The sequence below is a fragment of the Diceros bicornis genome, chromosome 36 (genome assembly GCF_020826845.1).
Source record: "Diceros bicornis minor isolate mBicDic1 chromosome 36, mDicBic1.mat.cur, whole genome shotgun sequence".
In the NCBI taxonomy this organism is placed as follows: Eukaryota; Metazoa; Chordata; class Mammalia; order Perissodactyla; family Rhinocerotidae; genus Diceros; species Diceros bicornis.
The window spans coordinates 5,920,268-6,064,446 of NC_080775.1; the positions used below are offsets into that span (position 1 = coordinate 5,920,268).

Below are 144,179 nucleotides of genomic sequence, written 5' to 3' on the forward strand. Positions count from 1 at the left end.
ATATATACAATCATGTCATCTGCAAATAGTGAGAGTTTCACTTCTTTGTTACCTATTTGCATTCTTTTTATTCCTTTTTCTTGTCTAATTGCTCTGGCCAAAATCTCCAGTACTATGTTGAACAGGAGTGGTGAGAGTGGGCAGCCCTGCCTCATTCCTGTTCTCAGAGGAATGGCTTTCAGTCTTTCCCCGTTGAGTATGATGTTGGCTGTGTGTTTGTCATATATGGCCTTTATTATGTTGAGGTACTTTCCTTCTATTCCCATTTTATTGAGAGTTTTTATCATAAATGGATGTTGTATCTTGTCAAATGTCTTCTCTGCATCTATTGAGATGATCATGTGTTTTTTATTCTTTGTTTTGTTGATGTGATGTATCACGTTGATTGATTTGCGGATGTTGAACCATCCCTGCATCCCTGATATAAATCCCACTTGATCATGGTGTATGATCTTTTTAATGTATAGTTGTATTCGGTTTTCCAATACTTTGTTGAGGATTTTTGCATCAATGATCATCAGCGATATTACCTGTAATTTTCTTTCTTTGTATTGTCTTTGTCTAGTTTTGGTGTCAGGGTGCTTTTGGTCTCGTAGAACGATTTAGGAAGTGTTCCATCTTCCTCTATTTTTGGGAATAGTTTCAGAAGCATGGGTATTAAATCTACTTTGAATGTTTGGAAAATTCACTGGAGAAGCCATCTGGTCCTGGACTTTTATTTTTTGGGAGGTTTTTGATTACTATTTCAATCTCTTTACTTGTTATTGGTCTATTCAGATTACCCATTACTTCTTGGTTCAATTTTGGGAGGTTGTATAAGCCTAAGAATTTATCCATTTCTTCTAGATTGTCCAATTTGTTGGCATATAATTTTTCATGGTATTCTATTATAATCCTCTCTATTTCCATGGTATCCGTTGTAATTTCTCCTCTTTCATTTCTAATTTTATTTACTTGAGCCTTTTCTCTTTTTTTCTTAGTAAGCCTGGCTAAGGATTTGTTGATTTTGTTTATCATCTCGCAGAACCAACTCTTTGTTTCATTAATCCTTTCTACTGTTTTTTTGGTCTCAATTTCATTTATTTCTGCCCTGATTTTTATTATTTCTCTACTTCTGCTGGCTTTGGGCTTTGTTTGTTCTTCTTTTTCTAGTTCTGTTAGGTGTAGTTTAAGGTTGCCTATTAGGGCTTTTTCTTGTTTGTTTAGGTGGGCTTGTATCGCTACGAGTTTCCCTCTCAGGACCACTTTTGCTGCATCCCATATGGTTTGATATGGCATATTATCATTTTCGTTTGTTTCCAGATAGTTTTTTATTTCTCCTTTAATTTCATCATTGATCCATTTGTTGTTCAGTAGCATGTTGTTTAATCTCCACATTTTTGTCACTTTCCCAGTTTTTTTTTTCATGGTTCATTTCCAGTTTCACAACCTTATGGTCTGAAAAGATGCTTGTTATGATTTCAATCTTCTTAAATTTATTGAGGCTTGCTTTGTTTCCCAACATATGGTCTATCCTAGAGAATGCTCCATGCGCACTTGAGAAGAATGTGTAGTCAGCTGTTTTTGGATGGAGTGCTCTGTATATGTCTACTAGGTCCATCTCGTCCAGTTTTTCATTTAAGTCTAATATTTCTTTATTAACTTTTTGTCTGGATGATCTATCCATTATTGTAAGTGGGGTGTTAAGATCCCCTACTATTATTGTGTTGTTGTTGATGTCTCCTTTAGGTTTGTTAATAGTTGCTTTATGTACATTGGTGCTCCTATGTTGGGTGCATATATATTTATAAGTGATATGTCTTCTTGATGGAGTGTCCCTTTTATCATTATATATTTCCCTTCTTTGTCTTTCTTAATTTGTTTTATCTTGAAGTCTACTTTGTCTGATATGAGTATGGCAACACCTGCTTTCTTTTGTTTGCCATTAGCTTGGAGTATTGTCTTCCCTCCTTTCACTCTGAGCCTGTGCTTGTCTTTAGTGCTAAGATGTGTTTCCTGAAGGCAGCATATTGTTGGGTCTTGCTTTTTAATCCATCCTGCCACTCTGTATCTTTTGATTGGAGAGTTCAATCCATTTACATTTAGGGTAATTATTGATATATGAGGGCTTAATGGTGCTGTTTTGTCACTTATTTTCTGGTTCTTTTGCATTTCCTTTGTTTCTTGTCCCATTTGTTTTGGACTGCCAATTCAGTTTGGTTGTTCTGTCTTATGATTCTTCTAGTTTTCTCTTTGTTTATCATATGTGGTTTTGCTTTGATTATTTGTTCAGTGGTTACCTTGAGGTTTGGGCAAAAAATCTTGTGTATGAGATAGTCCATTATCTGATAGCCTCCTATTTCCTTACACTAAGTCAATTCAATCGCTTTCCTCTTCTCCTTCTAAGTTGTTCTTGTTATACCTTATTCTGTCTTGTGTTGTGGCTGTGTGTTTACAGTGATGAGGTTAAATTTATTTTTGGTGAGTTTCTTCCTTTGCTCTTTGAATTTAGTATTTAAGTGGTTGCTAACCTATTCCGGTAAAGATCTACTATTTTTCTGAGTTTGTCTACCTACTTTTCTCCTTGCTCCAAGCTTTGTGTTCCCTTTCTCTTCTTTTTTTCAGGCCTGAGGGCCTTCCTGAGTATTTCTTGTAGTGGGGGTCTCGTGGCCATGAACTCCCTTAGCTTTTGTTTATCTGGGAGAATTACTATTTCTCCATCATATTTGAAGGATATTTTTGCTGGAGTATTCTTGGCTGAAAGTTTTTATCTTTCAGTATTTTGAATATATCATTCTAGTCTCTTCTAGCCTGTAAAGTTTCTGTTGAGAAATCTGCTGAGAGCCTGATGGGAGTTCCTTTGTATGTTATTTTTTGTTTTTATCTAGCTGTCCTTAATATTGTTTCTTTGTCATTGACCCTGGCTAGCCTTACCACTAGGTGTCGTGGTGAAGGCCTTTGTCTGTTAACATATATAGGTGTCCTGTTGGCTTCACTTACTGGTATTTCCTGCTCCTTCCCCAGATTTAGGAAATTCTCAGCTATTATTTCCTTGAATAGGCTCTCTGTTCCTCTTTCCCTCTCTTCTCCCTCAGGAATACCTATAAATCTTATGTTACATTTTCTAATCGAGTCAGATATTTCTTGGAGTCTTTCTTCATTTCTTTTTAGTCTTAGTTCTCTCTCTTCTTCCATCTGGAGTATATCTGTATTCCTATCTTCTAAAGTGTTAATTCTTTCCTCCATATTGTCAGCTCTGTTCTTTAAAGATCCCAGATTCTCCTTTATCTCCTCCATTGTTCCATTGTGTTCTTCATCTCCATCAGCACTGATTGCTTTTTCTTTATGATTTCAATCTCTTTTGTGAAGAAACTCCTAATTTCATTGAATTGTTTGTCTGTGTTGTCTCGTATTTCGTTGAGTGTTTTTATGATAGTTATTTTGAAATGTCTGTCATTTAGAATATGGATTTCTGTGTCTTTGGGATTGATTTCTGGGTGCTTGTCATTTTGTTTCTGGTCTGGTGATTTCATATATTTTTGCATTGTGGTTCCTGTGTTGGTTTTGTTTTTCCTCATCCTGGAAATCTCTGGTTGCAATTTCCACCTGCTGCCACTGTCTGGTGGTAAAGGACTGTGTAGTCTAAGCCCCCTGCGCTTTGCCCGGTTTTTCTGCTGTGATCTGCAGTTTTTTTTTTTTTTTCCCACTGCGATCCGCAGGTACGGTCGTTTGATCAGGTCTGCCGCAGATCGCTTGGTCTGGTCTGTCGTGGATCTCTTGGTCTTGTCTGCCGCAGATCGCTAGGTCTGGTCTGGTCGGTTGAGCTGCAGGGTCCGTTTTGCGGGGAGGGGGGAGCTCTCTCTTTTGCCCTCTGGGTCCCTGACATGGGAGGCTTCTCGTTTGCCCCTCTTTATCCGCTCTCTGTGGTGCTCTGATGTTGATGGTAGCCCTGTGGCTCTTCTGAGTCCTCTGTGCGGCAGTTTCCCACTGGCTAAGAGAGTCTGAAGAGCTACAGTTTCCTTGCCGAGGGCCGCCCCTCCCCCCTCTCTGGGAGCCCGGAGGACTGGCATCGCTGATCTGATGGGGAGGGAGAGGAGTTCTCCTTACATCTCCCTGCTTCCTCCGGGGGCCCAGCACGTTCCGCTCTCAGATGTGCGGCAGTGTGGATCTTTCCGCTCTAGCTTTTCACTGTCTGGGATTCCGTTGTTGGTCTGTGACTGTTCCTTTTGTTGTATCTTGTCGGGGGAAGAGTTCACGGGAAAGCTCACTCTGCCATGATGCTGACGTCACTCCTCCCGAGCTCAGTTTTATATTCCGAAAGTTTATCACAAAGCTGTACTTTAGAGCTAGTGTCAGAGTCCTTTCCATGTATCACTCTGAAAATGAGAAATAATTGCAAAAACATAACAGTAAAACAACTGCATGCAAATAACAAAACACCCAGTAATTGCAATTGACAAAGACACACGGCTGTTTTTGTGACATACAACATTGGGAGATAATAACTAGAATTTTGACTGACAACCAGAACAGATAAGAATTTTTGGAATGTTATATAATTTAATTTTTAAAAAAGTTTATATTGGTAACATTTACCAACAGAACATAATTTAGGAAGGTTTATCATCATTTATTTGACAATTCTTCCTATGAAATTTAAGATACCAAGTAAGCTTGATTAATTTAACATCTTTCCTTTATAGAATGAGAGAAAAAATTCTTTGAGAAGTCCCAGGGCTGATTGGACATTCTCAAAGTTCGTTTTTAAGTCAAAAAAAAGACTTTAATTTGTGTGTGGGGGGGAGTTTGTGGAAACTATCAAAAGGTTTTGAAACACTTAGTCAAATGTGAAACAATGCTTAATTACCCATTCAATTAAAGTGACAATAGAAACAGTCAAAAAAGCCTTAATAGAGATACTTCAGTCTTTTTGAACATACTTATTTGTTTTAACTAAATAGATTTTTGGTCTTTTAGGTAGACTTACTCAAAGGTAAAGAAAAACCTTTTATAACCTTGTTATCAAGAGCAGTCAAAGTTCAAGAAAAGTATCTTTTTAAGAGAAAAAAAGCCAAATTCTAACTTTGCAACACCTTACTTTTGATATTGAAACTTATTTAGTTAATTAAATTCATTTCAATCTTAGCCAAATTAACCATGCATAAAAATCCTCAAGACTTTACTTCCACAAACATTCTGTCACTAACTTTTCCATTCAGAAGTTGTCCTATGGTTTCTTTCCTTTTCTCTTTCCTAGTACTTTAGAATAAATTTATCTTTTTTAACAAAACAAATGAAAATATCTCTAATTTTTATACCTTTTTTACTTAAAATATATCTTTTACTTTCCTTGTACAGAGTCTTTCTAGAAATATATGCTTTCTAATAGAAAATTTATCAGCATGCACAAAACATGTTTACCAGCAAACTCAAGTATTTTTCAGGTTCTCTGAAGCAAGAAGGCAAAGACAGACAAATCTATGCTTAGTAATCAATTTTTAATGTTTTTTCTCATTTGGAAAGTGATCCAGATATTCAATGAAATTTTATCATTTAACTTAGCAAAACTCTAAAGTTTTAAGATACCAAAAAGATTTTGGAAGCTATTTTTTAAGCATATATATCATAAAATTTAATTACTGCACCCAAAATCTCTTACCCATTGTTACCTATCTAAGTTATTTCTTCCTGACAATTATGTTTAGATCACTCACAAAAGCTTCATGTGATATTGAAGCAATTTAAATCATCTTAACTTGTTTTAAGTACGTATACCATAACATATAATTATTGTTAAAAAAGTTCCCCAAAAGGCCTTTATCCTTTTCTCCTCTATTTAGTTTACTTGCTCCCAATAATTATATTTAGATTGCCTACAAAAACCTCATGAGAAATCAACCAAAATCTGCTATTATTCTAAGTTATTTTTTTTACTGACAAGTTTTGTAACAGAGATAACATGTCTGTATCATGCCCAATGTTGATAACTCTGAAAACATGTTTATTTTAATCAAACAAATTTAAATAAGCTTTCATTTACCGATGATCATTTTATATCATGTTAACTTGCAAGACATTTGAATTAGTTTTTATTACATTTAAAAATAATTTATATAGGCATTTACTGCAAGTCAATTAAATAGAGTTCCTTTAGAAATTATACCATCCAGAAGCAGACAAATACATATAGAGACAGATAGACACAAAAAGAGATCTTCAACATTTTAACTAGGACTCAGGTACAAAACTCACAAAAATAGTTGGGTCCAAACTGTTCTTGTGCTAGATAGACCTGTTCAGATGGCCAAAGATTGTTATTAAAGATTCTTTTCTTTGTGCAGTTAAAGATCATTTTAGAGCTGTTTTGGAAATCATTTTGTCTTTTAGAGGCTTTTGCATATTGATTAAAGACTGCATTCCATTGTCTCCAAGAGATTTTGAATCCTCTCTTTTGAGAGTGACACTTTAGGTGGACTCATGTGAAACAGAGGTTGCCCAGAATGGCCATTATAATTTCAAATTATCTCAAAAGTTTACTTAATTTTATTTGCTTAATTTTAGATCAGGAATTTTGGAGGACTTGAAGTAGGGGAGTTCAAACAGAGAGGAGAGAAGAGCAGCAGACTGGATTTTGTTTTGGTAGCAAGGTCCCTGGTGCAGCTGACACTCTCCAATCTGGCATGTTTTTATTTGATTATTTTCTTTTAAAGAGACAGTAAGATACTCCTGATTTCATTCAGAAGCCTCAAAAGATTAAAATAGGCTTCCCTTTAGTTGTTTAATTTTATAGCCAGCTTTTTCCAATTGCACATGAAAATACACCAGTTGGGGTGAATTGAAATTGTCTCCTTATGGCCATTTTAAAATGAGATCTCTTTTAGCATGTTTAACCAATACTGCCTGAAGAGTGGATTTATATGCTCTTACAATGTCAGATAGGGGAAATGGTCCCCAGTGAGACACAATGTTTATCCTTACAACATAATTTATAAAACATTCAGGTGGAAGAAATGCCATCATTTCACATAAAGTCCATTTAAATATACCAATTTTTCTTACAAAATTTTATCTTAATTTTATCAACTCTTACATCTCTAATCATAGTTTGCAATATGATTCCATCAAGATATCTCAGTTTTATAATACTGGATAGGAGATGCATTCCCAGCCGGACATAAAATCCATTCCCCAAAAACGTGCAGGCAAGGTTGTCATGACGTCTTCATATAATATTAGCTCAAACATTTTAATCTTTATAATATATCAACTTTAGCAGCCTAAGTATTGTCCCAAGAATTTTTTGGTCAGGTTTATCATCGTGATTTCTGCCTTCTGGCATTAAATTTTTTTTTTCCAAGGTGGGTTAAATATAATGAGCTTTTTTGAGGTCCTTTAATGTTGGGGGACCAGAAGGGGCTCCCTTTAGTTTGCCCAACCTTAGGTAGTGTTTTATTAAAAGATTTGTTTTATCCCCATTAATGTCAATTTTATTTACCCCATTTTTCCTTTTAATAACTAGCTAAAGATTTCCATCCTGCTGGGATGAGTACTGTGACTCTTCCCTTTCTGATTCCTCTTTTTTTTTTAATTCCTTTCAGTATGTGTTTTCTCTACCCCACTGTGTTATTTCCTAAAAATCCCTTTAAAATTTTTCAACTTGTTGAGGAGTCCCTTTGTTTTTTTTTCGGCTTCTTTTTATTTTTTGCTAACTTAATGTTTTCATTAGGATCTGTAAGACCATGAGAGGAAGCAGAGACCCCAAAATTGATTGTTTCATCTTTTCCTTTTCCATAGATTTGTAACTGAAAACATTCTAATTTTGCAATACATAACCCAGAGGGCTGCCACTGGGAACTGAATCTGAGTTTCCCATCATAGCATCACCCACACACACATTGTAAACATTCACAAACACACACTCAAGTATCAAAACAAGTGGAGCCAAGATTTAATCCCCTCTGAGTGAGGTCTCTAGTCCTTTCAACAAAGTTAGGCCCCCCCAACCTTGACTAAACTCCAGTAACTGGGAACAAAACGCCTAATGCAGAAGCGAACAAATGAAAGGAAAAAGAAGATTTCAGTCACTTTTAAAAAGGCAACTAACCAAAACAAATGGGGCCCAGAGATTTCTCTGAGTGAGATCTCTAGTTATTTCAACAAAATTGGAGTGCCCCCAGCCAAAGTCCAGCAACCTGGAAGAAAACCCCTGCAGCAGAGGCAAACAGACAAAAGGAAAAATAATATTTGGTCAGTTTTAATGCAGAAACTCACCAAAAGGACCTCTGTTCCAGACCAGAAGAAAAACATACAAACAAACAAACAAAAAATCTAAAGCCTGTTTCGTTGCCAGAAGAAAAATGCGTTTAGGGCCAGCAGTGCAGATCAGATGGAAAGTACCGGGCCCAGTGCCCAAGGCAAATTGCCTAGGCAGCTGCTGGACTGCTTCCCAGGAATTAACAGTCATCCAGCACCAAGGAGCCCTGGGCAAAGGGCCTCCTGTCTGGTTCACCAAATTCTTACTGAACACAAACACAGGTTCCTTTACCTGCCACACAGGAGGGCCAATAAGTGGAACTCCAGGCTTTTCACAAGGAAAGAGGATTATTATTTAAAGGCAGCCAGATGATGACATGGTCGTTAAAACTCAAAACCACCTCCTTGAGGGGAAAAAGGTAAGGGTTTTTATCTGAGGTTTTAGGTAGAGGAGGTGGAGCATGTACTGTTGTTTAGGTAGGGCCCAGGGAGCACATGCTGGGGTTTTAGGTAGGGGAGGGGGAGCATGTGGCATTGCTGGTTGGTGCCTTCCCATGAGCCTGCATTTGGCCTTGAAGACTGAATTTCTTTCCCTTGACTGTCTGGGCTTTTCTGGGAAAGTTTTCATCTCCAGCCAGTGTTTGGCCTTGTGAGGTTGAATCTTGACATCTGGACCTTGACTTCTTGAGAAAAACAGCTCAGTCGTATACTAAGGAGGAACAGAAACAACTAGTTAGTTTTGAACAACAATTGATTATGCTGAGTATGCACAGCTGCAGTTAGCAAAGCTTATTTCAAAGTTTGGGCTCTAGGAAATAATATAAATCCTTCATTCTCAGTTTCAGTGGTCTCACTGCCATCATCCCAAGGGGCTCCTCATTTTGTCAAGAAGGCAAGCAGAAGGGGGACCTACACCTCCACCATGGTTGTATGTGAGGGGCTGATCGTGGAGGGAGTCGTCCTCCTGGAGTTTGCCCCTGTCTTGAAGGAGGTATTGCCATTTAACCAAAGAGGCTGTGTGTCTGGGCCCAGCTCCCCACATGTGAAGGGATTCTTCTCCATGGCAGAGAGGAATCTGAGGCTTCAGGCCATTGACTTGGGCCCAGGATCTCAGTCTCAAAGACAGCCCAGTAGGCTCAAGTATCTGTTTTTCTAAAGTATCTCCTTCAGGCACCTTGTGGAAGTCATTTGGTCCCAAAATCCATTGATGGCCCTTTGGGCCATGCTTGGTCCATAAACTCCAGGAGGCACTGTGGTGGTAGCCAGGGCCTCTCTGAAAGTCAGAACCCAGGACCAGAGACCAGGCCTGCTGGACACCTTGTGTGTTAGACCCAAGGCCCACTGTGGCAGTCCCTCCACTGGAAGGAAACAGATTCTCTAGTAATTTGAGAAATTGGTGTGGTAAAATGGACAAGAATGGTGTTTGTTGTCTCTGAAGATGAAAAAGCCTGGGAGGTGTTATGCCTGTTTTCAGGTTCAAGGTGGTTTGAGCAACAAAAGTTGTTTTGTGTCTCAAGAATTGTTCACCCTTCAGAGGACCACATAAAGTTGACCAAGGGATCTGACCGATTTGGCAAGCCCTTCACTCTTGTGAGGGGCAATGATCCAGCCACTATTTTGTAAACAACTTGTGAGAGACTTAAGATATTGAGTCCCCTGATGTAAAGCAAGACCCCACAAAAGGATACCATCCATGTAACGCCAAAATGTGGTATTATTTAACTGTTTCAGTCTTAGTGGCAGAGGATGCGTGACATGGCATGGCTACCAAGGTACACACAGGATGCTGGGAGAATGTCAGTTGAGTGCCTTCATACGTGAAAGTAGAATAGATATAGGTATCAAGCAAAACATAATAGCCAAATTGATACCAGCAAAGTAGTCACCTGGAGTCTTGTGGAGGTCCTAGATGACTTCAATAATATTTGGCAGGACAATCATAGTTAAGTTATAATAGTCGGCTATGAGTCCACACTCTATGTAGTCTGCCCTTAAAGCTGGCCATAGAGGCTATTAGATGGAGATTTATTGTTGGAATTATGACATTTCCAGCAAAGAGATCTTTAATAATGGGACATAGCTCCTCCATACCTTGTCTCAGATGTCATTGGCGAGTTTAACGATTTCCACTGTTGATGCAATTCCACAGGCTCCCATTTTCTGCGTCCCAGCAGCAATGACAGCAATCTGATCTTCTTCCAGGTGAGAACATGACGTGTGAAAGCTTCCATGGGTTCTGAAGGGAACAAAAAAGTGACCTGTGGGAAAAAATTAGAGCCCGTGGACTGCCATTATCTTCTAGTCAGAACAAGAGAACCAGCAAAGCAAAGAGTGAGGGGTCGTGAAGTTGCCTTTCCGTATATTTCTGTGGAGGGAAAAGTTTCTGAGGGAGACTAATTTTAAGCCAGAAGTGACTGAATCACTGAATTTGCTGGTTAAATCTGAATTGGCCTGATTCAGCTTCCCACATGGAGCAGATGAGAATGCTCAAGAAGGAGAGTCAGGAAGAAGAAGGAGCCAAGAGCTGTAGCCATGCAAAAAAGAGTGTGATTGGAGCTTGAATGAAGTTATGTAAAGAGTGAAGCCTAAATATTTGCAAACGTGGCTTAACAATTGAATGCAAATACCAGAAAGCTTTACAGGCAAAATAATTTTTACTGGGAAAATAACACTGATTAACCTCTTTTACGTGGAAGTTGTCAGAGTATAATCTTGCCATTTGGCTTTGGTAGAAAAAGAGAAATCAAGTAGGTTCTAAAAGCAATCACTAATTTAAATAAAAACTCATAGCTATTGTGTCTGTTCTCCTGTTTATTGCATCTATTGAGATTTTCCTCTTTTTATTCAAATCTTTTTCATAAACTAATACTTTCCAGTTAGTTCTTTCTCTCATCTGTCATTTCTTACTTACTTAATTTCCTTCTCCTTTCAGGTATGTTTGGCCCTTCTTAATTCCTTTGAGAGTGCTAAACCAAATTATTTTCATGTTATGCTCAAATTGCTCCATTATTTTTATTTCTTCTTGTGTGATTTTTTTGCTATTTGTTGGGTCTGTTAGTTCTTTTTCATGGCAGGGGAAATCTTTGTTTGCTTCGTTATTTTTGATTTGAGAAAAATCTTGTTCCTGGATGTCATGGGGTTTTCTGGTAACTCTCATGGTTCCATGTCTTATGTTAGGTTTCAGGATGATTGCATTCTTTCTTCTGAATGTCAAGTTTCCTGACATTGATGCCACATAATCCAATATTGGTATAACTCTTTGTCCTATTACTTGGAGTATCTTAGCTGAATCTCTGTAAGAGATTCCATGATTTCTCAACCCCTTTCTGCTTCGAACTGCAATTTCCATGGGGTCTTGCTAGCTAGGACTAATTTTGACAGCTTCAATTCCTCAGAATACAATGCAAAAATTATTGCCAAGCTAGGAGTTTTGCCCAGTTGGTTCAGTTCTACAACTACAAGGCTGTTCTTGCAGCCTACTCTGGGCATAGATGCCATTCACAGACAATACCATCTTGGGCTTCATGTCTTAACCTTCCTATAGGCTCGAGGAATATCTGATATTTACCTTTGTGCTACTGCAAGCAAGTATGGAATGAAATTATTACATTGTTCTACAGATTATGAAGGAATTTGGGTATCTCTAAATGCTGTGCAGGCAGAAGAAGTCTAGCCTAGGAGAGTTGTCACAAACCTGCAGAGATAAGTTGGTCGAATCCCAGAGGTGAATGGTTCCTTGAGGTCTAATTCCGCTTTCCTTATGAAGGAAATACGCCCATGGAAACCAGTTTCTCCAAAATGACTCGACATGATCTCATGTGATTAAGCCTGGCAACCTGCTAACCTAGTTCACTAAGATGTAGGCAATTACCAGAGAATGACCTCATCTCCTGTTCCTCTTCACCTTCACAGACCTCAGAACTATCAGAAACACTGATATCTTGACTACCACGAGTATCTGAATCTTTAACAGTTGTGTCATGAGACAGTCACAAAATAGGACTCTTAGCAAGTACTCAAAAGCTTTTATTTCTCTGAGGAAAATTCACCCTGAGCTAACATCTATGCCATTGTTCCTCCACAGTAACCCACTGCCACAGCATGGCTGACGAGTGGTGTAGGTTTGTGCCTGGGATCCAAACCTATGAAACCAGACTGCCGAACTGGAGCACAGTGAAGTTAACCACTATACCATGGGGCCAGCCTCTCAAAAAATTATTTTAATTAACAGAAGTAAACTGTTAGTAGGAATAAACAAGTGGACCATAGTTTTTTGTTTTTTGAATAGACTTTATTTTTTACGGTTGTTTTGGATTTATAGAAAATTGCAAATATACAGAGAGTTCCCATATAGTCTCCCCACTCCATTTTCCCTATTATTACCACTTGCATTATGGTGAGACATTTGTGACAATTGTTGAGCCGATATAGACACATTATTGTTAACTGAGTTCCATGGTTTACATTAACATTCCTCTGTGTTGTACAGCTCTATGAATTTTGAAAAATACGTGTTGACATGTATCCGTCATTACTGTCTGTATACAGAATAGTTTCGTTATCCTGAAAATCTTCTGTGCTCCTCTTGTCCATCATTCCCTTTCTCTCTTCCTCGACACCACTGGCAACCTTGATATTTTTACTGTCTCCGTAGTTTTGCTTTTCCAGAATGTCACATAGTTGGAATCTTACAGGATGTAGCCTCTTAAGACTGGCATTTTTCACTTAGTAATATGCATTGAAGGTTCCTCCATGCCTTTTCACACCTTGATAGTTCATTTCCTCTTATCACTGAATAAGATTCTACTCTATGGATACAATTATGTATCCATATCCAATGAACCTCTGTACATAACTAGACAATTACTAAAAGCCGCTATAAACATCTCTGTAAAGGTTTTTGTGTGGACACATGTTTTAAACTCCTTTGGGTAAATAGCAGGGAGCACAATTGCTGGACCAGAAAGTAAAAGTAGGTTTAGTTTTGTAAGAAACTGCCAAACTATATTCCAAAGTGGCTGAACTATTTTGCATTCCCACCAGCAATGAAAAAAAGTTCCTGTTGCTCCACATCCTCACCAGCATTTGGTGTTGTCTCTGTTTTGGATTTTGGCCATTCTAATAGATGTGTAGTGGTACCTCATTTTTTTTTTTAATTTGAAATTCCATAATGACAATGATGTTGAGCAAATTTTCATATGCTTATTTGCCATCTGTATATCTTCTTTGGTGAAGTATCTGTTCAGATCTTTTGCTCATTTTAAAATTGTTTTTTTTTTCTTACCATGCATATTTAAGTGTTCTTTATATATTTTGGATGCTGATTCTTTATAAGACATAGTTTTGCAAGAATTTTCTCATACTGTGTGGCTTTTCTTTTCATTCTGTTTATGGTGTCTTTCATAAAGTAGAGTTTTTTCTTTTATTTTAATGAAGTCTAACAATGTTTTTCCTGCTTGGCAATAGGCGTTGTGTCTAAAACGTCATCACCATGCCCAAGGTCTTCTAGATTTTCACCTATGTTATGTTGTAAGATTTTATACTTTTGCATCTTACATTTTAGGTCTATAATTCATTTTGAGTTAAATTTTGTGAAAGGTTTAAGGTCTGAAGCTACATTCATTTTCTGCATGTGGATGTCTAGTTGTTCCAGCACCGTTTGTTGAAAAGAATATTCTTTCCCCATTGGATTGCCTTTGTTCTTTTCTCAAAGATCAGTTAACTCTTCTTGTGTGGGTCTGTTTCTGGGCTCCATATTCTGTTCCATTGATTGATTTCTCTGTGTTGTCACCATTACCACACAATCTTGATTGATGTAGCTTTGTAGTAAGCCTTGAAATTGAGTAATGTCCGTCCAATCACTTTGTTGTTCTCCTGCTCCCAGTAAGTCATGATTCTCTGTATCCATCTGTCTTTCCAATGTTTGGGTCTGCAATTTGCCCTGTGACTTCAATTTTCTGATAGATCTAAAGAGAGTTGTCGATTTTTAGTTTATCTTTTTTCTTGTTATGTGGATGGAAGTCTTGACTTCCAAGGTGTTTACCTGTGAAACTAGAAACCAGGTTTCTAGCTTTTTCAATATTGTTAAAATTTGGCCATCTTTTGTGAACCGTTCTGAATTAGTTAGACAATATAGTTTCTTGAGCTTTTGCATCTTTTCTTTATCTTTTTCATGCCTGAAGCAGACATAGGGAGTTTACATGGCTACCTTCGTCATATACACTGATCTACCCAGAGGAGCAACTCTTTAACATGAATTTTAATAAATTGACTAAAAAAGTGTCCAAGGAGACAACATGAAAAATAAAATGAGTACAACTGAAGCCTACTTAAAAGAGTCAATCCCAATAATTATTTACTAGGGGGTCTTAAAAATATAAAGTTATGCGACATTCCTACAAATGTGAACTGAAATCTGAGAACATATATGGCCTCTGCTAATTTAAAAAATGAATTATTTAGGAAAGACTCTGGGTTGCATTGCTTATTGGTTAGGTCCAAGCTGAAGAGCATGTCTTTAGAAAGCCCAGTGGTTATGACAGATGAATGTGGTCATGAGAGGAAGCAATAGTTGCAGGTAAAGGTGTTAGAATGTGTACCCAGGTTCTGAACAACTATCAGCCTCAAAGTTCTTTGATTGTCCCTGTTGGGTCCATGATTGTCCGAAATTTTAATAAAGTGGTCTAAGATACAAATTTTGTTTCTTACAATAACAGGATTAATTTTGTACCCTTAAAAATTGTAGAAAATAAAGATATATATTTTATAAAAGATGTTCCTAAAAGTTAACAAGTGTTGTAAACATTGGGCTATTTTTGCAAGCATGTATTACCAAATAGCGTTTGAAAATAGAGGAGAATTGGAATTACTAAATGTATATTAATATTGGTTTATAGAAGATATTTAACAGCTTAGGAATATTTTGTATTTTGTATTTGTAAGTGTGCCTTACTTTGAGTTTGAAACATTTAAAAGGATCAAGTATATCAAATTAATATGTTTTTCAACCTGAGAAATTTGATATTTGATAAATATGGAGTTAATGTTCAGGGTAATTTGATCAGTCAGTTGTTTCTTTGAATTCCTGCCCAATTACAACCCAGCAAGCTCATTACTGTTACCTGGGCACACATGGCGGTCTAGTCCTGACTCTCAGCACTAGTTCTTTGGTAAAATACCATGGAAATTTTCTTTTCATGTGCAGGAGAGAAGTAACAAAAGAGGCATTTTGCAAAGTTTCCCAAACAGATAAGTGCTCAACTCCCTCCTCCTAAACCTTCTGTGTCTGAGTCCTGATCATCCTTCCAGGCTGCTTCCCCTCCCACCTCCTGGGCCAACCCCACCACTGGGATGCCTCACTCTGGGATTTCCTGAAGCTCTGATGGAAGGGAGCCTTTGCATTGCTGCTCATCCTTGCAATAGGTGCCTCTGTTTGCAAACAAATGCAATGTGTCCTCTTGTTCCTTGAAGGGTGGAAGGAACACTGACTGATAAATACCTGCTAACTAGCATATCCCTAGAGGCTGAAAACTCTACACATCTCACTCCAGAAATGTCTATAAAATTGCTGTTGTTGTATCCCATCTCACCCACCCCTCACCGCAAATTCTAGGCAAATCACTTTTTAACTCTAATGAGACCGAATAAAAGGAAATATACAAAACAGAGACTGGAGAAGGTCAGAGTCTTTAGAGAAAAAAATCTTTAATTTTTACAGAAAGTGACAAAATTGGAGTGCCTTTCATCCTGACCTGTGGACTCAAGTCTAGCTGTGTATGAGTTTTTAAGCAGCATGGATGGAACCCATGCTGACTTGTCTGATCCTCAACTTCTGAGATTTTTCCCGCCTCATTATCCACATGCAGGGCTTCTGGTAGAATTCAGGACAAAGGCCTCTGTGTTAATATTCATCAGAAAATGGATACTCAGGGTGGTCATCAACACTAAAATGACAAAGAGCAATGCACATATGGGTTCAATGACTCTGTTTATAAGGTGGTAGAGAAGTGATTTCTATGAAGCTGTCATTAAGATAAAGTTAAACATTTTATTTCCTCACTGGTTGTGAATTCTGCCTTTCTCTCTTTCACAAACATGAATTTATAATAATTAAAAATAACAGTTATTATGAAACTATTCTAATCACATGTCCTACCCAAAACTTAATGTACAGAACATGCAGAGTCAAATATTCCAATATATTCCTCTCCCTAGCTATATTTGTCAATAAAGTAGTAAGATAGCCTGTCCTTTCTTATTTCAAGTCCTCAGTAGAAGAAGATACTGGTTCTTCCTTGTTTTGAACAGGACATGTCCAACCACATGCTTAGCACTAATCAATACTTTAGGTGATACCAGTTACTGAATTCAATTTACTTCCATTTTTAAAATTTGTTAATTATTTAGGAACTGCCCACCACATACAGCCTATCCAGTTAGATTCAGAAATGGAAACAATGTCACATAAAAATTGGGTCCCATCTCTGAGGAGTTTACTGTACAATAGAGAGATCTCTATTCAGTAATAACCCAAAATCTAAAGTGGTAGAAAATTTTTATTGCTTATTATTAAAATATCTAATGTATTGGAAGAATGACTGATTGATTACCACACTCTGTCTCTCTGCATTATTTTAATATCTTATTCTTCATTTGTCTCTTTATTAATAAAGATATTAACAAGGATAAAAATATTCTACCAACTTTTGAGATTTTCCAACTTGCCAGTATGGAATTCGTTTCCATACATTATCACATGTAGTCATATTTTGAATTAAAATTCTCACAGACAGAAGGAACGTGCACTCCTCCCTTTCCCTCATTTATGATGAAGGTGTTTTTCTCAAAATACTGGATCCTTAGAGCTTGAAAGAACAGCAAAGGTCTTTTGGTGGGTATAAGTTCTCTCCCACAGTGGTGCTTTTGCCTCCACACTGTTACTTAGTTTAAATCTCTCTTCTTGAAAACATTGTCCTCTGTATTGAGATTTCCATATTTAAGAAAATTTGAACCAAAAATTCTCATCAATCCCACAAGGCCAGCCTTCTTGGAGGGAACTGCAGTATTTGGGTCTTAAACAAATATGCGGTGAAAAGGATGGGAGAGATTTATAAGCTTATGAAGGACATAAACTTGACAGGAACTCATGAAGATTCCACATGGGGTGATGGGCATTTCTGGCATGGACCACAAGCTTGATGGAGAAGCCTTTAAGCAGATAAAGAATTGAGAAGTTGGGAGAAGAAGATGATAAATACAGTTTTGGAAACATTGAATGAGGCTACACTGGTGATATCCACAGTGTATGTCCACTAGGTTGTTGTAGATACGGGAGGCCTACGTGGATGACGTAGATTCAGCAATGATATTGTGGTTCTTAGAAAGTTACATGGTGTGATGAGTGCAGGATGTATGTGTTTTTAACTCCAAACTGACACTGGTTCAATCACCCTGTCATTGTGTCACTGAACAAAGCTCTGCAGTGAGTCTGGAATGAGATTCCAGAAAGTTCCTGTCTCATCCCTGACTTGAACTGGCCTCTGTCTTCCTGGTATTGCAATAAGTTTTAACAGTCATCATACACTCATTATCAGAAAATAAATTGAGGCAAACATAATTACCAAAGTCACTTACATGTGAAAACGTGCATATCGAAAATTTCGGTTTAGGCCATCTAGGAGTTTCATATCCTCTGAAGACAACTGGAATTGAAAAACCTATCACAGAAGTAGAAAGATTTTTATGATTTTTAGATTGCATGATTGTCTGCCTGGAAAATCTAAGCAAATCAGACTGAATGGTTCAGAGGCAACACTCAAAATGTCTTAGAAGTTTCCAAAAGTTTTTAAAGACATCAAGCAAAATACTCAAGTGGTAAAAGACATCAGGCAAAAATTAAGTGGAAATCCATCCTTGGATATAATATATTGAAACTGCATGAGACTACAGACAAAAAAGAAGATCTTTTAGAAAGTGAGGGATCAAAGCTGACATTATTCAAAGAGATAGGGTCATGTATTTAGCAGATACAGAAGACTCTAGTAATAAATTTTAAAAATGCAACACATAATTTAGTAATTTTGATGAAAATAGATAGATTAATATATGTCATCAATGAAATGTTACAATGTGCAAAAAAATTTTTTTCAAGATAATTTAAACTAACAATTGTCTAAATAGTAATAATGTCATGATCAAAGGATACAGTAATTGGCTTGAAGAGGATATCATTGTCTGAATGTGGGACACTTTAAGCATCAAAAAGAATGTCAGTAATGGCTAATATCTTGAACCAAATAAATCCATCAATCCATAATAATACTCAAAGATTGTGAAAAAGAAGTTGGAGAAATAGATAACAGATAGATGGCAAAATTTCAACAACATAATAATTGATGAATCCAATAAACACATTTCTTTCATTACTCTTTCACCTTTTTTGTATATTTGAAAACCTTCGAAATAAAAAGTTAGTAAAAGTTATCAAAAGGATCTCTAATTTACCAGTTATCTATGAATAAATTTAACAAAATTACTACGTAAATGCATTTGTAGAGAAAGTTATGACATTTTTAAAAAATACATAAAGATCACCAAAGAAAGTAAAAATTCATATTATAATCATGTATTGGAAATATCAATATTGTAAAAAAGTGATTTTTCTCCAAATTGAGTTACAGTTTTAACTCAACATGAACCAAAGATTTATACTCTTATTTATCATGACAGTTGATAAGTGATACTATATTTTACAGAAAGCAACAACTAATCAAGAAAAGTCAAGATATTCTTAAAGAAGAAAAATGAATGATGAAAAAAACTTATTATTCTGAAAAGGACTATTTTTCCACTATAATTAGACAGTACAGAAAAGTAAGTAGTTGAAAAGAAGAGAGAGGCCAGAAATAGACTGAGGAACATTTGATATATGACAAGGAGACAAAGAAAATCTGTGGGAAGATATGGACTTTTGCATTTCCATTTAAACATTTACATATTTGAGTCCATTTTCATATCATACTAAAAACCATATTCCAGGTGTATTAGAGACTCAACTTTGAATAAGACAAAAACCCTTTTGCAAGATTCTCGACCCTTTGAATCTGGTCTGGCCTGTAACATGCACTGGCTAGTAAAATTTGCCAGAAGCTGTGGTGAGTCCATCCTGAGCCTAGACATGAAAAGGTTTTGCAAGTACCCACTCCCTGCCTTGGGATCATGCCAGTGTGATGAGATGAAGAACAGACTGGTAGGGATAGTATAGACAGCTATGTGAAAAATTATATGGAACAGAATTTACACATCTCTGACAACAGCCAAATCAACTCCTAAAGCAGAGCTGCCTGGTTGCTGTGCATTTAGAAGCAAATACATGAGAGAGCCCAGCCAAGAGAAGAACTGCTTAGTTGAGCCCAGGATAGTTGTCAAACCAGAGAATCATGAGATAAATAAATGGCTTTGGTAGTAAAACTCTAAATTGGGGATAGTGTTACGCAGCTGTACTTAATGGTATACTAACATTCTCTCTAGATATAAATAAAAAGACAAACAACTTAATAAAAATAGACAAAGACTTGAACAGGCACTTCACAAAAGCAGAAACTCAAGGAGAATAAATACATGAAAATAAAACTACATTAGTATTCAAGGAAATGCAAACTAAAACCACAGTGATTTGGAGACTGAAGATCACTGCTACAGTCAGATGTTCACGTGTCTCCAAATCACGTGTTGGAAACCTAACCCTCACTGTGATGGCATTAGAAAGGGGGGTCTTTGAGCGGTGATTAGGTCATGTTGACTGAGCCTTCTTGAGTGAGATTCATGCCCTGATAGAGGTCTCTTTCTCCTCCTACCATGTTAAGATCCAACGAGAAGTCTGCACCAAGAAGAGAGCCCTCAATCGACCATGCTGGCACCTTGATCTCAGACTTCCCACCTCTAGAACTGTGAGAAATAAATGTCTGTTGTTCATAAGATGCCCATTCTGGTATTTTGTTATAGCAGCCCAAACAGACTAAGAAAATCACGTAACCCAATTCCCTCATTTTAGAATGTAGAAAATGAGATTGACTTTCATGGTGCTACAGAGTACATTGCAAAGTTAACGCTGGAACTAAAATCTCTGTCTTCTGTCCAATCTGAATTCCATCCAGACACAATTCCTCTCCTGTTGCCACAGTAGGAGAAATGTGGTGGGATACACATAAGGCATACAAGCATGGGACATAAAAGGTAAGTCATCTGGGATCAAAATGTCTTGACAGCCTTACAAAGAAGAATGCACGTGAAGGATATTCTTTAGAAGCCCTATGCCCACAGCGTCACTCATCACCTGCATATTCTCTTTCATCTGCTTCTCATTGTCACACTTGGCGAGGACCACCACCCCACGCTGCAGCTGGTAACGAAGGGCAATCTGTGCTGGAGTTCGCTTGTTCTTTTTTGCCACAGCACAAAGAACTGGATCTTCCAAAAGAACCAGGGCACTCTCTTCTACCCTGAAAAGAAATGCAGAAATGCTCAAGACGTGAGAAAGAGTATTCAGTTTGCTAGGAGGCTTCCCAACCAGACCATGTAGGTCCACTATAGATCAGTGCTTCTCAAAATGTGGTCCCTGGACCAGAAGCTTCGCTATCATCTGGGACTTGTTAGCAAGGTAAATTCCATGGCATCACCCAAGACCACCTGATTCAGCAACTCAGGTGTGGCACCTAGCAATATCTGTGTTTAGAAACTCTCCAGGTTATTTTGATGCATGCTTGAGTTCAGACTAATGCTTCCAAACTCATGAATTTTTCTCTCTTTTACTTCTCAGTGGCTGTTTTTCTTCTCTGATCATAGCCCTCAAAGTAGGAACAAGAGAAAGAAAGAAGAAAGAGAAAAGAAAAGAATGGCATAGTTTTTATTTTAACTTTCCTAAGATATTGATAAAAAATGGGTTCTCCCAAAATTAGAACTGTTCATTTCGTCATTTCGTACAGTGTGCAATATTTCTATAGAAGTTTACAAAAATGTTTCAGGTTGTAATTTTTTCTACCATGATAAACCCGGAAGTTACATATTATTATACCAATTTTATTACCATAAAGCATGAGAAGCTTAGAGAGTGTATTACTAGAAATGTGTTAATTAGTTAATAAATATCTAAATCATGATGTAAGCTTATGTCTTTTGTGTTATTTTTTGGATTATATATAGATTTTAATGCAGGCATTTGTTATTGATTAATCCACAACCAGACACATATAATGTAAAAGCACTGGCTGGGTGATGAGATGATAAAGGAGAAGGATTTCTTCCGTCCCTCTCCTCTCTCCCCAAGCCAGATGAGAGTTAATTCCAGAAAATTGAGTTTGGTATTATTAAAAATATCATCTACAGTGTTTGTCTTTCTCTTTCTGGCTTGCTTCCCTTAACATAATACCCTCCAGGCCCATCCATGTTGTTGCAAATGGGACGATTTTGTCTTTTTTTATGGCTGAGTAGTATTCCATTTTATATATATACCACATTTTCTTGATCCAATTGTCAGTCGAGGGACACTTAGGTTGCTTCCACTTCTTGGCTATAGTGAATAATGCTGCAATGAACATAGGGGTGCATAAGCCTCTTTGGATTGTTGATTTCAGGTTCATTGGATAGATTCCCAGCAGTGGGATGGCTGGATCATAGGGCATCTCTATTTTTTATTCCTTGAGGAATCTCCATACTGTTTTCCATAGAGGCTGAACCAGTTTGCATTCCCACCAGCTATGAATGAGGGTTCCTGTTTCTCCACATCCTCTCCAATGTTTGTTGTTTTTGTCTTGTGGTTACCAGGGACTATGGGTGTAGGGGTTGGGCACAAGGGGTGAAGGGAGACATATATATGGTGATGGAAAAACAAAAATGTACAACCCAAAATTTCACAATGTTAAAAGCTATTAAAACATCAATAAAAAAATATCATCTAAAATGGTGTTTTAGGTAAACTCCCTGTTGATTTTATTACCATTCTTTTGGACGTTGGGATCCCAAAGCACTATAGGCAACTAGGACAATTTCTTTTGACTTGCAGAAATCCAACAGTTTGCTCTGGTTGAGATAAGGATGACATTCCACCTGTAGAATGCCAAGACGGAAGAATGTCAGACTGTATGAAATGTCAATATTAATATGAAAGAGAAAGGTTAAAAAGAAAAAAAAAGCTGAATAAAAACTGTGTAATATTAAATTTAATTTGGAAATATCAACCTCAAGTAATGATTTAAAAAATAAATATTATATGTTTGTTCCTTGAAAGTGTAAAAAAAGAAAAAGAAAATGACATTCCTGAGAACAAGTGACTCTACAGATCAGATTTTGATTACTCACTACCATTGTTCACTACAAAGAGACACGGCTAATACCAGATCTGGGACAGGAAGAGAACTGTTGGAGCCTTGGACACCAAATTGTGCCAGAAAGCAAGAAATTACTCAAAGACTCTGGAAGGGATGTGTAGAGGACAAAAGAACCCGTGTGATGGGGATCCCACTGGTGACATTTGGGTATATTTGAGCATCAAAGGGATTAATGAATAAAAGCAATTATAAGATACAGAGTAAATAAAAATCCACAAGTTCATAGTGATTAGAGAGTGAGAAAGAGACAGAGACAGAGAAGAAAATCTTTGTTCCTCTGATGGTGATTATTACAGTAATCACCTTTCTCAGGATTACAGTAACATCTTTCTCAGAACATTGATAATTAAAGGGAAGAAATTAAGCTTTTACCCTGCCTTATAGGAATAATTGTAGTTTATCCTGACTTGATGAGGGAATTTTCTTTTAACAATAAAATGTCAGGTAAAATAATATCAAAGAGTGCTTACAATTGAAAATAATTATTTCCAAACCCCAATGAAATAATTAATTCAGGGTACGATCATTGATGGATACTCAACCATTACATGAAAACATGGGGCCAATGTGACTACTCATGATGACAATTACCACGCAACAGATTGCTGGATAATTTCAAAGGGGAAAATACGCCTTAACAAAGAGAAGACCTAGCTACTACTAGCTTAACCAAGAGAACAAAACTAGCATCTTTCCTAGTGGGACAGGTTGTCATGACAGGCTTCTTGCTGGAGTGCAAGTTGAGGGACAGAGCATGCAAAGGGCATTTCTTGTCAAAAATGTTTAACAGTAATTTAATAAGGCATTTCGATCTAACTTATTAAGAGAAACTCGGAATAGAGAAACAAGTTAATTAACAGCACAAGATAACACTTGGAGAAATCCAGAATATTCAACAGAAAATGGTCAGGATGTCATGGTGAAAAAAGGTTTCAATGACCATTCTAGTTTAACAGAGCTTAAGAAACACGGTTGAAAGAAACAATTGGCTCCTAATTGGAAAAGACGATCCTATGAAAGACATTGGGAAATCCATACGGAAGATTGAATATGGATTGGATACTAGACCATAAGCTCTCTGAGGTCTGTGAGGGTGAAGCATCATGTCTACAGCTTACTTCGAAGAGGGTCAGCAGAATAGTACATATATGTATTCTGATATATCCACACATATATAGACATATATTTGGCAACATGGAAGTATGTGAAAAACTTTGAATATAGAAGGAAAACATGGATGTTCTCTATCATACACTTAACTTCTCTGAATGTCTGAAAGTTTCCATAATAAAAATTGAGAATAAAACTAATGCTAGAAGCAGATAAATGTTTTAACATTTATAATTGACAATCAATAGTGCTATGACACTACATGTCAAATTCTTGAATTTTTGTAAACCACATTTTCCAATCAAAGATGCTTACTCCTTGACTCTAAATTATACCTTGAGGACATTACGGTAAACGAAATAAGACATTCACAGAAGGACAAGTACTACATGATACCAGTTACATGAGGAATCTAAAATAGTCACACTCATAGAATCAGAGAGCAGAATGGCAATCGCCAGGGGCTAGGAGGAGAGAAGAACTGGGAGTTGCTATTTATGGGCATCAAGTCTCAATTATGCAAGATCAATAAATTCTAGAGATCTGCTGTGTAACATTGTGCCTATAGTTAATAATGTTGTATTTTTTGTATTGCATACTTAAGAGTTTGTTAAGAGGGTAGATCTCATGTTAAGTATTCTTACCATAATAAAATAAAAATAGAACAAAAAAAGTAAGAGTGTGGAACCAGACACAGAATAAGGTGTCTAAACAGTTAATTTAAGGGTAGAAATCAATGAGGAGAATCAGACTAAGATTGAATAAATCACAAGGTCTGCTCTATGTTCCTCCTAAGTATCCCTGAGTGTTGATTTCGTCCACCATTAGTATCACCATAAACCATCCCTCTAAACTAGATGACATTTATAGTCCCCAGTTAATTTATCTTGTATCTGTGCTTCCTTCTCAAAAACTCCTGAATGCAGAGGTACCAACATGAAGGATTCAGGCATACAAACCCTACATAAATGCATAACACCTACCTCATCTTATTTTCTCTCTTTCCTCATTTACTGTCCATTCCATGTTTTCATGATCTTCTTTCCTGTACACAATTTCCTCCAAATCACTTTCACCCATCCCATCTCTGGACATCCTTTACAGCGCAGGGAAATGTCTCTTTCCATCCAAGGTCTGAACAACTATTCCAGACCTCTGTCACCTCATTTACCTTCCCTATATTCTTATGGGCAATTTAGAACTAAAGTCTCACCACTGTTTTTTTTTGTTTTGTTTTGTTTTGTTTTCACTAAGACTTTACAAAACAGAGATACAATTATGGGTTCTATTCACACCCATCTAGACAGAGGCTCTGATCTCTAGAATCTTCTGTTCCATAAAAGTAGGATGAATAGGAGGGGAGGCCAAATAGGCATCTGGCAGTAGTGCAAGAAGAAGGAGATGAATAACAGAAAGGAGAGGAGGCCAAGGGTGCTCACCTGGTTGCAGACGGGCTTGTACTTGAGCCCTGGCTTGTTCAGGATCTTCTCTAGCTGCCTGCGGTTAAAGTTGGACACCCCAATGGACTTGGTAAGTCCTGCATCCTTACACTTCTCCATGGCCTGGGGAGGAAGGGGTGCCAAAGAATCATTTGTGCAAATGGCTATAGGTCAATAATAAATACAAGAAAATCTGTGAAAAGGAACAAGTGTCAAAATAAAAATGGAGCCAGCCCCGATGACCTAGTGGTTAAAGTTCAATGCTCTCACCATTTTGGCAGCTGAGTTTGGTTCCCGGTCGCAGAACAACACCACTTGTCTATCAGTAGCTGTGCTGTGGTGGCAGCTCACAGAGAAGAACTAGAAGTACTTACAACTATGACATACAACCATGTAAGGAGGCTTTGAGGAGGAAAAAGGAAGAAAAAAGAAGAGAGACAACGGATGCTAGCCCAGAGGGAATTTTTCTCTGCAAAAAAAAAAAAAAGCAAACAAAGAAAAGAAAGAAAAAATAAATGACAATGAAGCCAATTGACATGATTATGAAGAAGAGAATAAGTAGTAAGTTATACAGGGAAAGAATGTAGTGACAGCAAGAATAAGAATTACTGTCTTCTCCTTAGAAAAATGTGAGAGAGTGTTACACATTGAAGGAAAGAGATTCCTATCCTTGTAGCCCCCAATTCTCATCTGTTTCTTTCTATGAACATTTCAGTAATGATTTCCTCCACACCACTACAGCATACTCGTTCTTTTAAAGTTTATGAATTACTGAATCTGAAGATGCATAGATCATTCTCATAAGTGAAAGAAATGCGCCAGATTCTCCTTTTTCTGTCTTTCTCCTCTGTGCTCTCTCCTTCAGGCACTCACCTCCCATGTGGCACAGAGATCCACTGTGTCAACTATTACTTTTCCATGTTCATCTTTTGGAAAAAGTTCCTCCCCTGGCTGGAATAGAAGCAATCATTTTAGTGATGTCACAAAATAATTTCTCCACATTTAGCCAGACTCTCGGGTACATCTAGGGCCAGGACACTAAATCTCCACGAGGTGGGTGGTGCAACATTCTAGATGCTAATATTTGCAAAATGAATTGCATATGGAGTTGTAAAGAACGTCTTTAGGAGACAGGCTATCTCTAGTTACATCTCTAATCGGTTACATCTATTATATGTTTTAATAAACACCATTTTTCTTGGTCTGAAAGAGGACTCATAGTTACTTATGTTACCCTTGTCTGCTGCCTATACTTTCCTCTTGCAAAAGGCCTCCCTTGCACTGGGAATGACAGTAAATTACAAGGCGTATACCCAGAATGACTATTACAGTCTTCACCAGGCTGGGCAGAGTTCCTTATCCCTGTGAACATTCAATGGTCCAAGGGCAGGCATATGAACCAAACAGGGTCATTTGAGTTTCCCTTAAGGATTAAAATGGATGCCGGATGATCCAGAGGCATGCTCAAGTGTCAAAGATGATGAGCCTTCAAATATCCCAAGGTCATATTTGCCATCAATGGAAACTGTTGTGACAAAAATAAAGTAAACTAATAGTAATGTAAAGTTAAGGGATAGAGAAAAGGAGATATTTCTAAAGACTATTCCAAATCCTTAGTTGTATCCATTGCTTGGACTTCTCATTTACGTAGTCTAATAAACTCTTTCACATAGGATAGCTTGAGCAGCTCTCTATAATTTAAAATCAAGAATTCTACATAACACAATCATTAATGTCTAAGTGCAGTCTACAAAATAGCATTGTGAAGATAGCCAACGGCGTAGCCAAGGTCTTGCAAGTCCCTCTGAAGGCTGCTAGTTTTAGACCAACCTAGAGGGAGCACCAACATATCTGCTTTCAACATGAAATGGTGAGACTCATTATGCTCAAGTGTAAGGCAAGTTTCATTGCTCACTACAGCTGCATGAAATTCTGTGTTTCTCAAATCCCAAGAGACTCAAAGTCATAATCAGGATTGTGTGCTGCACATGCCTATTTTTATTTCCTCAAGTTTTTGAGGTGGAGGGTTTGAGATTGTTGAACTCTTTTCTTTTGGAGGCATGGAAAGGAAATTAAGGATTCAAAAAATGTATATAACAAGCTAATGAGGGATTATTATTTTGGAGAGTCTTCTCCAGTGTAATAATTGCTACATCCTTCTAAGGAAAATCTTAACCATCCATACAAGTTGATCGACACACTGACACAGGAAGTAAAATAGGTGTGATCATGCAAATTGCTAACCTTCATAGCCACTGGAAAATGAATAATATAGAGATCAACATAGTCCAGTTGAAGATTTTTCAGAGTCTTTTCCAAGGCTGGTCGAACCAACTCTGGTCGAAGACAAGTGGCCCAAAGCTGCAGGGGTTGAAGAATGGAAGTTGTGTTGGATAAATACTTCAGTCAGGTTAGTTTTCGTTGTTTCACCTAAGAATTAGACATTCTTCTACTGGTTGAAACTGATGACCACAGAGGAAAAATACTTTTTTCCTTCTTGGGTTCCCCTTTGATCTGCCTTACCCATAAAATCTCTATTATTTGTTTGGATTCATCATCAGTACATCTACTAACATTGGAAGGAAATGACCCGAATGATAAAAAGTGTTATCAAATAATAACCATGCCCATTATTTGAATTATGTTTGATGAAGTTTACAAGGCAGTTCAAAAATGTGGCCTAATTATATCAAACATTCAAACATTCAATCCTGTGGTGAATAATTAGTATCCCATTTGTTTAAATACCTGTAGGGAAAAAAGTGCTTCAAACACATTAATATGGGCTGGACACAATTCAAGTCACTTTAGATATATGTTCTTTCATACACAAAGCAACTCTTATGTTACTCTCTCCTTGATAGATGTGAGAAGTGAGATTCAGAATGTTAAGAAATTGTAGTAAGTCACTCAGATGATAAGGAAAGCTATGATCTGATCACAGTTCCGTCTGATTCGTAGTCCATTCTAAATCACACTGATATTGTCTGAGGGTCAGAAAAGTAAAGTGCTTTTACTTTAAAATCACAAAATTTGAGCAAAACAATGATGAGAAAGCCATCATCTTTTTTTGACACTAGATTTAATACATGAATATGTGTGAAGACAGTTGTACCAATAAGCACTATTCACCAAACAACTCGTCCTATCATTTAATTGTCATCTCCACATCACGTTCGCACGTGGGAACACACACACACAACATACACAGCACCTTTGAATTGCAGAATAGGTCTTCTCTCTTCACAGTGCCATCTTCAACTTTGCTTCGGATAGCCAGTCCAACCTCCCTTTCATTACTGTATGCGTAAGCACAATCGATATGACGGAACCCAGCATCTAGACTTAATTTGGTGGTCTCGAAAGCTTTGCTCTTAGGAACCTAGATGATCAAAGGTAGTAGTTGGATATACATGATGAACAGATAGCTAAGGCACAACTTTGACTTCCCCAAGACTGAACTTTTCCTCATGTCTTTGGTTACTTCCACATGTCTGGTGATGAACCCATGGCAGTTTGCCTGGATCTTTCCTGGTAAGTGATAAAAGTTGGATATCCCAGGAACTCCTTCAATCCTGGGTAATCACTGGTTGATCAATAACACTGAAGGTCCCCAAGACCACCCCAGGTTCAGTGATTTTCTGAAATAACTCATGGAACTCAGCTTGTGGTTATAATCATGGATATGATTTATACTGTGAGAGGAAACTAAGCAAAATCAACAAAGGAAAAAGTACATAGTACAAAGTCTCAAGAAAAAAGATGATAGCTTCTATGAGTCCTCTACCAGTATACTCATATAGAACAGAATAAATAAAAACTGTATATAAATGTAAACAGTATATATATGTTGTATAACCTGATGTTTTCATAAAGCTATACATTGTGAAATGATTACCACAATTAAGCTAATTAAAATACTCATCACATCACGTAGTTAACTTCTTTGTGAAGTGCTTCGAGTGTGTGGTGAGAATACTTAAGAGCTCCTCACTTAGCAAATTTCAAGAATATAATACATTATATTAACCATAGTCACCATGCTGTACATTTGTTCTCCAGAATTCATTCATCTTATAACTGAAAGTTTGTATCTTTTGACCAACATCTCCCCATTTTGCCCACTGATGCGTGCCCCAAACCATGGTCACCACTCTTCTTCTGTCCGGGTCTATGAGTTTGACATTTTTGATTTCATACATAAGTGGGATCATGCAGTATATTTCTTTCTGTGTCTGGCTTATTTCACCTGGAACAATGTCCTCCAGGTTCCTCCATGTGGTTGCAAATAGAATAATATCCTTCTGTTTTAAGGCTGAATAATATTCCATTTCTTTTTAAGTATGTCTGAAGCTTTCTTTATTCATAAATGTTTCTGGGAACTAGAAACTTAGTCTATCTGCCCTCTGCTGGTCATGCTCTTTCCTTAGGTGTATGTGCATTCTGGGGTTTACCAAAGCTGAAGTTTCAGTGGTATCTTGGACGCTCCCCTCCCATTCATCCCACTTAGCACTACAAAGTAAACAAGTCCTGTCATCCATGTCCAAAACATCTATTTGAATATTTCCTTCTGTTTCATAGATGAGAAAGTGAGACTCAAATTTTAAGTACTAATCCCTTGTCATAAAACTAGTCTAAAGAAAAAATTGAAAGGCAAAGTTCTGGCTTCCAGTCTAGTGACTTTTCCACTTTGCTCCCTCTTCTGTCCAAGGTCCAGCTCTACCTATTTGCTTCAATCAAAAGTAATAACAAAGGCAAAGAATTGAAACCTTGCACTGGAGATTGTAGCTTATTCCCTCAAATGATATTATTTTTTCCATTCAGGATAAATTCCCAAGCAATAGGAGAAGCATGAGGGAAACTATAGGTGCAGTATTTATTGCCTGGCACTCTGCAGGCTACCCTGCAGCAGAACAGTAACTTTCTCCCATCATTTGCCATTCACCTACTTTCCAGGACACTTTACCACAAATATTTCCCTTGATCTTCTTGGTGGGAGGAAAGATTTTTTAATTTCCAGAAATATACATAGAACAGACTCCCATGCAATCATGCTCAAAGCAAGGCAGCTGATAGTCAGTGTTCATGACTGCTGAGTTTCATCTCTTTTGCCCCACTGGGAAATAGATGGAACCTGGAAGAAAACCTACAATAATCTGTAGGTGACCAAATAGTCAGACCCCGATGCAGAGTGAACGCTGACTACTTTGTCTCTCTGTATAAGGAATGGTTCTAGCCTCTTTACAAGAACAAAGTGAGCCTTCAAGAATCACACAGGAACTCCATGTCTTGACAACCCAAGTCAGACTCCACTCATGCTATGTCTATTTTCTTTTGAATCCTCAACCCCAAAACCACTATTGTTACCTTGTCGGGTGCATAGGTACCAAATCCCAGTGCAGGAATGAAGTGGCCATCATTTAGCTTCACACGCCAGACTTTGGGATCCATTACCTTTAGCTCCTCTGTCTAAGCCGACTATTTTATTCTTCTGCTCCCACAGGTTATATGAATAGCAGGAGGGTAACACCCAAGTCCACTGTCCAACTGTTATCAAATGGATTGTAGGAGGAAAAAGGTTAAAGCAGGAAGCCATGGAGTGAGAAGAGAGCTGGAACCAGTTTAACTTGTTTGCCATCAAAGAGGTATCTTTATGAACTATTATATAGTAATAAAGAAATAATTACTTTCTTGCACAAGTAAATTTTTCATTGATTCACATACATTAGTGAATTATTACTAGAGGTTTGTTGAATAATTATTGACCATATATTAGACTAGAAACCTCCACATACTAATCTCTTTTTTTTTTCCATGATGAAGGCCTTTCTTGATCATACATCTGAAATCATTAACTATCTTACACCAAACACACACACACATACAAAGACAAACACACCACACACACATACACATACACAATTTAGGGGAATGATTAATGAACATTTTTCAAAAAGTTGACACTTAAGAAAGAATTAAAATTTCAAGTTGAAAGAAAATTTGTCTGTCTTTCCCATCAGCAAAATTATTATAGTTTCTTTTTTCATTGCTTTATAAAAAGAATAGCTATTGATAACAAGGCTGCAATCCTAAAAAGACTGCTCAGAAAAGACATTCTGGCAAGGTAATTATTCAAGTTAATTATTAACAACTTTTAGAAATCATTTGCAATATCCAAACAGAATTTTATTGTGTTTATAGCTTTAACCCAGTTATATAACCTTTATAAAATTCTGCTGATGTAACTACCAAAAAAACTGATGAATATTTTATATAATTTTTTATCTTGCTCAACAGTTTTCATGAAAGAAAAAACTGGAAACAACTTAAATTACAATAAACTTGGAAGGATTTAGGGAAATTATGATGCATTGATACAGTGAAATATTATGAAGCCATTTAAAATTGAACACATAGAGTAATGTCAGCAAAATGGTGGACTAGGAAGCTCTGAGTTCTCCCACGGCATCGTAAGAAAACAACCAGAAACTAGCTGAAATAATCTTATAGGAGCCATGGAAAACGGTCAAAGAAAGATCTACAGAAAGAAAGTGAACACCCAGTTAGGAAAAAGCCAGATTCAAAGTGGAAGGAAATTTCATCATGTTTTCACTCACCCTTACCCTTCTCCCTGGCTGGCACAATGCAGGCTTGGTCTATAAGGGGCATCAGACCAGTTTGCAGTTTCCTCACTCAAACAAGAGTTATCAGAGATATTATTTGCAATGTTCTAACCTATTTGGAGGCTGCCTGAAATACTGCTGTCTGTTTCACTTAACTCTAAGCTTGAACTGAAATGTAGCTGGAATGGCTTGTTATAGCTCCATCAGCACTGTAGACGCATAGACGCCAGGGGCAAGCGATTAACGGTGGTGACATAGAATAGACTACATAAAGCACTGAGGAAAAGCTGGCTCTGAATTTTTGGGAGCCATATCTTCAGCCTTCTATTCAGAGGAACTAAAAAGCCACACACAGGCCAGGCAAGATATACGCTCAGAAAAGAACTGAATAGACCTTAGCTTTCATGTTGCACTGATCCCAAGACCAAGAACAAGCCAAGCTAAACAGTGAAGGACTGTCAGGACACAGAACAAATCTGTGAAGAGTGGGAGAGACAGCTGTTTTTTCAAATGCCCAATGAAACACATACATAAACATACAAAAAGAAAAAAAAAAAAAACACTTAGCCAATGGAAAGGAAAAAAATGGCAGAAACTGTTCCTGAACAAGCATACAAATTGGATTTAGTATACAAAGAGTTTTAAAACAACTGTCTTATATATGTTGAAATTGCTAAAGCAAAAATTTGACACAGAAGTAAAGGAAATTAGGTAACTCATATAGGAATAAAATGATAATATCAAAAAAGATATAGAAATTATGGAGCCTAAGGAAGAGAAAGAAAAAAAAATGAAGAAATGTGAACAGACACTAAAGGACTTATAGGACACCACCAAGTGGGCTAATATACATATTATTGGAGCCCCAGAAAGAGAAGAGAGAGAGAATGGGACAGAGAGATTAGATGAAGAAATAATGAATAAAATTTCCCCAAGCTGAATGTGAGACATGAATAATCAACAAATCCAAGAGGCTCAAAGAATTATAGATAAACTCAAAGATATCCACACCCATACACATTATCTTCCAACCTTTGAAAAAAAAAAAGGCAAGAAACTATGTTGAAAACAGCAAAGGACACATGACCCATCAGGTACAAGGCATCCAGGATAAGATCTTCAACAGATTTCTCCTCAGAAACCTTGAAGGAGATAAGACAGTGAGATGATGTATTTAACGTCCTAAAAGAAAAAAAACTTCTCAATCGAGAATTCTATATCAGGCAAAAATGTGCTTCAAAAATGAGGGAGTAATTAAGACAATATCAGATTTTAAAAAAGCTGAAAGGGTTCATTACCGTTAGAACTGACCTAGAAGAAAATATAAAGGGTGTCAGTCAGGTTCAGATGAAAGGACACTAGACAGTAACTAACAGCCATGTGAAGATATAAAGACCTACGGTAAAGGTAAATATATGGACAAATATAAAATCATGTTCTTTCATACTTTTGATTTGAACCTCTACTTTTTAATTTCTATGAAATTTAAAAGATGAAAGTCTAAAAATATTTATGCATCTATGTTAACACATACACGATGTATAAAGACGAAATTAGAGACATCAATACCATTAATTCAGAGTGGGGACCGCCGCTGTATAGGAGTAGAGATTTTGTATGACATTGCAGTTAAATTGGTATCAATTCACAATAGATTATCATAACTTTACAATGTTATCTGTAAGCCCCATGATAACAACAAAGAAAATAACAACAGAATACATAGATGTGAAAATGATAAGGGAATCAAAACATATCACAACCTAAAATCATCTAAATACAAAGGAAGATAGTAATGGAGGATATAAGGGATATAAGTCCTATAGAAAAAAATTAAAATGTACGTCTTTCCACATCAGTAATTAGTTTACATAATAACATAATTTTTTTACATAAATAAATATTTATTTACATAAATAAACTCCCCCAACCAAAAGGTATAGATTGGGAGAACGGATTAAAAAAAAATAAAAAATCATGATCAAGTATATGTTCCCTATAAGAGTCTCACTTTGGATCTAAAGACACAAATATTCTGATAGGGGAAAATGGTGAAAGATATTCCATGTATATAGTAACCAAAAGAGAAGTGATGTGGCTATACCAGTAACAGACAAAAATAATTTTAGGCCAAAAATTGTGACTAGAGACAAAAAGGTTTTCATATATTGATAAAAAGTCAGTCTACCAAGAATACAGAACAATTATAAACACATATGTACCAAACATCATAGATCCAAAATATAGGAAACCCACATTGACAGAATTGAAAGGAGAAATGGATACCACTACACAAATATTCAGAAAATTAATACCCCACTTTCAATAATGGATCAAACAACCAGACAGAAGTTCAACAAGAAAATAGAAAAGAGAGTACTATGAACAATTATATGCCAACAAATTGAGAAATCCTGATGAAATGTAAATTTCTAGGAGCACATAACCTACAATGACTGAATCATGAAGGAATATGAAACCTGAGTAGACCTATAACTATTAAGGGTATTGAATCACTAATTAAAAACCTACCAACAAAGAAAATCCCAGGACTAGATTGCTTCCCTAGTGAATTTTCACCAAGCCTTTAAAACAGAATTACTAACAATCATTTTTAACTCTTGCAAAAAAAAAATGAAGAGGAGGGACCAGGATTCTAGCAGACCAGCATTACACTGATACAAGGCAGACAAAGGTATTAGAAGAAAACCAAATAAAGACAAATATTCTATATGATTAGAGAATTAAAAATTCACAAAAATACTAGAAAACTGAATCTAGCAGCATACGAAAAATTTTATACTGTGATCAAGTGGGATTCATTCCTGGAATGCAAGGATTGTTCAACATACAAAAATTAGTAAATGCAATATACCTCATTAACAAGATCAAGGAAAACCCACATGATCATCTCAGTTGTTGTGGAAAATCACTTGACAAAACTCAACATCCTTTCATGATAAAAAACACTCAACAAACTAGGAAGGAAACATTCTTCCTCAATACAATGAAGCCCATATATGAAAAACCCACAACTAACATCATACTCGATGGTGAAAGACTGAAAGCATTTCCCTTTACGATCAATAGTATGAAAAATTGGCCTGCTTTTGTCGCTCATACTCAGCATACAGCTGGAAGTTCCATTTACAATAATGACAAGAAAAAGAAATAACACACAACCAAGATGGTAAGGAAGAAGTAAAATTATCTCTATTCCAAGATGATATCAAACAACAAACCATTGGAACTAATAAACGATTTCAGCAAAGGTGCAGGATACAACATCAACAGAGAAAAATCAATTACATTTCTATACACCAAGAGTAAACAATCTGAGAAGGAAATTTTAAAAAACGTTCCATTTATAATAGCATGAAAAAGCATAAAATACTTTGGAATAACTTAACTAAGACAGCAAAAGAATTGTACGATCAAAATTACAAAAAGTTATTTAAAGACATTAAAGAAGACAAAAATATATGGAAAGACAATCATGTTCATGAACGAAGACTTAATATTAGGAAGGCAATACTAGCAACAGATATTTATACATTCAACGGATTCCTTATATATCCCAACATACAGGCATAGCTCCTCTCTTCTCGTGGTGGATCTCCTGGACCCACAGGTAATGATCCTATTAAGAGCCACCAGGGTAGCAGTTCCAAGGATCATTCACGATCAGTGAGAGTGTTGTCTAGAATTTAGTGTGCCAGTGACTACTTTGAATGGGGGATGTTCAGGATTTGCTTCTTGATCTCAATTATAGAGACCACAAATTGATGACACTGAGATCAAGAATATACTAGTTGGTATTCCACAGCCTGAGCTTCCCTTGTGCCCTTTCTGATTGTGGATGTTATTTGAATTTCACCTGCTGAATTTTCTTCCTTATTCAGCCCTCTGGTTATTCACCTCCCCTGCCATGTGTCCCATTGAAGTCACTCTCAAATGGCAGGTGTTGTCTCAGAATGTTGTTAAATTTTAATATTCAGACACACTCCAGGGGAATTATCGTGTTTTTAGTAGCAGTTTGGAGTTACCTTTTCTCCTTTTTAAGAAATTTGACATCCCCTGTGCAATGGGGTATTGTCTGACCATCCCCTATTCTAACCTTTGCTCCGGTGACACTGCATTCTGAGCTTCTGAATAAACACGGAAAGGAAGCAGTGGTGGGGATGAGATCCTAATGTGATGAACACTATACTTGCTAACGTGTTGAAAGATATATATTGAATATATCTGGATTAATACTAAAATTATTTCTATTTTTCTCTACACGTTCACAGAATTGAGTGATGGTCAGTTTTCCACGCTTTGAGAAGGAACGGTGGTTGTTCTTTTAATTAATTTCTGAAAAGAATGAAAGAACAAAGTTTTTATTCTCTTTATTCTATGTGGAATTATGGTGTGGGTAGAGACGATTTGATCTCAGTAATATTGATAAATGGGTTTCCAATATTAAATAAAAAACATTAAATATAGACAAGAGGATATTTTAGGACTGCCTTATATGTATGAATATCAGTTAACTAAGTGCAAGAGTTAGAATAGGATAGTATTAGGAATAATTTCTAATAGAATACAATAGGCAAAATTTCTGATTATAGCTTTAATGAAGAGGAAAAAATGAGTTCATTTTCCTGAACTACAACCTCTGAAAGAGAACAGATGTGGCTTTGGGAGAACTAGTGGGAAGCTGCTCTGCCATTGTCATTGTCAGTCTTGAGGTTGGAGACACAGTCAGCACCAACTAAGCAAAACACCCCCACCCACCCCTACACCCCATTGCTATGGAACTTTGTTCTGAATTGTCATGATTAGGACTTCATTCCAAGCTGTGCTTCCTGCTTGTGTTTAATCAGAATGTAATATGCAGATGTAATGTGACTGATGCAAAGATTAAAACAGGGAATGGCCAGGCAACAGCCCATTACATTGGGGATGTAAAATTCTTTAGAAAGAGAGAAGCACATGACTGTTCCTTTAAGGCTGACATCATCTTTCCCCTACTGTCTTATCATCTTCTCAATATACCCCCCTCACAGTCTTTATAATGTTCATACATTTATAATTCCTTTCCAGGACATGTAGACATCATCCTTCATCATGCAGTCAGTGAGAGCTTCCCAGTGTTTTGATGTCCTCAACTCCTGTGAGTTTCTACTTGTACCTTCACTACATGAGGTAACTGCTCCCATGTTTACTTCTTATAACTGCTTCATCCCTGAAATCTTAACTTTACCACATTCCACTCTGATCAATTCTCTTAGTCTGTGGTTACTACTACACCTTAATCCATCAGGTTATTGATTCCTCAAGAATTGTAATCACTCAGTCTTTTTTCTTCCTTTTTGTCCTTTTGGTTCCCATAGAAATTTACTTATTCAAATCAAGTTAAGTAATAAATTAAATTAAAGTGAAATCAGACTCCACTCATTCTCTCTACATTTCTCCTTTAAACAGAGTTGCTGCTAGGTGTGGCCTCCTGGCTCTTTCACCTCTTAGTCTGTCTTTGTCCCAATCATACAGAGTGGGAGCCGAGATATGAGTAACCCAAGTGGAGAAGAAAATCCACCAATGCCTGCCAAATGTGGACTGCTCAAAGCTGGTTTCCCTTCTAATAAAAAATTATGCTTTTCCATTTTCCAGGCCACGCAAGACTGTTAGCAGCCAGATGGATAAGATAAAAATCTGACCTCAGGTAGATCTTTCTTCAAGGCATCCTGGAAGGGCCAAATGGACAACATTCAATCCTGCAGACTGAGCAGAACCCTCTGTCCCATTCCAGTCAGGTATGTGCTAGAGGTGAGTTCAACGTCATCATTTGCCTGTGAGATCCATTCTCTATAATGGTGTATGGCCATCATCCCAAGGGGTTCCTCATTTTGTCAAGGGGACAGGTAGAAGGGGCACCTCCACATCCCCCCATGGTTGCGGGTGAGGCGTTGAGCGTAGGGGAAGTCCTCCTCCTCGAATTTGGCCCTGTCCTTAAGGAGCTATGGCCATTTAACCAAGTGTCACCAACTAATTGCACTTCTTCAGTTATGGTAAGAGATGCAATCACCAACCATCCTCAACCAGTCCAAACCCCACCACAAGAGCGACACCTGTGCAGATGGGCCAAGAAGTGCCAAAGGGTTAACTTTGCTTCATTTTAATGTGAAGATCTCTGCCACAGAAGCAGCTTAGGCCTTATTACCATAACATGCATTGTATGTGGAAGCGTGTTTTCAAGGTGGGCCTGCGAGAGCGAATACCCACCTCTACATCTGATGATCAAACCTGCCTTTTGAATATTCATTCACCTTCCAAAATAAAAGGTACCTGTTTGCCCTCACTTGTGAGCCATGGTTTTGCAGATGATTTATTATTTTATTGTGATTTTGTTCTTTTATCTATAATAGCCAATTTTTAAGATTTATAAATGAAAATGTATTATTTTTGAAGAAACAGATTAAAATTTATTTTTAAACTCCATGGATGTGCAGTTGTTTTTGGACATTGGCCACTATAGAAATGGATAACTTTTCCCTTCTTCTCTTCTAGGTTCTTTGGTTGGTCTAATAATAAAATTGACATAAGACAGATTAACAGCAGAAAAACAAATTTAATTTCATACATATAGGAGCCCATTATGATATAAGACTCAGAGAAATGACCAAACAAGGTAGGTTTTTTAACTTTTAGACATAAAACAACAAATTTGTGAAGAATTGACAAGACAAAGGCATTTGGGCTTGGGTAGCAAATTAGTGAGGAAGTAACAAGGTTTGTTTATACAGCCTTCTCCGCCCTGCATTCCCTATCTCTGGAGATAAGGATGCCTTCTACCCTCCTAGTGTAGGGAGGGTAATTTCACATGGGAGATTTATTTTCTGCTTTCAGAGGGTCAAAGAAAGTTCAGAGTGTCCTTCTTGGTCTGGCTTTTTCTTAAGTAACTGGTTCAAAATACTCCATATGCCAACATGGCATATTTTTTGGTGGCATATTCCACTCCCCTTCATCACAATGAATTTCCCAGCCTCAATATACTTAGAGTCCTAAAATGGCTCCTTCTCAACCTGATGGTTACTGACCTCCTCTGTTCAGATCACTCCCTGTTCTTACACTTTAACTTCTGATCTTGGCCCACTGCCTAGAACTGCTTCCATTACTGTCTTGCTGAGTGTAGAAATTCTTCCGAGACCTTTAAGCTGGTGAAACCAGCTCAGCTACTGGCACATTCCCTTGTTCCCCTGGTCACACCACGGACTGTATGATTATTAAATACTTGTTGATATTTTGTGGTCTTTGATGCAGATTGCCTCTTTGGCTCAGCCTCCCTCTCTGCAATTCCCCGTCAGTACTTATTCTCAATATTCTTCAAACCTGAGTTTCCATTTGCCTGCTCATTCCTCCATTTTATTTTAGTTCCCTTTAAACAATTTCCTTAGTAAAGTAACTGTCGACACAGTAGAAAATATTGGTGGTTGATGATACCTCACACTTTAAGAAACATAATATATTAAATTGGAAAATTTATGTGAACTCATACCTTTAAAATAATGTTTCCAGATCTGTTTCTCTTAAAGGAGGCGAAGAGTATCCAGTAGCACATTTACTCAGCACAAATTTCATCTGCAATGCTAATGATCAGAGTTTGCTTCCTAATTCTATTTCCCTCTGAAAACATCTGCCTTCTCAGTGAGTTGCTATTTTTATCTTGCATCAGGAAAATTCAGGACAGAACAGAATATTGTGTTGTTGCCAGAAATCAAGGCTGGTTACCATGAACTCTGGTTACCAGAGCAACAACTCTGAAAAAACAAAAGTGTCCACTAAGGAATTCCTGCTAGACCAGTTTTGACAACTTGAACATGAAAATAATGTTGGCATTGTCATTTGAAAAAAGTTGAGTCTATGAAAAGCCATGAGTTTCTAATTATATAGAAAAACAGAAAACTAAGATTAAGTTTAGGAAGGTCAGCTGGAATTTAAAAAAAGGATGAACAGAAATAAAATATGTGTAATTTCTCACTGATTTTAATAAGTTAGGGAAGGTAAATGTATATGAGTAATTTTTCTTCTTCTATGTTAATGTCAGGTTCTAAAAAAGAGCTATGTACTTCTCTGTTTTTGTAAGCAGGGAATTGAGAGCAAGCCAAGCATTTCTGAAAATGTGACAAGTAGAAGAAGGACAATTGATTCCATCTGGGCCACACCAAAGGAATGTTAAGCACTCCCATGGTGAGCACTATTATCCAAGTTCAAGCAGAGTTCAACAGTGTGGAAAAAAGCTAATTAAAGACTATGATTTATATAATGCTGACAAATGGAAACTCTAAAATGTATGTCAATTCAGGACACACCATGTTGTAAAAATACTAAAACCTACACAAAAGGCAAAAGGCATAGACATTTAAAAAAGTGTGTAGACAACATGGATGGACATTGAGGGTATTATGCAAAGTGAAATAAGTCAGAGGGAGAAGGTCAAATACCGTATGATTTCCTTCATTAAGTAGTAGATAATAACAACAATAAACAAACACATAGAGAGAGAGATTGGATTGGTGGTTACCAGAGGGGAAGGGGGCAGGGAGGAGGGCGAAAGGGATAATTGGGCACATGTGTGTGGTGATGGGTTGTAATTAGTATTTGGGTGGAGAACATGATGTAATCTGAATACTTCTGAACAGAAGTATAATGATGTACACCTGAAATTTATACAATGTTATAAACCAATGTTACTGCAATAAACAAAAAATTAAAAAAAAAAAAAAGAAAAAAGTGTGTAAAAAGTAAACTTTTGCCATAAAAAGAGGTCAGTTTGATGATCAATGTCTTGGATTTGAATCATTCTAGGAGAGGCAGCCATACCAGAGTCCTACTAAGAATAAATCAATCATCCAAATTCAGCAATTGTGTCTATCTTTAAAACTGGCCATAAGAGGCTATTAGATGGAGAATTATTGTTTGAATTATAATACTTCCAGCAAAGAGTGGTTTAATAATGGGACTTAATTCCTCCATACCTTGTCTCAGATATTGATAGTGTGGGAGATCAAGATTTGGCCATCCTAAAATATATCTCTTTACCTTGATTGTTTTCTCTGAGGGACATTTGACCTCCCCCACTAACTGCCTAAAGAATTTGACATGGTGGCTCCTTCCTGGAACAGATCTTCTATCATGATGGTTGTAAAGATAATGTAGGATAGAGGTTATAATAGAAAAGGCACCAAGCCTCTTTCATCAAAAACTCTGTCTCTCCCTGACCACATTATCTATAGATGACCCTGAAAAGAATTGTCCTCCTGCCCTCTGAAGTCCCAGACCACTACCCACCCCAAACACGTTCCTTGCATTTAGCTGCAATACTTAAGCAAGCAGCTTAGACAGAGGGACGAGTTGCTCATTTCTGAGTTTCTCCCATGTATACATGTTATTAAACTTGGTATTATTTTCTCCTGCTAACCTGTCTTGTTAATTATTTGGCCAGCCATAAGAACCTTAAGGAAAAGGGCAGAGGGAGATTCTCCCTCTTCTCCCGACAATAGAGAGTATAACGATTTTTCCTGGTAGACACAATACCACAGGCTCCCATTTTACGAGTCCCAACAGCAATGTCAGCGATTTGATCTTATTCCAGGTGAGAACATGACATGTGAATGTTTCCTTGGGTTCTGAGGGGAACACAAAAGTGACCCATGAGAAAAAATAGAGCCTGTGGACTGTCATTATCTTTTGGTCAGAAAAAGAGAGCCAGCAAAGGAAAGAGTGAGGGAGGATGCAGTTGACTTCACATATATTTCTGTGGATGAGAAAGTTTCTGAAAGAGACAAATTTTAAGCCTGAAGTGACTGAATCACTGAATTTGCTGGTTATATATGAATTGGCCTGCTTTTGTGTTCTGCTAAGGAGTGTAGAGGAAGAGGGAGAATCCCCCTCTGCTCATTCCCTTAAGGTTCTTATGGCTGGCCAAATAATTAACAAGACAGGTTAGCAGGAGAAAATAATACCAAGTTTAATAACATGTATACATGGGAGAAACCAGGGACACTGCATTTCTCAACACAATAGCAGAAATTTCTCATCTTAAATACCATCTTCAGCTAAAGACAAAGGAGGATGTTGGGGGAGGGGGAGTCAGTTACAGGATATTGCCACTAAAGCACAGTAAACAAGAATAAGGTTATTATGCAGATTTAAGACCTCACCTTCCACACTGATAAGTTTCTAGAAACGAGGTCGCCCCCCCTCTTCCCAATACAGAGAGGGAGATACCTTTACATATGGAGATTTGCCTTATAAATGTAAATGTTTTTCTGTCATCTCCTTGCAGGTCAATCTAGAGAATGTGGCCAGAGAGACAGAATTTTGATAAGATGGGCTTGTTGGTGCCTTTCCTATTGTAATATCTATTTTACATTATATTACAGCCATCGGATAGAAGATCTGTTCCAGGAAGGAGTTACTATGTCAAATTCTTTAGGCAGTTAGTGGGGGAGGTCAAATGTCCATCAGAGAAAATAATCAAGGTAAAGAGATGTATTTCAGGGTGGCCAAATGTTGATCTCCCACAGGAGCATATATGGAGGATCATGCAGGAGAGTCAGGAAGAAGGAGCCAAGAGCAGTAGCCAGGCATAAAAGAAGTGGGATTGAAGCTTGAAAGTTATATAAAGAGTGAAGCCTAAAGATTTGTAAATATGGCTTAAGAATTGAATGCAAATACCAAAAAGCTTTAGAGGCAATATTATTTTCACTGAGAAAATAGTGCTGATTAATGTCTTTTACATGGAAGTCATCAGAATACACTGATGTCATTGGCTTTGGTAGAAAAAGAGAAATCAGGTCAGTTCTAAAAGCAATCACCAGCTTAAATAAAAATTCATAGCTGTTGTGTCTAGTCTCCTATTTATTGCGTCTATTGAGGTTTTCCTCCTTTTATTCAAAAAAATTATTTTTCATAAGCTAATATTTTCCAATTAGTTCTTTCTCCTACCTCTCTTTTCTTACTTACTTAGTTTCCTTGTCCTTTCATAAATGCATAAATGTTTGTCCCTTCTTAATTCCTTTGAGAGTGCTAAACCAAATGATTTTCATCTCGTGCTAAAATGACTCTGTTATTTTATTTCCTCTTGTGTTATTTTTTCCCTATATGTTAGGTCTGTTGGTTCTTTCTCATGGTGGTAGATTTTCTTGTTTGCTTCATTATTTTTGATTTCAGAAACAATCATTTTCCTGCACATCTTGGGGTTTTGTGATAAGTTTTGCAATTCCAGGTCTTAGGTTAGGATTGAGGATGATTGCTCTCTTTCTTCTGAATATCGAGTTTCCTGATATTGATCCCAAATAGATCAATATTGGTATAACTGTCTGGCCTTTTACTTGGAGTATCTTAGCTGAATCTCTGTAAGGGATTCCATGAATTCTCAACCACTTTATGTTTAGAACTGAAATTTCCATGGCCTCTTACCTGCAAGACTATTCTTGACAGCTCCAATCCCACAGAGTACAATGCAGAAATTGAAGGAAATACCCCCTTGGAGACCAGTTTCCCCAAAACGACTCCACATGACCTCATGTGATTAATCCTGGCATCCTGCTAACCTAGTTCACTAAGATGTAGCTGATTATCAGAGAATGATCTGACCTCCTGTTCCAGTTCACCTTCACAGACCTCAGAACTATTAGAAGCATAGACATCTTGACTACATGTATATCAGATCATTGGACAGTTGTGTCATGAGACAGTTACAAAATATGACTTTTACCAGATGCTCAATTTTTTTTTACCTAACAGCAATGAACTGTTAGAAGAAATAAAAATTGGACCATACATTTTTTTATTTTTGTTAACAACTTTATTTTTTACAGTAGTTTTGGATTTACAGAAAAATTGCGCATAAAGCACAGAGAGTTCCTACGTGGTCTCTTCCATGTTCCTACACCCCCACTTTTCATATTATTTGGATTTTGTGTTATTGTGGGACATTTGTGACAACTGATGAGCCAATACTGATATATATTAACTGAGGTCCATGGTTTATGTTAGGGTTCTTCTGGGTTGTACAGCTCTATGAATATTGAAAAATGCATATTGATATGTATTCACCATTACTGTATACATACAGAATAGTTTCCTCACCCAAAAATCCTCTGTGCTCCACTTATCCATCTTTCCCTGTCTCTCTTCCTCCAAACCCCTGGTAACCTTGATGTTTCTACTGTCTCCATAGTTTTGCTTTTTCCCGAATGTCATACAGTTGAAATAGTACAGTATGTAGCCTTTTAAGACTGATTTTTCTCACTTAGTGATATGCAATGAAAGTTCCTCCATGTCTTTTCATGGTTTGATAGTTCATTTCCTCTTATCACTGAATAAGATTCTACTGTATAGATCCAATTATGTATCCACATCCAAAGAAGCCACTTACATAATTGGCAATTATTAAAAGCTATTATAAACAATTGTGTAAAAGATTTTGCATGGACACAAGGTTTCAACTCCTTTGGGTAAATAGCAGGGAGCACAACTGTTGGACCATATAGCAACATATGTATAGTTTTGTGAGAAACTGGCAAATTATCTTCCAAAGTGCCTTCCAGATTTTGCATCCCCACCTGTAATGAAAGAGAGTTGCTGTTACTCCACATCCTCACCAGCATTTGGTGTTGTCATTGTTTTGGTTTTGACCAATCTAATAGATGTGCAGCAGTATCTCGTTTTTGTTTTTTTTTTTTAATTTGCAGTTCCATAACGGCAAATGATGTTAAGCAACTTTTCATATACTTATTCAGCACCTGTATATCGTCTTTGATGAAGTGTCTGTACAGATTTTTGCTCATTTTAAAATTGGGTCGTTTGTTTTCTAACTATGGAGTTTTAAGAGTTCTTTGTATACTTTGGATACTTATCCATTATTAGATATAGTTTTGCAAGTATTTTCTCATAGTCTGTGGCTTGCCTTTTCATTCTCTTCACAGTGTCTTTCACAGAGCAGAATGCTTTTTATTTTAATGAAATCTAACAATCGTTTTCTGACATGGATTGAGCATTCGGTGTTGTGTCTAAAAAGTCATCACCATGCCCAAGATCATCTAGATTTTCACCCATGTTATTTTGTAGAGTTTTATAGTTTTGCATTTTACATTTAGGTCTATAGGTCATTTTGAGTTAACTTTTGTGAAATGTGTAAGATTTGAGTATAGATTCACTCTTTACATGTGGATGTCTAGTTGTTCCAGTACCATTTGTTGAAAAGACTATTCTTTCTCCATTGGATTGCTTTTACTCTTTTCTCAAAGATCAGCTAACTCTATTTGTGTGGGTCTATTTCTGATCTCCCTATTCTGACCCTTTCATACATTAATCTGTACTTTCACCAATACTACAATCTCTTGATTACTGAAGTTTTCTAGTAAACCTTGAAATTGAGTAATGGCGCTTGACTCGCTTTGTTATTCTCCTGTTTGCAGTAAGTCGTGATTCTCTGTATCCACCTGTCTCTCCAATTGTTGGGTCTGCAATTTGCCCTGTGACTTAATTTTCTGATGAATCTAAGAAGAATATTTGATTTTTAGTTTTTCTTTTTTCTTGTTATGAGGATGGAAATCTTCAATTATAAGGTCTTCATCTGTGAGACCAGAAACTGGAACTTTAGCTTTTTCAATTTTGTTAAAATTGAGAACTCTTTTGTGAAGAGTTCTGAATTAGTTACACAGTATAGTTTCTTGAGCCTTTGCATCTTCTCCTTATCTTTTTCCTGCCTGAAGCAGGCCTAGGGAGTTTACTTGCCTACGTTTGTCATATAGATTGATCTTCCCAGGGGAACAACACTTCAAGATGAAGTTCAATCAACTGATTAAAAAAAAAGTCCAAGGAGACATTATAAAGAATAAATGGGGTCCAAGTGCAGCCTACCTAAAGGATTCCAGCCCAATAATTATGCACTAAATCTTAACAACATAAAATTATGCTACAGTCATACACTTGTGAACTAAAATCTGAGAATATATGGCTTCCTCTAGTTTGAGAATGAATCATTTTAGGAAAGACTGTGCATTACACAGCTTTTTGGTTTGGTCCCAGCTTAAGAGTATGGCTGTAGAAAGCCCAGTGACTGTGACAGATGAATGTGGTCATGAGAGGAAACAATACTTGCTGATAAAGGTGTTAGAAAGTGTACCCAGGTCCTGAACAACTGTCAGTCTCAAAGTTCTGTGATTGTCCCTGTTTAGTCCATGATTGCCCCCAATTTAAACAAAGTGGTCTGAGATCAAAGTTTGGTTCTTCACAATTACATTGCTAATTGTACTGCTAAAAATTGTAGAAAATAAATTTATTTTTTAAAAAGGTGTTCCTAAATGTTAACAAATGTTGTAAGCATTGGGCTATTTTGCATGCATATATTTTCAATGGTGTTTGAAAATTTAGGAGAATTGGGTTTACTAAATGTATTCATCATATTAATATTGGCCTTACAGAGTACATTTAATGACCCAGAGCTGTTTTGCCTTTTATATTTGTAAGTGTGCCTTGAATTGTGTTTGAAACATTTAAAAGGATCAAATCAATATTTTTTTGAGCCTGAGAAAATTTGATAAACATGGAGTTAATGTTCATGGTGATTTGATCAGTCAGTTGTTTCTTTGAATTCCTGCCCAACTACAACATAGCAAACTCATTACCGTTACCTGAGCACACATGGCAGTCTAGTCCTGACTCTCAGCTCTGGTTCTTTGGTAAAATGCTGTGGAAAATTTCTTTTTATGTGCAGAAGAGAAGTAGCAAAGAGGCATTTTCCAAAGTTTCCCCAACAGATATGTGCTCAACTCCCTCCACCTTCCGTATGTCTGAGTCCCAATCCTAATCCCAATCGTTCCAGGCTGGCTCCCCTCCCACCTCTTGGGCCAGCCCTGAAACTGGGATACCTCATTCTGGGGTTTCCTGGAGCTCTGATGGAAGGGAGTGTTTGCACTGCTGGTCATCTTTGCAATATGTGCCTCACCTTGCAGACCATGTGTAGTGTGTTCTCTTGTTGCGCGCAGGGCTGAAGGAACACTGACTGACAAATACCTGCTAACTACTACTTCCCTAGAGGTTGACAAGTCTATGCATCCCACTGCAGAAATGTCTATATAATTGCTGTTATCATATCCCATCCCCCACCCACCCCAAATTCTAGGTAAATCAGTTTTTGGCTCTCATGACTCAGAAGCAAAAAAAATATACAAAACGGAGACTGGAGTAGGTAAAGAGTCTTTACTGGAAAAAATCTTTAATTTTTACAGAAAGTGAGAAAAATTGAGTGCCTTTCCTTCCTGACTTAAGTCTAGCTGAGTATGAGTTGCTAAGCAGCATGGATTGAACCCATGCTGATATGTCTAATCACCAACATCTGAGACATTTCCCACCTCATTATCTGCATACAGGGCTTCTGGTAGAAGTCAGAACAAAGATCTCCATGTTAATATTCATCAGAAAATGGATACTCAGGGTGGTCAGCAAAACTAAAATGAGATAGAACAATGCATCATATGGGTTTAATGATTCTGTTTCTAGGATGATAGAGAAGTGATTTCCGTGGAGCTGTCATTAAGGTAAAGTTAAACATTTTATTTCCTGACAGGTTGTGAAGTTTCCCTCTCTTTCTTTCACAAACATGACTTTCCAACAATTAAAAAAATAATAATAATTAAATTGACTAGTATTCCCTGCTCAAAACTTTATATGCAGAACACACAGAGTCAAATAATAAAATATGTTCCTCTCCCTAGCCACATCTGTCAATAAAGCAGCATGATATCCTATTGTTTCTTATTTCAAATCCTTGGTAGAAGAAGAGATCAATTCTGTCTTGTTTTGCACAGGACAAGTCCAGCCACTCGCTCAGCACTAATAAATACTTTAGGTTGATATAGGTTATTGATAGCAATTTCAGTTCCATTTTTAAATTTATTAATTATTTACTAACTTCCCACCACATACCACATATCAAGTTAGATTCAGAAATTGAAAGGATGTCATGAAAACATTTGGCCCCATCTCCAAAGATCTTACTGAACAGTGAGGAGATTACTAGACAGTAATAACCCAAAATAGACAGTGATAGAAAAATGGTGGCTTATTATTAAAATATCTAATTTATTGGGAGAATTACTGATTGTTTACCTCTCTCTCTTTCTATCTTCATTATTTCCCTATCTTATTCTTCATTTGCCTCTTTATTAATAAATATATTAGCAAGGATAATAATACATCTACCAAATTTTGAGTATTCACAACTTGCCATTATGCTAATCCCTTTCCATACATTATCATATTTATTACTATTTTGAATTAAAATTCTCACAAGCAAAAGGAATGTGCATTCTTCCCTTTCCCTCGCTTAAAATGGAGGTCCTTTCTCAAAATTCCAGAACCTTAGATCATGAAGCAATAGTAAAGATCCTTTGGAGATTGTAAATTCTCTCCAGCAGTGGTGCTTTTGCCTCCACACTCCTCCTTTGGTTTAAATCTCTCTTCTTGAAAACTTTGTCCTCTGCATTGAGATCTCCACATTTCAGAAAACACAAACCAAGAATTCCTATGGACCCCACAAGGCCAACCTTTCTGGAGGGAAATTCAGTATTTGGGTTCTGAACAAACATGCAATGAAAAGGAAAGGAGAGGTCTGGAACCTTATGATGGAGTTAAAATTGGCAGCATCTCATGAAGATTCCATAAGGAGTTGATGAGCTATCTTGCATGGACCACAATCTTGATGGAGAAGCCTTTAATCTCACAAAAAATTGAGAATTTGGGAGAAGAGGATGATAAACACAGTTTTGGAAACATTGAATTATGCTACACTGGTGATATCCACAGTCTATGTCCACTAGATTGTTGTAGAAACGGGAGGCCTACATGGACGATGTAGAGTCAGCAATGATATCGAGCTTCTTGGACAGTTACACAGAGTCATGAGGGCAGGATATATGTCTGTAAGTGCAAGCTGATCCTAGTCCACTCACCCTGTTGATGTGTCAGTGAACAAAGCTTTGGAGTGAGTCTGGGATGAGATTCCAGAAAGCATCTGTTTTATCTCTGACTCAAACTGGCCTCTGTCTTCCTGGCATTGAGATACAGTTTAACAATCAACATACATTCATTATCAGAAAATAAATTGAGGCAAATATATTTACCAAAGTCATACGTGAAAATGTCCATATTGAAGATTTTGGTTTAGGTCATCTAGGACATTCACGTCCTCTGAAGTCAACTGGAATTAAAAAACCTATCACAGAAGTGGAAAGATTTTTGTGACTGTTTGGAAAGCATAATTGCCAATCTGGAAAATCTAAGCAAATCAGAATGAATGGTGCACAGGCGATACTCAAAATGTCTTCAAAGTTTTCAAATGTTTTTAAAGATATCAAGCAAAATACTCAAGTGGTAATAAATATCAGGCATAAAATGAAGTAGAAATCCATCCCTAGATATGATATACTGAAACTGTGTAAGACTGCAGACAAAGAGGAGATCTTTAAAAGTGCTGAGGGAACAAAGCTGACAGTATTCAAAGAGATAGGGTCAGGTACTTGAAAGATCCAGAATAATCTAGAGATAAATTTTAAAACACGTAATATAATTTAGTAATTTTGTTGAAGACAGATGGGTTTCTATATCCCATCAATGAACAGTCAGAATGTGAGAAAATTTTTTTCAAGATAATTAAAACCAATGATTGCCCAAATACTAATGATATCATGTTCAAAGGACACAGAAACTGACTTGAAGAGGACGTTACTGTTTAAATGTGGAGCACTTTAAGCAACAAAAGTAATGTTAGTAATGGCTAATATTTTGAAGCAAATAAATCCATCAATCCATAATAATACTCCAAGACTGTGAAAGAGCAGTTGGAAAGATAGATAATAGATAGATAGATAGATAGATAGATAGATAGGCAGATAGATAGATAGATAGGCAAAATTTCAACAATTTCACAATTGATGAATCTAGGTAAGGCATTTATTGCATTATTCTTTCAACTTTTCAGTACATTTGAAAATCCTCAAAATAAATGTTGGGAAAAATATTCAAAAGGATATCAAACTTAGATATCCTCTGTTAGAATAAATCTAACAAAAGTATCATGTAAATTCCTTTCTGGAGAAAGTTATAAAATTTATTAAATATACATGAAGATCACCTAAGTAATTAAAAATTCATATCATAGTCATAGATTGGAAGTCTCAATATTGCAAAGAAGTCAATTTTCTCCAAATTGATCTACTGTTTCAATGCAATATGAAACAGACACTCTTATTTTTTGTGGAAGTTGATAAGTGATACTATATTTTACATGAAAGAACAACTAGCCAAAAAATAGCAATGTCATTCTTAAAGAAGAAAAAGGATTGAAGAAAAAATTTTACCATTCTGAAAAGACTTATTTTCCACTAGGAGATGACATTACAGAAAAGAAAGCTGCTGAATAGAAGAGAACGGAGAGATTGACTGAGGGACGTTTGATACATGCCATAGAAGACAATGAAAATCTGTGGGAAAATAAGGACATTTGGATTTTCATTTAAGCATATATATCTTGGGGTCCATTTTCACATCATATTAAAAAATCATCGAATTTTATTGGAGACCCAAATTTGAATGAAAAGACAAAAATGTTTTTGCAAGATTCTCTACCCTTTGAAGCTGGCCTGACTTGTAACTTGCACTGGACAACAAAATTTGACATAAGCAGTGGTGGGTCCTTTCTGAGCCTATACATGAAAAGGCATTGCAAGCACCCACTCACTGCCTTGGGGTCATGCCACTGTCATGAGATGAAGAACAGGTTAGTTGGCCTTAGTCTAGCCAACTATATGAAAAATTATATGGAACAGAGTTTATGCACCTCTGACAACAGCCAAATCAACCTCCTAAAGCAAAGCTGCCTGGTTGCTCTGCATTTCACTGCAAATACATGAGAGAGCCCAGCCAAGAACAGAACTGCACTGGGCAATAAAATTTGCCAGAAGCGGTAGTGACAGGCTAATTGTCAGGCTAATGGTCAAACAAGAGAATCGTGAGCTAAAAAAATGGCTTTTGTAGGAAAACTCTAATTTGAGTATAACTTGTTATACAGCTATAGCTAACGGTAAAATAATGGTCTCCTACACATAAAAAAAGACAGACAACTTAATGAAAATGGAGAAAGACTTGAACAGACACTTCACAAAAGTGGAAACTCAAGGAGAATAAATACATGAAAATGAAACTACATTAGTATTCAAGGAAATGCAAACCAAAACCACAGTGATTTGGAGACTGAAGATCATTGCTACTGTCTGAATGTTTGCGTGCCTCCAAAATCATATGTTGGAAACCTAACCCTACCTGTGATGGTATTAGATAGTGGGGCCCTCCAGCCATGATTAGAGCATGACAGTGGATCTCTCTTGAATAAGATTAATGCCCTCATAAAAAAGACCTGAAAAAGACCCTTGCCCATTCTACTCTCTTAAGATACAAAGAGAAGTCATGGCCAAGAAGAGAGCACTCACCCATCATGCTGACAACATGATCTCAGACTTCTAGCCTCTAGAAGTGTGAGAAATACATTTCTATTGTTCATAAGCAACCTAGTCTGTGATATTTTGTTATAGCAGCCCAAATGGCCTAAGAAAACAACATAATCCAATTCCCTCATTTTAGAATGAAGAAAATGAGATTCACTTGCACAGAGCTACAGAGTACATTGCAGACTTAATGCAGGATCTAAAACCGCTGCTTTCTGTCCAATCCGAATTCCATCCAATCATGCAGCCTCCTCTGTTGCCATAGTAGGAGAAAACTGGTGGGAACACACATAAGGCTTAATGCGTGGGAAATAACAGATAACCATCCTGACCCAAAGACATCTTGAGAGCCTTACATAGAAGAACCCATGTGAAGGATATTCTTTAGAAGCCCTGTGCCTACAGCCTCACTCATCACCTGCATGTTCTCTTTGATCCGCTTCTCATTGTAACTCTTGGGCAGGAACACAACCCCACGCTGTAGCTGGTAGCGAAATGCAATCAGTGCTGGAGTTCGCTCATACTTTTTTGCCATGGCACAAAGAACTGGATCATCCAAGAGAACTGGGGAGCTCTGGTCTACCCTGGAAGGAAATGCAAAAATGCTGAAGATCTGAGACTCAGTATTCAGTTTGTTAGGAGGATTCCCAAACAGACTAAATAGGTCCACTCTAGACCAGTGCTTCTCCAAAGGTGGTCCCTGGACCAGCAGCATCAGTATCATGTGGGATCCCGTTAGGAAGGCAAATTCCATGATTTCACCCAGGACCACCTGATTCATAAATTCATGTGTGGCCCTTAGAAGTCTGTGTTTGCACAGCCTTCCAGGTCATTTTGATATATGCTTGAGTTCAGCCCAATGCTTCCAAATTCATGGATCTTTTTCTCTTGTACTTCTCAGTGGCTGTTTTTCTTCTCTGATCAAAGTAAGAACAAGAGTATGAAAGGAGAAAGAAAAAAGAAAAGAATGGGATAGGTTTTATTTTAACTTTTATATAGTATTGATAAAAATTGAGTAGTCCTAAAATGAGAACTGTTCATTTTATTATCTCTTATACTATGCAATATTCCTATAGAAGTTTACAAAAATGATTCTGATTGTAATTCTTTCTATCATGATGAACTTGGGAGTTACATATTATTATCCTGATTTTAGAGATAAAGTAAGTGAGGCTTAGAGAATGTATCACTAAAAATGTGTTAATTAGTTAATAAATATCAAAATCATTATTAATCTTATGTCTTTTGTCTCAATTTTTGGATTAAATATACATTTACAGCAGACATTTGTTATTGATTAATCTACAACCAGACACACGTAATGTAAGAGTATTGACTGGGTGATGAGACTATAAAGGAGAAGGATTCTTTCTGTCCTTCCCCTCTTTTCCCAAGCAAGTTGACAGATAATTCCAAAAACTGAATATAGTATGATTAAAAATATTTCATTAAAAATGTTTTAGATAAACTCTTTGTTTTCTTTTTTTTTAAATTTTTTGTTTATTGCAGTAACATTGGTTTATAACATTGTAAAAATTTCATGTGTACATCATTATACTTCTATTTCTGCATAAATTACATCATGTTCACCCTCCCATCAAGGGACGAATGGATAAAGAAGATGTGGTATATAAACTCTTTGTTTTCTTCATTACCATCCTCTTATACTTTGGGATCCCAAAGCACTATAGAAAACTAGGACAATATCTTTTGACTTGCAGAAATCCAATAGTTTGCTCTGGTTGAGATAAGGATGACATTCAACCTGTAGAATGACAAGACAGAAAAATGTCAGATTATAGGAATGGCAGTATTATATGAAATAGAAAGTTTAAAGGAGAAAAAAGCTGAATAGAAAACTTTTCAGTATTCAATTTAAACTGGCAATATCGATATCAAGTAATAATTTTAAAAAATAATTATTATATCTCTGTTTCCTGAAAGGACAAAAAAAAAAAAAAAGTGATGTTCCTGAGAACAAGCAACTCTATGGACCAGATCTTGGTTAGTCAATAACCTTGTACACTACAAGGAGACGTGGATAAATCCAGATCTGGAACAGGAAGAGAACAGTTTGATCCTTGGACATCAAATTGTGCCAGAAAGCAAGAAATTCCTCAAAGACTGAGGAAAGGATGTCTAAAGGACAAAAGGATCCGTTTGATGGGCATCCATCTGGTGACATTCAGGTATATTTGAGCGTCAAAAAGAATGATGAGTAAAAGCAACTATTACACATAGAGTAAATAAAAATCCATGAGTCTGTAGTGACGGAAGAGCAAAAATAATAGTTCCCACTGATAGTGATTATTACAGTAAGTGTTTTATCATAACATTGATAATTAAACAGAAGGAATTAAGCTTTTACCCTGCCTTCTAGGAATAACCATATTTTATCCTAACTTGGTGAGGGAATGTTGTTTTTACCATAAAACATCAGGTAGGAAAATTAAAAAAGAGTGTTTAAAATTGAAAATGATTCTTTACAAATCCCAATAACTAATTCAGTGTAAAATCATTGATGGCAACTCAAACATTTTGTGAAAATTTGGGGGCAACGTGCCTTCCCCTGGTGACAATTATCACCCAACAGGTTGCTAGGTAATTTCAAAGGGGAAAATACACATTTACTTGGCTACCACTAGTTTGATCAAGAAAATAAAACTAACATCTCACATAGTAGGACAACTTGTCATGATGGGCTCCCTACTAGAGAGCAATTTGAGGGACACAGAATGCAAAGAACATTTTCTTGCCAAAAATGTGTAACCTTAATATAATAAGGCATTCAGATCTAACTTCTAATTTACAGAAACTTTGAACAGAGAAACAAGTTAATAAACATCACTAGATAACAATTGGATAAATTCAGAATATTCGACATAAACCCATCTGGAGGGCATGGTAAAAAAAAAAAAAGGGAGGGGGGATTGAGAAACCATTCCAGGATAAGAGTGCTTAAGAAACATGCATCAAAGTAATATGTGAAACACCATCAGCTTCTGATTTCAGTGGAAGGTCTATGAAAGACATTAGGAAGACCATATATATGATTTAATATTAATTGGACACTAGACATTAAGCTTTCTGAGGTCTGTGGGGGTGAATAGTGATCTTTACAGCTTACTTAGAAGAGGGTCAGCAAAATATTACATATATCTATGCTGATAGATCCACATATATATATATATATATATATATATATATTTGGCAACATGGCAAAATGTGAAAAATTTTAGATATAGGAGGGAAAACATGGATGTTCTCTATTGTACTCTTAACTTTTCTGAATATCTGAAAATTTTCATAATAAAAGTTAGGAATAAAACTAATGCTAGAATCACATGAATTTTTTAGCATTTATAATTGAAAATCAATAGTGCGGTATCACTATATCTCAAATTGTTGAGTTTTATAAACCACATTTTTGAACCGAAAATGCCTACTCCTTGACTCCAAGTTATACTTTGAGGACATTATGGTAAATGAAATAAGACAGTCACAGAAGGACAGTACTAGATAATACCAGTTATGTGAGGAACCTAAAATATTCAAAATTGTAGAATCAGCAGAATGGTGGTCGCCAGTGGCTGGGAGGAGGGAGATATCGGGAGCTGCTAATTGTGGGCATGAAGTCTCAATTATGCAAGATGAATAAGTTCTAGAGATCTGCTGTATAACATTATCCCCAAAGTTAATAATATTGTATTATATTGTACACTTAAAAATTTAAGAGGCCAGCCCAGTGGCACAAGCGGTTAAGTGCGCGCACCCCACTGCGGCGGCCCAGGGTTCGCCGGTTTGGATCCTGGGCACATACCAACTCACCGCTTGGCAAGCCATGTTGTGGCGGTGTCCCATATAAAGTGGAGGAAGATGGGCATGGATATTAGCCCACGGCCAGTCTTCCTCAGCAAAAAGAGGAGGATTGGCAGATGTTAGCTCAGGGCCCATCTTCCTTACAAAAAAAAATATAAATAAATAAAGTGTTAAACAAAAAAATAACCTGCCAATCAAGAATTCTATATCACACAAAAATGTCCTTCAAAAATGAGGGAGTAATTAAAACAATATCCGATAAAAAAAGCTGAAATAGTTCCTTACCATTAGAAATGCCGTGGGCCGGCCCGGTGGCTTAGCTGTTAAGTGCACGCACTCCACTACTGGTGGCCCAGGTTAGGAACCCGGGCAAGCACCAACGCACTGCTTCTCTGGCCATGCTGCGGCCTCATCCCACATACAGCAACTAGAAGGATGTGCACCTATGACATACAGCTATCTACTGGGGCTTTGGGGAAAAAAAAAAGGGAGGAGGATTGGCAATAGATGTTAGCTCAGAGCCTGTCTTCCTCAGCAAAAAGAAAGAGGAGGATTAGCATTGTTGTTAACTCAGGGCTGATCTTCCTCACAAAACAAACAAACAAACAAAAAAAAGAAATGCCCTACAAGAAATGTAAAGGGAATCATTTAGGTTCAAATGAAAGGACACTAGACAGTAATTGAAAGCCATACGAAGATATAAAGACTTCCAGTAAGGTAACTATATGGGCAAACATAAAATCACGTACTTTTGTAATTTTGGTTTGTAACCGTGCTTTTTAATTTCTACAAGATTTAAAATAAGATTGCATAAAATTAATTATACATCCATGTTAATATGTACACAATGTATAAAGATGAATTTAGTGACATCAATAACATTAATTGGGAGAGTGTATCAGAGTTGTATAGCAGTAGAGTATTTGCATGGCTTTGCAGTTAAATAGGTATCAATTCAAAATATACCATTATAACTTTACAATGTTATTTGTAATGCCCATGTAATGCCAAGAAAATAACAATAGAATATACACAATTGAAAATGAGAAGAGAATCAAAATATGTCATAACCAAAAATTATCTACACAAAAAGGAAGATAGTAATGGTGGAAATAAGGAACTTAATTCATGTAGAAAATAATAAAAATGTAAGTCTTTCTCTATCGGTAATTACTTTACATGTAAAAAAACTCCCTGAATCAAAAGGTATAGACTGGAAGAATGGATTAAAACAAACAAACAAAAAAAAAACAGAATTCAATATATATTCTCTATAATCTAGTCACTTTGGATCTAAGGACACAAATAGTTTGAAAGAGAAAGATGGTAAAGAATATTCCATGTATATAGTAACCAAAAGAGAGCTGGCATGGCTATACCAGTAACAGATAGAAACAATTTAAGACAAAAATTCTGACAAGAGAGAAAAGGATATTAAATATTGATAAAAGGGTCATTCCAACCAAGAATGTAAAACAATTATAAACATATATATACTGAACATCAGGGCTTCAAAATATATTAAACCCACAATGACAGAATTGAAGGGACAAATAGACACAACTACAAAACTAGTTGGAAACTTCAATAACCCAGTTTCAATAATGGATAAAAAAACCAGACAGAAGATCGATAAGGAAATAGATACAGAGTACTATGCACAATTATATGCCAAAAAATTCAAAAGTCCTGTTGAAATGGGGACTCCCTAGAAACACATAGCCTACAAAAACTGAATCATAAAGGAATAGAAAACCAGGGTAGAACTATAACTATTAAGGATATTGAATCAATAATTAAGACGTCGCTCCCCAAAAAACCCCAGGACAAGATGGCTTCACAAGTGAATTCCTCCAAGTCTTTAAAGCAGAATTAACAATAATCATTTTTAACTCTTGTAAACAGGTAAGAAGGCAGAACACATTCTAACTCATTCTAGGAGGCCCGCATTACCCTGATACAAAGCCAGACAAAGATACTACAAAAAAATAAACTAAAGATAAATATTGCATATGATTTGAGAATTAAAGTCTCTCAAAAAAAAATACTAGAAAACTAAATTCAGCAGCACATGAAAAATTTTATACCAGGACAAAGTGGGATTCGTTCCTGGAATGCAATGACATTTCAACACACAAAAATTACTAAATACAATACACCACATCAACAGGATGAAGGAAAAGCCACATGATCATCTCAGTTCATGTGGAAAAACCACTTGACGAAACTCAACACTCTTCCATGATAAAAAACACACAATAACCTAGAAAGAGAAAGAATCTTCCTGAACATAATGAAGCCCATATATGAAAAACCCCTAACTAACATCATACTCAATGGTGAAAGACTGAAAGCATTTCCCCTTAAGATAATAATGTAAAAAATGTGCCTGCTTTTGCCTCTCACAGTCAGCATGATCTTGAAAGTTCCAGACATAGTAACAGGATAAGAAAAGGAAATAATAGGTATCCAAAATGGGAAGTAAAAAATAAAACTATCTCTGTTCCAAAGTGATGTGTATATCATATGTAGAAAACCCTAAAGATCAAACAACAAATTGCTGGAACTAACAAACAATTTCAGCAAAAATGCAGGATCCAAAATAAAAACAGAAAAATCAATTGCATTTCTATACACTAACAATGTACAATCTGGGAAGGAAATATTTTTAAAAATTCCATTCGTAATAACATTAAAAAGAATAAAATAGGAGTAACTCAAGCAAGGAGGCAAAAGACATGTAAAATCAAAATTACAAAAAGCTGTTTAAAGAAATTAAAGACAACTCAAATATATGGAAAGACAATCATGTTCATAAATGAAAGACTTAATATTAGGATGGAAATATTTACCAAAGTGATTTACACATTCATTGCCATGTGTATCTCCTCTCTTCTCACAGTGAATCTCCTAGACCCACATGTGATGACCCTACTGAGAGCCACCAGGTTAGAAGTTCCTAAGATTATTCATCATCAGTGAGGAGGTTGTCCAGAATTGAGTGGCCCCAGTGACTACCTGAAATTGGGGATGTTCGGGATTTGCCCCGTGATCTCAATTATGGAGACCACAAATTGATGATACTGAGATCAAGAATATACTAGTTAGAATTCCACAGCCTGACCTTCCCTTGTGCCCTCTCTGATTGTAGATGTTATTTGAATTTCACCTGCTGAATTTTCTGCCTTAGTCAGCCCTCTGATTATTCAACTTCCCTGCCATCTGTCCCACTGAAGTCATTCATTCAATTAGCAGATGTCCAGTCAGAATGTTGTTAAATTTTAGTATCCAGACACAATCAAGGAGAATTATACTGATGCTAGTAGCAGTTTGGGGTTACCTGTTTCTCCTTTTTAAGGAATTTAACATCCCCTTATGCAATGGGTTCTTGTCTGACCATAACTCTGTTATAACCTTTCATCCCGTCACACTGCATTCTGAGTATTAGCTTCTGAATAAACATGGGAAGGATGAACTGGTTGAGATGAGGTCCTAACATGACAAACACTATACTTATTATAGTGTTGAAATATAAGTATTGAATGTGTGTGGATTAATATTTAAATTATTTCTATCTTTCTCTAGTCCTTCACAGACCTGAGTCATGTTCGGTTCTCCATGATTTGAGAAGGGAGAGTAGTTGTTCTCTTAATTAATTCCTGAAAAGAAAGAAAGATCAAAGTTTCTGTTTTCCTTCTTTTCTCTGGAATTTTAGTGGGATAAAGCAGACTTGCTCCTAGTTAGCAATATTGATAGGTGGGTCTCAAACATGAAACACAGACAAGAGGATATTTTAGGACTGCCCTATAAATAGTGAATATCAGTTAACTACATGCAAGAGTGAGAATAGAATAGTATTAGGTGTAATTTCTAATAGAATAGAATAGGTGGAATTACAGCTTTAGTGAAGATGAAGAAATAAGTTCAGTTTCCAGAACTGCAACCTCCGAAAGAGAACAGTTGTGGCTTTGGGGGAACTAGTAGGAAGCTACTCTGCCACTCTCATTGTCACTGCCAAGGTCGGAGACACACAGCCTGCTCCAACTAAGCAAAGCACCACAAGTGACCCCTCACACCCCAGTGCTATGGAACCACGTTCTTAACTAGTAAGATTTGGATCTCATCCCAACCAGTGCTCCCTTCCTATATTTATTCAGAACCTAATACTCAAATGCAATGGGACTTTGGCAAAGGTTAGATCAGAGAATGGTCAGACAATAGCCCACTGTATCAAGAATATTAAATTCCTGAAAAAAGAAAAGCAGGAAATGTCTTAACAAAAATACATGGTAAGCATTGTTGGACCTCTCTAAACAAAAAACGTACTACTCAAGTCTTTAAAAATGACTTCCAAATACCAGTCTGTGAAAGAGCCATATTCAACTCGCCTCTGAAGCTTTCATAAAAGTTCAAAATCCTGGGCTCACCTGGTCACTTAGGAGAAAACAACCAGGGAGATGACATTGGTTACTTAGAGGTAACAAGATCTGTGTGTGGATTTGGCTTCAGTGTGGACTTGTACTGGAAGAGACCCAGGCTTACAGAGATACCACGAGAACCAAGTTCACCACCACTGAGGACTCTTCCAGCTAGTCAGGACCTCAGTTAGGAGCTACACCCTCCAGTTTGTCTCCAATATGGAAGGTTTCATTACAAACAGTATCACTGTGGTTATCAGGCACTAATGTCACCCCTTCCATAACATGCCTGGTCCCACTTGTGCAGACAAAGAACAAGCAGGGACTGCTAGGACTTTGTGAAATTGTGTGGGTTGTGGGAAGGAAAGGCCTCTTGCAGAGACTGGGATCAGGAGGGAAAGCCTGGGAAACTTAGCAACTTTGGCCTTCACTGGACCCAGACACATAGAGTGAAGGATGGAAGGGGCCTGAGTCTTGGTGTGCTGCTCCTTTGGGGACACTTGGGGCAGGCTCTGACTTGCAGGATAGACTATGCATCACAGAGGACTCAGGCTGGACATTGCCCTGTTAATCCAATGACGAGTTGGAATCATCCAGCCTCCCAAGTTTCACTGGAGAAACTGGTTTGGCTATAGAGGCTTGTGCTTGACCAAGCTGGGTTAATGGAGTTGGTTCAGATTCAAACTTTTCCCAGTTTACACAATCAGGCTGAAGAAGAAAACTGTATGTCAAGGGACCTCAGGATTTCCCAGTCCTGTAGGAGAGGGAGAAGAGGAAGACATTCTTGAGTTATGAATAAGTAACGTTTGTGTTCACCAGTAGATAATTGCTTGATTTTTCTCCTCACTCATTCCCTACAAGAGAATTGTGAGTGTACAGAGAACAGCAAATATTTGCTGAGCAAATGGTATATTGATACGGTTTAAAAAAAAATTATTTTCCAGCAGTACTTGTGCCTAGGAAGTGAGCTGTTTTGTGTAATGAATTATCTGGGGGGAGAGTGGGGTCATGTGGTGTTCTGTGGGAACAAAATAGAGTACACTTGAGCTGAACAGAGGTTTATGGATGTGGAGTGGGGGGCTGAGGGGCTATGCAGATCAAAATTCAGACTGCATTGCTTTGGAAAAGGCAGGAGATAGATGTTGGAGGCTGTATGGGAGGAGGGATGGAAGGGAGGGAGGGTGGAGAGAGGATCTGAGGCAATGTTGTTGCTCTGGGAGGAACTTTGGGGAACAAACAGAGATGTTTAAGGAGATATTTATGAAGTTTGAACTATGACATTCCTAACCCATGGCATTTGAAGTAAAATCTACTTCACTCACTATTGTGTTGTCAGTGGGTTCTGTCTGAAGAACAAAATAGGTCCTGAATGTGACCGCAAGAGGAGTGAAGGAGATGCGGAGGCTCTTTTGGGGATCAATCCCACTACTGTGTCATTTTTTATTTTAAAATCATCCAATACTATTGGAAAACCCTTAGAATCCACTGGGGATCCTGCTCTCAGTGGATGACTCAGCAATTTCCACAGATTGTGAAACTCCTGGCTGGTGCATAGTGCAAGAAGCTGTAAAGAGAAAATTATTAACTTTGACGGCTTTTACAGTTAGGATACAACCAGGTCAAGAAAACTTATGTCAAATTGGCTTAAGTCACACATAAATGTGTTACCCCCATAACAAGAAGTCCATAGGAAGGAACAGCTCTTGCTCAGCCACGGAAGGTCCAGATCTTCCCCGATATTCTCTTGGTTCTTCCTTCTTCTGTGTATTGGCATCATCTTTGGGATGGGTGAAGACAGTACAGCAATTTCAGACATCACAACTCAACAGGACATATCACGTCAAAGGAGAGGAACCATGTGTGTTAAGAAGTGAGAAATTCTCTCTTAGAAGACCCCCAGCACAGTTCCTCTCATGTGTCACTGGCCAGGATTGTGTCACAGTCCTCTTCCCAATGTGATTACATGTCAAGGACAGTAGAGTTAACATGAGTGATCTAAACAAATCATTTGGAGTATAACAGGTGTTGGGAATGCAAACAACTTGACCACTGAAATCATAGTGAGAACCTGATGGTCTTTAGAATAGACATTTCAGATCTTGGCCACACTTAGAACTGCTTGGTGAGCTTTTAATACACAGGGATACCTCGGCTTTACTACTGTCAAATGAATGAGAATCTCTGGTGGGTTTGGGTTCAGGTTCAGATAAAAGGGTCCACATAAAAGCAGAGTAATTGGATTGGTTGTAGAGACATTCGTCCTATATGATTGGTACAAGGAGCAAGTAAGAGGTGAAAAAGCCAGGAGGTTTTACCCAGAACCAATCTGTTTAAAGGAGCAATGTAGAGAGAATGAGTGGAGTCTGATTTAACTTCAGCTTAATTTATTATTTAACCTAATTGAATGTGTAAACTTCTATGGAAACTGAAAGCATGAAAAGGAGAAATAAAGACTCAGTGATCACAATTCTTGATGAATCAATAACTTGATGTTGAATTGAAATGTAGTAGAAACCACAGAGTAAGAGAATTGATTCGGGTGAAGTGTGTTAAAGTTAAGATTTCAGAGATGAAGCAGTTCTAAGAAGTAAATATGGCAATAGTTTCCTCGTGTACTGTAAGTACAAGTAGAAACTCTCAGGAGTTGAGGATGTCAAAACACTGAGAACCTTGAGTTGTCTGCATGAAGGATGATGTCAAGATATCCTGGGAAGGAAGTATAAAACAAAACAGTGAAGTGAGTGTACTGAGAAGTGGGTAAGATGGTACGGTCAAACTTATATCAGCCTTAAAAGGACAGTTTTTTATTAATGTGGCTTTCCACTTGATATCTGAGATGAAAATCTAGAGTTTCAACACTTAGCACCTGGTGATATAATTATTCCTACTAGAAATATTAAGAAACGGGGGCTTAGTTGCTGCACATTAACCACAGAGCTAGTGTAGTAGATTGAATAATGGCTCAAATGCCCTTATTTGAGTCCATGCCCCAATCCTTGAAACCGGTGAATATGTCACCTTGCATGGCAAAAAGGACTTTATGGATGTGATTAAGGATCAAGAGATGGGAGGATTTTCCTAGATTTTCTGAGGAGGCCTAATGTAATCACAAAGTCCTTATAGGTAGGACGTAGGAGGGTTTCAGTCAAAGAGGAGATATGAGGAGAGAAGCATAGATAAGAAATTCGAAGATGCTGTGCAGCTGACTTTGGAGATGGAGGAAGAGTCCATGAGACAAGGAATGAAGTTGTCCTCTAGAAGCTAGAAAAGGCAAGGAAATGGATATTCCCCTAGAGATTCAAGGAATGCAGGCATGCCAATGCTTTTAACTTTAGCCCATTGAACCTGATTTTGAAATGCTGACCTTCAGAAGTATAAGATAATAAATTTTTGTTGTTTCAAGCAAGAAAGCTTATGGTAACCTGTTATGGCAGCAACAGAAAACTAATGCAGACACGATTCCAGCAATTCTCCCCTCCATCTCCTGCATCATTGATTTTCCTCCCTCTTCTAGAACGTTCTAAGAGCACAGGGGCATGCTGTTATTTCTCCTGTCACAGACAATCCTCACTTGACTTAATTTTCTTCTTCAGCAACTGCCAAATTCTGTGGTCCTCTTCATAGCAAATTCTTTGAGATCTGTCTACGTTCTCTAATTGCTCTCTTCCCACAGTTTCTTGAACCCACTCTATTCAGGCTTTTGTCTCCACCATTCTCTCACAACTGCTCCTGACCTTGTTAAGGTCAATTGCCAAATGCAATAGTCCAATTCTTTCCTCATCTTACTTGTCCTGTTAGCAGCATTTGACTCTTCTCCTTGAAACTGTTCCTTCATTTGCCTTCCAAGACAGAACAATCTCCCACTTTCCCTTGTACCTCACTACCCCTCCTTCTCAGCCTCCATTGCAGCTTCCTCAACTTTTTTACAACTTCTTAATGATGGGATCCGTCTTCTCTTCTCTGTCCACACTCACTCATCTAATCTAATTTCTGATCATCTGCCTTTGTGTCTTTAAAATGACAACTATCTTCTGACAAATCCCAAAAATATATCTTTGGTCTAGACCTCTCCTCTCCTCTCGACTTGTATGTCCCACTGTCTACACAGCATCTTCTCCTGGATACCTAACAGACTTCTCAACATACATGTCTAAAATTAAACTCATCATCTTCCCACAAAAATTTGCTTCTCCACATCATCTCCATCTCAGCAAATGGCAACTCCTTCCTTCCAGTTCCACATCTCAAAATGTCTTGAGTCAACTTTGACTGCTTTTTTCCTTTTACCTTATATCCAATATGTAAGAAGGCTTTGTTGTCTCTACTGTTAAAATAGATCCATATTCTGACAACTTCTGGCAACATTGACGGCTCATACCATGGTCAATCCAACATCATCTCTTACCTGAATTTTTGTATAAAACTCTAACAGAGGGGTCTTTTCCCTTTTTTCTTCTTGACATAACCTCCAGAGTGATCCATTTAAAGCATCTCAGCTCATGTAGATATTCTGCAATCATTCTCTATTTCTCTCAGAAAAAAAAGTTAAAGCCTTTTGAAAGCTACATGACATAGCCCACCCCCAATTGTGGATCTGGAACTTATCTTCTACTAGTATGTCCCTTGCTCACTAAATGTCACCAGCATTAGCCTACTTGCTGCCACTTAAGTATTATAGGAACATCTTTCTTCTTGGCCTTAGCATTTTCTGTTCCATCTCCAGGAATACTCTCCACACATCCACTTAGCTCACTCTCTGGTCTCATTCAAATTTTGTTCAAGTGTCATCTTCCCAGTGAACTATTTTCTGACCGTCCTATTTAAAATAACACCTAACAATCCCACTGCCCACCACTACCTCTTTCCCTGCCTGCTTAATTTTTCTCCATATCACTGTGAAGCATCATGTAGGATCTAAGATTCTAACCTGACTTCCAAACTAACAAATTAACCTGAAATGTTTTCATGGAAACTGGTAGAAGGCGTGAAATGTGTGGGTTTGGAGAAGAAGGACACTTCATTACTCACAACAATAGCTATAGCCGAAGTAACAGCATTTTTTCCAGCTTTATTGAAATATAGTTGGCATAAAATATTGTGTAAATTTAAGGTTTACAATGTGATGATTTAATACATGGATATATTGTGAAAATGTTTCCCACATTAAGCTTTGCTGTGTTAGGTCCTTGAGCCCCATTTCTACAGGGTGAAGTGAAGGGACCCACATGACCCCTGAACTTGTAGGTTGACTCACCGGAGGAAAACCTGAGTCCAGGGAACTTGGATGGATTATAGAAGGACTGAGCATCCCTGTTCTTTCTCTGGAGGGAGATGTTTGCTTTATATTACTCGACAGTAAACATACCTTCCATTTCTTTGGAGGGAGGTATCTACTCCTATCCATGTAGGAAACTATCACTATGTTTCAAGACTGTTTGCTGGACCAACTTCTTGAAAAAATAGTGTGGAACGAACCGTAGTCATTGCCTCTGCTTATCAGGCACACAGAATGTGAGACCCTACAGAGTTATCCCCAGCAGGCACTTGCCCATTTCTGACAGCTCGGTACTCCCTACGTCCTTCATGGTCTTCTTCCTCCACCAGCCTGTAGACTCAATGCACTTCTCATCTTAATTTAATTCCTGTCTAGTTTATTCATTGATAACACAAAGTCTGGCTCATAAAGGATGTACAATAAAGATTTTGCTGGATGAAAAAAAGAATCAATGGCAAAATATACCAGAACTAATCAGAATGCCAAAACATAAGCAGGTTATTAAGAAATTAAGTAAATTAATAAGATGTACTGCTTTGCAACAAGCAAAATATAATACTGGAATTTTTAATCATATTTGATAACTTGAGACAGTACTTATGTTAAGCAAAAACAAAGTACACAATCTGTATGTTGAAGATTATTTCAATTTCTAAAGAAACACCCCTGCCCCCACATTTTTATGGGAAAATCATGAAGGAAAATGCACCAAAAGTTCAAGAATTTTTAAGTGGGCTAGTTATAAGTTACTTTCACTCTCTATCCTTTCCCTTTTATTTTTCAACTTTTATGTAATTTGTATGTATTATTTTAATAATCAGGAAATGTAAACATTCTTATTTTGAAGTCTTTATTATTTCATAAAATGTAGAATAAAGAAATGGAAATGAAAAAAAAAGAAAGGCCAGCAGCCTGAAACTATAGACATTGCTTTGAGTGACCTCTACCAAGTACAGAAATCCTCTCCACACTCTTAGAACCAGGAAATCCTGGTAGAGGTCATGGTGGATAGCTCATGAGCAATAACCTTCAGAATATGGATAGTAAGGCTGATCAGCAGCACTGAAAGAGAAGGAATATTAACACATTAACTCTGCCTTCAGACCATCAAAAAGACAATTTCTCTAAGGATGCAGTCAGGATGGGCTGAAAACTAAATTTGCAGCCAGGTCTCACCCTGACACACATACATGGAAGCTCGCAGTCCAGGAGCAACTCCACATGCATGCCCAGTTCCCACATTCCCATGTAGTATAAACAACACAGTGACATGTAATTTGATTTAGATGACAATTCATATTTATTTATATGTAAGAACTACGGCTAAAATGTTGTGGTCATTTCAGCCCTAGGTGTAACTTTTGTCCCTAGCCAATGAAAATGGTCACAGTAAGCATTTTGCTGTTCTTTTTCATGCATTCACTCAATATATACTGAGCATCCTCAACAATCCAAGGTCTCTCCATCAAGGAACTTCTAATCTATTGAGGAGACAAAGGGTACACCTACATAACCATTCCTACAAAGTATCATTAATGTTTTCCGAGTTTATAATTTATGAGAATATTTGTTATTCATTTGTCAGTATTACTGTTGTTTTCTGTTTTTTTTTTTCATGGTCTTATTTTCCTTTTTAAATTTGTCCTTTTCAACTCCATATCATTGAAGAGTGCATTCTGAACAAGTCCATGGGCCAGGCGCTGTTCTGTTGACATAGGTCCACAAAGATGAGTGAGACTAGGCGTTCACAGCCTAATGAAGGAGGTCATAGACTTACACTTAAAAGCCTTTGGGAATAGAACAGTTGCTTTCTCAGAATCACGATATAGTTTTATAAACAAGAAGGAGAATTTTGAGATCTTTCTTTTGGAACTAAACATTTATTTTATAACTAAAATTGTATTCCTCTTTTCTCTAAACTCCCTTCCACACTTCTCAGTGCCATGAGTCTTCTTTCTCTTCATCCTGAGATCCTCCTGCAGTAACTGAACAACTGGAATGCTACGTTTGTGAACAAGGCCAAGTCAAAGGAGGTGAAGGCTTTCAGTGGACAGTCTCCTGAGAGACAAAGGCCACTCTGGAGTAAGCTTTGATTCAAGAAATAGAGCAGTCCAGAGGATCTCATCTTGGCGTGTGCCACTGAGGACACATCAGTCACTAATGTTAGGGTCAATTAATTTCATGATCCATGTATAATTCAGTTTTGCAGGATGACATGGCTGAGAAAATGGGAGTTGTGGTAGGGAAAAAAGGCCAATGAACAGATAAATTTGAAGAAATGGATGGTGTCTTGGAACAGGAATGTCCATTAAGTAGAAAAGCCACTGAATACTTAGGAGAGGAAGTGGAAGCAGGACCATGACATGACTTTCACAGAACCTACGCACATTTGCCTTCGTGGGCCCCCTCCTCCATAAAAAATATTAATGTTACATTTTACTGCTGTGTAAGGATAAAAATGAATAGAATCCAGCCTGGATTCATTATTATGTTGGCACTATTAATATAATCATTTTTCTCCTGATTTGAAAAAGAATTAAAGTTAAACATTTTATAGGCTCCTAAAAGTATAGTGGGCAGTAGGTACTGTGCCTTCCGTGTGGAATGGATAAGTCGGCCCTGTGTGGAAGCTCACCAGACACAGAGACTAGGGGCATAAATGTAGTGAAGTCTCCATGATGCAAACTTTGGCCATTTTACTTATGGCATGTCATGGGTCCTGCTCATGTTTCTGTGGGTCAGAGGCTGATCCCTTGAGTCAACTCTGGTCTGAGTCTACAGGAAGGTCCTGTTTACTCCTACACCAGAAATCAGGCCTGTCTTCCTGATTTAGATAAGCTTAGTTCCTCTGCTAACCTGTATGCTTCAGAAAAAAACCTGTGAAAACAATCTACAGGTCAGTTACAGGAGTAATTGAGCATATCAGAATTTTCTGTTGAGGCCGTCAATTGCTTTCATGTCTTCTGGAGTCAATTCAAAGTAAAAACCCTGTAATGAAGGAGAGGATCACAGTAAACTCTCCCCCGAGGCAGCTGGCTTCTACCTGGGAACTTGAGGACTTTCCAGCTGGATGGAAGAAGGAGAGCGTCCAGGGAAGCCCTCTCTGTGCTCAGCTTCCAGGTGTACTGGACTAAGAACTGTTCTGCCTGTGTTCTCCACCTCTCCTTTCCCACTCCTTCTCCGTCTCTCCACTTCACAGAAGAAAGGCTCACAACTCATCAATCCTCAATCTTTCCAAGTGAATTGCTTTCGACAGAAAGGAAAAATATACCCTTTTTCCAAACAAAGGGAGAGTTGGACAATCTGGACAGAATACCTGCTGACTTTAACAAACTTTAGTCAGATTTTTCCTTCCCTACAACCACCTAGAATTGGACAGCCTTGAATTTGGTAAGTGTTTAAAAAGACTGAACACTCATACAACCAGGTTGTAACCTCTAAATGCCATTTCGTACGAACAGAAATCAAGAGTGCTTAGAAAAAATGGCTGATTACAGCTCTCGGAGAAAAGCCACAAATGGAGCCTAGAACGTCACACGCTCTAGAAAGTGAAGAATATAGGAAAGAAAATGAGGCATGTCAAAGGACTCAGGAACTCACCGGAAGAGGGAATAAAATGGTGACAATTTGATCACCAATAGGAAAGATAACTACATTGAAAGGGAAAACATCATATTTGTTAAAATTTATGAATTCACAATGACATACATATGTGATCAAGTCTTTAGACATAACCTCCAATTTACAGGGGTACAAAACACAGTATCATATAAAACCATATCCCCAGATCAATCAGTAACATCAATTGTGTTGGAAAAGTTGAAGGAAAAAAAGCTTAATTTCTTTCACAAATAAATTGGAGAGAAAGAGAAAAAGAAGGAAGAGGAGGAGAGAAAAAAGAAGGGACATATTTTGAATTATTTTTTATAAATAGATTCTTAGAAATGAAATAACAATGACAAAGCATATAAATATTTGAATGGTCTCTTACAAAATTTTCAAACTGATTTACAACATCACAGTGTTTAAAAAATGGCAGCATTGTGTGCTATTTTTAGAAATTGTTTCTTCTCATTATGATTTCTCTATTTCCTCCCTTTCCATTCCTTTGCTTTCCTCTCCGACTTTTTCTCTCTCCTCTCTGTAACTGCTCCTGTGAGGTTCCATGAGCTCCATGTCATTAAATCCAATAACTGTTTCCATCCCTGTTTGGATTGGCTGCTCCTTAGCAGGGTCCACCCTATGGCTCCTGCAAACATATCCATCTCTCTTCTTTAACTTTGCTGACACCACACTCTCCTCATTTTCTCTCTCCCTGTCCAGCAACTCCTCTTCAATCTCCTAAACAGTGCCTCTTTCCCTGATCCTTAAATGTTGACTTTCCTGCCCTCATCCTGTTCATTCTATGAACTTTCCCAGAACAAATCCACTTCTGTGAGTTTAATAATGATCCATAAAGCAACGACTCCAAAATCTGTACCTCTAGCCCTGACCTCCTTCCTGAGCTCCAGACCAGTATTGCCAACTGCCAACTCAGCATCTCCACTTGGATGTCCCATGGAGCCACTGTCATTACACAGTTACCTCAAGCCAGGAACTTGTGGACTGTTACTTAAGGAAGAGGGAATGAAGAGAAGAAAGCAAGGAAGCCCCAGTGGGCTCCAGGCTCACCTGGTTGCAAATGGGCCTGTACTTGAGCTCTGGCTTGTTCAGGATCATCTCTAGCTGCTTGTGATTGAAATTGGACAACTCGATGGTCTTGGTTAAACCTGCCTCTTTACATTTCTCCAGAGGGAGAATGGAAATGTGTGGTGAACTTTTTGTGTAGTTTGGCCCTTTCATTTGATATTGAACATTTTAAAAACTGGAGACCTGTTATCACATATATCACAATTTGACAGAACTCGTTTTATCACTTGGATGCGTTATTTCCTAATGTTGTTTATTGCTATGCACAAGTACTTTGTCTCCTTGCTTCTATTAAATGCACACCCAGGATGATAAATTGACATGAAGATGCTTTTCAATTCCCCTCCCTATCTTCTTCCATATGTATTTTTTGCTGGTTAGGCTTCTAATAGTTCTTAACAAAAGGTGTCAGAGTCAAAGGCAAAGAGAAACTCTCAGGTTATCCTACTAGAGGGTTTAGTTGCTTCCACTTTCCTAGCATGGTGAAAAACATGATGGGAAAGGCTACACAAGGGCAGGATTCATTCTCCTGCAGTCCACCTCTCTGCTAAGTCATATACAGCTTTCCCTGCCTTCATGGGCCTGTTTGTCTGTCCTGGGATGGAGCTCTAACACCTCTTGAGTTTGCTCTGAAAATCCCCTTATAGGGCTCCAAGGCTCAACCTGATCAGTGGGGCAAAGAAACTCCTAATTAGAACCATAGAAGTTTAGATGAAAAATAGGCCTTAGCGGTCATCCCATTCAGCTCCCTTCCTTTACAGATGAGAGCACCATGGTACAGAGCAAGGCAGTGACATGGCTGAGGGCAGACAACTGATGGGACCAGAACCCATTTCTTCTGACTCCCCCATCCAGTGATTTCCACTTTGTCACTCTGCACCCTTGGGTGACAGTGTCAGTACTTATCTCCCATATGTCACAAAACTCCACTGTATGTAAAATAGTTTCCCCATTGGCATCCTTTGGCACAAGCTCCTCTGCAGGCTAGAATACAGAGAGGAGAGAGGCTGAAGAAGAGGCTTTTATTTTTCTTTTTGTAAAGAATTACTTTCCTGATGCCTAAGGAGCTTGGTCACAAAACCTTCAAGAGGCTAATCTGAGTGTTTGTGTGCATATGTACGTGTGTGTGTGTGTGTGTGTGTGTTGTGTAAGAGAAGACACAGAGGGAAGTAAGATCAGAAGCACTTGAGAGACTATAGCAAAGTGCATCTCTCCCAATAACCTCTACCCTCCTATGCACACCCACCACTGAATTTTACTAAAAATGAATTCTTTTACAGTTAGAATTGATTTTATTTCCAAGGGACAAGCTGGTTTGGAAGACAGGATTTACATTTACTAATGAGCAATGTGTTTTAGCTCCAGTTTATGATAACCCAACTCAGAGATAGTGAGAACAGCAGGTGTGCTCAGTGAACATCCACTGTGATAAGAGGTTGGATCAATGAAGTCCAAAGGAGTCCAGTTGTGTAATATGGACCATCCCATGGTACCTCCTTCTTGATTGAGACTGAGAGGTCCATATGGGAGGGACTATTGTCCTAAAGAGGTAGGGATTTCCTATTATATCTCTGCATTCTGTTGTGACTGAACATTCTTGAGGACCCTAACCGCTAAGAGACTACAGACAGAAGCATATCACTTAGACATGTTAGGTGGTGTTTTCAACTCTGAGGTGAAGGCAGTGAGATCATTGAATCTCAATCCTTCTGAAGGCTATGGGATAAGGATTAAAAATTTCTTGAGGGTGAAGTGACACAACTGTAAAGGTGACATCTAAATCATTTAGCAATTCTATCCACCACACTCAAACCTACCTCTCTCAGAAAGAACCCAGAAAACCCAGCTGGAGTGAGAGAATGGAGGTGCAGTAGCAGCAATGAAATACACTTGGGCATAACAAGGAAAAGCAGAAGCTGATCTTCATAGCAATTGGCACATAAATGATGAAAAGATCTACGAAGTCAAGTCCAAGTTTCTTCAGTGATCATTCCAGGGCTGGTTGAACCAATCGTAGCCAAGGAAAGTATCCCAAAGCTGCAGTGACCAAAAGACATAAAAATATGGCTTATGATTTCCCACATTTGGGGACCCAAATTAAACCTTATGTTTAAAAGGTTGAGAAGCGAGTAACAAACCACTGTGGTGGTCTACATATAAGAGGCACTGGGACTAAATTTATGTGACTTAGTATAAATGAGGTCCTTAATGGGAACTGAGACTTTTTTGAGTGACCCTAAGAAAACTGTGAATAATACTCAGATGGCCCAGGAAAAGCAACCTAAATAGCAATTAGAAAAGTCAGCTCTGGAAGGAGAGTCAAGAAATGTCAGGCAAGGGTAAATGGAACCTACTATCCCATATAATAAATGCCTGGAAACAGCTCTGTTGAGAGGCCCACACTCTAAGAACAATGTTACCACTGATGTCAAATACATAGGCTCTTTCTGTAGAGATCTCAGCACTCTTGACGTTGGAAGCAGGATTTTCCACCTAAGAAAATTGTACACATTTCAGCAAACTCAATGCTGACTTGAAAAAAGTATTTCTTAGCCTGGCTCCCTTTTCTGAAAAATGTCTCAGCCTCACTTGGATATGTCCTGAGAGAAACTGCTGAAGAATAAAAGGAGTGGACTCACTCCACAGCGGTTCAGTCAATCCATACAACAGATAAAGAAGAAAAGTATCATTATTTGTGTTTCACATATGAATACCAAATGATATTCAGAGAAGTTGAGCAACTGGGTCCCACCTTTAACACATTTCAGGGCAAAGCAACCCTTTTCTGTTTTCTGTTTTTCTATAATAGACCTGTACAAGGTTTTAGGAGATAAATAAATTATTCAAACTAAGACCAAAGTGTTTCTTTTTTTTTTCCTCAACATAACATATCTGATCTGACAGCACACTCTTGTCACTCTGCTCACAGCACCTTCATGGTGTAGATTAATATATCTTCTCTCTTCACAGTACCATCTTCCATCTTCTCTCGAAGGGCCTTGCCAGTCTTCTCCCCATTTTGACAGAGGAATGCCGAGTTGACGTGACGGAAATCTACGTCAATAGCCACTTTGGTGGCCTCTCTAGACTTGCTCTTAGGAATCTATAAAATATGAATAAGGATTGTTTGCAATCCACCGAACTCAAAGAGAAGCCACTTATTTCCTGCATAGCGTTTTCACCAGCTGTTTCTCCACGTCTCCTGTTCTACTGTTTGATGGTGCATGCCTTGGTAACAAACCTGTCCTTGGGGGGCACAGACTTAACCCCAATATGACCTCTAATCTGTAACGAATTCATGAAATGGGCTTCAGCATGGAATACAGAAAATCAAGTATCAATCAATAAATAATTCATTGTAAGGGAGTAACTAGCAGGAAAACATCTGACACCTTGAGAAAACTTTTACAGATACAGATGTAGAGAGATATAGTTAGTTATAGGTATAGATATTGATATAGATATAGATGTACATTCGCAGGATATAGATATAGATATCAGCATCTATGTTTAGCTTAGAATTGGAAATGAGTCAATAACACTAGTACATCCCCCATCCAGTTTTACCCAACTGAGCTCTTAAAGTCATTTATGATTGTTTTTTTATCCTTCATTCCCCAGGTGTTCTCATTCAACATTTATGCAACAAGCATTTATTAAGTGCCTTCTGTGTGACTGACATTATGCTAGATCCTGAAGGGATCTAGGGGATTTAACCATTAACAAAAGAAGACATGCTTAAAACTCCTAAAAGAAAGTGTAGCTGTAAGCTCCTTAATTTTGATGTTGGCAATCATATTTTGGATTTGACACCAAGCAATAGCAAAAGCAATAAATGCAAAAATAAACAGGCCAGGCTACATCTACATTAAAATAAAATGTTTCTGCAGAGTAAAGGAAACTATCAATAAAATTAAATGGCAACCTATGGAATGGGAGAAAATATTTGCTAATCACATATCTGATAAGGGGTTAATATTCTAAATATACAAGGAACCCATACAAATCAATAGCAGAAAGAATAAATGAACAACCCAATTTAAAAATGGACAAAGGACCTGAAAAGACATTTTTCCAAAGTAGACATACAGATGGCCAATGGGCACCTAAGAAGATGCTCAACATCACCAACCATCAGGGAAATGCAAAGCAAGACCACAATGAGATATCACCTGCCACCTGTTAGGATGGCTATAACCAAAATTCAAGACATAACAAATACTAGCAAGGATGTGGATAAAAGGGAACACTTGTGCATTGTTTGTTGGCATGTAAATTGGTACAGACTCTGAGGAAAACAGTGTGGAGGTGCCTCAAGAGATTAAAAATAGAATTATCATAACATCCAGCAATGCCACATCTGGGTATTTTTCTAGAGGAAATAAAATCACTATCTCGAAGAGATATCTGTACTCCCATGTATGTATATATATACACACACACACAATGGAACGTTATTCAGCTTTGAACAAGAAGGGAAGCAAGTCATCTGCAACAATATAGACGAAGCTGGACGGTATTATAGTAAGTGAAATATGTCAGATAGAGAAAGACAAATACTGCTTGGTGAAATCTGAAAAAACATTCCAATTCATAGAAAAAGAGAGTGGAAAAGTGGTTTCCAGGGGCTAAGGGTTGGGGGAAAAGAGGAGAGGCTGGTAAAATAGTACAAATTTTCATCTATAAAACAAGTAAAGTCTGAGGATCTAATGTATAACACAGTAACTATAGTTGATAACACTGTATTATATAATTAAAGATTGCTAAGAGAATAGAATTTAAATGTTCTCTCCAGAAAAAAAAAAAAAGATGAAAATATGAAGTGATGGATGTGTTAAACTTGATGAGGGGAATCATTTCACAATGTATACTTATACCAAATCATCATGTCATATACTTTAATCATCTCAGAATTTTATTTGTCAACTTTATCCTAATAAAGCTGAAAAACATTTTAAAAAACAAAGTGTGCCAATGGGATTAAAGGAAGAACAATAGTTAATTTTCAGAAAGGTGGTGAGGAGAATGAAATGGAAAATGTCCTATACAGGGTCTGTTCTTGTGACAGACACAGTTGTCACTCTACCTATATCATCTTGGCACTCAACATATCCGTGTACACTGATCAAGACTTCCAATTGTGAGCACCTACAACTCTGCCTGGGGGATTTCTATGACAAGCAGAATCTTCAGGAGAAGCTCTCAATAATTAGGTAAAGAGGAAGTCTTGTCAACTGGATGCTACTTAGCCTCTACCTGACCACTCCAGTACTTACACAATGGGCCTGTGAATGGAATAGCCATGATGCAAGAGATTAAGACTGTGCATGGGCCAATTATATGGGCTATTTCTCCCCAACATAGTTTAACTTCCTACTGTTTTGAGATGGGTGACCTGTCAGCAGCAGCAGAGACTGACTCTGAGTCTTGGTAAAGTAGTGTTCCTTGAGGAGACAAGCCAGCTCCTGGGGGGCAATTTGACAACATTAAACTCTCTATCTAACTGGAGATGGAAGCAGAAATTTATCTTTATTGAGACTGATAACATTCTATATATGAATCGCCACCTCTTTTCACAGTCTCTTGAGACAACATTACTATATAGGGCTACAGAGAGCTGGATTTATCATTATAGGATCCCATGGGACTGCCTATTTATTCTATTCTCTGTGGTCCTTTTCTGTCTTTAACAATAGTAACAAAAGTTGGATATAACATACGTAAGACATACACTATGCTTAAGCTATAATGGTGTATACAATGGTAAATTATGTCACTGCAAGCAAACTGGTCCTGTCTGACAGCTATTAGCTATTGATATTTCATGTCATAGCTCTACCAAGAGGGAACGTATTGCTCTTTGTAACTTAAGGGCACAATCCCTCCCAAACAACCCCAAAGCTTCCCCTACCTTACTGTGACCAGAGTTTGACACTACAAGTGCATTGCAGTTGTGTGAAGAATACATTTGGTGAGAAGCACAATTCTGTCTCCATTGTTACTTTATGCCACCTAAGTCTTCTTTTCTAAATACCTGGCACTTGGAATAATAGTGGCTTCTCACGTGAAGAGAGGAAAGCTTTGGAAAATTGTGTGGCAAATACTTCAGGCCCTGAGCAACCCACAGCAAAGCTGCTACAAACTAGTCACGTTACTTGTCCTTCCCTCCTGTGCCCGGTGCCCGTCAGGAGTTTCTAACAAAGAACAGAGTGACTCTGACTGAGGCAGCAGATGAGTGCAGGAAGAGCAGCCTAGATTTTACATGTGTAAGAAGTAAGAAGAAGAATAGTTTACCTAAGAGAGCTTTGAAGAACTAAAGGTAATGCATGGAAATTACTTAAAATACATGATAAGTATTCAATATATGTTAAATAACCAAAATAATAATAATGATAATCCACCCTCAAAATTACCACCCTCTCTTTCCCCAGAGTCAGCAACTTGTCATCCCATTTAGTGCAAAGTTAGAGATGGTGAAATGGAAGCTCAAATGAGTCCTTCCAAGTCACCCAAAGAGTACTAGACACGGGGGATCGGGGGCTGTCTGCTGACCACATTTAAAGGTTGTTTGCGTTCAACCCTCCAGTCCCCTGGGCTCCACTTACTTCATCTGAAGCAAAAGTGCCAAATCCAAGCTCAGGCATAAAGTTTCCATCATTCAGTGTCACAGAACAACTATGGTTGAGGACCCTCACTGTCCACAGTCTTGGATAACCTGACTCTGTCTTTCCTTCCTTTCCCCAACTGTGAGCCGAGTAGAAGACAAGGCGCCAGCATTCTTTATTTGTATTAACCACAACAAGATCAGTGGGGCTGGGATTGCAGAGGCCAAAGATCCCAAAAAGGATTTAGAATCAAGCCACTAACTGTCTTATAATTCTTTCAGGTCTCTGCAGGCATATCTTACAGGATAGCATGCAGAAACGTCATGCAAGCTACAGGAGTTTGAATTTACTTTTCAGTATTGTTCATCCTTGACTCTTAAGTTAAAAAATAAAATTAACCATGTCAATTTGTCCTTGACAATTATGTCAGACTTACTTTACAAGATGCAAAATAATCAGTAGACTGGTCGTTTCTAAACACTAATTCCACTATAGGACTTTAGTTAAATACCTCACCCTTCATTTTATCAAAAAGACTTTCAGAATTTCTTGAACAAAGACTAACTCCTGCTCCCAAGCATACATATGACAAAACGCCCTAGGAGTGCTCACCCTTAATTTCACTATCTTTTTCCCTGTATCAAGAACTTGTTTCTCCTTCTCATTTTTCTATCTTGAGTCTTTGAATCTTTTTGGCAATAAAAAACTGTTCTGAGATCTAGGATGGATTTTTGTAGCTGTGCATTAGTTTCAGCTGCTGGCTCTACCTGGCATAGCCTCCTCCATTGCCCCTTGTTTCCATCAGCCTTATGAACTTACCCTAAGAGCACGTGTCCTGCTCCCATCCTTTATGACTCCTACCAGTGATTCCTTCCTTTGTTTATTCAGAACCTAATACTCAGAGTGCAGTGAGCCTGGGGCAGAGGTTAAAACAGGGAATGGTCAGACAATATCCCAAGGCATCACGGATGTTAAAATTCCTTAAAAAGGAGAAGCAGGGAAAGCCTTATAGAAGATGCCTGGTGGGCATCATGGGATGTTTACAAGGAATAACATAAGCTAGTCAAAGTCTTTAAAAAGGAATCCCAAATACCAGTCTACAAAATAGCCACATTTATTTCTACTCTAAGGCTCTTACAAAAGTTCAGATTCCTGTGCCTACCTGGGGATTTACAAGGAAATAACCATGGAGTTGACCCTGGCTACTCATAGGAAAGAAGACCTATGTGTGGATTTGGCTCCAGCATGGGCTTGGACTGAAGGAGATACAGGTGTAGGGAGATACCAGGAGAACCAATTTCACCACCACTGAGGACTCCTTGAGCAAGCCAGGATCTTGGTCAGGAGCTGCACCTCTAGTTTATCTCCAATCTGGAAGGTTTCATTACAAATAGTATGACTGTGGCTATCAGGCATTAATGTCCCCCCTCTATAACAGGCTGGTCCCACATGTGCAAAGTACAACCAGGGACTTCCAGGATGTTGTGAAATTGGATGGGTTGTGGGAAGGAAGGGCATCTGGTGAAGACTGGAAACAGGATGTAAATCCTGGGATGCTTAGCAACTTCTGCCTTCACTGGACCCAGACACTTAGAAGGAAGGACAGAAGGGACCCAAGCTCCAGTGTTGAAAAGAGATTTTTAACATATTGAGTTATGTGGTAGCTATTCTGGTTCAACACTGTTTGGGTTTGAGCTAAAGAGGCCTGACTTATGGCCTATCAAACATATATTGTACATCTGCTTTAACCATTAAAGTAAAGAGTCCATTAAATGTTATCTCAAAGGAAAAGTATGCACTCACTGAAGATAAGAATGCATACTTTCACCTCCTATGCCCAGCAGTATGGGTAATACTCATATTAGTACTCCTGAGGATTCCCTTTCCTGGACCTGCGAATTTGCAACTAAAACCTTTTTGAAACTTTGAATATGTGTCCTGGACATGTTTAATGCATGTTCTTTGTCCTAAAAAGGTATAAAACTGTATCGAAAACCATGCTTCTCCTGAAGGCTTTCTTCTTTCCTGGAAACTAAATTCCTGGTTTACAATTCTCAGCTTTGCTCAAGCAAAGCTCACCTTATCTCTCATCTATAGAATGGTTATTGTTTACTTTATATCAACAGTGTGCTGCCCCTTTGGGGAGACTAGGGAAGTCTCTGACTTGTAAAATGAGCCCTGTGTCACAGAGGGCCCTGGCCAGACAGTCCTCTATTAATACAATGAGCAGTTAGAATCCTCCAACCTCCCAAAGTTCACTGGAGAAACTGGCTGGTCCACTGGGGCTTGTGCTTGACCAGTCCGGATTAATTGGAGTTGATGGGGATTCAGACTTTCCCCAGTTTATACAATCAGGCTGAACGAGGAAACTGTATGTCAAGAGACCTCAGGATTTCCCAGTCCTACAGGAGAGGGAGAATAAGAGGACATCCTGAAGTTATATGTACATATTTTCTGTGTTCACCAGTCAATAACTGTTTGATTTCTCCTCACTCATTCCCAATAAGTGAACTGCCAGTGGGCAGAGAACAGGAAATATTTGCTGAGCAAAGGGTATATGGACATGGTTTAAAAAATAAATAAAGTCATGTTCCAGGGGTACTTGTCCATAGGAAGTGACCTGTTTTGTTTAATGAATTATCTGGGGGAAAGGGGGGTCATATGGTGTTCTGTGGGAAGAAAAATAGAGTACATTTGACTTTGACAGAGGCTTATGGGTATAGGGTGGAGGGCTGAGGGGCTGTTCAGGCCAAAGGTCAAATTGCATTGCTTTGGAAAAGTAAGGAAATGGTGGAGGCTGTACGGGAGGAGGGATGGAAGGGAGGGAGGGTGGAGAGCAGGTATGAGGCACTATTGTTTCCCTGGGAGGAATTTGAGGGAAAAAACAGAGATGTCTAAGCAGATACTTACGAAGTTTGAATTATGGTGTTTGATGAAATTCATAACCCATGGAATTTGAGATAAAATCCGCTTCACTCACTACTGTGTCAGAGAGGTTCTGTCTGAAGAACAAAATGGTTCCTGAATGTGACCTCAAGACGAGTGAAGGAAAAGCTAGGGCTCTTTCTGAAATCACTCTTTCTACTGCATCATTTTTTATTTTAAAATGAACCAATACTATTGTAAAACTCTTAGAATCCACTGGGGCTTCTGCTCTCAGAAGATGACTCAGCAATTTCCACAGATTCTGAAACTCCTGGCTGGTGCATAGTGCAGGGAGTTAGATGCATAGTGCAGGGAGTTAGATGCATAGTACAGGGAGTTGTAAAGGGAAAATTATTAACTTCTATGACTGATTTTATTAGGATACAACCAGGTCAAAAAAAATGTATCTCAAATTGGCTTAAACCCCACAGAAATGTGTTACCCCATAACAGGAAGTCGTGAGGAAGGGCCAATGCTGAGTGGGCAAAAAGAGGTCCAGGTCTTCTATGATATTCTCTTGGCTCTTCCTTCTTCTGTGTATTGGCATCATCCTTAGGCTCAGTGAAGACAGTGCACCAATTTCAGAACTCACATCTCAACAGGACACATCCAGCCAGAGGAAAGTGGCCAGCTCTTTTAATAAGTGAAGGAAATTCTCTTAGAAACCACCCAGCACAGTTTCTTTCATGTGTCATTGGACCGGATTGGGTCACAGTCCTCTTCCAAAGGTGACATGTCAAGGTCAATGGAGTGAACATGAGTGACCTAATCAAAACATTTGGAGTACAATGGGTGTTGGAAAGGCAAACAACTTTACCACTGAAACCACAGTGAGAACCTGATGGCCTTTAGGTTAGATGTTTCAGACCTCGACCACATTAGAACTACTTGGTGAGCCTATAAAACATAAGGAAGCCTAGGCTTTACTACAGTCAAACAAATAAGAATCTCCAATGGGCCTCAGGTCCTAGCTTCAGATAAAAGGATCCACATTAACAAAAGCAGAGACATTGTCTTTGTTGTAGAATCATGTCTTGTATGATTGGTGTAAGGGCAGATTAAGAGGTGAAAGAGCCAGGAGGCCTCACCCTGCAGCAAATCTCTTTAAAGGACAAATGTAGAGAGAATGAGTGGAGTCTGATTTAGTTTAAATTTAATTTATTACTGAACCTAATTTGAATATGTGCCTTTCTGTGGGAACTGAAAGGATGAAAGGGGAAAAAGAGACTCAGTGACTACAATTTATGATAAATCAAGACCTTGATAGATTGAAGTGTAGTAGAAACCACAGAGTAAGAGAATTGATTGGAGTGGATTGTACTAAAAGTTAAGATTTCAGAGCTGAAGCATTTGTAAGAGGTAAACATGAGAGTAGTGATTCGTGTAGTGTGTGTACAAGTAGAAACTCTCAGGACTGAGGATATCAAAGCACGGAGAATCTTGAATTGTCTCTAAGAACAAGGTTGGTGTCAACATATCCTGGGAAGGAATTATAAACAAAGACCATGAAGAGAGTGTATGGAGAACTGGGCAAGATAATAGAGTCAAGATGATGTCAGCCTTAAAAAAATAGTTACATACTTCTCTCTTTCCAAGTAAATTAACATCACCGTTGTAAAAGGCTATTGTCTAACCTTTCCATGTTCTAACCTTTGTTCCAGTCACACTCCATTCTGAGTATTAGATTCCAGTCCAATTGTCAGTTTTCAGTCCTCATCTTATTTGTCCTATTTGTAACATTTGACTCTTCTCCTTGAAACAACTCCTTCATTTGCCTTCCAAGACAGAACAATCTCCTGCTTTCCCTTGGCCCTCACTAGCTCTTCCTTCTCAGTCTCATTTGCTTGTTCCTCCACTTTTTAAACAATTTTTTTTTGTTTATTGCAGTAACATTGGTTTATAACATTGTAAAAATTTCAGGTGTACCTCATTGTACTTCTATTTCTGCATAGATTACATCACGTTCACCACCAAAATACTAATTACAACCCATCACCACACACGTGTACCGAATTATCCCTTTCACCCGCCTCCCTCCCCCTTCCCCTCTGGTAACCACCAATCCAATCTCGGTCCCTATGTGTTTGTTTCTTGTTGTTATTATCTACTACTTAATGAGGGAAATCACACGGTATTTGACCTTCTCCCTCTGACTTATTTCACTTTGCATTATACCCTCAATGTCCATCCATGTTGTCACAAATGCCTGGATTTCATTGTTTCTTATGGCTGAGTAGTATTCCATTGTGTATATATACCACATGTTCTTTATCCATTCGTCCCTTGATGGGCACTTAGGTTGCTTCCAAGTCTTGGCTATTGTGAATAACGCTGCAATGAACACAGGGGTGCATGTACCTTTACAAATTGGTGTTTTCAAGTTCTTTGGATAAATACCCAGCAGTGGAATAGCTGGATCACATGGTAGTTCTATCCTTGATTTTTTGAGGAATCTCCATACTGTTTTCCATAGTGGCTGCACCAGTTTGCACTCCCACCAGCAGTGTATGAGAGTTCCCTTCTCTCCACATCTTCTCCAACGTTTGTTATTTTTTGTCTTGATAATTATAGCTATTCTGACAGTTGTAAGGTGATATCACATTGTAGTTTTGATTCACATTTCCCTAATAATTAGTGATATTGAACTTCTTTTCATGTGCCTGTTGGTCATCTGTATATCTCTGTGGAAAAATAGCTGTTCATATCCTCTGTGCATTTTTTTTGCTTGAGTTGTTTGTGTTTTGGTTGTTGAGTTGTACGAGTTCTGTATATATTTTGGAAATTAACATCTTCTCTGATATGTGATTTTCAAATATGTTCCCCAGCTGGTGGGTTGTCTTTTCATTTTGTTTATGGTTTCCTTTGCCTTGCAGAATCTTTTTAGTCTTATGTAGTCCCATTTGTTTATTTATTTATTTTTTTTTTGGTTTGCCTTGCCTGAGTAGACATGGTATTTGAAAAGATGCTGCTAAGACCGGTATCCAAGAGTCTACTGCTTATATTTTCTTCTAGGAGTTTTATGGTTTCAGGTCTTACCTTCAAGTCTTTAATCCATTTTGAGTTAATTTTTGTGTATGGTGTAAGATAATGGTCTACTTTCATTCTTTTGCTTGTGGTTGTCCAGTTTTCTCAACACCAGCTATTGAAGAGACTTCTCCTTCTCCGCTGTATGTTCTTAGCTCTTTTATTGAGATTAGCTTTACTAAATGTGTGGTTTTATTCCTGGACTTTTAATCTCTTCCCAATGATCTGTGTGTCTGTTTTTGTCCCAGTACCATGCTGTTTTGATTACTATAGCTTTGTAGTATATTTTGAAGTCAGAGATTGTGATGCCTCCAGCTTTGTTCTTTTCTCTCTGGATTTCTTTAGCTATTCAGGGTCTTCTGTTGTTACATATAAATTTTAGGATTCTTTGTTCTATTTCCATGAAGAATGTCATTGGGATTCTGATAGGGATTGCATTGAATCTGTAGATTGCTTTAGGTAATATGGACATTTTATATATGTTTATTCTCACAGTCTATGAGCATGGGATATATTTCCATTTCTTTCTGTCTTCTTTGATTTAGTTCAATAATGTCTTATACTTTTAGCGTGTAGGTGTATGGTGTATAGGTCTTTCACCTCCTTTGTTAAATTTATTCCTAAATATTTTATTCTTTTCATTGTGATTATAAATGGGATTGTATACTTCTCTTTCTATTAGTTTGTTATTAGTGTATAGAAATGAAACTGATTTTTGTAAGTTGATTTTGTACCCTGCAAATTTGATGCAATTGTTGATTATTTCTTACAGTTTTCTGGTGGATTCTTTAGGGTTTTCTACATATAGAATCATTTTGTCAGAAAACAATGAGAGTTTTACTTCATCCTCTCCAATTTGGATACCACATTTTTTTCTTGCCTAATTGCTCTGGCCAAAATCTCCAGTACTCTTTTGAATAGGAGTGGTGAGTTGACACCCTTGTCTTGTTCCTGTACTCAGAGAGATGACTTTCAGATTTTTACCATTAAGTATGACATTGGCTGTGGATTTGCCATATGTGGCCTTTATTATGTTGAGGTACTTTCCTTCTATAGCCATTTTATAGATTTTTTTTTATCACAAATCAAATGTTTATTCAATCTTGTCAAATGCTTTCCTTGCATCTATTGAAATGATCATGTGATTTTTATTCCTCATTTTCTTAATGTGGTATATCACACAGATTGATTTGTGGATGTTGAACCATTCCTGTGTCCCTGGTATGAATTTCACTTGGTCACGGTGTATGATCCTTTTAATGTATCACTGTATTCTCTTTGGCAATATTTTGTTGAGAATTTTGTATCAATATTCATCAGGGATATTGGCCTGTAATTTTCCTTATTAGTATTGTCCTTGTCTGGATTTGATATCAGGGTAACGTTGGCCACGTGGATGAGTTAGGAAGAGTTCCATTTTCTTCAAATTTTTGGAATAGTTTGAGAAGGATAGGTATTTAATCTTCTTTTAATGTTTGGTAGAATTCTCCAGAGAAGCTACCTGGTCCTGGGCTTTTGTTTTTGGGGAGGTTTTTGATCACTGTTTAAATCTCTTTACTTGTGATTGGTCTATTCAGATTCTCTATTTCTTGTTGATTCAGTTTTGGGAGGGTGTATGAAAATAAGAATTTATCCACTTCTTCTAGGTTATCCAATTTTTTGGCATATAGTTTTTCATAATATTCTTTTATAATCCTTTGTATTTCTGTGGTATCTCCTGCAATTTCTCCTCTTTCAGTTTTAATTTTATTTATTTGAGCCTGCTCTCTTTTTCTCTTTGTGAGGCTGGCTAAGAGTTTGTCAACTTCGTTTATCTTCTCAAAGAACCAGCTCTTAGTTTCATTGATCCTTTCTACTGTATTTTAGTCTCTATTTAATTTATTTCTGCTCTAAGTTTTATCATTTCTCTCCTCTAGCTGAATTTGGTCTTTGTTCTTCTTTTTCTAGTTCTGTAAGATGTAGTTTAAGATTGCTTATTTGAGATATTTCTTGTTTGTTGAGGTAGGTCTGTATTGCTATACATTTCACTTTTAGTACCACTTTTGCAGCATTCCATAAGACTTGGCATGTTGTGTATTCATTTTTACTTGTTTCCATGTATTTTTTTATTTTTCCTTTGATTTTTTTCATTGATCCATTGGTTGTTCAGTAGCATGTTGTTTAGTCTCCACATATTTGCAACTTTGTCAGCTTTTTTCTTGCAGTGGATTTCTATTTTGATAGCATTGTTGTAGGAAAATATGCATTATTTGATTTCAATCTTCTTAATTGTTTTGAGGCTTACTTTTCTTCCCAATATATAGCCTATCTTTGAGAATGTTCCATGTATACTTGAGAAGAATGTGTATTTTGCTGTTTTGGGATAGAATGTTCGATATATATCTTTTAAGTACATCTGGTCTAGTGTTTCATACAAGGCCACCGTTTCTTTGTTGACTTCTGTCTGGATGATCTATCCATTGATGTAAGTGGAGTGTTGAGGTCCCCTACTGTTATTGTGTTGTTGTCAATTTCTCCCTTTAGGTCTGTTTGTAGTTGCTTTGTATAACTTGCTGCTCTTGTGTTAGGTGCATATATATTCATAGGTGTAATGTCCTCTTGGTGAATGTCCTTTTTATCCTTTTATCATTCTATACTGCCTCTCTTCGTCTCTCATTCTTTTTTTTAAGTCAGCTTTGCCTGATATAAGTATGACAACACCTGCTTTCTCTTGCTTGCCATTTGTTTCGAGTATCATCTTCCATCCTTTCTCTCTGAGCCTACGTTTGTATTTAGAGCTGAGATATGTTTCCTAGAGGCCTTGTTGGGTCTTGTTTCTTAATCCATCCAGCCACTCTGTCTTTTGATTGGAGAATTCAATCCACTGACAATTAGAGTGATTATTGATATATAAGGGCTTAATACTGCCATTTTGTCTCTTGTATTCCTGGTGTTCTATATTTCTATTGTTTCTTTTCCCTTGTATTTCTGACTGCCAATTCAGTTCGGTGGTTTTCTGTGGAGGTTTTCTCAGTTCTCTCTTTTGGTATGAATTGTGGCTCTGCTTTGATTTTTTGTTTAGTGGTTACCTTGAAGTTTGTATAAAAGATCTCATACATGAGATAGTACATTTTCTGATAGCTTCTTATCTCCATTAACCTAAGATTGTTCCATCCTTTTGCTCTTCTCCTTCTGCATTATTGTTGTCAAAATTATTCTTTTTTGTGTTGTTAGTTTGTGACTTAATTAAAGAGTTTATAGTTATTTTTGACGCTTTCCTTCCCTTTATCTTTTGTTATAATTAAGTTGTACTAACCTGTTCTGATAGCTGCAATTTTCTGATTTTATCTGTTCATTTATTTTCTTGCTCAAAGCTTTGTAAACCTTAGTCTTTTTTCTCAGATGGGAGGGCTTCCTCCATTGTTTCTTGTACGGGAGGTCTAGTGGTGATGAACTCCCTAAGCTTTTGTTTATCTATGAAAGCTTTTATTTCTTTGTCCTACCTGAAGGATAGTTTGCTGCATAAAATATTCTTGGCTAAAATATTTTGTCTTTAATTATTTTGAATATATCATTCTCCTCTCCCTTAGTCTGTACAGTTTCTGCCAAAGCTTCTGCTGAAAGTCTGATAGGGGTTCCTTTGTAGGTTATTTTCTTCTGCCTTGCTGCTCTTAATATTGTTTTTCATTGTCTTTGACTTTTGCCAATTTTAATATTATAGGCCTTAGAGAAGGTCTTTTTGCATTGACATAATTAGGAGTTCCAGTCTCTTCATGTACTTATAAGTCCAGTTCCTTTCCCAGGTTTGGGAAGTTCTCACCTATTTTTTCTTTGAAAGAAGTCTCTGCTCCTTTTCCCTCTCTTCACCCTCTGGGATACCTATAATCCTTATGTTGCTTTTCCTAATTGTGTTTGATATTTCTCAAAGAATTTCTTCATTTTTTTAAAATCTTAGTTCTCTTTCTTCCTCCATTTCTAGATTTCTATCTTCTAGGTCACCTATTATCTCCTCCATAAGAGCAGCTCTAATTTTTATGGTTTCTAGATTACTTTTTATCTCATTAATTGTGTTCCTCTTATCCAGAATTTCTTTATAGTTTTTTTAAGGGTTTCAATCTTTTGGTGAAATAATCCTTCTGCTCATTAATTTTATTCCTGAGCTCATTGAACTGTCTTTCTGAGTTTTCTTGTAACCCATTGTGTTTCCTTAAAACAACTATTTTAAATTTTCTGTCATTTAGATTGTAAATTTCTACGACTTAAAAATTGGTGTCTGGAGATGTCATTTTGCTTCTGCTTTGAAGAGTTACTGTAAATCGTCAGGGTGCTTGATGAATTGATCCTTTTGCTGGTGCATTTGTGGTAGTATCAGGTTGCAGATTCCAACTGCCGCTGTTGGGGGTACCAGGAGTTTTTTTCTGATCCCACCCTATCTGCTGGAAGTTGTGACAGTCGGACTGCTCTGCTTTTGTGTAGGCTGGGTACAGCTTCTCAGTGCGTCACTCTCAGTGGGTGGAAGGGACAAGGTGAGCTAGTGAACTAGGCAGGAGGGGAGCTTTCTTTCATGTAGGGACCAGCACTGCACTAGTGGGCAGTTCAACTTAACTACTGTGCTGGATGGGAGGGGCTCCATCTCAAGGGCTGAATTGCCACCACTCAGTGGGGAGCATTCCAATGTGGGGCCCACCATGCATGTTGGGCATTCCTGTGGAGCAGGCTACCCTTCTGAGTGAGTTCATGTGATGGCTGGGCTTCCCTGCCTCCTCTTGTGGTCACATCAGCTGCTGTGTGAGGATCTGTGACCTGGTTCACTGCCTATAGGGAGGGAGAGGGGTGTACTCATCAAGTTCCACTTCTTCCCGGGGATCCATCCACCCACCCTCAGATGTATAGATGCATGAATCTCTCAGGTGTCCTGTTGTCCTGTGCATGGAATTCTATTTTGGTTGATGAATGCCTGTTTAGTTGTGACAGAGGGGAGAGGCAGAGGGAACAGCTCACTCCACCATGATGCTGAAGTCAATAATCTCAAGAATTTTTAAATGGGCTAATTACAAGTTATTTTTATTCTCTATCTATTCCTTTCTATTTTCAACTTTTTTTTTGTAATTTGAATGTATTATTTTAACAATCAGGAAAAGTAACCATCCTTATTTTAAAGTCTTTATTATTTCATAAAATGAAACAAAAAAGAAATTAAAAAAAAATAAATGCCAGCAACCTGTACTAGAGATTCTGCTTTAAATCAACTCCATCAAGAACAGAAATCCTCTCCACATCCTTACAAGCAGGGAATTCTGATAGAGCTCATGGTCAATATTCCTCATAATATGGATAGTAAAGGTGATCAACAGCATTGAAAGAGAAAGAGGGATATTAATGTATTAACTGTGTCTTCACATCATCTAGCAGATGGTTGTAAACTAAATTTACAAACATATCCCTTCTTCTACCTCAACATACAGGGAGATTGCAGGCTCCCTGTCCATGTGCAAACTCCACCTGCATACCCAATTCCTTAACATTCTCAGGGACCATAAATGCCAAAATGTCATGCAGTTTGATGTAGATTAGAATTTATATGCATTTATATGTAAGAACTATGTTAAAATTTGTGGTCATTTCACCCCAGGTGTAACTTTTGTCCCCAGCCATAGAGAATGATCATGGTAAGGATTTTGCTTGTCTTTTACACAATTTCATTCAACAAATGTGTACTAAGCACTCTCAACAATCCAGGGGCCCTCCATTAAGGAACTTCTAGTCTATTGAGGAGACAACATGTACACCTACATAACCATACAAAATGTGATTACAGTTTTCTAAATTTAAAATTTATGAGAATACTTGTTATTCAATCATCAATATTTACACTTGTTTAATTTCATTCCATGTTCTTCTTTTCCATTTTAAATTCATCCTTTTCAATTCAATGTCATTGAAGAGTGCATTATGAACAATTCTATGAGACAGGAGCTGTGCTGTTGACATAGGACCACAAAGATGAGTGAGACCAGGCATTCACAGCCTAATGAAGGAGATCATAGGCTTGCACATAAAAGCCTTTGTGAATAGAAAAGTTAACTTCATGGGAACGTGATGTAGTTTTATAAGTAAGAAGGAGAGTTTTGAGATCTTTCTTTTGGAACTAGATCTTTATTCTATAACTCAAATTTTATTCCCCTTATCTCTAAACTCTCTTCCAAACTTCTCAGTTTCATGAGCCTTATTTCTATTCATCTTGAGATACTCTTGAAAACTGAGCAAGTGGAATGCTATGTTTGTGAACAAGTCAAAGTCAAATGAGGTAGAGGTTCACAGGGGATAGTCTGCTGATGGACAAAGGCCACCCTGCAGTAAGGCTTGAGCAATCCAGAGATCTTATCTTAGTGTATGCCACTAAGGACACATCATTCACTAACATTAGGGTCAATTAATTTCATGATCCATTTATAATTCAATTTGGTGACGTCACACAGCTGAGGAAATGGAAGTTATGATGGGAAAAGAGGCCAATATAGGAATAAATTTGGAAGAAATGGATGATGTCTTGGAAAAGGAAGACCTATTAAGAAATGCCACAGGATACTTAGGAGAGGAAATGGAAGCAAGGTCATGGTATGACTGTCATAGTACCTATGCACATCTGCCTTAGTGGGCCCACTCCTCCATAAAAATACTAATGTTACACTTTATGGTTGTGTTAGGATAAAAAGACATAGAATCCAGACTGGATTCATTATTACATAGGCATTACTAATATAGTCATTTATTCTCCTATTTTAAAAAGAATAAAAAATGAAACATTTCATAGGCCCATAAAAGGTAGTGGGTTGTAGGCACTGTGCCTTCTGCATTGAATGGATAAGTCAGCGCTGTGTGGAAGCTCACCAGACACAGAGATTAGGGACATAAAGTAGTGAATTCACCATGATGCAAACTCTAGCCACTTTACTTATGGCCTGTCCTGGGTCCACTCATGTTTCTTTTGGGTCACAGACTGAGCCCTGGGTGACCTCTGGTCTGAGTCTACAGGAAGCTCCTGTTTTACTTCTACACAGGCAATAAGGCCTGTCTTCCTGATTTAGGGCAACTTAGTTCCTCTGTTAACCTGCATTCTACAGAAAATAAACTGTGAAAACAATCTACAGGTCATTTACAATAGTAATTTTTCATAACAGAAATTTCAGTTGACATCATCAAATGCCTTCATGTGTCTGGAGTCAATTCAAAGTCAAAAACCTGAAATGAAGGAGAGAATCTCATTAAGCTTTGTCTAAATCAACTGGCTTCTCCCTGGGAACTTAAGGACTTTCCAACTGGATGGAGACAAAGAAAACATCCAGGGAAGCCTTCCTTGTCGTCGGTTTCCAGGTGTACTGGCCTGAGAACTCTTCTACCTGGGTTCTCCACCTCTCCTTCCCCACTCCCTCTCCATCTCTCTCCACTGTAGAAAAGAATGGCTCACAACTCATCAATCGCAAATCTTTCCAAGTGAATTTCTTGTGATAGAAAAGAAAACCCCCGTTTTTTCCAAAGGGACAGTTGGACTATTGGGAAAATATACCTGCTGATTTGATAAAACTTTGTTCCAGTTTTCCTTCCCCACAACCCCTAGAATTTGAAAGCCTTTAACTTAAGCAAGCATTGGAAGGAATAGCAAACCCCTGCAACATTTTCTCCAAGAATCTGCTGCCCTCCAGAGAAAGTATTCCTTTAACAGCTCTTGAAGCATATCACCTGCTCATCCCAACCCCTAAACACCATTCTCTTTAGAGTGGTATTTACTCTTCCCTATACAAGAAAATTCTTTCTGATTGATCTTTAAGACACTTAAAGATGTTACATTCAGAGAGTTCTCCATTTTTAATAAAGTCTCTCTTATTTAAGTCCATATTCATTTTTATTTGATGATGCATAGCCCTTAATGGAGAGTCCATTAGTAGCACAGCAGACAGATCTTTGGTAGAAATGTAAAAGCAGGAAGCTCATTATCTCACCCTGGGGAAAATTTTATGGAACACTCAGTGCCTTATCTTTCTATCTGTCTATCTATCTATCTATCTATCTGTCTTCTACCCATCTACATGTCACTCACCTTAAAAATATATTCCAGGGGCCAGCCCGGTGGCGCAAGTGGTTAAGTGCGCGTGCTCCACTGCGGCGGCCCAGGGTTCTCAGGTTCGGATCCTGGGCGCACACCAACGCACAGCTTGTCGAGCCATGCTGTGGCGGCGTCCCATATAAAGTAGAGGAAGATGAGCATGGATGTTAGCCCAGGGCCAGTCTTCCTCAGTAAAAAAAGAGGAGGATTGGCAGATGTTAGCTCATGGCCGATCTTCCTCACAAAAATAAACATATATATATATATTGCAGAAATGATTTGGTTGTCATAAGGACATGTACTGAAATGTTGAGTTATTGAAGCCGGTCTGGTGGGGCAGTGGTCAACTTCATGTGCTCCACTTCAGGGCCGTAGCATTCGAAATTTCATATCTCGGGTGTGGACCGACACACTATTCATCAAGCCATGCAGTGGCAGCAATGTATATACGAAATAGAGGACGATGGGCACAGATTTTAGCTCAGGGCTAATCTCACTCACCAAAAAAAAAAAAAAAAAGTTGAGTTGAATTGAAAAATAAAATGTGATTTTTTCTGATTGATTTAACAATGAGATTTAGATATCTGAATTCAGTATTTTCAAAAATTGAAGGAACTAAATCTGTATATATATATATATATTTTTTTTTTTTTTGAGGAAGATCAGCCCTGAGCTAACATCCATGCCAATCCTCCTCTTTTTGTGGGGAAGATAGGCCCTGAGCTAACATCTGCCAATCCTCCTCTTTTTTTGCTGAGGAAGACTGGTCCTGAGCTAACATCCGTGCCCATCTTCCTCCACTTTACGTGGGACACTGCCACAGCATGGCCTGACAAGCAGTGCCTCAATGTGTGCTCAGAATCCAGACCCAGGCCACTAGCAGAGGAGCGTGTGCACTTAACGACTATACCATGGGGCTGGCCTCCTGAAGGAACTAAATCTAAACTTCAAAGTTTCAGAGAAAATACATTATAAGTATTTATTATGTTCTAAATCTCATCTTTTGCAATATTATACTCATGATGAAATTTTTACCTGTCAACTTAACATGAGATAGAGCTTAAGTAGATTTTTGCAATTCCCGTGAGGTTCACAACAAAACAAGTTTAAGGCCACTGAGTGATCTAAGGGACCAGGAGATGTGTGAGGGAGAATTTAGGGAACAGCTTTACTCATTTGTTTCTTAATTTGGTCAGTCTATAAACTTATGTATCTAGCTTCCTACCTGCCAGGAGCTCTGCTGGGGAACATATGCTAAAAGATAACCCAGAGGGAGTCACTACATTTAGGGTCTTATGATTTAGAGAGCACAGTTACATATAAACAAACAATTTGACTTTAATAGGGAAAAATTAACTAACAGAGCCATTCCTTTAGCTGTGTTGGTCAACAACTGTGCTGGGGTGTCCCAATGGATTAACAATGCAGCTAATGCTATTTGATTTGATATTGAGATACAAGTAGGGGTTCATCAGGTTGAGAAGTTGAAGAAGAGGAACCAGAGTTTTAAAATTTATTTAGTGCATGGAAGTAATCTGACAACCAAGAAAAAAACAAAGATGAAATATGTTGTGTCACACAACTATAAAAGTGGCAAAGCCAAGCGTTGAGGCCATAAAACTTAGGACTCTGAGCCAGTGCTCTCTCTTTCTACCCTTTCTAGCTGCCTCCATAGCACATAGGGAGAGATGCATGAAATGAAGGAACATGGATAGTTACTGAAAGTCAAGAGAGATGGCCCCCAATACAGCACCCATTCCTCACTCTGGAGAGACTCTCCAGTATGTTCCTGGAAGTTCTCTTTGACTCTCTTCTCACTGAAGCTCTTGGCCAGGACTACCAACCTCCATTGCAGCTGGTAGTGCTGGGAAACCTGGCATGGGTTCAGATTGTGTTTCTTGGCAATGGCACTCAAGATTGGCTCATCCAAGAGATATGAACTATTCCTTTCCATCCTGAAAATAAAAAACACATATTTGTGGGGGTATGACAGAACACCTAGAGCATCCTCATCCCCAAATTCCTCAGGTAACTGTGAGAAGTAGATACAATGTGGTATGATTAAAAAAGAGTTTCATGAACATTTGTAGAGGTTCTTTCATAATTGTACCAAACTGGGAACAATTAATATTCCCATTGACAGGTTAATAGAGAAACAACTTGTGTTATTTACGTCCATGTGATGGACTATTATTCAGCAGTAAAAAGATTGAACTAGACACCTGCAACAACGTGGATAAATCCCACAGATGTTATGCTGAGCCAAAGAAGTCACACACAAAAGAGTATATACTCTGTGATGTCTTTCATATATGAAGTACTAGAACAAAGTAAGCTATCTAAGTTGAAAAAAGAAATCAGAAAGATGGTTGCCTTGGGGTGAGGAATGATTGCCTGGAAAGGAACACATAAGAACATTGTTGGAAAATAGAAAGTTTCTGGATTATGATAGCTGTCAGGTTTTTACACCATTTTTTATTGCACTCATAGGTTTATAACATTATATAAATTTCAGACGTGCATCATTATGTTTTGGTTTCTGTGTAAACTACATCATGTTCACCAACCAAAGACCACCTTTCACTGTATACATTTCTCCTATTACCCCTTTCGCCATGGTCCCCCCCTCCTTCCCCTCTGGTAGCCAGCAATCTAATCTCTATAAGTATTGTTTGTTTAGTGTTGCTGTTACTGTTTTTATCTTTCACATATCAGTGAATTCATACAGTAATTGTCTTTCTTCATTTGACTTATTTTGCTTAGCATCATACCCTCAAGGTCCATCTATGTTATCTCAAATAGCATGATTTCATCTTTCTGTGGCTGAATAGTATTCCATTGTGTATATATATCACATCTTCTTTATCCCTTCATCCATTGATCACTATACAGTTGATTTCATTTTTATGTTTGAAACATTCCATAATAAAATTTAAAACAATTTTAAAAAAAGCATTTCTTGATCCAATCGTCAGTCGAGGGACACTTAGGTTGCTTCCACTTCTTGGCTATGGTGAATAATGCTGCAATGAATATAGGGGTGCATAAGCATTTTTGGGTTGTTGATTTCAGGTTCGTTGGATAGATTCCCAGTAGCGGGATGGCTGGATCATAGGGCATCTCTATTTTTAATTCTTTGAGGAATCTCCATACCGTTTTCCATAGAGGCTGCACCAGTTTGCATTTCCAATGGAATACTACTCATCCATAAAAAAAGACAAAATCCTCCCATTTGCAACAACATGGATGGGCCTGGAGAGTATTATGTTAAGTGAAGTAAGCCAGAAGGAGAGTGACAAACACTGTATGATCTCACTCATATGTGGAATATAAACCAACACATGGACAGAGAAAACTGTATTGTGGTTACCAGGGGCAATGGGGGTGGAGGGTGGGCACAAGGAGTGAAGGGAGTCATATACATGGTGATGGACAAACAAAAATGTACAACACAAGATTTCACAATGTTAAAAACTATTAAAACATCAATTTAAAAAAAAAAGCGTTTCTTCATCAATAGAGTTGCTGACATAAATTCATTCTGATATTCTCATTATAGTTTGGGTCTCTCTGGGACCCCAGGGCACTGTGGGCAACTACAACAATGTCCTTGCACTTGCAGAACTCCATCAGGTTGCTCTGGTTGAGGTAAGGTTGACATTCCACTTGTGAGTTGCCAAGACCAAAAGGTATCACAACACATGAGCCAGTAATGGGTAAACTTGAAAAGTCTTTTGAAGGAATACCTAACACTACATTAATATTGTACTTATTTTTCAGATTGGGGCCTTTCCCAAGCGCCTGCTGAAATACCTTTAAATGCCGTTGATTTTCAGAAATGTTAAAAGAATTTTCTTTTTATTTTTTTGTTACTGTTTAGAATGACTAAAGACTCCTACACCCAGGTTGTGGCCTCTAAATGCTACTCCCTATGGAAAGAAACCAAGATTCCTTTAAAAAATGGCTGACTCTGGGACCAAAAGCTATGAATTTAGCCTGGATTATCTTACGCTCTAGAAAGTGAAGAAGATAAGAAAGACAATGAGGCATGTCAAATGATCAGGAGCTCACTGGAAGAGGCAATAAAATGGTGACAATTTGGTCATCAGTAAGAACAGTAACTACATTGAATGGGAAAACATCATATTTGTTAACATTCATGAATTCACAGTGACGTATATATATGATCGACTCCTAGCTGTAACCTCCTGTTTACAGGGGCACAAAGACAGAATATCAAGTCAGACTGTATCACAGGGATCAGTCAGTAAAATCAATTCCATGGAAAAAGTTAAAGAAGAAAAGCTTAGTTTCTTTCATAAATCAGTTGAAGGAGAGAGCAAGAGAAGAAGGAGGAGGAGGAGGAGGGGAGAAAGAGAGGGACACACATTACCATATTTTGAATTATTTTCTACAAACAGATTCCTGATGTGAAATCATGAAGACAAAGAGTAGAAATATTTGAATGATTTCTTGCATAATTTTTAAACTGCATTGCAAAAGAGCTATATAATATTACCATGTCACAGTGCTTGAAAATTGGTAGCGTTGGGTGTTTCTTTTAAAAATTGTTACTTTTAATTATCCTTTCTCCATTTCATTGCTTTCCTTTCCTTTGTTTTTCTCTCTGACTTTTTTCCTAGCCTCTCTGTAACAGCTCCGGAAATGTTTTCATGAAGGCTATACCATTAAATCCAATAACTCTTTCTATCCCTATATGGATTGGTTGCTTCTCAGCAGGGTCCACCCTATGGCTCACACAAACATTTTACTTCCCCTTCTTTGGCTTCTCTGACACAATTCTCTCTTCATTTAGTCTCTAAGATTTATTTGAATGACTATAAAAAAACTGTGAATAATACTTAGACGGCAGAGCAAAGCAACCTAAGTGTTTCAAGCTTTAAAAAAGTCACCTCTGGAAGGAAAGTGATGTCAAGCAAGGGGAAATGGAACTTACTTCCCTGTATAATAAATGCCTGGAAGAAATTCTGCTGAAAGGCTTAAACTCTAAGATCACGTGATCACTGATATTGCTATAGGTAGAATCATTTTGAAGAGACCTCAGCTCTCTTGACATTGGAAGAGGATTTTCCACCTCAGAAAATTTTACACATTTCTGTAATCCCAATGCTGACTTGAAAAAGCGTTTCCTAGACTTGCTTCCTTTTCTGAATAATATGTCAGCCTCACTTGGTTGTGTCCTGAATCTGCTTAAGGATAAAAGGAGTGGACATACTTCATAGTGGCTCAGTCAATCCATACAACAGATATAGAAGAAAGGCATTATTCAGGTTTCACATATGAATGCTGACTGACTAACAGAGAGGTTGAGCAACTGGGTCCCACCCTTAACACATTTCAGAGCAATGCAAGCCTTTTCTGTTTTCCCTAACACGCCTCTACAATGTTAGGAGGTAAATAAATTATTCAAATCAAAACCAAAGTTTTTTTTTTTTTTTCCAAAAAATACATATCTGATCTGACAGTGAACGCTCGTCACTCCAGCCACAGCACCTTGTTGGTGTGGACTCTGTGCTGTGTCTTCATAGTGTCACGTTCCATTTTCTCTTGCAGAGCCTGGCAGATCTCCTCCTCATTTTGACGTAAACATGTCACATCGATGTGACAGAAACCTACATCAATATTCACTGTAGTGGCCTCTCCAGCTTTGCTCTTAGGAACCTGTAATATATGAATAGGTAGGGTTGGTAATCCACTTGATTCAGAAAGAAGCAATTTGTTTCCTTCATAGCCTTTTCATCAGCTGTTTATCCGTGTCTCCTGTTCTCCTGTTGATGGTGTCAGCCTTGATAACAAACATATACTAGGGAGGCACAGACTAAAATCCAGTCTCTAATTTGAAATAAATTCATGGAATCTGCTTCAACATAGAACATGGAAAATCAAATCTCAGTCAATCAAGAATTAATTGTAAGGAAGCAGCTAACAGGAATGCTTTTGACACTTGGAGAAAACTTCTAAAGATATAGATGTAGATAGATATTGATATAGATTCAGATACAGATATAGATATCAGCATCTACTTTTGGATTAAAATTGGAAACGAGTCTATAATACCCATCATCCATCCAGTTTCCACCCAACTGGGTTCTTAAAGCCATTCATGATTGTTTTTATCCTTCATTCCTCAAGTGCTCCCATTCAACATTTATGCAACAAGAATTCATTAAGTGCCTCCTGTGTGTCTAACATTATGCTAGACTCTGAAGCCCTGGGGATATAACCATTAACAAAAGAGACCTTCTTAAAACTTAAAAGAATACATAGGGGGAAACTTCCTGACTTTGGTCTTGGCCGTCATATTTTGAATTTGAAACCAAAGCAAACTTAATAAATGCAAAAATAAACAAGTGGGACTACATCAAAATAAAAAGCTTCTGTACAGCAAAGGAAATCGTCTACAAAATTAAATGGAAACCTATGGAATGGAAGAAAATAATCACAAACCACATGTCTGATAAAGGTTTAATATCCTATATATACAAGGAACATGCACAACTCAATTGCAAAAGAATAAGTAACTTAATTTAAAGGTGGGTAAATGACTTGGATAGACATTTTTCCAAAGACATACAAATGGCCAATGGGTGCCTGAAAAGGTGTTCAACGTTGCTAATCATTAAGAAAATGAAAAGCAAAACCAAAAGGAGATATCATCCCCCACCTGTGAGGATGACTATTATCAAAAAGACAAGAGATAACATGGAAGCAACTCAAGTGCCCATTAACAGATGAATGGATACATAAAATGTGACACACACACACACACACACACACACACACACACACACACACAAGGGAATACTATTCAGCCATAAAAAAGACAAAATTGTGCCATTTGCAACAACATTGATGGACCTTGAGGATATTATGCTAAACGAAATAAGCAGGACAGAGAAGGACAAACACCATATAATTTCACTCATATATGAAAGAGAAACAAGCAAATGGACAAAGACAAAAGAATAGTGGTTACCAGAGGGGAAAAATGTGGAAGGAGAACAAAAGAGGTTAAGAGGCACACATATATGGCGACAGATATACTAGACTATTGGTGGTGAACACAAAGCAGTCTGTACAAAAACTGATATATAATAATATGCAGCTGAAATTACACAATGTTATGAGCCAATTTGACCTCAATAAAATAATTAAAAAAAAAAAAGATGAGATAACATGCTGACAAGGATGTGGAGAAAAGGGAACCCTTGTGCAATGTTGGTGGGAATGTGAATTGGTGAAGCTACTAAGGAAAACAGTGTAGAAGGGCCTCAATAAATTAAAGATAGAATTACCATATAATCCAGCAATTCCACTTCTGGGTATTTTTCTAGAGGAAACAAAATTTGTATCTCGAAGATGTATCTGTACTCTTATGTTCATTTCAGCATTGTTCCCAATACCCAAAGTGAGAAATCAACCCATGTGTCCACTGAACAATGAATGGATAAAGAATATGTGGTATATATGTATATATATACAATGGAATATTATTCTGCTTTGAAAAAGAAAGAAAACCTGTCATAGCAACAACGTGGATGAAGCTGGAGGGTATTTTACTAAGTGAAATAAGCCAGAGAGAGAAAGACAAATACTGTGTGGTAGAATCTGGGAAAAAAAGTCAAGTTCATAGAAACAGAGAGTAGAAAAGTGGTTGCCAGGGGCTAGGCGTTGAAGGAGAAGGGCAAGTTAGTTAAAATGGTACAAACTTTAAGCTATAAAATAGATAAAGTCTGAGATCTAATGTATAACACAGTACCTATAGTCGACAACACTGTATTATAAATTAAATTTGGCTAAGAGAAAAGAATTTACATGTTCTCACCAGAAGAAAAAACGCAAACGTGAAGTGATGGATGTCTTAAGCTTGTTGGGGGCATCTTTTCATAACATGTACATACATCAAATCATCACGTTATACACTTTAATCATACTAGAATTTTATTTGTCAATTTTACCTCAATAAAGCTGAGAAAAATTTTAATAAAATGTAGTGTACCAATTGAATTAAAGAGAGAATAATAGTTAATCTTCAGGGGATTGTGAAGAGGATTAAATGAGAAATGGACTATATAGAGTCCATTATTGTATCAGATTCAGTTGTCACTCTACCTATATCTGCTTGGCACTCAACATATCTGTGTACACTGATGCAGACTTCCAAATGCGAGCACTTATGACTCTGCCCAGGAGATTTCTATGACCACCAGAGTCTTCAGGAGAGACTCATGATAATTAGGTAAAGAGGAGGTCTTGTCTGCTAGATGATACTTAGCCTCTATATTTGACCCCTCCAGTGTTTACACAATGGGCCCATGAATGGAATAGCCATTGTGGAAAGGATTAAGACTGTGCATAACTCAACTGCCTGGGCTATTTCTCACCAAGGTAGTTTGAGCAACCACTATTTTGAGACAGGTGACCTGTCAGCAGCAGCAGAGACTGACACTGAGTCTTGGTAAAGTACTGTTCCTTGAGGAGACAAGCCAGTCCCTGGATGGTGAGTTGATTATATTAAACTCTCCATCTAACTGGGGATGGAAGCAGCAACTCATCTTTACTGAGACTGATAGAATTCTACGTGGAGTTTGCCATCTCTTTTCTCAGTCCCTCACACAGCATTACTATGTTAAGGCTACAGAGAGTTGGATTTATCATTATAGGATCTCATGAAACATTGGCTATTTGTTCTATTCTCTGTGGTCCTTTTATGTCTTTAACAACAGTAATAAAAGTTGGATATGACATAGATAAGACATACTTTATGCTTAAGTTCTAATGGTGGATATAGTGGATAATTATGTCATTGTAAACAAACTGGCCCTGTCTGACAGTTTTTGGCTATTGATATTTCATGTCATAGCTCTACCAAGATGGACCATATTGCTCTCCATCACCTATGGGGTCACTCTCTCCCAAGCAACCCCAAAGCTGCTCCAACCTCACCGTGACATTTAAGTGCATGGCAGTTGATGGTGTGGATGTGTGAAGAATACATTCGATGAAAAGCACAACTCTGTTTCCAGTGTTAATTTATGGCTCCTAAGTCTTCCTTTCTAATAGCTAACATTTGGAATAATAGTGGCTTCTGATATGACAAAAGGTTTCAATTATGAATACTTTTGGCAAATTTTTTAGCAAACACTTCCCGCCCCGAGAAAGAAACAGCAAAACTGCTGTGAAGCAGTCATGTTACTTGTCCTTTCCTCCTGCACGCACTGTACATCAGGAGTTTCTAACAAAGAGAAGAGTGACTCTGACTGAGGCAGCAGAGGAATGCAGAAAGAGGAATCTTAGCTTAGATATTATATGTATAAAAAATAAGAATAATAGTTTACCTAAGAGAGTTGTTGAGGAATTAAAGATAATGTATGGAAAGTGATTAAAATACTTGGTAAGCATTCAACATATGTTAAGTAACTAAAATAATAATAATGATATTCCACTCTAAAAATAGCCTCTGAATCCCCAGAGTCAACTGCTTGTCATCCCACATAGTGCAAAGTTACAGACGGTGAAATGGAGGCTCTCACTAATTAATGGAGGCGAGAAGTGAGACTCAGAATGTGAAGAAATTTTAGTATGTCACCCAGATTATGAAGAAAGCTTTAATCTGACCACAGTTCTTTATGATTCAATAGTTTATGCTAAATCACATTGTTAGGGTCTGAGACTCAGAAAAGTAAAATGATTTTACTTTAAAATCATAAACTTTGAACAAAAGAATGATAAGAAATCCGTTATCTTTTTTGACATTAGATTTAATACATGAATATGTGTGAAAAGAGTTGTACCAATAAGCACAATTCATCAAACAACTACTGGTCCTATCAAAAAATTGTCATCTCCACAATCATGTTTACACATGTGCACACACACACACACACACACACCACATACACAGCCCCTTTGAAGTGTAGAATACATCTTCTCTCTTCACAGGGCCATCTTCAATTTGCTTCTGATGGCCCATCCACTCTCATTGTCATTATTGTACAAATGAGAAGAATCAATATGGCAGAACGCAGCATATATAGCTAATTTGGTGACCCCCACAAATTTACTGTTTGTTAGGAATCTAGATGAGCAACCAGAGGTAGCAGTTGGACATCTACATGATTGAGAGATAGCTAAGGCACAACTTTGAACTTTGACCTTTCCAAGAATTAAGTTTTCCTGATGTCTTAGGCTAGTTCTGCATGTGTGGTGACGAAGCCATGGCAGTTTGCCTGGGTGTTTCCTGGTAAGTAATAAAAGTTGTGCTTCTCCAAAACCCCTTCAATCCCAGGCAATGACTGATTCATCACTAGCATTGAAGATCCCAAGACAACCCCCAGTTTCAGTGATTTGTCGAAAGGACTCATGGACTCAGCATATAGTTTTAGTCATGGATATGATTTATATTGTGAGAGGTTAGTAAGCAAAATAAACAAATGGAAAAGGTACATGGAACTAAGCCTCAAGAAACAAGGTGAAAGCTTTGAAAAGTCCTCTACCACTGTAGCCACACAGAACATGCTAAATAAGAATTGTATATAAATTTAAAATGTACATATTGAAGTGTACAATGTAACATTTTCATATACATATATATAGTAAAATGATTACCATAAGGAAGCTAACTAATATATTCATTGCATCACATAGTTAACTTTCCTATGTGTGTGGTAGGAACACTTAAGATCTTCTCCCTTAGCAAATCCTCAGAATAGAGTACATTATTATTAACTGTAGTCACCATGCTGTACATTAGCTCTCCAGAACTTACTCATCTGATAACTGAAAGTTTGTACCCTTTGACCAACATCTCCCATTTTTTCCACTGCCCCCCACAGCCCCTGATCACCATTCCTCTACTCCTTCTTCTATGAATTTGACTCTTTAGATTCCATATATAAGAAGGTGCATAACAATATTTGTCTTTCTGAGTTTGGCTTATACCGCATTAACACGATGTCCTCCAGGTTCATCCATGTGGTTGCAAATGGCAGGATTTTCTTCTGTTATAAGGCTGAATAATATTCCATTTCTTTTTATGTATTTCAGAAGCTTTCTTTTTTCAATCACACTGCCGAGAACTACATACTTTGTTTACCTGCTCTCTGCTGGTCATGCTCTCTCCTTAGGTGTAGAAGCATTCAGTTTTACTGAAGCTGAAGCTCCAGTGGTATCCTGGATTCTCCCCTCCCCTTCATTCCACTTTTAAACAGAGTAAACAGATCATGTCTTCTGCCTCCATAACATGCCTTTGAATATTTTCTTCTGTTTTATAGATGAGAATGTGAGACTCAAAGTTTAAGTATAGTCCATTGTCACACCATTAAATAGTCTAAGGACAAAATTAGAAGGCAAACCTCTGGCTTTCAGTCTAGTGATTGTCTTCTCTGTTCCCTCTTATGTCCAAAGTCCAACTTCACCTATTTTCTTCAATCAAAAGTACATTAACAAGGACCAAGAATTGAAACCTTGTCCTGGTAAACTATAGCTTATTCCTTCAACTTATATTTTCTATTCAGGATAAATTCCCAAATAATAAAAGTACGAGGGAAACTACAGGTAGAGTATTTATTGCCTGCCATTCAGCAGGCTACCCCACAGCAGAACAGCAACTCTCTCCAATCATTTCTCATTCACCTCTTGTCCAGGACTTTTTGCCACAAATATTTCCTTGGATCATATTTTCTTGGTGGAAGGAAAGAATTCTTCAATTGAAGAAATAGACAAACTACTCCCATGCAATCACTCTCAAAGCAAGGCAACTGAAAGTCAGTGGTGTTGAGTGCTGAGTTTCATTGCTTTTGCAAACCTGGGAAATAGATGGAAACTGAGGGGAAATCCCATAATAATCTGTGGGTGACCACATAGTCAGACCCTTTTGCAGAGTGTACACTGGCTACTTCATCTCTTTGTATAAGGAATGGTTATAACCTGGTTATAAGAACGAGTGAGCCTCCCAGAGTCACACAGAAACTCAATGACTTGACAACCCAGGGAGGCTTCCACCAAATCTAGGTCTATATTATTTGGTATCCTCAGCCCCCAGACCACTATTTTTACCTCTTCAGTTGCATAGGTACCAAATCACAGTACTGAAAAGAGGTGGTCATCATTTTTTTCCACTCACCAACTTTTGAGATCCATTGCCTGATGCTCCTCTGTCTAAGAAGACTCTGTTTTATTCTTCTGCCTTCACAGGTTGTGAATAACAGGAAGATAACACCCAAATCCACTGTCCAACTGTTAGCAAATGGATTATAGGAGGAACAAGGTTAAAGCAGTAACCCAAGTGAGAAGAGATTTGGAACCAGTTAACATTTGTTTTTTGTCAAAAAGTAATCCAAATGAATTACTATATAGTGATAAATAAATTACTAAATCTTGCACAAGTGAATTTTATTCAGGATCCACATAACATTAGTAAATTATTACGAGATTAACTTAAAAATCATTGACCATATGTTAGACCAGAAAACTCTAGATACCAATCTCTTCTTTACTATTGCCATGATGAAATCTCTTCTTCATCGTATACCATTTGACACAACTATCTTACACAACACACACAGACAAAAAAAAATTTATAGGAATGATTAATGAAGATTTTTCAAAATGTTGACCTTCAATAAAATACTTCAAATTGAAAGAAAATTTGCCTTGTTATGTTTCCCATCAGCAAAATTATTTTTCTTTCTTTTTTATTTGCTTTATAAAAAGAATATCCAGTGCTAACAAGGATGCAATCCTGAAAATGGTGCCCAGCAAAGACATTCTGGCAAGGCGATTCTTGAAGATTTAATTGTTAACATTTCTTGGATATCATTTCCAGTATGCAATCAGAACCTTAGAGTGTTTATATCATTGAACCATTTATATAACTTTTAGAAAACTATCATAATGTAACTACTAAAAAAATGCTGAAAAAAAACATTTTATGGTTGATTATCTTACTCAACAGAATTAATGAAAGAAAAAGCAAGTAACAACATAAATTACAATAAACTTGGGAGAAGTTAGAGAAATTATGAAGCATTGATAAAATGGATTAAATGCGAACCCATTTTAAATGGAACACATAGAGTGTTGTCAACAAAATGGTTGACTAGGAAGCTCTGAGTTCTCCCATGGAAACAGAAGGAAGCAAGCACAAACTAGCTGAAATAACCTTATACGAGCCCTGGAAAACAGTCAAAAAAACATACACAGCAGCAAAATTAAAACTCTGGTTAAGAAAAAGCCAGTTTCAAAATGGTAGGAAATTTCAAGAGATTTTTATCCACCCTTCCCTTCTCCCTGCATGGTACATTGCAGTTTTGGTCTGTAAGAGGTATCAACGCAGTTCCCACTTACCTCTCTCAAACCCGAGCGACCACAGAAGATATTATTTACAATGTTCTAACTTTTGGGGGCCACCTGAAGTTCTGCTGTCTGTTTCACCTAACTCTAAGCTTGAACTTAAAAGCAGCTTGAATGGCTCATTGCAGCTGCAGGGGCACTATACATACACAGATGCCAGAGGCAAAAGATTAAGGGTGGAAATATAGAATAGACTATTTAAGCCCTAAGGAGAAGTTGAGGTGTGAATTTGGGGAATAGTAAGGCATTCAAAAAGCAGCCAAGGTAATTAAAAAAGCCACACACAGGCCCTGAAAAATGTATGCTCAGAACAGAACTGAATACACCTGATTTCATGTGGGGCTGATCCCAAGACTAAAACCATAACAAGCTAATGAGCAAAGGATTCTCAGCACACAGAGACATTCTGCAAAGAGTGGGAGAGGTGGCTGGTTTTTCAAATGCCCAATTAAACACACACAAAAGTACCCACAAAAAAAAACAAAAAAAGAAATCATGATTCATTAAGAAGAAAGTAAATTGGCAGAAACTGTTCCTGAAAAAGCACAGGCATTCGACTTAGTAGACAAAGAGTTTTAAAACCACTGTCTCATAAATGTTGAAATTGCTGAGCAAAAATTTGACAAAGAACTAGAGGAAATCAGGAAAATCATCTAAGAATAAAATGATAATATCAAAAAATATATATAAATTATGGAGTCTAAGGAACAGAAAAAACATAATGGAGAAATGTGAACAGACCCTAAAGGACAGTTAGGACATCCTCGTGTGAACTATGTACATATTATCAGAGTTACAGAAGGAGGAGAAGGAAAGAATGGTATAGAAAGATCATCTGAATAAATAATGAATAAAAAATCCCCAAACTGAATGAAAGACATTAATAATCAACAAATGCAGAAACTCAAATAATTTCAGGTAAGACGAATTCAAAGATATCCACACCCACATACATTATATTCAAACTGTGGAAAAACAAAGACAGCAGACTATCTTGAAGCAGCAAAGGAAACATGACTCATCAGGTGCAAGGGATCCTAGGTAAGATTATCGACAGATTTCTAGTCAGAAACTATAGAGGACATAAAGCAGTGAGATGATGTATTTAAAGTGCTGAAAGAAAAAAAAATCTGTCAACCAAGAATCTATATCTTGTAAAAATGTCCTTCAAAAATGAGGCAGTAATTAATATAATCTCAGATAAACAAGAGCTGAAAGAGTTCATTGCTATTAGAGCTGCCCTACAAGAGATGCAAAGGGAGTCAATCATGTTCAATGAAAGGATACTCCAGTGTAACTTAATGCCACCTGGAGACATAAAGACCTCCAGTAAAGGTATATATATGGGCAAATATAAAATCATGTACTTTCATAATTTTTGTCTATAACTCTACTTCTTCATTTCTACAAGATTTAAAAGATGAAGGCATGAAAATAATTGTGCATCTATGTTATTATGTACACAATGTATAAAGATGAAATTAGTGACATCAATAACATTAATTGAGAGAAGGGAACAGAGCTTTATAGATTACAGTTTTTGCACAGCATTGTAGTTAAATTTGCATCAATTCAAAATAGATTGTTATAACTTTACAACATTATCTGTAATCCCCAAGTTAACCACAAACACAATAGCAATACAATATACACACTTGAAAATGTGAAGGAAAGCAAAATATGTCACAACCAAGAAATATCTAAACACAAAGGAAGGCAGTACTGAAGGAAATAAAGGACCTTAGTTGTATAGAAAAAAGTATATGTGTATATATATATATAATATATATATATATACATATATATATATATTACCTGACCTGAAAAAAGTATATGTGTGTATATATATATATATAATATATATATAATATATATATATATACATACACATATATATATATATATTACCTGACCACTAGTTACTTTAAATGTAAATAAACTCCTCCAATCAAATGATATAGATTGGCAGAATGGATTAAAAAACAGGATCAAGTGATGTCAGCGTCATGGCATAGTGAGCTGTTTCCTTCATCTGTCCCCCATAAGACACAGTGAAAAGGACGTTCATTAACCAGGAAAGGACATCCACACCACACAATAGACATGTGAGAGATCCACAAAGCCATACATCTGAAGCTGGGGGTCTTGGATTCCCAGGAAGCAGTTGAAGTAGGAAGTGGATCTCCTCCCCCTCTCCAGTGGCAGTGACCTAGGGCACTGGACTTTTCACAGTGGTCACCATGCTACTGTGAGAAGGGGGAAAAGGTAGCCATCCACAGAAATGATTTCACAATCAGAGTTGCTTCCCAGCCCACAGGAACTCCACACCAACACAGCTAAGTCACCACATGGGTGCCCCAACCAAGCCAAATAGCCTAGGCAGGCTGTCAGTGTATCCAGGAGGGAGTGTGGGCGGGAAAGAAGGTGCCCCCTCCCTTCCCATACCACATGGAAACTGGCTCAACCAGTCAACCAGGGCAGGGTATCCCCAACAGAGTGCCTGTGCCTGCATGTGTGAAGCAGTGGTGGCCAGATGAAGAGAACACTATCAGCACAACTTCCAACAACCAGGCACAATTGCCAGTGGATGCAGCAAACTCAGAAAATGCAGCTCTTGCCCCCACCCCCAGTCGTGCCAGGTGGAATCTGTGACCAGATACTACCACTATGCACTGACAAATGTGCACCTCATCAAGCAGTCTGAAGAAATACATTAACTATCAAGATCAGAAAGAAAATGACAACTATCGAATCCTTAAAAAAGAAACCAATCCTGTAGTCACAGAAAAATATAATCAAAATGACAGAGAATTTAAAATACTTATCACAAAGAAACTTAATGCCTTGCAAGAAAACTCAGAAAAAAAAGCTCAATGAACTCAGGATTAAAATTAATGAGCATAGGGAATTCTTCAAAAAGAGATGGAAACTCTAAAAAATAAAAAAAAAATGAACATAAATGTTGGAGATGAAAGCCATATTGAATGAGATTAAAAATTATATGAAGTCCTTAAAAAACAGAGCTGATATTATATAGGACAGAAATACTAATTTAGGGGACAGAAATATAGAAATGCTTCAGGTGGAAGAGGAGAGAGAAAGAACACTAAAAATATTGAAGAATTTCTCCAAGAAATATCTGACTCAATTAGGAAATGAAACATAATGATTATAGGTATTCCAGAGACAGAAGTGAGGGAGAAAGGAACAGACAGTTTGTTCAAAGAAATAATGCCTGAGAACTCCCCAAACCTGGGGAAAGATCTGGAAATACATGTAAAGGAACCTAATAGAACTCCTAATTACATCAATTAAAAAAAGACCTTCTCCTAGGCATATATTAATAAAACTGGCAAAAGTCAATATCAAAAAATATTAAGGACAGCAAGGCAGAAAAAATAAGCTACAAAAGATCCCCTATCAGGCTTTCAGTGGATTTCTCAGCAGAAACATTACAGGCTTGGAGAGACTGGAATGAGATATTCAAAATACTGAAAGACAAAAGCTTTCAGCCAGAAATATTGTATCCAGTGACACTATCCTTCAGATACAATGGAGAAATAAACAATTTGCCAGATTAAAAAAACATGAGGGAGTTCATCTCCACAAGACTCCCCTACAAAAAATGATCAAGAAGACGCACATACTTGCAAAAAAAAAAAAAAAGAAAGAAAGAGTTTACATAGCCTTGAGGAAGGAGGTAAATAGAAAGACAAAATCAGAAAATGGCAGCTCTCTTTCAGAGAGGTTAACAAACAATTATAACATAAAAGATAAAGGGAAGGAAGGCATCAAAAATATCTATAATCACTTCATTTTAGTCACAAACTCACAACACAAAATGGAATAATTTGTGACAACAATATCTTAGATGGGGAAGACAAGATGGATGGAACCTCCTTAGGCTAAAGAGATAAGAGGCTATCAGAAAATGGACTATCTTATCTACAAGATCTTTTACAAACCTCGCTGTAACCAACAAGCAAAAAATCAGAATAGAGATGCAAATGAAAAATAAAGAGAAAACCATCATTGAAAATCACCAAACTTAAATGGACGTCAGAAATACACAGTGTGAGAAACAAGAGAAATACAGAAAAATCAGAAAACAGAGGTAGATGGGCAGTATTACACCCTCATATATCAATAATTACTCTAAATGTAGATGGATGGAGTCTCCAGTCAAAAGACACAAAGTGGCTGGATGGATTAAAAAACAAGACCCAACAATATGCTGCCTCCAGGAAACACATCTCAGCTCTAAAGAAAAACACAGGCTCAGAGTGAAAGGATGGAAGATGATACCCCAACCTAATGGCAAACAAAACAAAGCAGGTGTTGCCACACTTATATCAGACAGAGTAGACTTCAAGATAAAAAAGGCAGTGAGAGACAAAGAGGGGTATTGTAGAATGATAAAAGGGACACTCCACAAAGATGACATAGCACTTATAAATATACATGCATCTAACATAGGAGCACTAAAGTACATAAAGCAACTACTAACAGAGTGAAAGGAGAAATTAACAGCAACACAATAATAGTAGGGAACCTCAGCATCCAACTTACATCAATGGATAGATAATCCAGACAGAAAGTCAACAAGGAAATAGAGAAATTAAACAAAACCTACACAAGACAGGCTTAATAGATACATGTAGAACACTCTATCCAAAAACAACAGAATACACATTCTTCTCAAGTGAACATGGAAAAATCTCAAAGATAGACCCTATATTGGGAAAAAAAGCAAGTCTCAATAAATTTAAGAAGACTGAAATCACATCAAGCATATTTTCTGACCATAATTCTAAGAAACAAGAAATCAACTACAAGAAGAAAGTTGTTCAAGTGACAAATATACGGACACTAAACAAAATTCTACTGAACAACCAATGGATCAATGAATAAATTAAAGGAGAATTAAAAAAGTATCTGGAGGCAAATAAAAACGAATCTACACCATACCAAATCATATGGGATGCAGCAAAAGCAGTCCTAGGAGGAAAATTCAAAGCCATAGAGGGCTACCTTAACAAAGAAGAAAAATCTCAAATAAGTAACTTTTTTTGGAGTGGGGGGAGGATGATCAGCCCTGAGCTAACGTCCAAGCCAATCCTCTCTTTTTGCTGAGGAAGACCGGCCCTGAGCTAACATCTATTGCCAATCCTTGTCCTTTTATTCCCTTTTTCTCCCCAAAGCCCCAATGGATAGTTGTATGTCATCGTTGCACATCCTTCTAGTTGCTGTACGTGGGACGCCGCCTCAGCATGGCCAGACAAACAGTGCGTCGGTGCGCACCCGGGATCCGAACCTAGGTTGCCAGTAGCGGAGAACACACACTCAACCACTAAGCCATGGTGCCGGTCCACAAATAAGTAATCTTAAACTACACCTAAAAGAACTAGGAAAAGAAGAACAAACAAAGACCAAAGTCAGCAGAAGGAGGGAAACAACAAAAATTATGGCAGAAATAAATGAAATAGAAACCAAAAAAACAATAGAAAAGATCAAAGAAACTAAGAGCAGATTCTTTGATAAGATAAATGAAATTGGAAAACCACTAGCCAGACTCACTAAGAAAAAAGACACAGGTCTAATAAATAAAATTAGAAATGAAAGAGGAGAAATTACAATGGACACCACAGAAATACAAAGGATTATAAGAGAATACTATGAAAAACTATATGGCAACAAATTGGACAACCTAACAGAATTAGATAAATTCTTAGACTCTCACGACCTCCCAAAGAAGAATCAAGAAGAAATGGAGAATCTGAATAGACCAATCACAAGTAAAGATATTGAAACAGTAATCAAAAACCTCCTCAAATATAAAAATCTTGGACCAGATGGCTTCTCTGGAGAATTCTACCAAACATTCAAAACAGATTTAATACCTATCCTTCTCAAACTATTCCAAAAATTGAAGAAAGTGGCAGACTTCCTAACTCATTCTATGATGCCAACTTCACCCTGATACCAATGCCAGACAAGGACAACACAAAAAAGGAAAGTTAGAGTCCAATATCACTGATGAACATAGATGCAAACATCCTAAACAAAATATTAGCAAACTGAATACAGCAATACATCAAAAGGATTGTGCACCATGACCAAGTGGGATTTATACCAGGGACACTGGAATGCTTCAACATCTGCAAATCAATCAATGTGATAAACCATATTAACAAAATGAGGAATAAAAATCACATGATCATCTCAAGAGATGCAGAGAAAGCAGTTGACAAGATACAACATCCATTTATGATAAAAACTCTCAACAAAATTGATTCAAAGAAGGGGCCATCCCGGTGGTGTAGTGGTTAAGTTTGCACACTCCTCTTCAGCGGCCCTGGGTTCCCAAGATCAGATCCTTGGTGCAGACCTGCACACCAGTCCTCAAGCCACTATGTGATGGTGTCCCACATGCAAAATAGAGGAAGACTGACACAGATGTTAGCTCAGCGACAATCTTCCTCACCGGAAAAAAAGGGGGGTTAGAAGGAAAGTACCTCAACACAATAAGGGCCATGTATGAGAAACCCATGGCAAACATCATAATTAATGGTGAAAACCCGAAAGACATCCATGTGAGAACAGGAAGAAGACAAAGGTGCCCACTCTGACCACACTTATTCAACATAGTATTGAAGGTTTTGGCCAGAGCAATTAGGCAAGAGAAAGAAATAAAAAGTATCCAAGTTGGAAAGGAAGTAATGAAACTTTCGCTGTTTGCAGATGACATGATTCTATATATAGAAAACCCTAAAGGATCCCCCAGAAAACCATTATAAATAATCAACAACTACAGCAAAATGCAGGTTACAAAATCAACTTACAAAAATCAATTGTATTTCTATACACTAATAATGAACTAGCAGAGGGAAGTTAAGAATACAATCCCATTTACAATAACAACAAGGAGAAGAAAATATCTAGGGATAAATTTAATCAAGGAGGTTAAAGAACTATACAATAAAAACTATAAGATATTATTGAAAGAAATTGAAGAAGACATAGAGAAATGGAAGATATTCCCTTCTCATGGATTGGAAGAATAAACATAGTTAAAATGTCCATGTAAACTAAAGCAATCTACAGATTCAATGCATTCCCAATCAGAATCCCAATGATATTCTTCACAGAAAGAGAACAAAGAATCCTAAAATTTATATGGAACAACAAAAGATCCTGACTAGCCATAGCAATCCTGTGAAAAAAGGATAAAGCTGGAGGCATCACACACCCTGACTTCAAAATATACTACAAACCTATAGTAATGAAAAAAGCATGGTGCTGGTACAAAAACAGACACACAGATCAATGGGAAAGAATCGAAAGCCCAGAAATAAAACCACGAATATACAGACAGCTATTCTTCAACAAAGGAGAAGAACATACAATGGAGAAAGGGAAGTCTCTTCAACAGCTGGTGTTGGGAAAACTAGACAGCCACATGCAAAATAATGAAAGTAGAACAATATCTCATGCCATACACAAAAATTAACTCAAAATGGATTAAAGGCTTGAAGGTAAGATGTCAAACCATAAAACTCCTGGAAGAAAAAATGGGCAGTACACTCTTTGACATCAGTCTTAGAAGTATCTTTTCAAAAACCATGTCTATGCAGGCAAGGGAAACAAAAGAAAAGACAAACAAATGGGACTACATCAGACTAACGACCTTCTTCAAGGCAAAGGAAACCAGGAACAAAATTAAAAGACAACCCACCAACTGGGATAAAATATTTGCAAATCATATATCTGACCAGGGGTTAATCTCTAAAATATATAAATAACTCATACAACTCAACAACAAAAAAACAAACAACCTGATAAGAAAAATGGGCAGAGCATATGAACAGACATTTTTCCAAAGAAGGTATACAAATGGAAAACAGGCACATGAAAAGATGTTCAACATCACTAATTATCAGGGAAATGCAAATCAAAACTACACTAAGATATCACCTTACACCCATTAAAATGGCTATAATCACCAAGACAAAAAAATAACAAATGTTGGAGAGGATGTGGAGAAAAGGCAGCCCTCGTACACTGCTGGTGGGAATGCAAACTGGTGGATCCACTATGGAAAAAAGTATGGATACTTCTCAGAGTATTAAAAATAGAAATACATTATGACCCAGCTATCCCACTATTGGGTATTTATCCAAAGCATTGAAATCAACAATTCAAAGAGGCTTATGCAACCCTATGTTCATTGCAGCATTATTCACAATAGCCAGGATGTGGAAGCAACCCAAATGCCCATCAACTCATGAATCGATAAAGATGATGTGGCAAATATATATACAATGGAATACTACTCAGCCATAAAAAGGACAAAATCGTCCCATTTGCAACAACATGGACAGACATTGAGGGTATTATGTTAAGTGAAATATGCCAGACAGAGAAATACAAACACTGCATGATTTCACTCATATGTGGAAGATAGACAAACACATAGACAAAGAGAACTGATTAGTGGTTACCAGAGTGGAAGGGGGTTGGGGGTTGACATAAGGAGCAAAGTGGCACATACACATGGTGACTGACAAAAGATAATGTACACCTGAAATTTCACAACGTTATAAACTATTATGACCTCATTTAACTAATTTTTAAAAAAACAGAATTAAGTACATGTTCTCTATAAGAGAGTCACTTTGCATCTAAGGACACAAACAGTTTGAAAGGGAAATATGGTGAAAGATGTTCTGTGTATATATTAACCAAAAGAGAGTCTGTATGGCTATAAGAGTAAGAGATAAAAAAAAATTTAAGACAAAAATTGTGACAAGAGACAAAAAGGATTTTATATATTGATAAAATGGTCAATCCACCAAGAATATAAAACAATTATAAACATATACATACCAAACATAAGAGTTCCAAAATGTATGCAACCCACGTTGACAGAATTGAAGGGGGAAATAGAGACCACTACAAAATTAGTTGGAAACTTCAATCTGCCACTTTCAATAATGGTTCAAAAAACAGACAGAAGATCAATAGGGAAATAGAAAAGTTAGTAATGGGAATAATTGTCTGCCAACAAACTGAGAAATCCTCAAGAAATAGAAAATCCTAAGAAACATATAACCTAAAAGACTGAATCATGAAGGAACGTGAAATCTGAGTAGATCTATAACTATTAAGGATATTGAAGCAGTACTTATACACCTACCAACAAAGAAAAGCCCAGGACCAGATTGCTTCACTAGTGAATTCCACTAATGCTTTAAAACAGTATTACCAACAATCGTTCTTAACTCTTGCAAAAAACTGAAGAGGAGAGAACTCATTCTCATTCCTAACTCATTCTATGAGGCCAGCATTACACTAATACAAACCAGACAAACATACTACAAGAAAATCCACTAAAGACAAATATTCCATATGATTTGTGAATTAAAAATTTTCAAAAAAATATTACAAAACTGAATTCAGCAGCATACAAAAAATTTTACACCATGGGGGCCAGCCCAGTGGCTTAGCGGTTAGGTGCGCGTGCTCCGCTACTGGTGGCCCAGGTTCGGATCCTGGGTGCCCACGGATGCACTGCTTCTACGGCCATGCTGAGGCCGCGTCCCACGTACAGCAACTAGAAGGATGTGCAACTATGACATACAACTATCTACTGGGGCTTTGGGGGAAAAAAAAGGAGGAGGATTGGCAATAGATGTTAGCTCAGGGCCGGTCTTCCTCAGCAAAAAGAGAAGGATTGGCATGGATGTTAGCTAAGAGCTGATCTTCCTTACAAAAAAAAAAAAAAAAACAATTTACACCATGAACAAGTGGTATTCATTCCTGGAATGCCACGTTGTTCCATATACAAAAATTAGTAAATGCAATACACCTCGTTAACAGGATGAAGGAAAAAACACATGATCATCCCAACTCATATGGAAAAAGCACTTGACAAAACTCAACACCCTTTCCTGAGAAAAAACACTCAATGAACTAGAAACAGAAAGAATGTTCCACAACATAATGAAGTCCATACATGAAATAAACACAACTGACATACTAAATGTAAAAGACTAAAAGCATTTCCCCTTAAAATCCATAATATGAAAAATTTGTTTTTGCCACTCATAGTTAGCAAAGTATTGAAAGTTCCAGTTACAGTAGTCAGACAATAAAAAGAAATGATATCCATCCAAAATGAGAAGGAAGAAAAATTGTCTCTGTTCCAAGATGACATGATCTTATGTGTAGAAAACCCTAAAAATCAAACAACAAACAGTTGGAACTAATAAACAATTTCAGCAAAGGTGCAGGATACAAATTCAACACAGATCAATTACATTTTTATACACTAACAATGAACAATCTGAGAAGGAAATTTACAAAAAGATTTCCATTTACTATAGCATGATAGAGAGTAAAATACTTTGCCGTAAATTAACCAAGAAGGCCAAAGACTTGTATAAACAAAATTACAAAGCTATATGAAGAAATTTAAAAAGATGAAAATATACACAAAGACAAACATGTTCATAAATGAAAGATAATATTAGGATGGCAAAACTAACCTAAGTAATTTACAAATTCAATGGATACCTTATATATACCCCAACACCCCAGTATGGTTCCTGTCTTCTCACAGTGGATCTACTGCACCCACTTGCAATGACCCTATTAAGAGCCACCAGGTTAGAAGTTCCAAGGATTGTTCACAATTAGGGAGGAGGTTGTCAAGAATAGGGTGGCCACAGTAACTATCTCGATTTGGGGATTTGCTCCATGACGTCAATTATAGAGACCACGAATTGATGAAACTGAGATCAAGAATATAACAGTTGATATTCCACAGCCGTATCCTCCCCTGTGCCCTCTTTGATTGTGAATGGTATTTGAATTTCACCTGCAGAGTTTTCTTCCTTAGCCAGCCCTCTAATTATGAAACCTCTCTGCTATCCATCCCACTGAAGTAATTCATTCAAATGGCAGGTGTCCTGTCAGAATATTGTTAAATATTAATATCCAGACACACTAAAGGGGAATTAGAGTGTTGCTAGTACCAGTTTGAGGTTACCTATTTCTCCTTTTTAAGGAATTCAACATTTTCCAATGCGATGGGTTATTGATTATAATCTTTGCTCTTGTCACACTGCATTCTGAGTATGAGCTTCTAAATAAACATAGAAAGGAAGCACTGGTTTGGATGAAGTCCTAATATGATAAATATTAAACTTATTATACTGTTGATATATATTTTGAATGTGTTGGCTTAATATTAAAATTATTTCTATTTTTCTCTACTCCTTCGTAGACCTGAGTCATGGTCAGTTTTCCATGCTTTGGGAAGGGACAGTGGTTGCTCTCTTAATTAGTTTCTGAAATGAAAGTAAGATCAGTTTCTATTCTCTTCATTTTCTAGAGAATTATAATATGGGTAGAGAGATTTGCTCCTAGTTATCAATATTAACAAGTGGTTTTCCAACATTAAATATAGATAGGAAATTTTGTCTGCCTTATAAATATTGAATATCAGTTAATTATTTGCAAGATTTAGAATAGAATAATATTAGGTATAATTTCTAATACAATAGAATAGGTAGAATTTCTGAGTACAGCTTTATTGAAGATGAAAAAGTTTCCTGAACTACAACCTCTGAAAGAGAACAGGTGTGGCTTTGGGGGAACTAGTGGGAAGCTTCTCTGCCATTCAGTGACAAGGTTAGAGATACACAGCCTGCACCAACTAAGCAAAGAACCCCCAACCAACCCCTACACCCCAGTGCTATTGATTCCTGTTCTGAATTGGTAAGATTTAGACTTCATCCCAACCAGCGCTTCCTTCCTTTGTTTATTCAGAACCTAATACTCAGAATATAATATCATGGGGACAAAGTTGAGAGCAGGGAATGCTCAGACAGTAGCCCATTGCAATGGGGATGTTAGATTCCTTACAAAGAGAGATGTACATGACTGTTCTTTTTGATGACATCATCTTGATCCTACTATGTTACCCACTTCTCACTACACTCCATTCATTGTCTTTATAATGTTTATATAGTTGATAATTCCTTCTCAGGATATGTAGATGTCATCCTTGTTCATGTTAGACAGTGCAAGTTTCTCAGTATTCTGAAGTCCTCAACTCCTGAGAGTTTTACTTATACCTACACTCCATGAGGTAACTAGTCCCACATTTGTGCCTTAGAACTGCTTTATCTCTGAAATTTTAACTTTAACACATTCCATCCTGATAAATTCTCTTCCTCTGTGGTTCCTACTACACCTCAATCCATCAAGTTATTTATTCATCAAGAATAGTAATCACAGAGTCTTTTTTTCTCCTTTTCATCCTTTCAGTTCCCATAGAAGTTTACATATTCAAATTAGCTTAGGTAATAAATTAAAGTGAAGTTAAATCAAATTCCATTCATTGTCTCTACATTTCTCTTTTAAAAAGATTGGTGTTGGGTGAGGCCTGCTAGCTCTTTTTCCTCTTAATCTGTCCTTGTACAAATCATAAAGTTGAGAGCTGAGACAAGGGTCACTCACATGGGAGGAGAAAATGCACCAAGGCCTGCCAAATGTAGACTACTCAACTTGGTTTCCCTTGTAATAAAAAATGCTTTTGCCATTTTCCAGGTCATGTCACAACACTGGTAGTAGCCGCCCATGAACAAGTAAAAACTCAGACTTCAGGTAGATGTCTCTTCAAGGCATCGTGGAAGGGCCCAAAGGACAGCTTTCAACCCTGCCAACTGAGCAGAGCCCTCTGTCCAATCCAGGTCACAGATGTTCTAGAGGCGGGTGGAATGCTGCCACTGGCCTATGAGCTCCATTCTGTTTAATGGTGTCACCTCCATCATCCCAAGGGGCTCCTGACTTTGCCAAGGGGACAGACAGAGACCACCTCGTTGATGGTCACAGGTGATGAGCTGAGCATGGAGGAAGTCATCCTCCTTGAGCTTGGCCCTGTCCTGAAGGATTTATTGTCATTTAACCAAGGAAGCTCCATGTCTGGGCCCAGCTGCCTGTGTGAAGTTTCTCTAACGCATGGCAGAAAGAAATCTGAGTCCTCAGGCCACTGACTAGGCCTCAGGACAGCAGTCTCCAAGAGCCCAGTTGGCTCAAGTATATATTTTTCTAAAGTGTCTCCTGCAATGTGTCTTGTGGCAGCCATTTTGTCCCAAAATCCATGGGCAGCCCTTATGCCCATGCTTGGTTTTTAAACTCCAAGAGGCATAAGCATAGCTGTGATAGCCAGGGATACATAAGGCTAACCAAGGAATATAACCAATTTGGCAGGCCTTTGAACCTTAGGAGGGGCAGTGGCCCAGTCCCTATTTTATAAACAACTTCTGACAAACTTAAGATCTTGGGTCACCAGTTCTAAAGCAAGGCCCCACAAAGAGATATATTCATGTAATGCCAAAATATGGTATTAACTGTTTCAATCCCAGTGGCAGAGGTTGTGTGATGCAGCAGTGCTACTGAGGTACCCATGGAGGCTGAGAGAAAGTTGATTGTGTGCCTTTGTTACCCAACCCAAACACAGGTTCTTTTACCTGCCACATAGTAAGGCCAATAAAGAAAAAACTGAAACACCAGGTTTGTGGCAAGGAAAGAGGATTACTATTATCAAAAGGCAGCCAGATGAAGAGATAAGTGTTAGTTAGAATTCAGATCCATCTCCTCGAAGGAAAAATGGTAGGGGTTTTTATTTGAGATTTTAGGTAGGGGAGGGGGATCTGTGGCTTTGCAGGCCAACACCTTCCTATGAGTGTGCATTTGGCCCTGTGAGGCTGCTTGCAGGAAGGATAATGGTGAGACAAGAGAATAGCCAGGTGGATGTGCTTGGTTGTCTGCCCCTGTGATGGATTGTGGATTCTGGTGCCAGCAAGCCAAGGAGTGGGGCTCTTGGAAGCTTCAGCTTCTTGATATTCTCTGGATATCAGTTTCCTTGCAATAAAACTTAAAAAGGACCCATAACTAACCAAAAGGTTAGCATGAGGCCACATGGGCTCTAACAATTTGTAACTTCCATTTGCCTCATGAAGTTCAGGGATACAAGTGTTTAAAAAAACTGATATTTATATATGAATGTAACTTAGAGAAGCAGGGAAAGGGGATGGGTTCTTTTGGTTTTAATCCCATATATGCTGGATTTAATGTAGGGGAACTGATATCAGGGTCAGCATCAATTCCCCCCCCATTTTACATTCATTCTTAAATCTTGGGGGATTCAGGGTGATGACCAATCTAGCTATTACCTGCTGAATTGGGACATAGGTCCAGGTTAGAAGAATGAGACTGTTTAGCACTCGTTTGGAAATATTTTTTTGTTACCAGTTTCAGGTAGACATTTTGTATTATTAAAACTTTTTTACCTTGTGCTATAGTTTGGAACAATATCTAAAGGCACATTAAGTATCTGAGCAAAAGGATAAGAAGTATACACAATCCAAATTTTAACAGTCCCTGAAAAATAGACTTAATCCCTTGGGGAATCCAAACAAACAGTCCTGAAAGTAAGTCTAGACCTAGTACCTCTAGACATACTTGTTGATAAGGGGTGTAGGTTGTTTCCTCACGTTGAACCTCTCTTTTAATAAGGCGGTGATGCAGGTGGGCTCCCAAGGGTAGGCTTATATTGTGTAAGTAAGTTGCCAGGACTTTAATAACAAGTATTTCTAGATAAACAAAAAGAAAAAACAAGGTTAATAGTCTGAGAAAATTATAAACCAATTCCTGAGCCCAAGGGTGAGCCAATCAAGATTTCTAGAGGTCAGGGTCAAAGCATCTTTTGCAGTTTGAAGCATCTCTGATGATGTCATTGGGTATCCAGGTACATTTCTGAGTGGCTTACACAGCAACAGACATGAATCTCTCTTAAGGTTATATAAAGTCCTCCAGCCTCAGTTTGCAAGACTTCAGGAAAAAAGGTAGATTCAGTTCTCACTGATTCTAAATGAAAAGGATGGAAAAAAATTTAAAATGTTAGTTTGGAAATTTGTAGCCAGATATTTCAGATTAGAAGAATTCATGATCCAATCTAGTTAACAGATATAACAAAAATCTCAAGACAATTCACAGAACCAGATTTCAACATCCGCAAATGTATACTATAGTTTCTATTGAAAAATAATTTTTGTCTCTAAAATCACCCTCATTTTTACCAAAGATAGCCAAATTAAGACTAACTATCTTGTAATAAGTCTAATTTGAATAAATTTGGCCCAATTATTTACATCAGTACAGCAAGAATTGCAATTGAACATATAGGCTCTTTTAAACTTACTTTGCTGTAACTTTTTATAAGCAATCTCAGATTTAACTTTAAAGCCTTCTTGAGGTAGGAAAGTCAAGACCATGCCTTTGTCATCAGACTTGCCTGTAATAACTACGGGTTTGGATGAATTCCTCTCTTCTCAAGGTCCTCCAAATATCCTGGGGTTCTCTGCACCTGCCAGAGAGTGACCACCCGTATTCAGCTGGTAAGGCTGCTGGTAACCATGTAAGCAAGGTACAAGGCCAATATTTCCAAGTGGCTTTATTCCATAAAGTTCAATCTTTGGTTCTCAAAGCTATATGGTCATATCTGAGTTTATGCATATTTCTCTCAAATATGACATTTCAGTCAAAGCCTTGATAATATAACCAGTATTTCCAATAATGTCTTTTTATAAGAACAGATTCTTATTTAACCAATGTAAATAACTATATCGTCATGAAATAAGAATATTCGCTTACTAAGTATTTTCAAATTCGGGAGGGATCCCATACAGAGAAAGAGTTAAACGTTTCATTTCTGTTTACAAAAGTACAGTTTACCAAATGGCTATATGTCATAGTTAGCTTAAGAGAAAAGAGAAAAAGATTTCCTTAAACCTGAAAAAAAATTTTAAAAAATCAGCAATATTTCAAACAAAAGTCATACGAATTTATAATCATCCTCATCAGTTCATTCAGTCTTGTATAATTGGTTTTTTATCTTAATCTTCTGTTAGCAGTTTTATGGGGCCATCAGTTTCTCTGTTAGAATTCTGTAATTTCTTACCCAGTTAAGTTTTCTAATCTGAAAGTTTGTCAGAAACCTGTATTCCAGAGTGAATACCAGAGTCCTTCCCATGAATCTTTCTGAAGATGAAAACAGTTGCAAAAGCATCAGAGTAAAACTGTAATTGTGTGTAAACAAAAAAAGACTTGAAAATGACAATTGACAAAGAAATTTTGTTATTTCTGTGACATACAACACTTTAAGATAATAACTAGAGCATGACTGATAACCAGGACAGCTCAGAATTCTAGGAATATTATATAATTTATAGAACACTTACATCAACAACATTTACCCACAAAAAATCATAAGTCCTTATGAAATAATGCTTATTTATCCATATAACCATGGTGACAATTAAAGGTTTTCAGGTAAATACAGAAAATCAAGTGGCTTTCTGAAAAACCTTAGCACCTGTGATTAAAGACCTGATAAAAACAGTGTAGGAAATTTATTTTGATAAAACACAAAATTCCCACCCTTCTGGTAAACTACTCTAAGAAAACTTTTTATAATCTCTTTACCAAGAGCCGACTAAAAGTTCCAGAAGGTTATCCTTTTAAGAGAGGGAAAAAAAATTCTAATTTTACACTAGCTTATTTTTGATATTAAAACTCATTTGCTTAATTACATTCTTTTTAGTCTTAGCCAACTTGACCATTTACAAAACTGTTTTTTCAGAATTCCTCTTTCACAAACCTTCCATAACTTTTTTTTTTTCATTCAGAATTTGTCTCGTGCCTTCTTTCTTTCCTGTTAACACTGTAGGACAAATTTATCTTTCTTAACAAAAGAAACAAAAATATTTCCATTATTTATATCTTCTTTACTGACAACATATCTCACTTTCATTGAATACAAGCATATTTTCCTTATTAATTTCTAGTAGCCTTAATCATATATTAGAACTTTTAACCCTTAAAAACCTTAATTTGTAAGTTAACAATTATAAACTGTCTTTTACATCAGCAGTCTGTGGCTTGGCAAGTTTATAGACACTTTTTATAATTTTAGAAACATGTTACTTTATAGTACAATCTTTTAACAAAACACAAGACGTGTTTACCAAGAGAGCCAAAACACCTTTTAGTTTCTCTGTAATAAGAAGCCAAAAGTAGATAAACTTAGATATGTTTAGCAATAAAGTTTCAGTATTTTATCTTACTTGAAAATGACCCAGATACTCAAAGAATTTTTATCATTTAACTTAATTTAGCAAAAATCTAAAGTTTTAAGTTCCCAAAAAGAATTTGGAAGCCGTTCTTTCAAGTAAAGAGACCACAAAACATAATTATTGCACCCTAAGACTCTTACCCATTTTTACGTATCTAAATTATTTGTTCCCAGTAATTATGTTTACATTACTCACAAAAACTTCTGTGACATTAAAGAAGTTATCCATCATCTTAAGTTGTTTTAAGTACATACGCCATAATACGTCATTATTGTTAAGAAGTGCCCCCAAAAAACTTCTATCCTTTTCATATCTATTTAGTTTCCTTGTTCCCAATAATTATAGTTAGATTGCCTACAAAACCCTCATGAGACATCAGACAAAATCAGCGTTATTCTAAGTTATTGTTTTTTGCTGACAAATTTTGTAACAGATAACTTGTTTGTACCATATCCAATATTGATAACTCTGAAAACATTTATTTTAATCAAACCAACAAACTTAAACAAGCTTTTATTTACCACAGATCATTTTATGTCATGTTAACTTGAAGGACATCTGGGCTAGTTTCTATTACATTTAGAATTAATTTATATAAGCACTTACTTCAAGCCAATTAAATAGAGATCCTTTAGAAATATCATCTTGAGGCAGACAAATGTATATAAAGACAGATAGACACAGAGATCTTCAAACTTTTAACCAGGTCTCAGGTACAAAACTCAAAAGAGTGCTGGATCCAAATTGTGACCTATTATAATGGCTAAAGCGTTTTACTAAACATTTTTTTTCTTTTTGCTCTAAAGATCCCTTTTATAGCTGTTTTTGAAATCACTTTGTCTTTTAGAAGCTTTTGCATATTAATCAAAGTCTGCATTCCATTACCAGAAGTTGTGAATCTTTTTTCTTAAGGGTCATTCTTAAGGTGGACTCATCTGAAACACAGGTTCCCTGGAATGGCCATTATAATTCCAAATTATCTTAAAAGTTTACTTATTTCCACTTGCTTAATTTTAGATCTGGAATTTCAGGGGAGTTGACATGGGGAAGTGCAGCAGGAGAGGAGATTTGTTTGTTTTTTGCTAGCAGGGCTGCTGGCATCCCCCAATCTGGCGTGTTTAATTATTAGTTGTTTTTTTTCTTTTTTTTTTTTTTATAGAGGCAGTAAGGTATTCCTGATTTCATTAGAAGCCTCAAAAGATTAAAATAGCCTTCCTTCTGGTTGTTTAACCTTGTAGCTTGCTTTTTCCAATTTTATAATCAAAGACACCAGTTTGGATAAACTGAAATTACTCCATTTTGGCCATTTTAAAGTGAGATCTCCTTTAGCATGTTTAATGAACACTAGCTGAGGAGTGGACTTATATGCTCTTAAAATATCAGAGATGGTAAAGATCCCCAGTAAGACACAATGTTTATCCCCACAACAAAATCTATAATACAATCAGGCAAAAGAGATGTAATCATTTTACATAAAGTCCGTTTAAATGTATACATTTATACAAAACTTTATCTTAATTTTATCAACTCGTATCTCTAATCATAGTTTTCATTAGGATTTCATCAATAAGTCTCTGTCTTGTAATATTGTGTAGGGGAAGCATTCCCAGACAGACATAACACTCATTTCAAAAAAAAAACATTCAGACTAAGTTGACATGACCTCTTCATATAATATTAGTTCAATACATTTTAAACTTTATAATTTTATCCACCTTAACAGTGCAACTCTTGCCCCATACAATTGTTGGTTGGGTTTCTCATTGTGAGTTCTGCCTAATGGCTTTAAAATTTTTTTCTTCCAAACTAGGGTGAATAGAACAGGCCTATCTGAGGTCTTTAAATGTTGGGGGGCCAATTGAGAATCCTTTTACTCCACCCAACCTTAGGCAATGTTTTATTAAAATCTTTATTTTAAACTCATTCATGTCCACTCCATTTATACTGTTTTTCTTTTTAATAACTAGCTAAAGATATCCATCCTGCAGAGATGTGTCCTGTGACTCTTCCCTTTCTGATTCCTCTTCATTTCCCCCTTTTAATGTTTAATGTTTGTTTTACGTACCCCACTACCTAATTTACCTTATTAAGTTTTTTTAAAAAGTTTAAAAATTTCCACCTTGTTCAATAGAGACCCTTTAGTTTTTTCTCAGCTTTTAAAATTATTTTATTAACTTGTTTTCATTAACATTTGTAAGACTATGAGAGGAAGCTGAGACCCCAAGTTTGATTAAGTTTCATCTTTTTCTTTTTCATGGGTTTATGACTGAAAACATCCCAATTTTGCAATTCATAAGCCAGAGGGCTACCACTGGGAATCAAATCCGAGTTTCCCATTACACTGCCATCCCCACACACACACTATACACACTCACACATTTCCACACAAGCATAAAAACATATGGAAACAAGAGTTAGTCCTTTCAACAAAGTCAGATCCCCAGGACCAAATTCTAGCAACCTGGAACAGAACCCCTGAAGCAGAGGCAAACGAATGAAAAGAAAAATAATAGTCAGTTTTAACAAGGCAACTCAACCAAAACAAATGGGGCCCAGAGTTTTCTCCTGAGCAAGATCTCTAAATCCTTTCAACAAAATCAGAGCCCCTCAAACAAACTCTAGTATCCTGGAACAAAACCCCTAAACCAGAGGCAAAGAAAGAAAGGAAAAATAGGTCTTGGTCAATTTTAATGAGGAAACTCACCAAAAGGACGTCTGTTATGAACCAGAAGCCAAAACAAATGAAAAAACAGACAAACAAATGAACAAACAAATTTAGAGCCTGTGTCCTTGCCACAAGAAAAATGTGCCTAGGTCCAGTGGTGCTGGGTCAGATGGAAAGTACAGGGAACAATCCCTAGGACAAATTACGTACGCAGCTGCAGGTCTGCTTCCCGGGAAATCACAGTCAGCCCAGGGCCATGGAGCCACAGGCACAGAGCCTCCTGGCTGGCTCACCAAATTGTTACCAAACCCAAATACAGGTTCTTTTATCCACTGCATAGTAGTGTCAATAAAGAAAAAAACTGAAACACCAGGCTTGTGGCAAGGAAAGAGGTTTACTATTATCAAAAGGCAGTCAGAGGAGGAGAGAGGAGTTAGAGCTCAGATCCACCTCCACAAAGGAAAAAAGGTAGGAGTTTTTATTTATGGTTTTAACTAGGGGAGGGGGAGTTGTGGCTTCGCAGGTTGGCGCCTTCCCACCAGGCTGCATTTGGCCTTGTGAGGCTGCTTGCAGGAAAGAGAATGGTGAGATAAGAAAATCTGCAGGTGAGTGTCATTCGCTCCCTGCATCCATGGTGGATGGTAGATTCTGGCACGAGGAAGCCAAGGAGTTGGGATGTAGGAAACTTCAGCTTCTTGATATTCTCTGGATATTTCCCTATAATAAAACTTCGAATGATCCATAACTAGCCATAATGTTGGCATGAGGCCACCTGGGCTCTAACAATTTGTAACTTCTATTTGCTTTGTGAAGATCAAGGATACAAAGGTTTAAAAATCCGATATTTACATATGAATGTAATTTAGAGAAGCAGGGAAAGGGGATGGGTGCTTTTGGTTTTAACCCCTTGTATACTGGGTTTAATGTAGGGGAACTGATATCAGGGCCAGCATCACCTTCATATATGAGGTCAAACCAAATAAATGTATGGAGTAAAACATGGTAGCCAAATCAATGCCAGCAAGGCAGTCATCTGGATTCCTTAAGGTCCTTGATGAGTTCAGTAATATTTGGCAGAACAACTGCAGTTAAGTTACAATAGTAAGCTGTAAGTTACCACTCAATTTTGTCTGCCTTTAAAAATGGCCATAGGGGCTGTTAAGTGGAGAATTACAGTTAGAATTATAACATTCCCAACAATGCGATCTTCAATAATGGGACATAGTTCCTCCATACTTTGTCTCAGACAACAACGGAGAATATTAACAATTTTTCCTGGCAGATGCAATTCCACAGCCTCCCATTTTGTGTGTCCCAAGAGCAATGCCAGCTGTTTGATCTTATTCCAGGTGAGAACATGACATATGAAAGTTTCCATGGATTCTGAGGAGAACACAAAAGTGACCTGTGAGAAAAAAACAGAGATTGTGGACTGCCATTATCTTCCAGTCTGAGCAAGTGAGCCAGCAAAGGATGGAGTGAGGGGGCATGCAGTTGCCTTCACATATGTTTCTGTGTGTGGGAAAGTTCTTGAAAGAGACACAGTTTAAGCCTGAATTGACTGAATCACTGAATTTGCTGGTTAAATCTGAGTTGGCCTGATTCAGCTTTCCACCGTGGAGCAGAAGTGAAGGCTCACGAAGGAGGATCGGGAAGAAGAATTGGACAGGAGCAGTAGCCATGCATAAAAGAAGTGGGATTGAAGCTTGAAAGTTATATAACAAATTATGTAAGAGTAGCCTAAGTATTTGTAAATATGGCTTAATGTCGAGAGCAAACACCAAAAAGCCTTAGAGGCAAAATAATTTTTAATGGGAAAATAGCAGCGATTAACCTCTTTTACGTGGAATTCATCAGAATATACTGTTGTCGGTGGCTTTGGTAGATGAAGAGAAGTCAGGTAGATTCTAAAAGCAATCACTATAAATAAAATTTCATAGCTGTTGTGTCTAATCTCCTGTTTATTGCATCAATTTAGGTTTTCCATTGTTTTATTCAAATAATTTATTTTCTGTAAGACCTGCAATTATTTCTTTCTCTCATCTGTCTTTTCTTACTTACTTGGTTTCTTTCTCCTTTCATAAATGTTTGTGCCTTCTTAACTCCTTTGAGAGTGCTAAACCAAATTATTTTCATGCCATGCTGAAATGACTCCATTGCTTTTATTTCTCTTTGTGTGATTTTTTCCCTATTTATTTGTTCTTCTTCATGGTGGTAGATTTCCTTGCTTTATTAATTTTTTTTTGAATTGAGAAACAGTCTTTTTTCAGTTTGGCTTGGGGTTTTGTGGTAACTCTCGTGGATCCAGGTCTTAGGTTAAGATTCAAGATTATTGCATCCTTCCTTCTGAAAGTCAGATTTCCTGACTGATTCCAAATAGACAAATATTGGTATAACTATAACTCTTTAGCCTTTTACTTGGAGATCTTCTCTGAATCTTTGTAATGGACTCCATGATTTTTCAACTCCTTTGTGATTGAAATGGCAATTTCCATGGGATCTTATTGTCAAGGACTATTTTTGACAGCTTCAATTCCACAGAATACAGGGCAGAAATGATCACCAGCTAGGAAATTTGCCCACTTGGCTCACTTCTACAACTACAAGGCTGGTCTTGCAGTCTACCCTGGGCATAGGTGCCATTCACAAACCATGCCATCTCGGGCTTCACTTCTGAATCTTCCTATAGGTCCAGAGAATACCTGCTTTTTACCTTTGCAGTACTGCAAGCCAGTATGGAATGAAATTGTTACTTTGCTGCACAGGTTATGAAAGGATTTTGGCATCTCTAAATGATGTGCAGGCAGAAAATGTCTAGCCTAGGAGAGCTGTCACAAAGCTGCAGAGATAAGCAGGTCAACTCACATAGGTGAATGGTCCCTTGAGATCTGATTCCACTTTCCTTTTGAAGGAAATACTCCCACGGAAACCAGTTTCCTCAAAACGACTGTACATGAGGTCAGGTGATTAATCCTGGCAACCTGCTAACCTGGTTCACTGAGATGTAGCTGATTGCCAGAGAATAACCTCATTTCCTATTCCAGTTCACCTTCACAGACCTCAGAACTGTCAGAAATTCTGACATATTCACTACACGAGTATCTGATCCTTTAACAGTTGTTTCACGAGGCTGCCACAAAATCTGACATTTAACAGGTACTCAAAAATTCTTTTTAATTAATAAGAATAAACTATTAAATAAGTAAAAATGGAACATATTTTTTATTAGTAACTTTACTTTTTAGAGTAGTTTCAGATTTACAGAACTATTGCATATAAATACACAGAGTTCCCACTGTCCCCCAATCCCCAGTTTTCCCTATTATTAACATCATGCCTTTACTGTGGGACAATTGTGACAACTAATGAGACAATATTGACATATTATAATTAACTAATGTCCATGGTTTCCATTAGGGTTTACTCTGTGTTGTACAGCTCTATGAATATTGAAAAATATTTATTGACGTGTATCCTCCATTACTATCTACATACAGAAGAGTTACATCATCCTGAAAATCTTCTGTGCTCCATTTATCCATCTTTCCATTTCTCTCTTCCTCCAAACCCCTGGAACATGGGTCTTTTTACTGTTTCCATAGTTTTCCATTTCCGGAATGTCATACAATTGCAATTGTACAGGATGTAGCCAGTCAAGATTGGCTTTTTTCACTTAACAATATGCAGTGACGTTTCCTCCATGTCTTTTCATTTGATAGTTCATTTCTGCTTAACACTGAAGAAAATTCTACTGTATGGATGCAATATAGTATCCATATCCAATGAACCTCTATATATGATTTGCCAATTATTAGAAGCTGTTACAAATATCTGTGTGAAGGTTTTTGGGTAGACAAAAGTATTCGATGTGTTTGATTAAATGCCAAGGACTTCAATTGCTGGACTGTGTGGTAAAAATATGTTTCATATTGTAAGAAACAGCCAAACTATCTTCCAAAGTGGTTGTACCATTTTGCATTCCCATCAGTTATGAAAGAAAGTTCCTGTTGCTCCACATCCTCGCCAGCATTTGGTGTTGTCACTGTTTTGGATTTCTGCCATTCTAATGGATGTTAAATGGTATCTCATTTTTTTAAATTTTCAATTCTATAATGACAAATAATATTGAGAAACTTTTCATATGCTCATTTGCCATCTGTATGTCTTCTTTGGTGAAGTGTCTGTTCATATCTTTGCTCATTTTTAAATTGGGTTTTTTGTGTTCTTACTGTAGAGATTTAAGATTTCTTTGTATATTTTGGATACTAATCTCTTTATAAGATGTATGTTTTGCAAATATTTTCTGCCCGTCTGGGGCTTGTCTTTTCACTCTGTTTATACTATCTTTTAAGAGAGGTGATTTTTCTTTTTAATGAAGTCTAATAATTTTTTTCTTATATGGATTGAGCATTTGGTGTTGTGTCTTAAAAAGTCATCAACATGCCCAAGCTCATCTAGATTTTCACATGTGTTATCTCGTGGAGTTTTTACAGTTTTACATTTTACACTTAGGTCTATAAGTCTTTTTGAGTTAACTTTTGTAAAAGGTGTAAAGTCTGAGCCTAGATTCATTTTTGCATGTAGATATCTACTTGTTCCAACACCATTTGTTGAAAACACTATTATTTCTCCATTGGATTGCCTTTGCTCTTTTGTCAAAGAACAGTTAAGTCTAATTGTGTGAATCTATTTCTTGCCTCACTGTACTGTTCCATTGATCACCGTATCTGTACTTTCACTAATACCACAGTATCTTGATTGCAGTAGCTTTCTTGTAAGCCTTGAAATTGAGTACTGCCGGTCCCCTAACTTTGTTGCTCTCCAGATCCCATTGAGTTGTGATTCTCTGTATCCAACTGTCTCTTCAATTTTGGGGTCTATAATTTGCCCTGTGACTTCAATTTTCTGATAGATCCAAAGAGAGTTGTTGATTCTTAATTTATCTTTTTTTCATGTTATAAGGAAGGAAGTGTTGACATCAAAGTTCTTTATCTACATTACCAGAAAACAGAAGTCTAGCTTTTTCAATATTATTAAAACGTGGCCCTCTTTTGTGAACAGTTCTGAATTAGTTATACAAAATATTTTCTTGAGCCTTTGCATCTTTTACTTATCTTTTTCCTGCTTGAAGCAGGCCTAGGGAGTTTACTTGGCTACCTTTGTCATATACACTGATCTTCCCAGAGAGAAACTCTTTGAGAAGAATTTTAATCAATTGACTAAAAAAAAGTCCAATGAGCCATCATAAAACAATAAAAGGGGTTCTATTACAGCCTACCCAAAAGATTCAATCCGAATAATTATTCACTAGGTCTTAATAATGTAAAGTTATTCTACAGTTATAGAAATGTGAACTAAAATCTGAGAACATATATGACCTCCTCTAAATTAATGGATGAATCATTTTCAGAAAGACTGTGGGTTGCACAGCTTGTTGGTTTGGTCCCAGCTGAAGCACGGCTATAGAAAGCCCAGTGGTTATGACAGACGAATGTGGTCAGGAGAGGAAGCAACAGTTGCAGGTATAGGTGTTCGAAAGTGTACCCAAGTCCTGAACAACTGTCAGCCTCAAAGTTCTGTGATTGTTCCTGTTTTGGTCCATGAGTGTCTCAAATTTTAACAAAGTGGTCAGAGATGAAAATTTGGTTCTTTGAAGTACATGATTGAGTTACTACCCTAAAAATTGTAGAAAATAATTGTACCATTTTTATAAAAGAAGTTTGTAAATGTCAACAAATGCTGTAAGGGTTGTGCTATTTTGCGTGCATATATTTTGAAACAGTGTTTGAAAATTTAGGAGAATTGGAATTACTAAGTGTATTCATCATGTTAGGCTGGCTTGACAGAAAATATTTAATGGCTTAGGAAGATTTTGTGTTTTGTTTTTGTAAGTATGCCTTGCTTTGTGTTTGAAATATTTAAAAGGATCAACTATAGCAAATTAGTATGTCTTTGAACCTGAGAAAATATGGAGTTAATGTTCAGAGTGATTTGATCGGTCAGTTGTTTCTTTGAATTCCTGCCCAACTATAACTCAGCAAGCTCATTACTGTTCCATGGTAACATGTGGCAGTCCAGTCCTGACTCTCAGCTCTGGCCCTTTGGCAAAATACTTTGGAAGGTTTCTTTTTATGTGCAGGAGAGAAGTACCAAAGAAGCATTTTCTAAAGATTCCCAAACAGATAAGTGTTCAACTTCCTCCTCCTAAATTTTCTGTATATCTGAGTCCTAATCATCCTTCCAGGCTGGATCCTCGCCAATCTCCTGGGTCAACACTGCCACGGGATGCGTCATTCTGAGATTTTCTAGAACGATGATTCCCTGAGCTTCTGAAAGGGGATCTATGCATTACTGGTCATCCATGCAATATGTACCTCACCTTCCAGACCACGTGCAGTGTGTCCTCCAATTCCTCAAATGGCTAAAGGAACACTGACTGATAAATACCTGCTAATTACTACTACTTCCCTAGAGACTGAAAACTTTACCCACCTCACTCCAGAAATGTCTATAAAATTTCCATTATAGTATTCCATTCCAGCACCACCCCCCAAACTCTAGTCAAATCAGTTTTTGGATCTAATGTGTCAGAAGGAAAGAGAATATATAAAACAGAGACTGGAGTAGGCAAGAGACTTTAGGGAAAAAATCTTTAATTTTTACAGAAACTGACAAAAATTGAATGCCTTTCCTTCCTGATCTATGGGCTTAACTCTTCCTCAGTATGAGTTTCTAAGCAGCGTGGGTAGAACCCATACAGATGTGTCAGATCACCAACATCTGAGACATTTCCCTCCTCACTATCCACACACAGGTCTTCTCGTAGAAGTCAGGACAAAGGGGTCCATGTTAATATTCATCAGAAAATGGATACTCAGGGTGGTCAACAGCACTAAAAGGAGAAGAAACAATGCATATATGAGTTCAATGACTGTTTCTGAGGTGGTGAGAGGTGAATTTTATGAAGCTGTCATTAGGGTAAACTTAAACCTTTTATTTCCTGACTGGGTATGGAATCTTCATTTATTTCTTTCACAAACATGACTTTATAATAATTTAAAAAAATAATATTAATTAAATTATTTGAATAGTATTCCTTTCCCAGAACTTAATACACAGAAGATGCAGAGTCAAATATTCAAATATGTAATTCTCCCTAGCTACATCTGTCAATAAAGCAACAAGATAGACTCTGCTTTCTTATTTCAAATCCTCAGTGGAAGAAGAGACTGATTCTGCTTTTTTTGAACAGGACATGTCCAGCCACATTCTTGGCACTAAAACATACTTAAGGGTGACACACGTTACAGAATGCAATTTCACTTCCATTTTTTAAAATCTATTAATTAGATACTAACTGCCCACCACATACAATATGTCCAGTTAGATTCAGAAATGGATAAAATGTCACATAAAAATTGGCCCCCAATTCCCAAGAGCTTACTGTAGAGTAGAGAGATCTCTATTTAGTAATAACCCAAAATAGAAAGTGATATAAAATAATGTATTCTTTTTAAAATATCTAATTTCTTGGAAAAATGACTGTTTATTATTCTCTCTTTCTCTCTGCATTATTTCCCTACTTTATTCTTCATTTGTCTCTATATTAATAAATATATTAGCAATGATAAAAATATATCTACCAACATTTGAGAATTCACAACTTTCCCTTATGCTAACACATTTCCATACATTATCACATTTATTACTATCATGAATTAAAATTTTCACAGGCAGAAGGAATGTGCATTCCTCCATTTCTCTCATTTATGATGAAAGTCTTTTCTCAAAATTCCAGAACCTTAAAGCATGGGAATACTAAAGATCATTTATGGCTACAAATTCTCTCCAACAGTTGTGCTTTTGTGTACACAACTTTCTTTGGTTTATATCTCTCTTAAAAATTTTGTCATCTGCATTGAGATCTCCATATTTCAGAAAATCTAAACCAAGAATTCCTATTTTTACCACAAGGCCAGCCTTTCCAGAAGGAAATGCAGTATTTTGTTCCTGAACAAACATACAATGAAAACAAAGGGTGAGATTTGGAAATTTATGAAGGACATAACCTTGGCAGCATCTCACGAAGATTTGATTTGGGGGAGACAGGCATTTCTGGCATGGACCACAAGCTTGATGGAGAATTCTTTAACTGATAAAGAATTGAGAAATTTGGAGAACAAGATGATAACCATAGATTGGGAAACATTGAATTAGGCTACACTGGTGATATCCACAGTCTATGTCCACTAGATTGTTGTAGAAATGGGAGGCCTACGCAGAAGATGTAGATTCAGCAATGAATCGAGCTTCTTGGAAAGGGTTGTGGAGTGATGAGGGCAGGATGTATGTGTGTAAGTTCAAGCCTACCATGATCTACTCTCCCTGTTGTTGTGTCAGTGAGCAAAGCTCAGGAGTGAGTCTGGGATGAGATTCCAGAAAGATTCAGTCTCATCCCTGACTCAAACTGACCTCTGTCTTCCTGGCATTGAGTTAAATTTTAACAATCATCATACACTTATTATCAGAAAATAAATTGAGGCAAACATATCCATCAAAGTCACTTACATGTGAAAACGTCCATATCGAAGATTTCTGTTTAGGCCGTCTAGGACTTTCATGTCCTCTGAAGTCAACTGGAATTCAAAAACCTATCACAGAAGTGGAAAGATTTTTATAATTTTTAGATAACATAGTTGCCTGTCTGGGAAATTCAAGCAAATCAAACTGAATGGAGCATAGGCAATACTCAGAATGTCTTAGAAGTTTCCAAAAGTTTTTAAAGACATCAAGGAAAATACTCAAATGGTAACAAGTATCAGGCAAAAATTAAATAGAAATACATCCCTAGATATAATATATTGAAACCGTACAAGACTACAGACAAAAAGAAGATCTTTTCAAAAGTGAGGGAACGAAGCTGTCATTATTCGAAGAGATAGAGTCATATACTTAGCAAATGCAGAAAAATTTAGAAATAAAATTAAAAATACAACACATAATTTAGTAATTTTGATGAATACAGATAGATTTCTGTAACTCATCAATGAATAGTTAGAATGTGAAAAAAAATTTTTTCAAGATAATTTAAATGAATAATTCTCCAAACACTAATGACATTATGTTCAAAAGACACAGTAACTGGCTTAAACTTGATGTCACTGTTGAAATATGATACATTTTAAGAGTCAAAAAGAATGTCAATAGTGGCTAATATGTTGAACCAAATAAATCCATCAATGCGCAATAATACTCCAAGATAGTGACACATAGAGAAGTTGGAGAGAGAGATTAATAGCTAGCTAGCTAGCTAGCTAGTTAGCTAGATAGATAGATAGATCGACCCATCGATACATAGGTAGTAGGCAAAATGTCAAGAATATAACAATCGATGAACCTAAATAATGCATTTAGTGCATTACTCTTTCAACTTTCCTGTACATTTGAAAATCCTCACAATAAAATGTTAGGAAAAAGTTATCAAAAGGATATCTATTTTAACAGTTATCTATGAATAAATCTAATAAAAGAACTATGTAAATGTATTTTTGGAGAATTTATGTAATTTATTAAAAATATATAAAGAACACCAAAGTAATTAGAACCCCATATTATAATCACGGATTGGAGGTCTCAATAATGTAAAGAAGTCAGTTTTCTCCAAATTCATCTACAGTTTTAATGCAATATGAACCAAAAACATACACACTTCTTTTTTCTGAAAGTTAATGTGAAACTATATTTTACATAAAAGAACAACTAGTCAAGAATAGTCAAGACATTCTTAACAAAGAAAAAGGAATGAAGAAAAAAAATTACCATTCTCAAAAGCAAGACTTATTTACCACTACACTTAGTACAGAAAAATAAGTAGTTGAATAGAAGAGAAAACCCAGAAATGGACTGAGTCTCATTTCATACATGACAGAAAAGACAATGAAAATCTGGGGGAAAATATGGAGATTTGTATTTTCATTTAAATGTATACCTATTTGGGTCCATTATTACATTATATTAAAAAATCACTTCCAGGTGTAGTAGAGACCCAAATTTGAATGAGAAGACAAAAATACATTTGCAAGATTCTCTACTCCTTGAATCTGGCCTGGCATTTAATTTGCAATGGACAACAAAATTTGCCATAAGCAGTGTTGAGTCCATTCTGAGCCTGCACATGAAAAGTCTTTGCAAGTATCCACTCACCTCCTTGGAATCATGCCACTGTGATGAGATGAAAACAGGCTAGTAGACTATAGTCTAGCCAACTATATGAAAAATTATATGGAACAGTGGTTATGCGCCACTAACAACAGCCAAATCAACCCCTAAAGCAGAACGGCCTGGTTGCTGTGCATTTAGCTGCAAGTACATGAGAGATCCCAGCCAAGAAGAGAATTGCTTAGTTGAGCCCAGGCTAATTGTCAACCCATGGACTTATGAGCTAAATAAATGGCGTTGGTAGTAAACCTCTAAATTGGGGATAGTTTTTTTGGCATCTATAACTAATGGTATAATAATGGTCTCCCAGACATAAAAAATATACATATGACTTAGTTAAAATTAATAAATATTTAAACAGGCACTTCACAAAAGTGGAAACTAAAGGAGAATAAATACATGAAAATGAAACTACATTACTGTTCAGGGAAATGCAAACTAAAAGCACAGTGATTTGGAGACTGAAAATCACTGCTACAGTCTGAATGTTTGCATGTCTCCAAAATCATGTGTTCCAAATCTAACCCCCACTGTGATGGTGTTAGACTGTGGAGCTTTTGAGTCGTGATTAGGTCATGATGATGGAGCCCTCTTGAACGAGATTAATGCCCTCATAAAAACGACCTTAAAAAGCACCCTTGATTCTTCTACACTTTTAAGATACAACAAGAAGTCTGCGACCTAGAAGAAAACCCTCACCCAAACACGCTGGCACCTTGATATCAGACTTCCAGCCTCTAGAACTGTGAAAAATAAATTTGTGTTGTTCATAAGACACCCAGGATGTGGTATTTTGTTATAGCATCCCAAATAGACTAAGAAAACCACATAATCCAATTCCCTCATTTTAGAATGAAGAAAATGAGATTCACTTGCACAGAGGTACAGAGCATATTGCAGACCTCATACTGGAACAAAAATCTCTTTTTTCTGTCTAATATGAATTCCACTCCACCGTGCTGCCTCTCCTGCTGCCCAGTAGGAGACAACTGGTGGGAACACACATAAGGCACACATGCATGGGAAATAACAGGTAACTCATCTGGGATCAAAATGTCTTGAGAACCTTACAAAGAAGAACACAGGTGAAGGATATTATTTAGAAGCCCTATGACCACAGCCTCACTCATCACCTGCATATTCTCTTTGATCCGCTTCTCATTGTAACTCTTGGCCAGGACCACAACCCCACGCTGTAGCTGGTAGCGAAGGGCAATCAGTGCTGGAGTTTGCTCGTACTTTTTTGCCATGGCACTAAGAACTGGATCATCCAAGAGAACCGGGGAGCTCTGGTCTACCCTGGAAGGAAATGCAGAAATGCTGAAGAACTGAGACTCAGTATTCAGTTTGTTAGGAGGATTCTCAAACAGATTCAATAGGTCCACTCTAGATCAGTGCTTCTCCAAAGGTGGTCCCTGTATCAGAAGCATCAGTATCATCTGGGATCTTGTTAGGAAGGCAAATTCCATGACCTCACCCAAGACCAACTGATTCAGAAATTCAGGTGTGGCACCCAGCAATCTATGTTTACAAAACCCTGTGTTTCCAAATCATGGAGTTTTTCTTACTACTTCTCAGTGGCTGTTTTTCTTCTCTGATCATAGCCCTCAAACTAAGAACAGAATATGAGAGGAGAAAGAGAAAGGAAAAGAATAGGATTGTTTTTATTTTCACTTTTCTAAGATATTGACAAAAATTGAACAGTCCCCAAATGAGAACTATTCATTTTATCATTACTTATAGACTACAATCTTTCAACAGAAGTTTACAAAAATGTTTCAGATTGTAATTTTTTCTCTCGTGATAAACTGAGAGTTGCATATTATTATCCTTCTTTTAGACATAAAGTAAGAGAGGCCTAGAGAGTCTGTTACTATAATGTCTTAATTAGTTAGTAAGTTTCTAAATCATGACTTAACCTATGTCTTTTGTCTCAATTATTGGATTATATATAGATTTTAATGCAGACATTTGTTATTCATTAATCTACAACCAGACACATATAATGTAAAAGCATTGGCTGGGTGATGGGATGGTAAAGGAGAAGGATTTCTTCTGTCCCTCCCCTCTTTCCTCCAAACCAGTTGAGAGTGATGTCCAGAAAACTAAGTATTGCATCACTAAAAATTTTAAAAAAATAATGTTTTCGGTAAACTCCCTGTTGTCTTCATTACCACTGTTTTGGACGTTGGGATCCCAAAGCACTATAGGCAACTAGGACAATATCTTTTGACTTGCAGAAATCCAACAGTTTGCTCTGGTTGAGATAAGGATGACATTCGACCTGTAGAATTCCAAGATAGAAGAGTGTCAGACATATTAAATACCAATATTAATATGAAAGGGAAAGGTTAATAGGAGAAAAAAATCTCAATAAAAAGCTGTGTAATATTAAATTTAAACTAGAAATATCAACACCAAGTAATGATTTTTTTAAAGAATATAAATATTATATATTTGTTCCTTTAAAAGGATAAAAAAAGAAAGAATAAATGGCATTCCTGAGAACAAGCGACTCTTTAGATGGAATCTTGGTTACTCAATACAATTGTACACTACAAGGAGACATGGCTAATTCCCAATCTGGGACAGGAGAAGAGCTGTTTGAGCCTTGGACATCAAATTGTGCCAGAAAGAAAGAAATTCCTAAAAGACTTATGAAGGGATGTCTAAAAGACAAAAGAAACAGTGTGATGGGGATCCCACTGGTGACATTAGGTAGATTTGAGCATCAAAGGGAATAGTGACTAAAAGCAATTATAACACATAGAGTAAATAAAAATCCAACAGTCCATAGTGATGAAAAAGAGATACAAAGACTGAGACAGAGAAGAAAAATCTTTGTTCTACTGATGGTGATTATTACAGTAACTTCTTTCTCAGAACATTGATAATTAAAAGGAAGGAATTAAGCTCTTGCCCAGCCTTATAGGAATAATTGTAGTTTATCCTGACTTGATACTGGAGTTTTCTGTGTACAATAAAATGTCAGGTAAAAAATTATAAAAGAGTGTTTAAAATTGAAAATAATTATTTACAAATCCCAATGAAATAACTAATTCACAGTAAAGTCATTCATGGCTACTCAACTACTATGTGAAAACTTAGAGGCAATATGACTTCCACTGATGACAGTTATCACACAACAGATTTCTAGGTAATTTCAAAGGGGAAAATATACATTTACAAAGAAAATACTTGCCTACCACTAGTCTAGCCACGAGAACAAAACTAACATCTCTCATATTGGGAAAACTTGTCACGACGTGTTTCATACTGGAGAGCAATTTGAGGGACACAGCATGCAAAGGACATTTTCTTGCCAAAAATGTTTAACCTTAATGTCATAAAGCATTCATATCTAACTTCTAATTTACAGAAACTGGGAATAGAGAAACAAGTTAATTAACATCACAAGATAACAATCAGATAAATCCAGAATATTCAACAAATCCTGCCGGCTGTCATGTTGAAAGAAAAATGGTTGATTAACCATTCTTGGTTAAGAAAGCTTAAGAAAGAAGAAGGAAAGTAATATGTGAAACACAGTTGGCTCCTGATTAGAAAAGAAGATCTATAAAAGACACTTGGAAAACCATACAGAGGATTGAATATGGATTGGACATTAGACCATCACAATTTCTGAGACCATTTCTGAGTTCTGCAGGGGAGAATTGTCATGTCTACAGCTAACTTTGAAGAGGGTCAGCAAAATATTATGTATATGTGTGTGGATAGATCCACACATGTATACACATATATTTGGCAATGTGGCAAAATGTGAAAATTTTTCAACATAGGAGGGAAAACATGGATGACCTCCATCATATGCTTAACTTCTCTGAATGTCTGAAAATTTTCATAATAAAAATTGAGAGTAAAACTAATGCTAGAATCACATGAATTTTTTAACATTTAATTGAAGATAAAATAGTGCTATAACAAGATATGTCAAATTCTTGAATTTTATAGGCCACATTTTCCAGTCGAAGACTCTTACTTCTTGACTCAAACTTATACATTGAGGACATTATGGTAAACGAAATATGACATTCACAGAAGGACAAATACCACATGATACAAGTTATATGAGGAATCTAAGATATTCAAACTCACAGAATCAGAGAGCAGAATGGTGGTCGCCAGGGGCTGGGAGGAGGGAGAATTTGGAAGCTGATAATTGTGGGCATGAAGTCTCAACTATACAAAACGAATAAGTTCTACAGATCTGCTATATAACACTGTCCCTATAGCTAACAATGCTGTATTGTATTGTACTTCATACTTGAAATTTGTTAAGATGGTAGATTTCATGTCAACTGTTCTTACCGTAATAAAATAAAAATAGAACAAAGGAAAAGTCAGTGCACAGAACCAGACATAGAATAATGTGTCTAAACAGTTCATTTAAGGGTAGAAATCGAGGAGATAACCAGACTAAGACTGAGTAAATCAAAAGGTATGCTCTGTATTCCTGCAAATGTTCCACAGTGTTGATTTTCTCCATCGGTATCACCATAAACCATCCCTCTAGCCTGGATGACTTTCATAGTCTCCAGTTGTTTTTTCTTGTATCTATGCTCCCTATTCAAAGACCCCTGAAATCAGAGATACCAAGATGAAGTACATCTTGGTGCATTTCAGGCGTCCAAACTCCACACAAACCCCTGACACCTACCTCATCTTATTTTCACTCATTCCTTATTTGCTACCCATTATGTATTTTCATGACCTTCCCTGCTGTACACAATTCCCTCCAAATCACTTTCACCCATCCCATCTCTGGACGTCTTTTATAGATCAGGGAAATGTACCTTTCCCTCTGAGGTCTGGGTAACTATTCTAAACCTCCACCAACTCCTTTAGCTTCCCTAAATTCTTATTGACAACTTAGCACTAAGGTCTTGCCACTTTTTTCACTAGGACTTTACAAAAAGAGATACAATTATGGGTTCTATTGATGCCCATCTAGACAGAGGCTCTGTTATATAGAATCTTCTATTCCAAAAAGGTGGGATGAAAAGGAAGGGAAGCCAAATAGACATCTGGCAGTAGTGCAAGAAGAAGGAGATGAAGAACAGAAAGGAGAGGAGGTCAGGGGTGCTCACCTGGTTGCAGACAGGCTTGTACTTGAGCCCTGGCTTGTTCAGGATCTTCTCCAGCTGCCTGCGGTTAAAGTTGGACACCCCGATGGACTTGGTCAGTCCTGCATCCTTACACTTCTCCATGGCCTGGGGAGGAAGGGGTGGTGAAGAATCACTTGTGTAATTGGCTATAGATCAAGAATAAATGAAAGAAAAATCTATTAAAAGGAACAAATGTCAAGAAACCAAGCCAATTGGCATGAACAAAAAAGAGAAAAAGTAGTAAATTAAACAGGGAAAGAATGTAGTGACAGCAAGAATAAGAATTACTGTATTCTCCTTAGAAAAATGTGAGAGAGTATTACACATTGAAAGAAAGAGATGCCTATGTTCGTCGTCCTGAACTCTTCTGCTCCATTTCTCTCTATAAACATTTCAGTAATGATTTCCTCCACACCACTACAGCAGACTCGTTCTTTTAAAATTTATGAATTGCTGAAGCCGAAGGTGTATAGCCCATTCTCATAAGTGGAAGAAATGAACCAGAATCCCCTTCTTCTGTCTTTCTCCTCTGAGCTCTCTCCTCCAAGCACTCACCTCCCACGTGGCACAGAGATCCACTGTGTCAAATATTGCTTTTCCATGTTCATCTGTTGGAAAAAGTTCTTCCCCTGGCTGGAATAGAAACAGTTATTTTAATGATGTCACAAAATAATTTCTCCACACTTAGCCAGGCTGCCAGGGATATCTGGGGCCAGGAGACTAAACCTCCATGAGGTAGGTGGTGTAACATTCTAGATACTAATATTTACAAAGTGATTCGCATGTGGAGTTGTAAGCAATGTCTTTAGGAGACAAGCTTGCTCTAATCTTTTACACTCTCATATGTTTGAATAAATACCATTTTCCTACGTCCTAAAGGGGACTTGTAGTGACTTATGTTACACTTATCTGACCCCTATACTTTCATCTTGCAAAAGGCCTCCCTTGCACTGTGAATGACAGTAAGTTACATGGCCTTATTTCTAGAATAACCATTACAATCTTGACCCAGGCTAGACAATCAGGTTTCTTTATCCCTCAGAACATTCAATGGTCCAAGGGCAGGCACGTGAACCAAAGAGGGTTGTTCAAGGTTCTCTTAAGGATTAATATGGATGCTGGAAGATCCAGAGACACACTCAAGTGTTAACGACCATAAACCTTGAATGTCCCAAGGCCATATTTGTCGCCAATGAAAATGTTGTGACAAAAGTACAGCAAACCTTTACTAATGCAAAGTTAACTCAGAGGGAAAAGGAGATAATTCTGGTGACCATTCTAAATCCTTAAATTTATCCATGACTTGGACTTCCCCTTTACATATTCCTGTTTATATAATAAACTCTTTTGCATAGGAAAGCTTGACTAGCTTTCTATAATTTGAAATCAAGAATTCTACATAACACAATCATTAATGGCTAAGAGCAGTCTACAAAATTCCATTGTGAAGATAGCCAATGGGGTAGGCAAGGTCTCACAAGTCCCCCTGAAGGCTGCTAGTTTCAGATCCACCCAGAGGGAGCACCACCAAACCTGCTGTCAGCTTGAAATGGTGAGAGGAGACAAACTTATTACGCCCAAGTGTAAGGCAGTTTCATTGCTCACGACAGATGTATGAAACTCTGTGTTTGAGGCATCCCCAAGAGACTCAGGAATCATAGTCAGGACTGCATGTTGAACATGCATATTTTTATTTCCTCAAGTTTTTGAGGCTGAGGATTTGAGATTGTTGACTTTTTTTCACTTGGAGGCATGGAAAGAAATTTAAGGATTCAAAAAATTTGCATAAAAAACTAACCAGGACTTATTATTTTGGGGATTCTTCTCTACTGTAATAATCCCTACATCCTTCTAAGGAAATTCTTAATTCAACTCTCCATACAAGTTGACGGACATTCTGACACAAGAAGTAAAATATGTATAATCACGTAAATTGCTAACCTTCAGAGCCATTGGAAAGTGAATAATGTACAGATCAACATAGTCCAGTTGAAGATTTTTCAGAGACTTTTCCAAGGCTGGTCGGACCAACTCTGGTCGAAGGAAAGTGATCCAAAGCTGCAGACGTTAAAGAATGGAAGTTGTGTTGGATTAACACTTCAGTCAGTTTTGTTTTTCTTGATTCACTTAATAATTAGACATTTTCTACTGGTTTGAAACTGAATGACCACATAGGAAAAATACTTTTTTCCTTCTTGGGTTCCCTTTTGATCTGCCTTACCCATAGAAACTATATTATTTGTTTGCATTTATCTACAGTACATCTACTAACCATGGAAGGAGATGACCCAAGAGATAAAAAGTGTTATCAAATAATAATCTTGCCCCTATCTGAATTCTGTTTGATGGAGTTTACAAAGCAATTAAAAAAATAGCCTAATTCTATCAAATGTTCAATCCTATGGGGAATAACTAGCATCCTTTTTGTTTATATAATTATATAGAAAAAAATGCTTTGAACGTATTAATCTGTGCTGTGCATAATTCAAGACACTTTGGCTATATCTTGTTTAATACACAAAGTGCCTCTTATATTGCTTTCTCTTGTTGATAGACATAAGAAGTGAAATTCAGAATGTTAAGAAATTGTGGTGAGTCACATTGATGATAGGGAAAGCTATAATCCAATCACAGTTCTGTCTGATTCAATAGTCTATGCTAAATCACACTGATATATTCTGTGACTCAGAAAAGTAAAGTGACATTAAAATTATAAAATTTGAACAAAGCAATGATGCGAAACCCATCATCTTTTCATCTTAAATTTAATACATGAAAATGTGTGAAGTAATTGGTACCAATAAGCACAATTCACCAAACACCTGCTGGTCCTATCATGTAATTGTCACCTCCACACAATCGTGTTCCCACATGTGCACGCACACACACCACATACACAGCACCTTTGAAGTGTAGAATACGTCTTTTCTCTTCACAGTGCCATCTTCAATTTTGCTTCGGATAGCCAGCCCAACCTCTTTTTCATTATTGTATGCATAAGCACAATCGATATGGCGGAACCCAGCACCAATAGCTAATTTAGTGGCCTCCAGAGTTGTGCTCTTAGGAACCTAGATGAGCAACAAAAGGTAGTAGCTGAATTTCCACATTATTGAGAGAGAGCTAAGGCACACCCTTGATCTTCCCAAGTCACTTTTCCTCAAGTCTTAGGCTAATTCTGTATGTGTGGTGATGAACCCATGGCAATTTGCCTGTTTTTTTCCTGGCAAGTAAAGAACTTTGGGCATCCCCAAAACTCCTTCAATCTTGGGTAATCACTGGTTGATCACTAGCACCGAATGTCCCCATCATCATCCCTAGATTCAGTGATTTGCTGAAAGAACTCACAGGACTCATCATATAGTTGTAGCCATGGATGTGTTTTATATTGTGAGACATTACTAAGCAAAATCAACAAACTGAAAAGATACATGGAACAAAGTCGCAAAAAACAAGGTCGTTGCTTCTAAGAGTCCTTTGCCAGTGTAGTCACACAGAACATGCTAAAGAAAAATAGTGCATAATTAAAAAATTTATATTTGTCTTACAAGACGATGTATTCATACATATATACATTGTGAAATGATTAGCACAATTAGGCAAATTAAAATACACATCACATCACATAGTTAACTTCTTTGTGTCCAGCTGAGAACACTTAAGGTCTCTTCTCTTAGGAAATCTCAAGAATATGTTATTATTAAGTATAGTCTCCATGCTGTACATTTTTTCTCCAGAACTTATTCATCTTACAAGTGAAAGTTTGTACTTTTTGACCAAAATCTCCTCATTTTCCCCACTGCCCCCTCCCTCAGACCCTGGTCACCACTCTTCTACTCTGCTTCTATGAGTTTGACTTTTTTAGATTCCATATATAAGTGGAATCATGCAGTAGTTGTCTTTCTGTGTCTGGCTTATTTCACTTGACCTGATGTCATCCACATTCATCCATGTGATTGCAAATGGCAGGATTTCCTTCTGTTTAAAGGCTGAATAATATTCCATTTGTTTTTAAGTATTTCTGAAGCTTTCTTTATTTATTGATGTTGCTATGAACTAGATATTTGGTCTAATTGCCCTCTGCTGGTTGTGTTCTCTCTTTAGGTGTATGGAAATTCAGAGGTTTACCAAAGGCAAAGCTTCAGTGGTATCCTTGATCCTTCTCTCCCCTCCATCCCACTTTCCACTACAAAGCAAAGAAGTCATGTCATCTGTCTCCAAAACATCTCTTTGAATATTTCCTTCTGTTTTATAGATAAAGAAGTGAGACTCAAAGTTTAAGTACTACTCCTTTGTCACACAGCTAGTCTAAAGACAAAATTGGAAGGCAAATTTCTGGCTTCCAGTCTAGTGACTTTTCACTTCGCTCCTCCCTCTGTCCAAGGTCCAACTGTACCTATTTGCTTCAATTAAACGTAATAACAAAGATGAAGAATTGAAACCTTGCCCTGGAGACTGTAGCTTATTCCCTCAAATGATATTATATTTTCCATTCCAGATAAATTCCCAAGCAGAAGGAGAAGTACAAGGGAATCTAAAGGTGGAGTACCTATTGCCTGGCACTCAGCAGACTACCCCACAGAAGAACAGCAACTCTTTCCCATCATTTTTCATTCATTTCATCTCTGGAACCTTTTACACAAATATCTCTATGGATAATGTTTTGGTGGGAGGAAAGATTTTTTCAATTCCGTAAATATACAGCTAAACCACTCCCAATTAATCACCCTCAAAGCAAAGCAACTGATTGTTAGTGTTCTTGACTGCTGAGTTTCATCTCTTTTGCCAAACTGGGAAATAGATGGTACCGGGAGGAAAACCCAGAAGAAACTGTCAGTGTCCACAGGGTTGTACCCTGATACAGAGTGAACATTGAATACTTCTGTCTTTGTGTAAGGAATGGTTCTAGCCTGGTTACAAGCACGAAGTGAGCCTTTAAGAATCACACAAGAACTCCATGACTTGACAACCCAAGTCTACCTCCACTCATCCTAGTGCTATTTTCTTTTGAATCCTCAATCCCAAGACCACCACTGTTACCTCTTCAGGTTCATAGGTGCCAAATCCCAGTACAGGAATGAAATGTCCATCATTTAGTTCCACACGCCGGACTTTGGGATCCATTGTCTGTTGTTCCTCTGTCTAAGCCAACTCTGTTTTATTCTTCTGCTCTCACGGGTTATATGAATAATAGGAGGGTAACACCCAAGTCCACTGTCCAACTGTTATTAAATGGATTGTAGGAGGAGCAAAGTTAAAGCAGGAAGCTATGGAGTGAGAAGAGAGTTGGAACCAGTTAACTTGCTTCTTTATTATCATGAGGAACCATAATGAACTATTGTATAGTAATAAAGAAATCATTACTTTCTTGCACAAGCAAATTTTTCCTTCAGGACCCACATACATTAGT

The 144,179-nt window shown here is 37.3% G+C and overlaps 2 protein-coding genes and 1 pseudogene across 2 annotated transcripts; all 3 read right to left on the bottom strand.

Annotated features, from left to right (window-relative positions):
• Nucleotides 1-16,132: 16,132 nt before the first annotated feature.
• Nucleotides 16,133-30,622, bottom strand: LOC131398929 (aldo-keto reductase family 1 member C23-like). The gene is made up of 9 exons (XM_058532850.1): nt 30,533-30,622; nt 28,380-28,547; nt 27,410-27,526; nt 26,039-26,116; nt 25,166-25,288; nt 22,226-22,335; nt 20,567-20,732; nt 17,866-17,948; nt 16,133-16,175 (listed from the first exon to the last, which is right to left on the bottom strand). The coding sequence occupies exons 1-9, from the start codon at nt 30,614-30,616 to the stop codon at nt 16,133-16,135; spliced, it is 972 nt and encodes a 323-aa protein (XP_058388833.1). The 5' UTR covers nt 30,617-30,622.
• Nucleotides 30,623-47,248: 16,626 nt separating this feature from the next.
• LOC131398885 (aldo-keto reductase family 1 member C15-like) lies at nt 47,249-92,799 on the bottom strand (annotated as a pseudogene).
• A 37,475-nt stretch (nt 92,800-130,274) lies between these two features.
• On the bottom strand, nt 130,275-143,899 carry LOC131398930 (aldo-keto reductase family 1 member C23-like protein). Its single transcript, XM_058532851.1, has 9 exons — nt 143,810-143,899; nt 141,673-141,840; nt 140,711-140,827; nt 139,325-139,402; nt 138,752-138,874; nt 135,818-135,927; nt 134,777-134,942; nt 131,994-132,076; nt 130,275-130,317 (listed from the first exon to the last, which is right to left on the bottom strand). Exons 1-9 carry the CDS (start codon nt 143,891-143,893, stop codon nt 130,275-130,277), a joined length of 972 nt encoding a protein of 323 aa, XP_058388834.1. The 5' UTR covers nt 143,894-143,899.
• Nucleotides 143,900-144,179: the final 280 nt, after the last annotated feature.

Bases quoted from the DNA above. Each gene is read 5' to 3' on its own strand.
- LOC131398929 (XM_058532850.1), bottom strand. From the start codon at position 30,616: ATGGATCCCAAAGTCTGGCGTGTGAAGCTAAATGATGGCCACTTCATT. The intron at 28,548-30,532 runs GTAACAATAGTG...TTGATCATCTAG, and splicing joins GTACCTATGCACCCGACAAG to GTTCCTAAGAGCAAAGCTTT. The intron at 27,527-28,379 runs GTGCTGTGTATG...CAACCCCTGCAG, and splicing joins ACCTATTCTGCAATTCAAAG to CTTTGGGCCACTTGTCTTCG.
- LOC131398930 (XM_058532851.1), bottom strand. From the start codon at position 143,893: ATGGATCCCAAAGTCCGGCGTGTGGAACTAAATGATGGACATTTCATT. The intron at 139,403-140,710 runs GTTAGCAATTTA...TTTCTATTCCAG, and splicing joins ACTTTCCAATGGCTCTGAAG to CCAGGGGAAGAACTTTTTCC. The intron at 135,928-138,751 runs GTGAGCACCCCT...GGAATTCTACAG, and splicing joins ACAAGCCTGTCTGCAACCAG to GTCGAATGTCATCCTTATCT.